Source organism: Tamandua tetradactyla, chromosome X (genome assembly GCF_023851605.1).
Source record: "Tamandua tetradactyla isolate mTamTet1 chromosome X, mTamTet1.pri, whole genome shotgun sequence".
Lineage (NCBI taxonomy): Eukaryota > Metazoa > Chordata > Mammalia > Pilosa > Myrmecophagidae > Tamandua > Tamandua tetradactyla.
In genome coordinates this window covers 56,980,632-57,124,810 of record NC_135353.1, presented here as the reverse complement: position 1 = coordinate 57,124,810, position 144,179 = coordinate 56,980,632, and the positions used below count along the sequence as shown (strand labels likewise).

The window sequence follows — 144,179 nt, the reverse complement described above, 5'->3', positions numbered from 1 at the left end:
GGTGGGTCTTAATTAGTTTACTGGAGTCCTTAAAAGAGTCAGTTGGAGAAAAAAAGCCAAGAGCTGATACAGAGAGCAGATGCCTAGACACAGGCATTTAGGGATGCAGAAAGAAGTGCCCCAGGAAATGCTGGAAGCTGAGAGAGCCATTTGAAACAGAAGCTGGGAGCAAAGGGCCAGCAGATATGGCCATGTGCTTTCCCATGTGACAGAGAAACCTTGGACATGATCAACCTTTCTTGAGTGAAGATATCCCCTTGTTGCCTTAATTTGGACATTTTCATGACCTTTGAATCATAACTTGTAACTTATTAAATCCCCTTTTTGAAAGCCAATCCATTTCTGGTATATCGCATTCCCACAGCTTTAGCAAACTGAACCAAGTGGTATATGGGAACTCTGTATTTTATGTATGATTGTTCTTAAACCCACAACTTCTCTAATAAAAATAAATAGTATTTTTTAAAAGTTCAATTCAAATGAATAATGGGAATAGAAGTAACCTAGATATGAAATTTGAGTTAATCCAGCTACAGACTTAATAAAGTCGCTTAAAATTTTAACCCTGCCCCCTTAGAAGATGAATGATATAAAACTTTTCTTTCAGCTCTATTTGTGTAAGTGTTTAACAAACTGAATTGTAGCAGCACTATCGCATTATGGAGTTAGAAGTTAAAGCTTAAATGCCTTTCATGAGTTAACTGTAGTTGAAAAATACTTTAAAAGGAATAAGGTTAAGATATTGTTTTAGTTTGCTAAAGCTGCCAGAATGCACACACCAGAGATGGATCAGATTTTAATAAGGGGATTTATTTAGTTACAAATTTATGGTTCTTCAGAGTAAAGGCAGCTAGCTTTCATCTGAGTTTCTCGTCACATGGGAAAGCACACAGCGATGACTGCTGGCCTTCTCTCCTGACTTCTGGGTTCCGATAACTTTTCCCAGGCAATTCCTTTCTGCATCTCCAAACATCTGGGCTGAGCTGTGAGTGCTGAGATGAGGAATGCTGAGTTGCTGAGCTTACTCCTGACCTCTCTCTTTTAAGCCTCCAGCTAATTAAATTAAATGTCACTCATTGCAGAAGGCACTTCTCTTAGCCGACTGCAGATGTAATCAGCCTTAGATGAATTTAACATACAGATGATTTAAGTCCACAGCAACAGAACCATGTGGCTTCATCACCTGGCCAAGTTGACACCTGAACCTAACTATCACAGATATATTAATACTTTAAGAAATAAACTCCTGAGAATATTTTTTCTTGCATTGAAATGGACAAAAAATGAGAGGTTGTTCTCTGAATAGCTAGAAAGCACTGACTTAAAATAAGAAAGAATTGCTCAGTTAGAGTGCTAAACCAGAATTGCATTTCAGATAAATCTCAGAGCCAATGATTCACCCTGATCTTAGCTGGCACTTCTGGAAATAGTAATATTTATTCTGAAAATACAATCAGAACTGCCATTGCCAAAAAGTGCCAATGCAAAACATGTTTCCTAGTGGGAAGAAAGTATCTTTGGATTGAGAATGCTTACTAACAGTTAATTGCATTCTTAGAGTTCCAAGCACACCCTCCTACCTTGAGAAACTCCTGAAGTTTTCATGACTGAGCCCACTTTATTTCTCTCATTTAGCACATTGCAACCGCCATCTCATGGGAATGTACTCCTCAGAACAATGAAACCCAATTCTAAGTAACCGTCAATTCCTCACAAAGATCACTGTAATAAATTAAATCTACCTTTTGATATATTGCCCATCTGGAAAAGGCTTAAGCTTTCTATTTAACTTCTGATCCTTCCGTTGCTGCTTTCACCTGTGTGTATGTGTGGAAAGATTCCTCAGCACACTGGCACTACTCAGCTCACTGCCACTTCTCTTGTAAGTCCAGCAGCCCAGTCTTCAAGATCTCTGTATCTATGTTGCTGACCTTGCAAACTGTGGTTGGCTGGGTCTGTTTGCATTTTTTATTCATTCAAAGATCTGATCAATTATTCCTAACTACCTGAAATTCCCTATCCTCTCCTAGCTGCTCATGTTCCTTTCTGCTGTGAAATTAGTGGCTGCTTGTCTACAATCCAGATTTCCTGTTTGTATAGTTGCTCCCTTTCTTTTCTACTAAGATAAATTTGCTTGCTATTGTAGTTGGAATTTCATATCCACTGACTGATTTTTCATTTCCTATCCACTCTAGTTGTAGTTTCCTTCTCATTTTAATTCCTGTTTTCTTTTACACCTATGACCCAGAATAACTGGTTGATCAGCCACTATTCTGGAGCTTTCAGCCCACTCTGAGATAAAACTTATACCACTTCTCTCCATTATGACTTGTCTCTACCTTGCCCCAGTATTTTCCTTACTATAAAACCCTTGCTCACATTCCTACTGATTTTTTTCATGATTTATAGAATTTATTTATGGAAGTAGTATCACTATAAGACATGGGCTTATTTACAAATTAATTTTCAAAGGTACAAATTTTACAAGCCTATGATAGGGACAGCAAAAAGAATACAGGTACTGACACTGTGAAATATTTTCTATTCAACCTCACCTTTCTTACAAAGTTTGTAGCTCATGTATTCTGAGTATTTAAGTGTTTGTAAATTGACAACTTCAGCTTCTATTTTGATTAGTGGAATGTCAAAGATTGATTGGGTACAGTTATGAACAATGGGTGCACTACAAGCAATCCGAAGTACATCTGGCACTATAGATTATGTTTGTTTAGAACAACCAAAAATGAATATCTTAGTTAGTTTAACCATAGGCATATTTAAATAAAGTATCCATGTAATCATTGTAAAGTGTGTATTTGTGCAATAAGTTTCACAAACCAGTTTAAAATTGAGGCAACAAGAAAAAAATCTACGGATCCAGATAGCAAAGTTCATAAATTCTAAATATTAAAAACTAACTCAGATACCATTGGATCAGCTCTCAAAATTGTGAATGTTATCAAGATATCAAGTACAAAAAGAAAATATCGAGTAAAAATTTCTTACAAATATCTCTATTGCTATAATAATGACCTATGTTTCTAAATACCTTCTGGATTTCAGAAAAATATGAAGTTACAAATATTTTTAAAATCAACATATGAAAATCTTAACCACCTGAAATGAATGTCTTAGTTAGCTTATCCATAGGCATATTTAAATATATATATATACATATATAAGTAATCATTGTAAAGCCTGTTTGTACAATATGTTTCATAAACTGATTTAAAATTAAAGCAAAGGAAAAAATCTATAGATACGGACTATCAGAGTTTCTTAAATTCTAAATATTAAACACTACCTTAAATACCACTTAATTAACTATCAAAACTGTGTGTGTTCTCAAAATATCACTTAAAATGTTATTACAAATATCAACTTTGCTATAGTACAGAACTATGTTGCCAAATATTTTCAAATTTTTTTATTTCAGGAATTTATTTTATCTAATATTACTATAGTTGCCTATAGGTTTTTTTTTACTGTTTTTTGTTGTTGTTGTTGCAAAATATGACATATACATATACAGAAAGAAAGAAAAAAGCAGTCATTTTCAAAGCACCGCCTATTACTAGACCTTGAAGATGTTTCCCTACATTTTTTTTCTAGAACTTTCCTGGTAATGGCTCTTACATTTAGGTCTTTGATGCATTTTGAATTAGTTTTTGTATAGGGTGTAAGGTAGGGTCTTCCTTCATTCTTTTGGCTATTGAAATTCAGTTCTCCTATGCCCATTTATTGAAAAGACTATTCTGCCTCAGTTCAGTGGATTTGGGGGCCTTATTGAAGATCAAATATCTGTAAATTTGGTGCTCAATCTCTGTACTCTCAATTCTATTCCAGTGGTCAGTTCTTCTATCTTTGTTCCAGTACCATGCTGTTTTGACCACTTTGGCTTTATAGTAAGCTTTAAAGTCAGGAATTGATAGACCTCCAAGTTCACTCTTCTTTTTTAGGATATCTTTAGCTATTTGGGGTCTCTTACCCTTCCACATGAATTTAATAACCAGCTTTTCCAAGTCTTCAAAGTAGGTTCTTGGGGATTTTATTGGTATCACGTTGAATCTGTAGATTAGTTTGGGTAGAATTGATGTCTTGACGATATTCAACTTTCCTGTCCATGATCATGGGATATCTTTCCATTTATTTAGGCCATCTTTTATTTCTTTTAGCAGTTTTTTGGTAATTTTCTGAGTATAAATCCTTGATATCCCTGGTTAGGCTTATTCCTAGAACCTAATTTTTCTGGTCACTATTCTGAATGGATTTTTTCCTTAGTTGTCACCTCAGATAATTAATTGCTTGTGAATAGAAACATTACTGATTTTTGTACATTAATCCTGACATTTTGCTGAATTTGTTTATTAACTCAAGTAGTTTTGTTGTAAATTTCTCAGGGTTTTCTAAGTATAAGATTGTGTCATCTGCAAGTAATGAGGTTTTACTTCTTCCTTCCCTTTCTGGATGACTTTTATTTCTTTCTTCTGTTTAATTGCTCCAGCTAGTACTTCTAATACAATGTTGAATAATAGTGGTGACAATGGGCATCCTTGTCTTGTTCCTGATCTTAAAGGGAATGCTTTCAATTTCTCACCACTAAGTATGATGCTGGCTATGGGTTTTTCATATATGCCCTTCATGATATTGAGAAAGTTTCCTTCCATACCTAACTTTTGAAGTGTTTTTATCAGGAAAGGATGCTGGATTTTGTCGAATGATTTTTCAGCATCAATTAATTTGATCATTTGATTTTTCCCTTTCGATTTGTTAATGTACTATATTATGCTGATTGATTTTCTTATGTTGAACCACCCTTGCATTCCTGGTATGAATCCCACTTGATCAGGATGCATAATTCTTTTAACGTGACATTGGATACGATTTGCTAGTATTTTGTTAAGAATTTTCACATCTATGTTCATTAAGGAGATTGGTCTGTAGTTTTCTTTCTTCTATCATCTTTATCCAATTTTTTATTAGAGTGATGTTAGCTTCATAAAATGAGTTAAGTAGCGTTCCTTTTTCCTCAATTTCTTGGAAGAGTATGAGCAGGATTGGTATTAGTTCTTTTTGAAATATTTGATAAAATTATCCTGTGAAGCAATCAGGTCCTGGGCGTCTTTTGTGGGAAGATTTTTGATGACTGATTCGATCGCTTTACTTGCAATTGGTTTGTTGAGATCTTCTATTTCTTCTTGAGTCAGTACAGGTAATTTGTATTTTTCTATGAATTTGTCCATTTTACCTAAGTTGTCTAGTTTGTTGGCATATAGTTGTTCATAATATTGTCTTATGATTTTTAAAATTTCTTCATGATCTGTGGTAACAACCCCTGTCTTACGTCTGATTTTGTTTGTGTCCTCTCTCTCTTTTCCTTTTTTTCTAGCTAGGGAACAATCAATTTTATTGATTTTCTCAAAGAAGTAACTTTCAGTTTTGTTGATTCTTTCTATTGTTTTATTGTTCTCCAGTTTGTTTATTTCTGCTTTAATCTTTATTATTTCTCTTCTTTTATTTGCTTTGGGGTTATTTGCTGTTCTTTCTCTAAATTCTCCAGGTGAGCAGTTAAATACTCAAGTTTTGCTCTTTCTTGTTTTTTTAATATAGGCATTTTTATGGCAATAAATTTCCCTCTCAGCACTGCCTTTGCTGCACCCCATAATTTTTTTTTTGATGCATGGTTCGGGAATCAAACCCAGGTCTCCTGCATGAAAAGCGGGCATTCTAACCACTGAATTACCTGGGCACCCCTCCATAAGTTTTGATATGTTATATCCTCATTATCATTCATCTCCAGATATTTGTCAATTTATCTAGCAATTTCTGATGAAATAGGCAAACAAAAACAAATGGTTTTGTCCTCTTCCAGAAAAATAACTCCATTCCCACTGCATGCAATGATGGTATTTTCGTGAATCAAAAAACTGGGGCGTGTGTTCTGGCATAAGGACTTAGAGCCAGAGAGAAATTTTTGAATTGGGGTTACCTTGGGGAATCCAGGATTGTCGTTTTCAGGATTAGGTATAGACTGGATTTTTGCAGGAATCAAAAGACCAATTCACCAAAATGAACTCAGTCAGTTGGACTTTTTGTGGTGCCCATGTATTCAACACCACACACTATCAGATTAGACTTTCCATCATCCCTTTCCTCAAGTGGATAACAGAGATTATTCCAGCTCCAACTTGCAATAAGGGGCACAGAGTTCTTCTTATCTTTGACTACCATGTGTAACAGCTGACATGCAGGAGCTCTGTGAATGCCCATGTAACAGGCACAGAGTGATTATTTACAAGATTTATAAGTTTGTTCGAACAAATCTAGTGACAATTGATAAATATTGCAAATATTTCCAAATAATGCCTTACAGAGGCACAGTGCTGTGGCCTTTAGCTAGTAAATGAGAAAACCAGGCACTGCTTCTCACTGGCTATGTGACCTTTGGTCAATATGAGATGCTTGAAGCAGATTATCTAAAAATCTTTGCCAATTCCACAGTGAGTCAGAGCCTGAAACTCTGGAGTTTTCAAGACCTTCCAGATAAAAGAATATTAGCAACATGGTGCAGTAAATTCTTTTTTTTTTTTAATTTGGCTCTATTGGCTCTCTTCGGGTCTCCACATCATATATCAAAGGCATTTCAAGGGGGTAGTAACTCTTCTCTTTCTCCAGAGTAGGAAAGATTATGTAGTCAACACTGCCATCTTTACTGAAGTAGAAATATCCACTTTACTTAGTGGAATACAGAACAAGGTCTAGGTATTTTTCTCTTTCATCCAGAACCAGTGATATGCTGAGGAATATTTAACATCAGCTCTCCAGTAGGGAGAAAATACTTTAGTCTGTATCATTTATATTTCCATCATGTAAAAATCTCCCACTTTAGTTGACTAATGCACAGTTGGGAAGAAACACATAGAGTTAATTCTCATGAGATGGTGTAAGTCAGATTCAGCTCTGTGATCAGAAATGCAATGCCTCTACAGAAGAGAGAAGAAGAGATGATGAATGGTAGCTTCCAATTTTGAAGGAATATCAGAAAAGATGATGTTTACTCATTCCCTACTTCAATGGTGTATAGAACTACTGAAACAGGTTATTCTAGGAAGACAAAATATTGGTATACAACAGAGAAATTAGCCAGTCAATCTAGATTCAGATTCTGATTCTGTCATTATGAACTTAGGCAAGTCATTTAACCTTTTGGAGCTTTAGAATCCTCATTTAGAATAACTTCTTTTGCTATCACCTGCAGACTTTTAAGAACAATGTCTGGCATACTCAATAAAATATTTGTTCGTTACTTTTTTTTTTCTTCTTCTTCTTCATAATCGTTTATGGAAATACTGCATGTGAAAGTAATTTTTAATCTATATAACACTATTCAAATATAAAATATTATTTCCATGATAAATTGCTGATCTCAGAGATGTAAGAAAACTGAAGGAGTTCCCGGGGCAACGTATGCTTACTTTCTCTAGCAAACTTTAAAAATGAGTCTCCTTGGATATAAAGGATCCTACATATTCACAGACATAGGGGAGTTTGTTATACTGTAGAGATCATCCGATACATCCTCCTCATTGTAGAGATTCACAAGTAGGTGCAAGAACTTTAATTTAGCTAAGAAATTAGCAGCAGAGTAGAACTATCATGCAGAACATTTGAAACAAAGTATTCTTGCCACTAAGCCCACATCAATATTGAAGCCTCCAGACAAGTAAAGGGCCTACTGTTTACTTATCCAAAGAGGGGTAGCAAGTGTCAAAAAGTTCTTAAAGAGCATCCCAAGATCAGAAACTAGTGGGAGTTTTGATGCAGGTTACCTGCTTCATTCAGTATCAGGGTTTTAGTTTCGCTTTCATATTTTCTCAAAGGGTAGAAAGATTGAGAAATCTGGGTTAATCTCAGTTTCACTTATTGTTGCACTGGTATTTAAGGGCCTCTTTTTCCCTTGTTCTTTTCCAGGTTATAGGGAAGGCTCTCCAGGCACTGAGATAATCTGGCTAATGTTTCATCACTACCCTGGCCTTCAGTTTATTCACCTATCATGATAGATGGTTGAATTAGATCAATCAATTTTCAGTTTGAAGATATTTACTGTATCTACTATATGCCAAATGTTGTGCTAGACTCTGGATATACAAGGGGTTAATTGATAGTAGAAGGGGTAAAAGGTGCATTAGTATAAATGTACTCTCTCATGTGAAGGTTGAGCTCAACTTGTCTCTGTCAGGGTCAGCAGTTCAGTAGAGTGTAATCAATTATACTATTGATTTATACAGTTATACTATTATAAGTGTAACTCTACTACAATTTTTGTAATTACAGCAATATGTACACAGTGCTACAGAGGATAGAATTAACTATGGTTCCTCATTAGGAAGGCTTCAAAAATCAGGTGATTTTTGAGCTATGTTTTGAAGGATGCATAGGAGCTGAAGGGGTAAAGAATTTGAGATAGAGTATCCTAGGCAGACGAAACAGTATTCACAAAGGTAGAGAAGCATCAAAGTGCCTGGTAGATTAGTGTAACATCAAGAAATTTGGAATGACTAGAACTGAGAGCATATAGTAATGCTGGTAGCCAACATTTCTTGAATACTTCATATAAGCCAGAAGGGGTTCTGTAAACAATATAAATGATATTGATGAGATACATTGCTTTATTTTAAATCTGCTATGTATTTTGCATCTAATTTTACATTTCAGGCCAAACCAGCCACATTATAAGTACTCCAATAGCCATATATGGCTAGTGACTGCCATACTGAACAACACAGTTCAAACTGATACTTTTGCTGCACTCTAGTATATGTTGTTTTTGGTATTTGTTTCTTTGTATTTTTCTTCTCTTTCAACAATATCACAGCTTATGCAGTTATCCAAGATAATTCCTTATTGTCCCTGAAAGTACAGATTCTCCCCAATCAACAACAACCGTTATATAGTCTTTACATTTACCACCCCTTGCAGCAGGCAAATTGACCTTCCTCTGGTCAGCCTTCATATTCTTGGCTTGTCTATCACACAAATGAATATGTATATTTGGACTTCAGGATTGACTCAATAGCAGGAGATATGTATGATGATATTTTCATCAGTACGTAGTGGTGATTGAAACCATAGGAATGGATGAGGTCAAGCAGAGAAAATGTTTTTAGACTACAGGATGAGAATACAAGAGGGATTAGGGGCTTAGAAAAGTACCCACGCTAAAGGAGAGAGCAAAAGAAGAGAAGTAGTCAATAAAGTATGAGCAGGACAAGAGAGAAGGTGGTGCTGCAAGAGCCAAGGAAGGAGAAACTTTAAAGAAAGAAAAGAGTAAGCAAACTTAGCACCTCTCTGAGGTCACAATGACAAAGGCACAATTCAGCTCTATCTTTTCCCAATTCCACAATTTGAAAAAATTAAAATGCTTTCAAAGAAAACAAAGTCAAATTTTTAAATGAAAAGAAAATAAAGATGGTAGAGCCTACATTAACCTTCCCTTATTTTCATTTTAGCTAAAAGCTCCCTCTTGTGTCCAGAATGAGGGTTTACTTGACAGTTGGCCAAAAAGATTCAATGGCTTGCTTAGATTATTCCCAATATTATTCTGCAACTCCCATTGTTGTCAATGAACATGTATTAATCTTATAATCCAACTGAAATGTCATATTAAAGAGAAAAATAATAAAATTATGTTTTTCTGTAGAGGTAGGGCTGCACTGGAAAGAAAGACATCAATCAAACACCAAAATATCCATTTGAATATTATTTCTTTCCCAAAGGGATAGAGAGAATTAATTGATATTTAGAAACTGCTGGGAAAGACTGACATGCTTGGGTGATTCTTGTTCATTCTACTGTTTGAAACCCATTTCTCTGTGCTCCTAAACTATCATGTCCACATCAAAGGCGAAAAGAAAATTTCTCCCTTTGAGGGATCCAGGAACTCTGTGAGGCTACAGTCAAAACAGACGAGGAATAGAGTGGCAGTGGGAAGCTGCCAGAAACAGAGGCCCTATTCTGGTTTACTACATTGGTGGAGGCTCTGGGGAATTAGAGAAAGAACACTGTCCTAGAAGGCTACAGGCCTGGGTGCTAGCATCCCAGTTTGCCTTTAAGCCGCTGTTTTAGTTTGCAAGCTGTCGGTGTGTCATATACCAGAAATGGAATGGCTTTTAAAAGGGGGACTTTAGTAAGCTACAACTTTGCAATTCTAAGGCTGTGAAAGTGTCCAAATTAAGGCAAGGCTATGAAAATGTCCAATCTATGGCATCCAGGGAGAGATGCCTTGGTTCAAGAAGGCCGATGACATTCAGGGTTTCTCTTTCAACTGGAAAGACACATGACAAACATGGCAACCTCTGCTGGCTTTCTTTCCAGGCTTCCTGTTTCATGAAGCTCCCCCAGGGGCATTTTCCTTCTTTATCTCCAAAGATTTCTGGCTGCGTGGGCCTTAAAGTTTTTTTTCCAAAATAGCTTCTTCTTAAAGGGCTCCAATAAACAATCCTACCTTGAATGGTTGTAGACACATCTCCATGGAAACCATCTAATACCACCCACAATTGGGTGGGTCACATCTCCATGAAAACAATCAAAAAGCCCCCACCCAGCAAAATTAAATGAGGATTAAAGGGCATGGCTTTTCTAGGGTCCACAACAGATTTATACTGGCATGACAGCCATGTGTGACCTAGGAGAGGGCCCTTCATTTTCTTGGCCTCAAAATTTCCTCTGATGGGACCCTTCCATTCTTTGATCTAAGAGTCACAATCTGAAGCAAAACAATACACGAGGTGTTATTTCCCATCCTCTCATCTTACCTATGTTTTCTGGACTATAATACCCGTGGGAGTGCAAGGCCTGAATGCCTCCCATCCTAAACTGTTGAGGACCCTCTACTGCAGCACCCTGTGCAAACCAGGGGCAGTAACTCAAAGCATCCTCCTCTGTATGCTAAAGTATGCCTGTCACAAAAGGAACAGTTAACAGAGTTTGGTGGTTACATTTGCAAGAGAAACTAAGGGCTGCTATATAATACAGAGCAGAAGCACTTTTTTTGTATATTTTATGTTAAGTTTGGATTTTTTTGCCATGGGAAGATTGAGTTTGCACAAGTGTGTGTGTGCAAATGTGTGTGCATATCAATAACGTACTTAACCTGTCAATTGCAATTCATTTCCTAATGGCCAAGTGAGTTTGATAAAGTGAATACCTGGTGAGATATTACCAGTTCCACATAATGATAGCATAACATATATGGTCTAGGAGCATTGGCATTGCCACAAAGAACTCAAACACAAATTCCTTAAGGGAATTTATTTGGCACTGTGTGTCAGACACTGTGCTAGGTCCTGGAATGAGGACCTGGGTTGGTCTGATTCCAAAGTCTGTCCTCTTTCCATCCATATCACATATTTTCCTTGACCCCACAGTGGGGAGTAGAAAGTCTCAAAGAATGATCACTTGCTTAATGAATTCCTGGACGGAGAAGCAGGACAAGCAATATAAGCTGGGTATAGATCCTGGGAACAGTTGTTAAAAGGGTTTTCTTTTATTTCCTTCCCTTCCTTTCCCTTCCCTTCCCTTCCCTCCCCTACCTTCCTTTTCCTTTCTTCTCTTTTCCTTTTCTTTCCTTTCTTTACCTTTCCTTTTCTCTTTGTTCCAAAGGCTGGAAAAGAACAATTTGCTTACCCTCATCTAGAGACAGAGATCAGTGGAGTGGCAACAGCAACAGAGACTTGGTACTGATGAAGGCTATTATATTGGGTGTGATAGCCTGTAGCTTAGCAAGGGGAGAGCAACTAATCAATTAATGTATTGGCTTGGATGAGAGCATAACTTATCTGTGGAGCAGCAGAGGGAGGCAGGGAAGTATAGGTTTTTGGAACATTGATTAGAGTTTTTTTTTTAAAACTCTACTTAATGGTGTAATAAAAAAATGAAAGAAGTTAGGTAGAAAACAAAGGATTCTGTCCTCTACTTATGAAAAAAGCCACAGGTCACGTTTGAATTAGATTGTTACAACTAGCCACAGGGAAGGAAATAGCTTCATGGAGTTAAGGACACATCTGGCTATTAACCATCACAATTACAAAGCACACAGAAAAATAGTACATCTCTCTCTCTCTGCCTTTCTCTCTTCCTCTTTCTTCCTTCCTCCCCTCCTCCCACTCCCCTTCCCCTCCTTCTCCTTCTTCATCTTTTCTCTCTCTCTCTGGTAAGCCAACCAAGAGTGTTTCTTCACAGATTTATTATAATTAAATGACTGAAAGCAGAGTGGTTTTGTTTTTCCTTTATAAACCTCTATGCACTGTTCACAACCCAATGCTCATGAGGGAGTTCTCTAACTTCTTTTCTCTCTTAGGAGGGGGAGGATATAAGCAACTAATCAGGCCCGCCTGCTGAATGGAAGCCAAGTGTGGGGGAAAAGACTGTGTTACTCCTGTACTGTGGAATGGAGTTTGCCTTGAGAGTCAAAACCACTGAAACACGGTCTGGAAACTATCAGAGATGAAATCTGATGCATGTGTTCTTACCCACAGTCGTCTATCACCAAAGATTTTTGCATTTGAGGCATGTTGGAGAGAGGCAAGCAAGCTGCTGTATATCAACTGTGATCAGTTTTTAACATTCTTCAATAATATAAAGGGAAACAGCCCCTAGAATCTACATACATTTTTTTTCTTTTTCTGATTTGCCCTTAGGTGCCAAGAAAATTAAAACAAAAAAACAAATTATTAAATTAAATGATCCTACTTTAGAAATATCTCACTTGGATTTGAGTCTGTGGCTGCAGTGAAAGGGTATGCATATTTAGGTAATATCAATACATTCATGTAATGCCATTTGAATTGTGTTGGCTACCTACTATATTCTAGACACTTTAATTGGTGCTTTACATATGTTAAAATTAAGAGGAAGAAAGAACTCTTCCTAAAACAAAAATATTATGATACTTCAAAAGCATTTTAGGTATCTGGGACAAAAACTATAAATACAAGTTTTGCTTAGAGAGGTTTTCAGTTAAAGAACTCAGAATATATTAATGCAAATTAATTTGCATAAATTCGCATTAGAACTTGGAAAATATGTACTCCTAAAATTTGTCAGTACCCTCAATCAGGTAGGCCACAGCAGAGTTTTTAGAAGTTCCAAGAAGAAAAGATCAGGGCTACTGGATTGGAGGTTCTCATTTAGCGCCATGGTTATGAAAATATATATTCCACAACAAGCACTGACCTCTTTTTGGATCCTTTCCTCTGTCTGCCTCTTAAATGCTGAAAGTCCTTCAAGTTATTTTTGACACTCTTCTGTTCCTACCAGACATCTTCTTTCAAGGTGATCTCATCCACTCTGATAATTTTTACTATCATCCATATGCTGATGCTTTCCAAATCTAAACCTCCAGCCTTGACTTCTCCCTGGAGCTATAGACTCATATATCAAAAATGTCCCATGGACATCTCCTCTTGAATGTCCCACATCTGGAACCCAAGATATCAAAAATTAAACTCATAATTGTTTTTTCAGAATACGTTCTCCATTTTATATTGGTGGGGAAACCAAAATTCCCTCATCATTAAAGCCAGAAACCTAGTTCTCCTTAACCCCTTTTCCTTCCATTGCCATATCAAATTAGTCATAAAGTTCTCTTGCTTTTAATTCCCTGATCACTCCCTGTGGTAGCTTGGAGTTATGTACCCCAGAAAAACATATTCTTAATCTTAATCCATTCTTGTGGGTGTGAACCCATTGTAAATAGGACCTTTTGATGAGGTTACTTCAGTTAAGGTGTGGTCCAATGGAATCAGGATAGGTCTTAATCCTTTTACTGGAGGCTTTACAGAGAAGGTCACAGAGAGAGAGTCCACTGAAAGTCAATGGAACCCAGAAGAGATAGGAGAAGACATTGTCATGTGCATTGCCATGTGATGAAAAACCCAAGGAATCCCAAGGGTCTCCAGCAAAGAGCCCCAGAATGCCATAGACTTCAGAGAGAAAACATGGCTTTGCTGACACCTGGATTTTGGACTTCTCCTAGCCTTAAACTGTGAGCCAATAAATTTCCATTGCTTAATCCATCCAATTGTGCTTGCTTTAGTAGCTAGGAAACTAAAACAAGCTCTCTCCTATCACCTTTGCCTTGCTTTAATTGAGGCACTAATCATTGCTAGTGTAAACTATCATAATAGTCTCCTACCAAGTTTTCCTGCTTTTGGTTTTGCCTCCTTCAATCTCACCCCGGCAACCCACCCTGCTACCAATGTAACTGGTACATCTGATTGGTGGGTTTCTAGTTAAAATATTTCAATGGCTCCTCTTCACCTACCAGATTAAGTCCAAATTCCTAGGCATGGCATATACAGTCCTCTAAACATGGCCTCTGCCTTGTTCTTTAGCCTCATCTCCTACCACTCTTCTGTCCCTTACCCTTCATGCACTATCTGCTCCTGAAATATTGAAATATTTGTAGTTTCTCCCACTTCTTGGCTTCTGCATACCTCTTTGCCTTTATTCCTATTATTCTCACTACCTGGAATGACAACTTTATCTCTATCCAAACTCCTTAGTGAGGCATGCACAAAGTGGAGATCATCTTAGCCAACTCTCAGCCTATTTTCTGCCAATAATTGCCCTGCCAATATCTGTACTCCAGCCATGCTGAATTACTTTATTGAACCCCTATTTATCCTTCAGCACCCACCTTATATATGCCCTTCTCTGTGATAACTTTCCAAAATTTCCTCAGGCAGAGTTAGAGAGGTTCATCTTTATACTCCCATTGTACCCACCTAGCCTCTATTTTAACACTCTCTACACTCAATTATGGTCATCTATTTACTTCTCTACACCTCAGTTTCCTCATCTGGAAAATGGGGGTAACAATTTCTACTTTAGAGGGTAGCTGTAAGAATTAAATGAGACAATCCACATAAACATGTAGCAAAGGGCTTGACATATAGTAAGCATTAAATAAATAATGACATCACTCGAGCTCTCAACATGTGCCAGGCATTTTACATGTATTAACTCATTTCTCTGTCCCCGTGAGGTAGATACAACTAATGCCTCCATATTCAAAATAATGACACCATGGCCTCCGTGGCCAAAATGACTTGCTGAAAGTCACATAGCCGGTTAGTGTGAGATCTTGTTGAGATCGCTGATGCCAGAGTCATGCTCTTAACCATTATGCCTGTTTACACCTTTCCCATTCTTACTAAATGTGAACTCCAAAGGGAGTTCTCCTGCTCTCATCTAAAAGTTAAATCCCCAGTCTCTAACTCTTTCAGGGTTGCTTCAAGAGGTGATAGAAATGCAGATTTCCAGCCTTCAATTGCACTTAGATAGCCAGAATTTTACCTTGCTTTCTCCCCTTCCCCCTGCTATTCAGCCATTTTGCCCCGGAAGAAGGCACTTTACATTTCTAAGACTGTCTCCAGCTGTTGCTTTGCCTCTTCCCACTGCCTCAATGACTTTAATGCAGTCCAGATCTACCCAAATAGGCCCTGAGTGCACTTCAGGTGAACAAAATAGGGTTCTGCTCCGTATAACGATTTCAATAGATGTTCCTTGAATGTTTTGAATATAGTTTTATAATAATTACAAACAGAACTGCAAATGTACCACACAGACTGCTGTTCTGATTGATATGCCCAAGCCAGAACTGAGGGCCCATATAAAACAGCTAAGTTCTATAAACATCTCAGTCCATTCCAAGGAGGTTAAATATTGGTATTATTTTGCAAGATTTCCCAGTCTTGAACAAGAGTAGCATATAAAGTGAATGGCAGTGGCAGCTCCAAAATTTCTATATGGAAAAGCTGACCATATATATATTTTTTACTGTTTGCATTTACATTGTCTACTTATGTGAAGAGGCTTGATGGGACTGGTGAAGACTAGGGGATATGTCTTAAATATGTGTTTGTAGAGAAAGCATACTTTTTGTAAACTTAACTGGAGTAACATTAGGGTGGCCGGTACCCCCTTTCCCAAGCCATTGGCACCACAACTGGGAATGGCTTACAGTAACATAGTGAGTCTTGGGTAAAAGACTGAATTTGAAGTTTCCACTTCATCGCTCCAATTGCTGGGTTACAAAAAAACTAACTAGACTGTTTTTTCCAGGCACCTACTAATTAGGAAGAAGATAGAAAACCTTTTCTGGTGAGAAATCCCAACTAGAAACATAAGAAAGTCAAGATAGGAAAAGAGGGAGTAGTCAAAGAATGGGACAAAAGCCAGGAAAAAGGAAATTGCTCACACACACCAGAGTCAAAGCAAGGTTTATAGTTTCCACTAAGAAACCAGAAAGCTCAAAAAGAAAGAAAGACGTGAGGTGCAATCCAAAATGCAATTGGCTCTCTGAAGCTTTATTTACTTTTTCTTGGTGGAAAGGGACGTGGGGAGGGGGCTTCAGCGCCCAGGCAGACGTAGCAGCTGCAGCTGCTCTAAAGGAAATAGGAGTTTGGAGGAGGGGAGAGGGGACCAGAGAAGGGGGCTTGCTTGTTCCTTATCCCCAACAGAGACCCAGAGAATCTAAAGGAAGGAACCTAAGACTCTGTGAACCCCAAGAGAAAAGAGATATTTCCCATACTAGCAGAAAAGGAAGCCACTCTCCAAGGACACTGAATCTATCTTGACCTGAAAACTGAGAGGATACTACCCTGACCCTTTTGCCTTAGAACTGCACTGTTTGCCTTGGCCCTTTGAAGTGCAGATGAAGGCAATGGAGGTGAAAATGGGCTTGGAGAAGAGGAGAGGAGGGAAATACTCAGAGGGGCAGGGGCAGGGGAAAGGGGAGGGAGGAGATGGTGATTACCGCACATATGTTTTAAATGGAGAGGGAGGAGATGGTGATTACCGCACATATGTTTTAAATGGAGTCCTTTAAAACATACTCTGGCTGCTTGGAGCGCTAGTGCTGAGGTGGAGCTCTTGTCCCTAACTGAGCTAACACCACACTATTGGGAGGGTATATTGGACTCTGAGCGGTCCTGAGCAAGTCATTTCGCTTCTGTTCCAGCTTTTGCCTCACACAATGGGTAGTGAGACTTTCAAAAGAACCAATAGGAAAATACACAGTGAAAAGTACAATAACAATAATGGCTAACATTTTCTGGAAGTTTTACTGACTTTACACACATTTTCTCATTTAATTACCATAAAAACTTGATGTGATAAATATTCTTGCCCCCATGTTATACATGAGAAAACTGAGATACAAAGAGGCTGATTTGTTATGGTCAAACAGCCAGTAATTGGAGACATTTGAACCTAGCTCGGATTGACTCTAGCACTTTTAATTCCTAAATTATGTAAGATAGATTGTTGGTATTGTTATTAAATTGTACACTTCCTGGTTTCAACATTTTGTCTGGAGGTAAAGTTGCATCTGAATAGGTTATTCTGGTCTGAGTTTGAGAGCTGGGGACTAGGGTGCTTCTTGCTAAAAAGTGGGAATTGACCGAGGGAGACTTTTATTTTTAACTTTTTAGTTGTATAATATAACATATATACAAAGCAAAGAAAGAAAAAAGCAGTAGTTTTCAAAGCACTCTTCAACAAGTAGTTATAGGACAGATCCTAGAGTTTGTTGTGGGATACAATAACATCATCTCAGATTTTTCCTTCTAGCTGCTCCAGAACATTGGAGGCTAGAAGGTATAAATGTTTTCTTTTATCATCACAATCAACTTTTCTTTTTTTTTGCTTGTGAAAAAATGACATATATACAAAAATGCAATAAATTTCAAAGCACAGCACAACAATTATTTGTAGAACAGATTTCAGAGTTTGGTATGGGTTTCAATTCCACAATTTTAGGTTTTTACTTCTAGCTGCTCTAAGATACAGGAGACTAAACGAAATATTAATATAATGATTCAGCAATCATATTCATTTGTTAAACCCCACTTTCTCTGTATAACCCCACCATCACCTTTGATCTTTCTCAGAGAGGGAGGTATTTGAAGCCACAGATGAAACTCCAAAGCTAAAATGGGAGCAGGTGACACCTCCCCATCATGTCTTTTGGACTCAGTACTTTCAAGTGTGAAGAAAGCCACCGTTCCCAAACTCTCTTGGAGGGCCTTGACATTTCAAGACAGCATTTCTGTTTCAAACAGAATCACATTAATTCAGGTTTGTTTCCTTAGTGTCCTAATCCTGCTCTCCCAACTCCAAGTCTCCCTTCCATGAATAGCTACGGCACAGACTTTAATTCTGCATTAAAAACGAATACCCAAAGAAAAAAAATCTTAAAGATGCATGAAGATCTTCCCAAGTATGAAAGATGTTGAAACATTGGAATGGGCAACTATAAAGGAAAGTGAAACTGACAGGCTTTAGAAACAGGAGGATCTTAGTAGCCTGAGGTGAGCAAAGGGTACTTCTAAGAAGTAGAGGAATGGACAAGATTGCCTTTTAAGATTCCTTCCAACAAATTTAATCAGACCAACCTGGCACAGGAGAGGCCTCAGAGGCTTAGATTTCCAAGACAGGCAGCAGTGGAAGAGTCTAGAGAGTGCATCTGTCCTGACTGTGTTTTTGGTATTGTCTTTAGGGCCAGTATAATTTTTCTTTATCCTTCTTTATCATGTCTTTTGTCACTCAATAGTACCATCCAGCAGCTGTGTTCAATTGTGGGCTCCTAAACTCCAGAACACAGGGAAGAGGAGCATTTCCATCGGGCATGGAACCGTGGCAAAATCCCTGGAGCTAGGGATAGGATACCTGGATTTTACCTTTGGCTTTGTATCTCTGTAGCAGTATGACCCTGGGCAAGTCACTTGCCTGTCTGTAAATGGGGTTAATAATATTTGCATAGTCTATCTCACAGAATTGTAACCTCAGAGAATGAGTGAGTAATATAAATATAAAGTTCTATGCCTTGTTCCAAAGACCACTCCTGGAACTTATAATATTAAAGATTGAAAAATATTCTGAGAAACTGAAAGTAGTATATTCACAAAGTAACACTATTATTTTTAATAGGCATTTTACACCATTTTTTTCCAAGGAGGGACTAGATTTTGGCTTTGTCCACGTTAAACACAGTAGCCTCCTTCTTTTCTAACAGCTTAAACATATATAGGGGTGGCTGCTTAGAGGATATAATGACCAGAGGCAGTGAGTAGAGGAGAATGTGACCAGCCAGGAAATCACCATGAACAGTTAAAACGTAACTATTTTCTGCTACGGCCTAACAAGTAAGTATGAAAAGGGAGTAAGAGAAGTGGGAAACAAAAACATAAAGAAACGGAAAAGGCAGGAGGCAGAGAAAAGGACAAAGTTGAAGAAATCCATATTGGAATGTTGGATTTTAGTACATCCAGCAGATGCTTGACCCAGGGGCAGATGTGGAAGGAGTGTAAGATTTTTAAATTCCCTCTATGGAAAAGACAAAATAATCATTTGGCTCACATGAAGATAGCCTATGACTTCATTAACAATCATTGCCTTATTATGGGCACTGCTGTGAATTGACTATACTCCTGCTTGAAATCTTTCTCATTCTCTAAGCTTTTGGCCTCTTAGAAAGAATCGGAAGTATGGGGATTGGAGCAGAGGAGAGAGGGTTTCAGAACAGAGATGCATTGGATAAGAAGGGATTTCCAGGCTTCCACAATGGTTCATTGATTGCCCAAGGATGTCCATATAGCATAATGATTAAGGGCATGGGCATTGAACTTAGCCAGATCTGGGTTTGAATCCAAGCCTGTCACTTACCGGATATGTGACCTTGAACTCATTGCTTCCTCTCTCTGCTTCAGTTTTCCCACCTGTATTATAAACATAATAATTTGTGCCTCCTAATGTTGGTGTGAGGATTAAATGAATTAGGGCAAGTGAAAGGTCTGGCTGAGGGCAACATGCATAGTAATAGGAGCTAAATAAATGTTCAACATTTAGATGACAGTGTGGTACAAGAGACAGCTATCACCTGAGCCATATTTTGCAGAAGTTCTCTGTAGCATTCAGTGCTTGAAGGAATGGCTCTACACCAGACTAACTTGGACCCTCCCCACTTTTTCAAGTGCTTTTTCAAAATGCTGAAAATGTTCTTCTTTTCTCAGTCTCTCCCCACTCTTAGTGCCCTCTCTAGCTCTCTCAGCCCCTCCTAAACTGTCTTTCTCCTGACCCCACCCCTCCCCTGCAATCTTGCCATACCAAAGAAGTCCCCCAAAGCTCCAAATACATAAAAAGATGTGGCACTACACAGGCACACTCCATCTGAAGCAGGATAGACTATCCAAGAGAGATAACAATATCAGTTTTGTTTCTCACATCCTGAAATCTCCCACAAATCCTCAAGTGGACATTCCAGCGACTCTTCAGTCCACTCCTAGCTACTTCAGCCAGGGCTCTCAAGAATTGAACAGTGCCACTGTAAGGCCTCACTCACAATTCTGACACCTGCATCCTATAGAAATCCTTTCCCTTCTTTCAACATATGTGATGTTGAGAAAACAGCAGGATGAATGGGGAAGATATCATCATAATGTAAATGGGACTTTAGACATGCAAATGTATGTTTTCAGGAGGGATGAGCTGAACAAAGTCAATGTGAGAGGGAGGACTGGATGAGTGCCATCAGAGACCCAGATGTGTGTTACTCTGGGAAGAGGGGACTGAGAAATGATAAAAAGAAGCATAAGGCATATTTAGAAAAATGCGACGTTTGAAGGACTAAGTGAGAGGTGTGTAAGTGAACGGACAGCATGAGAAAGTAGAAGACAGAAATTTGAGAGTCTGCAAAGATCAGAGAATTCTTGAAAGCAAGAGAGCAGGAGAGGAGGAGCCTGGGTGGGAAAATGCCCAGGGCTGGGGGCTTTGTTCTCAAACAGTGCTAGGAGAGGAAACTATGGGAACACTTCCGAACAGGCTGCCTGGTGGACTGGGAGCAATTTCAGTCTGGGACCATAAGGACCACCTAGTTATAAATCAGGATGAATGCATTTTGCTTCCTACCAATGAGTTAAGCTAGACTTTGAACCTGAGCTTTTCCTATATGTGTTCACTTTTGACTTTGAATTTCTTCCCTCTGTAATAATACATTTCAAATAGCTAGCTAAAACTTCTTGCAAACAGGATCAGAAAAGACTGATAGGACACAGGAAAGATCCTCATATTGTGTCTAAAGCATCTAGACCCTACTTGATTGCTCTCTTTTTAAGTGTTTTTCAAACTATTCTCTCAGAGAATGCTATGTTCTGTGAACAAAGTCAGAGTGTTCTGCCACTAAAAATGAAAAAAAATAAAATAAATTATCTTTTCCTAAAAAATTTCAAAGAAAAGCAATAAGTTAACCATTAGAATGTGTTCTCATAAATTTTTCTGAAACCTCCAGTGCCTGCTCCTATGTGCCTATTGTACAATGTAAAAGTTAGCATCTTTTATGGTAGAGGTACCATAAAATTTTATTTGCAGTTATTTTATAATTTGATAATAAAATTTAATAATTTTATAATATTTCATAAAGAGCTCAGTGGTTTCCGAAGTTGTGTCACTCAAACAAATTTAGAACTACTGGAATTAAAGATTAGACTCATTACCTCCATTCTGCAAGTAGATTTTCTTACTTGAATTTTCGAAAATATCAATACATCATGTCATTTTCCAGCTGTAACTTTTTGGATGGCTTCTCAGTATCCTTAGAATAAAACACAGACCCCTGGTGATAGCCCACAAGGCCCTGCATGAGCCGGCCCCTTGCCCACCTCTCCAACTTCATCTTGCTGCACTGTCCTACTTATTCACAACATTCCAGTTTTACTGGCTTTCTCTCAGTTCCTCAAATATGCTAAGCCAGAGTCCATCTCTCTGCACTTGTTCATCATCCTCTTCCCTCTGACCCCCATGACCTTTGCCTCCTAGTGTTATACCTGTGGTTATATTACGTTTATTATTACATGGCAAAAGGGATTGTACAGATGCAATTAAAGTTATTAATCGGATGACTATCAGATAGAGAAATTATCCTGGATTATCCAGGTAGGCTCAATATAATTACATGAACCCTTAAAAGCAGGGAGATGCAGCAGAAGAGGATGTCCAAGAGACTTGAAGCATGGGGAGAACTTGACCCATCCTTGCTGGCTTAAAGATAGAGGGGACCTAAAAGAGTATTTGCAAAGTCTCTTTGAGAGACTAGGGGAAAAGGTGAAAATAATTAAACTTCCCCACCTGGGGAAGACCTGATATTCTCGCAAGCCTTGGGAACCGACAATTTGAAGGGCCAGGCCCTCAGTCTTGGGGCTTGCACTTATGAAACTCATTCCTACAGAAGAGAAGCTAAGCCTACTTATCATTATGCCTAAGAGTCTCCTCAGAGAATCTCTTTTGTTGCTCAGATGTGGCCCCTCTCTCTAAGCCAACTCTGCAAGTGAACTCACTGCCCTCCCCTCTATGTGGGACAAGACTCCCAGGGGTGTCAATTTCCCTGGCAACATGGGACAGAACTCCCAGGATGAGCTGGGACCCAGCATTATGGGATTGAGAAAGCCTTCTTGACCAAAAAGGGGAAGACAGAAATGAGACAAAATAAACTTTCAGTGGCTGAGACATTTCAAACAGAGTGAAAAGGTCATTCTGGAGGTTATTCTTAGGTAGTATATGGATATACCTTTTCAGTGTTTAGTGTATTGGAGTATCTACAGAGGGAACTGTATTCCAATAGCGTTGAATCTTGAAGATGATTGTATAACTATAGAGCTTGTAAGATGTGATTGTGTGATTGTGAAAATCTTGTAACTGACACTCTGTTTATCCAGTGTATGGACAGATGAGTAAGAAAATAAAGACAAAAATAAATAAGTAATAGGGAGGATAGGAGGGTATGGGATTGTTTTGGGGGGGTGATCATTCTTACTTTTATTTTAAATTTTATTCTTTTAGAGAAATGGAAATGTTCAAAAATCGATTGTGGGGCGGGCCACGGTGTCTCAGCAGGTAGAGGTCTTGCCTGCCATGCCAGAGACCCGGGTTCATTTCCCGGTGCCTGCCCATATTAAAAAAAAATCCATTGTGATGGTGAATGCACAACTTTATGATGATACTGTGAATCATTAATTGTACATTTTGCGTTATTATATGATATGTGATGATATTGTCAATAAAATTGCATTAAAAAAAGATGGAGGGACCCTGTGGAAAGCATGGAAAGGAAATGAGCTTGGAAATGATTTCTTCCCCAGAGTCTCCAGTAAGGAATGCAGTCTGGCCTATACTTCGATTTTGGCCTTGGCCACTCTGTACCCAAACTACTGACCCATGAAAACTATGAGTTAATAAATAGGTGGTGTTTTAACCTACTAGGTTTGCAGTAATTTGTTATGGCAGCATAGAAAATGAATACACTATCCTTTTATGTGGTTTGATCTCCTTCCTGTCTTTCAAATCTCAGTTTAAATGTCACCATGGCCAAGGGACCTCCCACAATGCTCCTACCCAAAATAAGTTTCCTCTCTTCCACCCCATTACTCTTCTTCTCAAACCACATTGTTTGCTTTCTTCCTGGCTATTGTCACAATTTTAGCTATTTTATTTACTTGACTCTTTATCAATTTTTTTGTCTGTCTCTCTCATCAAATTGCCATGAGAAAAGACACCGTGCCTATCTTGTTTACCTTGGTAACTTCTTTACCCAATGCAGCAGATCACATATAGTAAATATTTGATAAAAATGTGTCAAATAAATGAATGATTGAATGAATAGTGCCTGACAGAGTAATAGTCACATTATATGATACTCTGAAATGTCAGTTCCATGAGAACAGGGAGTTTTGTTCACTGATGTATCTCTGGAGTATGAGTAAATGGCAAGGGAGGCAAGGCAAGAAGGCAACTTAGAGAGGTGTGAAATTTAGTTCGTCCTCCAGAACAGCTAGTGAATAGCCAGGAACAGTACAGAACAGCTGCCTGGGGAACATCAGTGACCAGACACACAGCATGTACCAGTCTGGACCAGGTAGAACTGCTGAGACCCCACACGCAGAACTGCATGAGAACAATCTACATATAACTTTATCTTGCTGTCTAACATCTGAAAGCTCTCTGGCTGGATACTGCAGGAAGAAATGTATACAATTCATACATCTCCCTTGAAGGATGGCTGTGCATACTGGCCTGGCCTGGCACTCACTAGGGGTGTAAGGTTGGCTCCATCAGGGACCCAGGTTCCCCTCAATGGCCACAGTGATGGCTAAAGGCAACTGCCCAGCTCAGCCTGAGAGCCCAGGTGCTGCTCAGGGCTTGCCTATGGAATGAGCACCAAACCATGCATGCTGGTGACTTTGGCCACAAGCAGTTGAGCCTTTTGTACGATCTGTGCCTCTTTCCGCTGACCCAGAGAATGTTTAAACCACAAGGTTTGAGGAGTCTCTGTCCATCCCTGACTCATCACTGGGAGAAAGTAGCTTCCTAACTATGAACACACACCCGTGATTCTCACATGAACACGAGGCAAACGTTTTTATCTCGAGAACTGGAATTTGGGGGTTTATTTAATATAACAGAAAGAGTTATAACATAATTTCAGGCAAAATTTACCCTAAGGAAGCAATAGAAGACAGAGTAGTTATTTCAAGTTAAGTTTCAGTTCTAATACTCAGTTGGTGCTTTGATTGTTATAAACTTAGGACTCCCAATGGACATTCTTTTTCACAATGCCAGTCAGTTGCTGCTTTGGGTCCTGATTTGAAAAGTACATAATGATTTCAATGTCTTTGTTTTACTGCACAGCTCAAATATGTACAAATGAAGGTTCTAGTACTTCTGATTAAACCCTACGATTTATACTGCTCTGCCCCTGTGTGCTGCTTTTGAAATGCTCTCAGTATTTATTCAAGAGAATAAAGGGTTTCAAAAGGGTATTTAGGAACACAGTAATCTTACTTTTTCCCCTCATTTAGTCTGAAGAACTTGAAACGTTTATCATTGAATAGACTTCAGAAATTTATTCCTTGATTTGCTTATTACTTTAAAAATATATGTAACTTTTAACTGGTTTTTCATATTGCAGAGAAAAAAAACTAATAAATTTATTAGATGTCATACAAATCTTTTAAGAATTTAAGCCAGCAAGTTATAATTAATATGATTTTTCTCTTAAATATTATATTATTTATCTTAATCTTTTATTACAAGACAGTATTCATTTTTCTAATGGGCTCATAATTTTTACTAAGCAATTAAATTGTTATATTTCCAAACTAACAGATATACTTGTGAACAAACTTTCAAAACTAAATTATAAAGAAAATAAAGAAAACATTAATCTAAAAAAAGAGTAAATGCCATAGTATAGGCACTCAAAAAATATTTGTTGACTGAAAGAATGGATAAATGTGGAAAAAGAATGGATGAACTTAGTACATATTTGTTGAATGGATGTAAGGAATCATAAATTGATATTTATTGGGCACCTACTGTGGGCCAGATACTATACTCTGCCCTTTGCTTACATTATTTCATTAAATCTTCACACTACCAAGTCAAGCAAGGTAGGTTCTATTATCCCCATGTTACAGATGATGCTCAGAATTTTCAAGACCACATAACTAATAAGAATTCAAAGCCAGGTCTTTCTGACTCTAAAGCGTATGCCTTCAACTATACCATAGGGACTCCTAAGTATTAACAAAATCAACTACACTCTAGCCTGATAAGAACTTTGCAATGGGTAAACAATTTTAAAAAGCAGATATGCACATTCACATGAGCCTTTATGTACAATTGCAAGAATTCATAGCCCCTACCCCTAAACCTCAGATTAACTGAAGAATGCTACCTAGATCAAAGGGTGTTCACATTTTAATGGGGATTTTCCATTCTGGAAGATAGAAAAGACTCAAATATATTAAATAGCAATAGTGAGATTTTAAGGACAAGGCTGTATACATTATCCCCTAAGATTCAATACCATGTCAGTTTTGTTAGCCCAGCCCTGGTTGTAGCAGTTCTTCTGGTAGTACCTAATATTACAAGTATTTGCAAAATCATCAGAGATTTGAGAATAGCCTGAAGCAAAACAAGTAATAAAAAGCTCACCCCAAAGTTGTGAAATGTGAGGTGTGGCAGACTTTCTAGCCTCCTAGCTTTTGTGGCTTAGTGTCTGGTAGCTGTGTGGCAGCGTCTCTGTCTCTGAAAGATCCACCCAGCTCTGGCTCCAGAGAGCTTTCCAATCCCTCCCTGGGCACTATTACATCAAAAGCAAGTACTTATCTTCCCTCTCAGCTTTGTGTAACACTTGAAATTCCTCTCAGATAAACAGGATTGTGGCCAAAAATGAGCCAAGAAAGAAGTTAGAGATAAGACCTTGAGGCTTGATTTATGAAGTTGGATTTCTGAAAGCTTCTCATATCCCTCAGTGGCCAGCAGCACCTAGCAGGCTTTTCTCTTGCAGCCTCACTGTCACCATCCTAAGACTTGCCAAGGCTCTTCTGGTGCCCACAACCTTGGATTGCCACTCTCCTCTTTATTTATCTCCTACTTCCTTCCTCACAGTGAATCATTATGATTGCCACAGACTCTCAAGCTGGGGTTCCCAGCGCAACTGAAACTACTCTTGGACAGAGAGCAAGGATAGCATAAGTACATCCAGTTTGCATGCAAAGGCATGCTCATTCTTTGCAAACATGGGCCACCCCTAAAGCCTGTATTCTCTTAAGTGTTTGGACAATTTTCGGATAAATCCCCTTTCACTTTTTCTATCTGGCCTGCTTGTTTCCCATAGCCTGGGCTTTGATATTCCAATTTGCAAGGGGAATAGCATAGTGGTTAAGAGAACAGGATTTGGAGCAGCACTGTCTTAGTTCAGATCCAGCTTTGCCACTACTTACTGGTTGATTGCGTGCCTGGAGTAAGTTACCTGGCCTTTCTGGGTCTTTTTCCTCTTCTGCAGAATGGGGATAGTAATGAATGTCCCTATCTTAGTGCTGTAAGGATTCAACAGCTTAGTAAAACTAAAGCTCTTAGAACATTGCCTGGCTAATAATTAGCACAGTGAGTTTTAGCTGTTATCCATAATCTATTTCCTTGGTTACTCAAGGAAGTAACATGCAATGGGTGTTTTAACAGTGGGAATTTATTAGCTCACAATTTTGAGGCTAAGAGAAAGTCCAAATTAAAGTGTTATCCAGACAATGCTTTCTTCCCTCATGAAAGGTTCATTTCTAGGGCTGGCTGCTGGTGATCCTTGGTTCCAGGCTCATCTGTTATGTGGCAATGAACATGGCAGCTTCTCCCAGCCTCTCTATTCTCTTCCAGGTTCTGTTGAATTCCATCTTCTTGCTTTTGTAGTTTTCTGTCTCTGTCTGTCTAAATTTCATTCCACTTATAAAGGACTCGAGTAATAGGATTAAGACCCATTGAGGTGGGCCACCCCCTAACTGAAGTAACCACATCAAAAGGTCCTACTTACAATGTGTTCATGCCCAAGGAATGGTTTAGGCTAAAGAACATGTTTTTTCTGGGGTACATACAATTCCAAACCACCTCAGCAAGGTATCTTTTTGTGTATTCCAAAGAACAAATAGACACATTGCATGCCGTTTTCAGTGTCAATACTACGTACTACACAGAGCAATATGTGTTTGTCAAAACTCAGGGCTCTGTAGGTCATGCCATGATAATAATGGATAAGACATATTGAGCTCTTCCAAGCACTGCCATAAGCACTTTGCATAAATTATTTTATTTAATTCTCACTAGTGTTAGATGCTATTGTTTTCCTCATTGCCTCATCAAGGTACAGAGAGATTAAATAACTGCATAATATATAACATAAAACATGAGTTTGTCCAAGGAGTAATTATTATAAGCTAGGGCAAAAATAGAATGTTATATGGAGGAGGTAGATCTCTAATTTAATTTTGAATCATATCCTAGAATTTAGAAAGCAGAGTTGATGAGGAGGAAAAATTCCAGGTAGGGGAGTCCATGTAAACACAAGGCAAAAATGAGTCATGTCGTATGGAGTAAAGGGAATAGACTGACTTGATTGCTCCAAATATTAGTGTTGGAGAAAGGTGGTAAATAAGGCTAATAGCATCCTCCTTCCCACTTTACAGACTTAACAATTGAGTCCTGGCACCAGAACAGCATCACTCAAGTGGCTCACACTTAGAAGCAATCTTTTGCTTTACTGCTTTAGAGTCCAACCACTTTAGATGATGATGCTTTCTAAGGTGATTTTCTAATTCATTACTCTAGCGTCCCACTAAAAGAAGCTCCGCAGCCATGTTTTACAGAATCAGTTTCCAAGGCCTCAATTTCTTCATCTCAACTATGTCATCACTTTATGTCTCCTATGTATACCCCACTGAGATTTGACAAGGTAGTTAGGTCGAGTCAAAATAGTGGCCTTGAGAGGTCATAGTTAAACGAGTTTCATTCTGTAAATTGGAATCCAGAAGCAATTGGGAGCCATACCAGAACCTTACCATCCTCATCTAAATATCTTGCTTCCTAGCTTATCCCAACCCTTGGGTTGCACCAGTGGTGGGGTAGCCCTTTCAGAATAATAACATTTATTGTTACTCCAAAAGCTTGTGACTCTCTCAGCCATTTCAGACCATTAGTGGATTTCTATTGCAACTTATGGAATCAGGAGAATGAAATAAAGACACTTGTTTCTAAGGAATGCAATGTGCCGGAACAATCTTTTCCAGGCCAAAAGGGTTATTAGCAACAAAGAGTTTTATATTGCAAAAAACAAATACCAATAAAAAATGTTTCTCCCCTATTCCCTCCATCTCTTCTTTCCTTTCTTTTTTTTTCTTTCCTTCCCTCCCTCCCTCCCTCCCTTCTTCCTTCCATTCCATTACAACTTTTTAAAATTTTTTGCATGAGCAGGCACCAGGAATTGAACCCGGGTCTCCAACATTGCAGGCAAGAACTCTGCCTGCTCAGCCACTGTGGCCTGCTCTCCATTACAACTCTTAAAATGAGTGTCTTGCAGTTAGAAAGAAAGGAGAGTGTCTACTCTCCATCATCTTCCTTGTTCCCCCCAGCTTCCCTACGCTTGACTGTTGGAGGTCCATTCTCCTGGATCAATGAATCACATCTTGACAGGAATGAGAGGCCAGAAAGGATATGAGAATTCTGTCTTCTCCTGTGAGCCTGAAATGCATGCCTGGATGTTGCCATGGTAACTTCCTACTACCCCAGGCTCCAACCTACAAAAGCTAATTTGATGCTTCTCTAGTGACCACCCAGTTCCATATGCTACAATATTTTGTTTCACCTTTTCTGAATGTCAACAGTGTACTGAAGTATTATCAGACCACAGGCCATCTGGTAAACAAAAATACGGTCAGTAAAACCTTGTGTCTGATGCTCCTTTTGTCCAAGGTATGGACAGATGGATAGAAAAATATGGACAAAAAATAAAAAAAAAATAATGGGGGATAAGGGGTAAAATAAATTGGGTAGATGAAAATACTAATAGTCGATGAGAGGGAGGGGTAAGGCGTATGGTATGTATGAGTTTTTCCTTTTTTCTTTTTCTTCCTTTTTCTGGAGGAATGAAAATGTTATAAAAATGATCATGGTGATGAATACACAACTATGTGATGATATTGTGAGCCACTGATTGTACACTGTATATGGAATATATGTGTGTGAAGATTTGTCAATAAAAGCAAAAAAAAAATACAGTCAGTAAACACAAGGGGAAAAGGAGTAGGCTAAAACTAGTCTGTAAAGTGGGAGACTGGGTTATATTTGGAGCTCTACACTAGCAGGCTAGCTAACTTGGCAATATGCTCCACTTCTTGGGACCTCATATTTACTTTCCAGTGTATACGGAGGTTGGACTAGTAGATTTCCAAAGGCTTTCCAAATAATTTCTCCGAAATGATTCTGTGCATAACTTTAAAAAATGTACAGAAATGACAGAGGTGACCATGTTTCTGGAGCACAAATTGAGACCTTGAGAATTTAAAAAGTGGCTCTTATTTTGAAAAGCCTGTGACTGAAACAGCAGAAAGGCAATAAATGGGGGGTTGGGAGTGGGTGAAAGTAGGAGACAAACCACAACATCATACCCTCAGTTTTGTAGCAGCTGTACTCCAACTGAGAACAGTTAAGGTCAAATGTAAGTGGGAAATTGATCCACGTTTTACTCTTCTGCCCTTTATACCTCTTAGGTAAGTAGTAGCTCTCACTTTACGCAGTCTCCCAAATTTCCAGTTTGCAGTAGCTCATGCTAAATAACATGCCTTAATGTGAACCATTTTCCCCATCTGGACTTCTTATCATTTCAACCAATAGAATACTACACATCTGTAAAGTCCAGCTCAAGTCCCATCACATCCATGAAGCCTTTCCTTATCTTTCAAGCTCCAGGGATTGCTTGTACCTCTGAACATCTGTGACTCTTGGGATGGACTCCTCCCAATTCTTATCATAAACTGCTCTGCTGTCTTAGTTAACTTTATTTTTATAGTTTTAAATGTACTTTATTAGTTTTTATTAGAGTAGTTTTAGGTTTACAGAAAAATCATACAGACAGTAAAGTCCCCATATGCCTCCCTCATTCACATATGCAGCTTTCCCTATTATTAACATTTCACATTAGCATGGTATCTGTGCTACAACTGGGGAACCAATACTTTTATAATTATATTGTTTACTATACTTTACATTAGGGTTTGCTCTGTATTCTATGGGTTTTAATTTTTTTTTATTCTGGTAAAATATATGCAACTTAAAATTTTTCCTTTTAACCACATTCAAATATACAATTCAATGCTGCTGATTACATTCATAATTTGTCCTACCATCAGAAGCATTCATAACCAAAACTTTTTCATCACCTTAGACAGAAACTCTGTACCCATCAAACAATAACTCCCCAGTCCCCAGAACCACCCAGCCCCTGGTAACCTGTATTCTAATTTCTGACTCTATGTAAAATTTAATTGCTTTCATGCTGATTTTAAATATGGAGATAATCCAAAAGAAAAACAAAAATGGATCATAATCCCTTTATTTCTAACTCTGCTGAATTTTTTTTTATATAAAAGGATTGCAAATATAAAAGATTAGAAATTCAAGCTATGGAAAAGTACAAAATGAAAAGCCAAACCCTCCCCCATCCATTGTTCCTTTTCCAAAGATCATTTAAAAATATTTCATGTGGTATCTTCCGGAAGAAAGCCAAAAAAATAAATAACCATATAGCCACCCACCTATATGTATCTATACTACATGACTATAATTTCTTATCCAAAACCCTTGGGACTAGAAGTGAGTTGGAACTCAATAAGTTTTAGGATTTTAACATGGTAATATAGGGCCTATAATGTGTAGTACCTCCACAATAGGGTTTGGGACAGTAAGACATAGATATATTAAATTTAAACATAATACAATAGACACCTTAAAATTTATGGAGTAAAGTATTTGAATTTTGAATGTACTTGTACTATGTGGGATAAATAAAGACTACAAGTACACAAATGTCAGTTAATTATCAGGTTTTTCTTCAAATGAGTTTGTGCCAGATTTTGAAGGAAAAGAAACTCCATTTTCAGAGCTTTCAGGATTAAGGAATTTACACTTTTCTATACTACACATATTGGGTTTCTAATGAGCATGTGTTGTTTTGTGTTTTGGGAGCAAGGTATTTCCAATTTTTTTTGGTAAGATGAGATTCACATAACATAAAATCAGCCATTTCAATGTGAACAATTCAGTGGCATTTAGTAAATTCCCAGTGTTGCGCACACACCATCTCTATCTAGTTCCAAAGTATTTTCATTACCTCCAAAGAAAACTCTGAATCCATTTAGCAGTCACTCCCCATTCCATTCTCCCCCCAGCCTTTGGCAACCATTAATCTGTTCTCTCTGCCTTTTATGGACTTACTTATTCTGCATATTTCATACAAATGGAATCAGACAATATTTTTTGTGTCTGGCTTTTTCACTTAGCATAATTTTTTCAAGGTTTAACTATGCTTTAGCATGAATCTGTATTTCATTCATTTTTATGTCTGGGTAATATTCAATTTTGGAGATACAACACATTTTGTTTATCCATTCATCAGTTGAGGGAATTTAGGTTGTTTTGACTTTTTGGCTATGACCATTCTTATATCCAAGGTATTTTTTTGTTAGCTAAAAGGAAAAGATTCCATTTCCAATTTTACACAAGGTAAGGGGAAATCTTTTAGTACCTTCTTACACCTTCTCCCATCTGGTATCCTCATGGATTCTGACAAGGTCCCAGGGATGCATTGCTAACCATAAGGTTTGTTCTGCCATGCGCTCATTTAATAAACTCCAGTTCAGGTTGAATCATGCTTTTCCACTCCTCCTCAGAAAACCTCCTTCCTCTGTTCCACACCCACTTACCCTTCTGGCTCATTCTAATTTACATCAGTAACATTGGTTACTTGATCATTTTCACAGTTTTTTCATTCTTCGTATTATTTCCATAAATGTTGGCTAGACTCCCTCTCAGCTGTTTGTCCACTTGAAGTTCCCTAAGACTTGGGGGATAGATATGCCATTTATCATAAGGAAGAGAACCAAAGATGTGAACAAGACAGCCTGTCTGTTTGGGTTTGTGGTTGGCATAAGTTTCCTTCTGCCTGATTGGTTTCTGATTGGTGTCTTTTTCTTGGTTCTTTATTTTTCTCTTGCCTTTGGGACCTTCATTGAGAGTGGAGCCAGTCTCTTTAAGTATCTTGCCTATATTCATTCAAACTTATGATCTCAAGTCAGTCTTCCCTTTCACATAGCTAAAACCACATTTTCCTCAGCTTATTTGCATTTTCACATATCTTACCTGGAGATACAAGGTCTCTGATCTATGTGCTACCTACTGTGTTGAGCATATTGATTCTCTAGGCCAGGGATTAGCAAATTATGGCCTGCGGCCAAATCTGATCTGCTGCCTGTTTTTGTACAGTCTATGAGGTAAGATGGTTTTTGCATGTTTTTAATGTTTGAAAAAAAAATCAAAAGAATAATATTTCATGAAATTCAAAAACTAGTGCTATAAATAGAGTTTATTGGACACAGTCACACCCATTGTTTACATATTGTCTGATTCTGGTGCATGTCCATCTACTAATTGCTACTGCTCTTCCAAAGTTCTGTACTTGTCAAATGCCAGACCATTGACATAAATGAATGAAGCAACCTGCACAAAAACACTAGGGATTGGTGGGGACTGTGGCAAACAAAAGTGCACATGGCTATCAAAAGGTGGCAGCCACAACTTGATATCATACAAAATATAGATACAGCATTGCAAACATTTCTAATGTTAAAGTGAAGACAGATTTTTACATGAACTCTTCTAATTTTTATATGTTGGCAAACACTGCTCATGTCAAATAAAACTTGGTAGAACACAACTACCAGCTTATATTTTGCATTCTCAGGCTTCTAACATGCAAGATGCCTAAAGTTCAAATTGTGTCATAGCCACATATTCCACCATCATTGTAAACTAAGTGAGAAAGCAAAAACAATTGAGCTCATTATGATAGCCTGCTCTACTGAAGATGCTAAAGTGTTTGGGTAGAGAATTGGAAATGAAGATGGGGAGAGAAGTCCAGCATGTTCTTTTACTGCCTTATCTTGTATTTTGTGTGGTCACTCACTTCTTCAAACTCTCCACACCCTCTTATTTAAAAAACAACAACAACAACAAGATATTTATTCCCTTAGAGTTCTGGAGCCAGAAATCTAAAATCAGTATCACTAGATCAAAATCAAGATGTTGGCAGGGCTATGCTCCCTACAGAGACATTAATGGAGTATTCATTTATTGCCTCTTCCAGGTTCTGGAAGCTGCCCACTTTCCTGGGCTTATGGTCACATCACTCCAATCTTGAAGCATCTTCAAATCTCTCTGTGCTCTTTCTTCATATTGCTTTCTCCTCTGTGTGTAGTCAAGACTCCCTCTGTCTTCCTCTTGTAGGGATACATGTGATTGCATTTAGTGCTTACCTTGATAATCCATATTAATTTTCCCATTTAAATGTCTTAACTTCATCATTTTCACAGATGCTGTTTCCATACAAGATAGCATTCACAGATTCCAGGGATTAGGGCATGGATATCTTTTGGGGGACCTTTTTTCAGCTTACCACTTTAATGTTTCCAACAAGTGAAGTTTGAAATCCAATTTTTATTTCTCTTGACTGTTTGTAGTCATTTGAAACTGTCTTCATTCAGAGACAGGACCACATGGAAGGGGGATGAATAACAGTTCCATTGATTTTACTCTTAATATAGGTCTGAAACTTTTCCATCCATTATCTCATTTTATCCTTAAAACCATCCAGTGAGGTAGTAAACGTCATGTCTATTTTTTAAAACTTTTTATTGTATAATATAATATATATAAAAAGCAAAGAAAGAAAAAGGCAATAGCTTTCAAATCTGTATTCAGCAAGTAATTATAGGACAGATCCCAGAGTTTTTCATGGGTTACCATGCCATCATTTTAGATTTTTCCTCCTAGCTGTTCCAAAACATAGGAGGCTAGAAGGAATAAATTTTTTTTTGTCAACACAATCAACTTTTTTTGAAAAAAATAACATATATACAATAACATATATGCATCACCCACACTGCCAGGGAGACTTTCACCCCTGGATGTTATGTCCCACAATGTGGGGAGGGCTGTGATTTCACTTGCAGACTTATATACCCTCTTATTTTTCTCCTTCCTCTCTGGCTATCCTATAAGCCTGTTTTACGGCTTCTTTCTCTGGCTCTTCTTCTGCTTTCTATTTCCTCTTTTCTATGAAACTGGGTTGGTAAATTGGTGTGGGTCTTCTTTCCCCTCTCTCCTATTGCCACTCATTCAGGCAACTGGGTGAATAAAGGATCCCAGGATTTGTGCTTAGTTCTGTTACTCTCTTCAGATTCCTCCAGATTCTACCTAGAGGGTGATAGGTTTTGAAAGAAGGTAGAAGCCCTATTTAGATCTCTGGCCTAAACCATGTACCCTAGCCCCCCTTTCCAGAGAGCCAGGCATTGAGTTTTCAGGCACTGATTCAGCTTTTCTATTAAAGTGAGACTTTGTCTCCCATTCAGCTGTAGTATCCTGCAAATCTTTCCATAGAGAATTACATGAGGAGAAGGGGTGATTGGCAGGGAAGGATTCCAGCATTCTCAGCTCCTATAGACCTATGCCCTGTAAATAGTGTCAAAATTTTACCCTCATGCTGTTTTTTTCCCAGACTCCATTACTAAATACTCTTCTTGTGCCCACTCTTTAATGCTAGTGTGATCCAACTTATAGTCCTTTAGCTTTCTCTTTGTACTCTCTATGCTCTTTCTACGCAGTATAAATCACTCTGTAGTCTTAAACATAATGTATAGGTTGATTAATCTAAAACCTTTACCTGCAGTTTAGCTCTCTTGGGCTTCAGACACACATATCCATCTGCCTAATTGTAATTTCAACCTATATGTCCAAAAGGCACCTCAGATACAACATGTCCCAAACTAAATTGATTATCTGTTCTCACTCCCTTCAAACCTCCTCATCCTCCAGTGTACTTTTCATGCTTTGCACCACTATTCCTTAAGCCCCTCTCTACCTTCTCTTCAACACTTAAATCACTCCCCACGTCCTGTGAATGCTACCTCCTAATTATCTCTGAAATCCATCCCCTCCTCTCCATTCCCATTGCCACTTATTTGCCCTGGTTTGGGCACTCATCATTTCTCATTGAAAAAGTAAAAACCAATATTGAGCAACCCAATTCAGGTCCAGCCCCCTTAATCCATCTCCAGTCTCCTATCAGTGATTTTTCTAAAATGCAAAGCTAGTCCTGCCCTCCTCCTGCTTAAAACCTTCTATAACTCTCCAGAGGATCAAGTCAAGATCCCTGTATGTGGCAAGACTCTTTACGACATGGATTCTGCCTATTTTTCCTGATTTCGTCTTTTCACAGTCTACTTCAAATAAGTTCAGTTCCAGTCATCCTAAGCATCTTGCATTTCTCAACCCGAAAAGCACCATGTTGTGTCTTACCTTTTTTTTTTTACCTTTGCCTGGAATGCCCTTCTCCATATCTGCTAACTCCAACCAAGCTATCTAAACTCTAAAGGGACTCTTCATTCAATCCACAGCAATAGAACTAAAGTACCTTTACTGAATATAAATAAATAAGCAGGATAGTCTTTAAGAAAATCTATGCCTTCTGATCCCTTCTTCTTCTACCCTTAAATATGTCTCTCTATTCCTTTATTGCTCCCTTCCTTTCATGTTGGTGCTTCCTTCTTCTCTAGATCTCTGACCCTGACCTGCTGAAGTTCCATCCTATAACATTATTCCTTTTCAGGACAATATTTCCTGGAGTAGGGCATGTTCCAGCTCTTGCCCTCTCCCATTACTAACTTCCAGCATATGTTACAAAACCTAAAGCCTATCTTGTCAGAGCTTTGCTAGGTGACCAGCTGGCTAATGTCTGATAGACATGAAAACTAAGACAGCTGATAACATTTTCTTGCCATGTGAAAAAATACTACTAGCAATAGCTTAGACTTATATAGTGCTTACCAAATAACAGAAATTCCTGTAAGCACTTATGATAACTCATTTAACCCTCATGACAGCTCTATGAGATAGATACCTTTACCATCCCTCTTTTATAGATGAGGACATTGAATTGCAATCACAGCTCATAGTGGTAGAGCAGATTCAGACCCAAGCATTGAGTCCAGAGTGTATGCTCTAAATTATTGCTGTCTTGGTGTCACTTTGCCTCAATTGCATCAGCACTTTGTGGAAGGGAGTAGAGTAGTTGAGAGAATTTGATTCAAATCATGGCCCTGCCATTTACTAGATGTGTGACCTTAAGCAAGTTAATTAACCTCTCTCATGCTTAGTTTCTCTTTTGTAAAATGGGGATAGTTGTGAGGATTAAATGAGATAAGCAGTATATGTTAAGTGCTTACTGCTGTACTTGGTACATGTTTAGTAAATACTATCATTGTTGATTGTTAGGGTGAATAAAAACAATGACCTCTCTGATGGTGGGGATTGGACACACATTGCACACCAGTCCACCAGTCTGGAATGAGTGGAATGGCCTAGACCCCATGCAGAATCGTAAGTCTCCTGAGCTGTGGAAGTTGGTGCCCCTTCCCCAAAGGCATGGCAGGCTGTCCTGAAGTTGGCTTAGCAAGGGGAAAAGAAGCCTTTGCTACCAGGAGCAAGGAAGGTTGTTCAGCCAAGCTCCAGTTGTGGAATTAATTAACAAATTCAGACTGCTGGATAGAAGCACATCATATAAAGCTGCAGGCATTCTCAGACTTCAGCACTGCCCCAGGCAAGGGCAGAATTAAGGTATTTCTGAGAGACAAAGCAACTAGTCAGGTGAAGGATATAATTCCTTAAAGGGTGTGTCTTTAAGTAGTTTCAATTAAGACCAAGACAAAGCAGTTCAGCCTAGCTCCAATTGTGGTTTTAGTCTCTGCACAGGGGAGGCAGAGCTGATGGAAAACCAAAATGAAATAAAATTAAAAAGAGTAAAAATGCAAGCTTTGAAGTTAGCCAAGCTTAGAGGACTGGAAAGGGCCTGTGCCCCAACATGGGAGCCACATAGAGCTGCGTACCAACTCTGGTTCTTCACTGGTGAACCTTGGGGGCTGGGGACTGGCTTTGAAAATGGAGTTCTTTTTTGTTCCTTTTCTTTCTTCTTTTTAAAAACGATTCTAAGTAGCTCATTAGAGAAAGCCTCAGCATTTTCAATTGTCAGTGGGACCCAGCAGGGGTTGATTTAAGATAGGTCTAAGAGACATAATAATGAGTCATGTGGGGGAGATAATTCCCTAAAGGAGGTATCTTTCCCAAAATATGGGCAAAGGGGCACCCAGCTCAATTGGCAGCCCTCCTTCAGAGAATCCTGGCCCCAGGGGCTGGAAAATAGAAACAGTTTAAACTTGCTTACTACCACAGACTCTGTCTGAACCACACCCCTGGCAGAGAGGGTTGATTGAGAATTAAAGGCTCACATCACTTTATGCCTGTGGGAAGCCACAGGCTGACAAGTGCTACCTGCTATACAGCATAGGAAAAGACAAGAGTCTAGCGGACTCACAGGAAAGTTTGACAACCTGCAGGTTCTCACTCTCAGAGAAACTTGATATTGATTATGCCCACCTCCTGAGACCTGGGCCTGCCTGGTCTGGGAAAATCTGATTGGGGTTGATCATATCTGGGGAGACCCTCCGCAAAAAAGGTCCCATATAGGTGGGGCAAGAAACAGAAAAACAAGAATGCAAAACTTCTGATCAATTAAATAGAAGCTATGGTAAAGGTCTAGAAAAAGTGGAACTTGATGCCAAAGAACAGATAAGAGAACAAAGCCAATCAACAAGAGCACCCTAGGTAAAAGATTGAAGGCAGGGACCTGACTTCTTAACTATATCCCATAGCCAGCACAATCTCTGTATCAATAAATCACTGGATCTGAATCTGAATCTGAATCTAAATAAATAAGCAAAAGCCTGTAAATTTCAGTTGAAGTTCTGGGTGTAGTATAACAACTTCAAGTAAGACCAACTTTTATGACCAAACAGTAGAATGGAATATTACCTCCTTCTTACTGTGGGAACTTATTACATATTTAATTAATGCCACCTAAATAACAGCATGCAAATGGCATATTCCATTTCATTTAGCAGAGTAGATGTCATAGTTCTTCATCTGAAAGTGAGCACAACAGATCACTAATTTTGCCATACATATCATCAGTATGAATTGGCTGCCTTTTTTTCAAAGCATGGAAGTATGAGGTTCTGGAACTGATATAGCTAAGAAAGCTGAGGTGGGCTTTTGTGCAGTTTTGCCCACCTATTAATTATGGAAGTTTCCTAAAGCAAGGGCTTCCAATCCTGACCATCAATCAGAATCACTTGGGGAGTTTATTAAAGATGTATATACCTAGGACCCATGATTGCCTTATTTAATCATATCCTTTGGGAAATGACACTGTGTGCAGAAATCTGTATTTTTACATGTCTTCCCAGAGGACTCTAAAGCAGTGTTTTAAGGATGTCAATATTGACCAGTAGATGTCACTGAATCCTTTCTGGTGTATATCACCCACCTGTCCAGTTGTCCTGACCTTGACAAAATTGGAAAACACTATCCATAGCAAACAGCTCCGACATATCCCAGAGGCGTCCATGGCTCATGTCCCATGGACCATGAAAGAGAAGGGACACGTCCTACATAGTGTTTTAGTGTCTCAACTGCTAAAACAAATACTATACAATAGTTTGGCTTAACAACAGGAATTCATTGGCTCATGGTTCCAGAGGCTAGAAAGCTTGCTTCCTCCCGGTGTTGGTATCTCCTAGCTAGCTGACAATCTTTGGGGTTCCTGACCTTTCTGTCATCACATGGCAATGCACATCACAGTGTCCTCTCTTCCAGATTCTGGCTGTTCTCCACTGCTTTTCTCCCTGTGACCTTTTCTGTAAGGTTTCCAGTAATTGTATTAAGACCCATCTTGATTCATTTGGGCCACATCTTAACTAAGTAGCCTCCTCAAAAGGCTCTATTTACAATGGGTTCACACCCACAGGAGCAGATTATGATTAAGAACATGTTTTTTTCTGGGGCCATAACTTCAAGCCACCACACACGGCATCTGGAAACCAAATGTTTTTCTAGGCAGCTAAGTGACAGACAAGGGTGACAGGCAGTTTGGCCTGTGCAGGAAGCAACTCCCAAGTCTGTGATTTTTCATTCTGTCCTCATGCATTGGCTACTAAAGTGATATTGTATGAAGGAGTCCCTATTCATTTGGGTGCCTAGAAATAAAGAAATGTTAAATGGAACACAAATCAGAAGTAGCAATAGCAGTATTTAAAACACAAAAGAAAAAATTTTAATTACTTTAGTTTTTACATTGACTTCAATTTATACTTTTACTTCTAGCACTAAAGAAACAACAAAAAAATACCAGTAGAAGGTGCAGAAAAAAAATCGCATCTGATACAGAAGACCTCCACAGAACTTGATCACTAAATAAAGAAATAGACTGTTCCTTGATTCAGCAATTCAACTTCTCATGGGTGAATCTAGCCAGGCTTGCCACAGAAGGATTTAGCAATTTGCTTAGAAATGTGGCTTCAGTTTAAAACACAAACACCACCACCCCCTCTGCTAGAAAAAGGTGGTCGATTTGACAGAGCTAACACTGAATTTTAGTGATCCTTGTCTGGGGATACAGGCATCGCTCATTAACATACCACACACCACTCCTCCCTGTGTTTACAGGCCTCCAACCAGAAAAGGGCTTCTGTTCTTCTTGATTTGTAGTGATTCCCTCCACAGCTCTTGCGTGCAAGTCTGCCTATGCCTGAAATGTGATGGAAAAGCAGTAAAGGCAGACTGAAAACAGACACCTAAGCCAGCCAAAAAGCAACTTCTGGAAAATTCCAGTCAGGAAGGTGATGCACAATCCCCATGCCCAATCCTCCACTCCACCTTGCTTCCATCTCAATGGCTAGATACATACACTCTGCCAAGGGGTATCTGCTTTAGCCCACATTTCAAAAGGTACACCAGCTATCTAGGCGTCAGTTATCTTCCTTCTAAGCAGAAGGAGAAGGGGAAATTGGATCAATTTGTTACCAATTGTTAGCACTGTAAATAAGAAACATGAATGCTAGACATATATGACAAAAGCATAGATATGAAATGCTAGCATAATGAAGATCACAATTGTCTTTGTACAGCACGACTTACTTTGACTAAGTATAATCTACTTCATTACCTCATCTGACCCTCAAAGTGAATAAAGACTTATTCCATTTGATGGAAGAAGAAATAGAAGCAAATAAGCTTTGACAGTACCCAAGGTCAAGCAACAGTTTAGTGTTAGGTTCAATACTGTAGTCATAACGAATGTCAGCAGTCATTCTAGTGGCACTAATAAAGCCACATTGGCCCCCTGGGCAGTAGAAGTTCTGGTATGCAGAGAGCACCACACAATTTAGCATTGAAATTCCCTCCAAATACTTCATATACATTCATTTGGTCTCCTGGAATATCAGGTTTCTTGACATCAAGGATCTAGACTTGTAAATTACCCATAAATCTTAGCGTAAGGCTGGAGCAACAGGATGAACTCATAGAAAATTCTTATTGCTAGTATAGTACTTTACATTTTTCTAAATGCTTTCACATATTTTATTTCAACTTTATAGCAACCACTAGAATATCTTATTAGGAAATGCCACATTGTCTTTTCAGTCTCATGATGCTTATTTTATTTCTCTTTTAATGCATTCATTTTATGAAGCATTTATTGAATGCTTGTCATTATTTTTATCATTAAAATTAACATCAAGAGGGCCAAGATGGCAGCTTAGTGAGAAGTGGGATTTAGTTCATCCTCCACAGCAGCTAGTAAATAGTCAAGAACAGTACAGAAAAATTTTGGGGGCCACATCAGCGATCAGACACACAGCTTACCCCAGTGTGGACCAGCTGCAGGCCCACCCAGAACAGTGAGGTCTCCAAGCCATGGTGGCTGGCACCCCTCAACCACAGGCTGCTTCCCAGAGGGGAAAGGAAAGGGACTTTGCCAACAGTAGGAGCTGAGCATAACCAAGCTCCAATTGTGGAATTAATTAACAAATTCTGACTACTAAAAATAGGTCTCCAGCTCAGCTGAGCCTCTAGTAAAACAGAGGTCACTAGCTTTTGCCTGGATGCAGAGGGGGCAGGGTTGACAGTAAAAGAAAAAAAAATAACAGAGGTTCTTTTGGATTTGTAAAGGTCTGGGCCCTGAAGGAAAGGAGGGGGCACATAGGACTTGGAGATATGCAGAGAGGCATACCAGCTTAAGCTCTTGATTGGCAAACCCGAGGAATGGGGGTCCTGCTTTGAAAATGATTTTTCTCTTTTTCTCTCTTGTTTTTGTGGCTATGTTTCTATGGCGTGACTACTCTTTGGATACAGTTGCAAGGCTTCTCAGACTCCAACTACCCCAGGCATAGGCAGATGTGCTGAAGCCTGTTCCTTCCCCAGGAGAGGGGTGGGGCCAGCTCACGTGGAATCTCTCCCTCAAGGAATTCAGACCCCATGGTCTGGAAAAGGGAAAAGTCAGCCGACAACCTCTCCTGTGTCTCAACCATGCCCCCAACAGGGAGAGTCTGCTGAAGTTAAAGGTATGGCATCACTTTATGCTGGTGGGACTCGCAGGCAGCAAAGTGCCACATATTGGGCAGAATAGGAAAAATGTAGAGTCCAGAGGCTTCAAAGGAAAGACTTTCAACCTGCTGGGTCCCACCCTTAGGGAAAACTGACAGAGGTGACTTTTTCTTCCTAAGAGGAGGCCAGTTTGGTCTGGGAAGATCTGCCTGGGGTCTATAATACCTAAGTAGACCCTCCTAAGTGTGGGGGGAGAAAGGCACCATACAAGCAGGGCAAGAAATAAGAAAACAAAAACTGAAAAATTGTGATCTGTCAAACAAAACCTAAGCTAGAGGGCCAGAATAAGCTGAACAGAATGTCAAAGAACAGATAGACAACAAAGTTATTCAGCAAGAAAATCCCAGGTAAAAAAATGAAAACAATCTCCAGAATAAACTAATTAAGGGAACTAAATGTCTAGATGCTAGAAAAAATAATGAATCATACTACAAAAATTGAAGATATGGCCCAGTCAAAGGAACAAACCAACAATTCAAATATGAACTAAAATTAATGAATGAACTTGGAGAATTTCAGTTAAAAGCAGAAATCATCAGGAGATAGAAATAGGGTAGATATTTGGTAATTGGACCTCAGGGGATGCAGATTGTGCAATGGGTCTGATTTTAAAAATTCTCAAATGGATAGTACAATACTACCTGAGTGTAATACAATAATGTTAAAGCACTGAATGAAGCTGAATATGAGAATGATAGAGGGAGGAGGCCTGGGGGCAGAAATGAAATGAGAAGGAAAGATATATGATAAAGACTGAGATGTTATAATCTAGGAATGCCTAGTATGTATAATGATAGTGACTAAATGTACAAATTTTAAAATATTTTTGCATGAGGAAGAGCAAAGGGATGTTAATAGTGCATGGTGATGAAAATAGATGGTAATTCATATTTTAAAACTTTAACTTATGTGTGAGATTAAAGCAAAAGAGACTAAAAACCAAATATCTACCCTATTTCTATCTCCTGATGATCTCTGTTTTTAACTGAAATTCTCCAAGTTCATTCATTAATTTTAGTTCATATCAGCGAGACAATACAGTATTTGTCTTTTTGTTTCTGCCTAATCTCACTCAGCATAATGTCCTTAAGTTCCATCCATGTGGTTACATGCTTCATAACTTTATTTGGTACAAAATTTATATTTCGACTAGTGCATTTCTTTATATAACTTATGTGGACAGCTTAATTGAACACCATAAGTACATGGAACCTTGAGTAGGGCATGAGATCTTGTAGGTATGTCCAGAGTGATGCCCTGATAAATCCCAGAGTGATTTGAATAGTGAATAAAAAGGTATTTGCCAAGTCCCCTTGGGGGAATGGTGAGAAAGGGGGAAAATTCAACTTCTCCCAGTTGAAAATTCTTGATATTCTCACAAGCAGTGTGGACAACCAAAACAATAGGCTGAGCCCTCAGTCTTGGGGTTTGTTCATAATAAACTTAACTCCGCAAAGGATAGGCTAAGCTTACTTGAAATTAGGCCTAAGTGTCACCCCCAAGAGAACCTTTTTTTGTTGCTCATGTGGCCTCTTTCTCTCTCAGCCAACACAACAAGCAATCTCACCGCCTTCCTCCTCTCTACATGGAACATGACTCCCAGGTGTGTGGACCTTCCTGACAACGTGGGACAGAAATCCTAGAATGAGCTGGGGACTCAGCACCAAGGGATTCAGAAAAACCTTCTCAACTGAAAGGGGGAAGAGAGAAATGAGACAAAATAAAGTGTCAATGGCTGAGAGATTCCAAACAGAGTTGAGAGGTTATCCTGGAGGTTATTCTTACACATTAAATAGATAGCACCTTGTTAATCAAGATGTAGTGAAGAGGCTAGAGGGAACTGCCTGAAAATGTAGAGCTGTGTTCCAGTAGCCATGTTTCTTGATGATGATTGAACAATGATATAGCTTTCACAATGTGACTTTGCGATTGTGAAAACCTTGTGTCTGATGCTCCTTTTGTCTACCTTATGTTCAGATGAGTAAAACATATGGATTAAAAATAAATAAATAATAGGGGGAACAAATGTTAAAAAAAAGTTAACATCAGTTGAGCACCTACTATGTAGCAGATACTGAATCAGGCACCATTAAAAAAATTTTTTTAAACAGAACAACAAACAAACACGTATATTCTTACCATATGATCATTCCATTCTTGGTATATAATCAGTAACTAACAATATCATCACATAGTTGTATATTCATCACCATGATCATTTCCTAGAACACTTGCATATATTCAGAAAAAGAAATAAAAAGGAAAAACTCATATATACCATGCCTCTTATCCCTCCCTCTCAATGACTGCTCATAATTCCCTCTAACCCAATATATTTTAGCCTTTGTTTCCCCTAATTTTTTGTATAACCCTTACCACTCCCTTTCATTGATCACTCTACTAAATTTCAATCTACTAAATTTATTTTAACTTTTGTTAAAAAATTTTTTAAATATGAATTACCATCTATTTTCAACACCATGCAGTAGTGACGTTCCTTTGTTCTTCCTCATGCAAAAATATTTCAAAATTTGTACATTTAGTCACTATCATTTTACACTCTAGGTATTCCTAGATTATGCCATCTCAGTCTTTATTGTATATCTTTCCTTCTCATTTCACTTGTGCCCCCAGCCCTCCTCCTTCTGTCCTTCTCACATTCAGCTTCATTCAGTGTACTAACATTATTGTATTACAGCTAGGTACTATTGTGCTATCCATTTCTGAATTTTTACAATCAGTCCTGTTGCGCAATCTGTATCCCTTCAGCTCCAATTACTGAATACCTATCTTTTTTCTATCTTCTGATGGTCTCTGTTCTTAACTGAAATTCTCCAAGTTCCTTCCTAATGTTAGTTCATATCAGTGAGACCATACAGTATTTGTCCTTTTGTTTTGGCTAATCTCACTCAACATAACGTCCTCAAGGTCCACCCATGTTGTTACATATTTCATGACTTTGTTCTGTCTTATGGCTACATAATATTCCATTGCATGTATATACCACAGTTTGTTTAGCCACCGATCTGTTGACAGACATTTGGGCTGTTTCCATCTCTTCACAATTGTAAATAATACTGCTATAAACATTGGTGTGAAAATGTCCATTTGTGTCTTTGCCCTCATATCCTTTGTGTAGATACCTAGTAATGATATTGCTGGGTCATATGGCAATTCTATACTTAGCTTTCTGAGGGATTGCCAAACTGTCTTCCACAGTGGTTGTACCATTTTACATTCCCATCAACAGTGGATAAGTGTGCCTCTTTCTCCACATCCTCTCCAGCACTTGTTGTTTTCTGTTTTATTGATAATGGCCATTCTGGTGGGTGTGAGATGATATCTCATTGTGGTTTTGATTTGCATTTCCCTAATAGCCAGGGAAGTTGAGCATCTTTTCATGTGCCTTTTAGCCTTTTGTATTTCCTCTTCTGAGAAGTGTCTGTTCATGCCTTTTGTCCATTTTGTAATTGTAGTTGGGTTTTTGTCTGTCTTTTTGTTGTTGAGTTGAACAATCTTTTTATTTATTCTGGATACTGGACCTTTATCTGCTATATCATTTCCAAATATTGTCTCCCATTGTGTAAGTTTTTTACTTTCTTGACAAAGTTCTTTGATGCACCAAATTTTTTAATTTTGAGGAGTTCCCATTTATCTATTCCTTTCTTCAATGCTTGTGCTTTGGGTGTAAGGTGTAGGAAACTGCCTACTGTTATACGATTTATAAGATATTTCTCCACATTTTCTTCTAAAAGTTTTATGGTTTACATCTGATGTTTAGGTCTCTGATCCATTTTGAGTTAATTTTTTGTATAGGGTGTGAGATGTGGATCCTCTTTCATTCTTTCCATGTGAATAGCCAGTTCTCTAGGCACCATTTATTGAAGAGACTGTTCTGTCCCAGGTGAGTTGGCTTGACTGCCTTATCAAAGATCAATTGTCCATTGATGAGAGGATCTATATCTGAACACTCTATTTGATTCTATTAGTCAGTACTTCTATCTTTATGCCAGTACTATGCTGTTTTGACTTCTGTAGCTTTGTAATGCATGGATCAGGCACCATTTTAAATGTTGAGGGTAGAAAAGTAAATTTCATGTCCTTGCTCCAAAGGAGTCTTGTGAATAAATAATTATAATGCAATGTGATGAATGCTTATTTGTGATCACTTGGCCTCTGGCTGTACTTTTGTAATGACGGGGACCTTATCATTCTCTAAACAAGTCATTCCATTTTAGGATAGTTCTTCTTGAAAGTTCCTCTTCATGTTTTCCAGAAATCTCCTTCCACCCCTTGGCTTCCACCCCTTGATTCTAGGCCTAACCCTGGGGCCACATAGTACTTGACAACACTTCAAATATTTGGAGGCAACTGTTATCATTGTCACCCCCTTCATCAGCATTACTGCCTCTGCTTCTCCTGTGCCAGGTCCTCTGCAGCTGGGCCCACTGTTCTATCCTGAGGTCTCAGTCTTGTCCCATTTTCCAGAGCAACAGAAACTTGAGGTAGAAAGCACTGACTCTGCCTCAGCCTTCTTCATTCCAAGTTCTAGTTGCTTGGGCTTTGTACTAGGGTACTTTAATTGTTCTTCTTAGTTTCAGAATCCCAGATTCTTCCCCACCTCCTGCCCTAGTTTATAAAACATCACTTCTCCCTGAATCCACAGTCTGAATTTCTGTTCCTGTGTCTGGCCTAATAGGCCATGTCTCTTTTAAGAAACATAGCTGTAAAGAGAAGGAGAGGTATCTGTAACTGGAGTGGGGTATGGAGTCAAGCAAAGTTTGAACACACACATTAGATCAGAGGATGGCACCAGGGAAGAGTGGAGAGGTTGCAGATAAAGGAGAAGGTGAGCTTCATGGATAGACCAAGAGGCCTGAGAAATAGAGAAAGGATGAGGAACACAGCACAGGTACTAGGGGGTGATCTTAGTCTGTGTGAAAGATACCTTAACCTCAGAAACTGGAGGAAAAAGGTGAGTTGAGTGAAGCTGTAGGTAAGTTTGCTGTTGGAGAAGGCTAGGAGTTGAAGCTTCCTAAAAGCTTATTTTGAGCTGGTTTACACCATCATGGCAATATCATTTGTTTACAACAGATATTTTTTCTGATTAGTCCATGCTAATTCTCTATCTATTGGTAAATATTTTCTTTAATGTCAACCTTGGGTTACAACTAAAACTCTGTTTTTACATTGAAGTGAGAGTTGAGGCTGTCTGTGAGTGAAGGAGGTGAGTATTTGTAGGCTGTGTGAAGAGAGTGTTCTGTGTAGAACACTTGCTGAGGGGTACAGGAAACTGGTGAAAGGCTCTACAATTTCCCAGATGAAGTGGGAAGCAATGAGTGTACAGTGGCACCAATATACACATATTTCTGCATCAACTACGATAACCCAGATATAGGCATGGAAAATATATTTTACTATGTTTATCATTCATGAATTTACTCAAAAATATTCATTAAGCATTTATTTTATATCAGGCACTATTCTAGGTTCTGGGATATAAAAATAGACAGGGTTATTTCCAATATGAAAATGTCTGTCCAAGTCAGCATTTCCCCTTTACTTCCTGGAAATCGTGTAAAAGCAGCAAGGAAATGGGAAAAAAACCTACAAGCTCCATTTTCAGTGAAACTAAGACATATATAATATACAGACTCAACAATATATATAGTGACTGCTAAAAGCATCTGAGTTAAAGGAGAAGCCATATAGGTGAAGTGAAATGGAAACAGCACTGGTAGAATAGAGAAGGCAAAGAAGATCTCAAAAAGCTCCAGTGAATTTTTACTTCCTAAATATGATAGGTGATTCTGAGGTGTAAAAGTTATTTCTCTGGAGGATAGTAGGAAGATGGTGGAGTAGGGAACTCCAAGACTCATTTGCAACAACAAAACAACTATTAAAAAGGAAGAAAACTCCTGGTAACAGAAAGGAACTCAAAAATCCTCTTCCCCAAGGCCAGGGGTGGGTACAGAACATAACTGATCATGGTATCTGATTAGCAAATTAAGAACACTGGGGGCCTGACTCTAAGGGCAGTCATTGTTTCAACTCAACCTGGACAGGGGTTGTGGCAGTTAAGACTTAAAGGCACTTTGCTTTCTTAGGCTGTGGGGAATGGTTAGTTGAAGGGCTACATTTTTGGGACAGGCCAGGAAAGCTCAGCTTTGGGAAGTCATCAGTGAATCTCTTGCCATCCTTTCTAATCCCCTCTGCAGGGCTCTTTGGAACTGATTAGCACCCCTGTTATGGATCTATGGCCCAGTTTTGAATGGGAAAGTGCTCTTTGGCGTGCCCCACTCCCCAGAATTTGCCTTTCAGTCAAGAACAGCTTGAGACAATGAAAGGAATGCAAAACATATTAGGTGAAGTCAGGGGAAAAGGACTGCAGCCTTCAAAATCCAAGAGAAGGAGATCTGTATCCTGGGAAAAAGAGGGGACAACTAAACTCTTGTAAAAGGGGGAATTCTAAAATATCTATAAACAAAAGCCAAGGAGAAGCCACATAAAATCAGGGAAAACCTTGCACACTGCATTTGCCTTAGGCAGACCTTCCTGATAGGAAGATTGAAGCTTGAGAAAATCTTACCATCCACTATTTACAAAATCAAGAAACAGACATCTCAAGGAATAAATCCCAGTTTTAGCATTTTAAGATATTTAAATGTATAGTCTATGCCAAAAGTGTACAAGACAAACAAAAAAACTGGAAATGATGGCTCATCCAGAGGAAGAAGCTAGAAATCCAGGAAACAAAAATGAATAACAGAATGTGGATATAACAAACAAAGCCTTTAAAAAAAGAGATCTTTAGAATGTTCTAGGATGTGAAGGAAAATACAGACAAAGTGCTAAAGGATATCAGGAAAATGGTTAATGAGCAATATGAGAATCTCACTAAAGAGGTTCAAATTAAAAAAAAGAACCAAACAGAACTGCTGGAGTTAAAGATCACAATCACTGAAATGAAAAATTCCCAGGAGTGATTCGAGAGCAGATTGGAGTTAACAGAACTCTAAAACAAGAAACATGATTGAGTCAGACTGAGGAGAAAAAATTTAGAAGAATGATAAAAAGTGAAGATACCAAAATCCCCTAAGATACCTCGGGGGCACTATCAAGTGCACCAGTATACACATTATGGGAATCTCAGAAGGACAAAGAAAGAGAGAAAGGGGAAAAAGGAACATTAAAATAAGTAATGACAGAAATGTCCCAAACATAGCAAAACAGGCACATCTAAGAAGCCCAGAGAACACCAAAAAGGATAGACATGAAGAATATACCTTATCATATATTGAGCATACTGTATAATGCAAAGGTCAAAGACAGAGTTCCGAAAGCTGCAAGAGAAAAGCAATGTGTTAGGTACGAGGGAATCCCAATTAAACTGAGTTCTAATTTTTCATCAGAATCCATGAGGACAAGAAGGATGTGGGTTGAAATACTTAACACACTGAAAGAAAACAACTGCCAGTCAAGAATTTTATATCCAGCAAGACTTTCCTTATAAATAAGTGAGACATTAAGTTAAGACAGTCTCAGATAAACAAAAGCTGAGGGAGTTCAGCACCATTAGACCTGCCCAAAACCAAGATTAGAGGAGTTCTTCAGACTGAAAGGAAAGGACACAAGACAGTCGTTCAAAGCAGCATAAAGGATTAAAGACCTGCAGTAAAGGTAACTATTTGCATAATTATAATTGCCAGTATTATTGTATTGTATTGTTTGTTATGTAACTGAACTTCTTACTTCCTACAGGTGTTAAAATGCAAATGCATAAATAGTAATAATAAACCTATGGTTTTGGACATACAATGTAAGGGGATACAAGTGATAACTAGTACAAAAGAAACAAGTGAAAGGACAGAAGCGTATCAGAAAGTGTATATGTATACTATTGCAGTTAAATTGTTATCAAACAAAATATGATTGCTATATATTTAGTTTGTTTAATATTAATCACAAGGAACATAGATGAAAAATATTTCCAGGTAAAAAAGAAAATCTCCTCAATTTCTGGGAAGATGGTGGAACAGGATAGGCTGAGTTCACCCCTGTTCCATAGAACAACTAGAGAAGTGAGAGAAAAATGACTGAGACAGCAGTTCCAGGCTATGAATGATGACAGAAGGATGTCTACATTACATAGGGAGGACCTGGATGAAACAGTGGAGAAATTATGATTGAGAAGATGGGTTAGTTTATCTGAACCTGGGATGGGCTGCAATGCAGAGGTTGGAGCAGGAGTTGAAGGAGTGCCATGCTCTTGCACTCCCACTGCCATATCAGCTTGAGAGATGTTCTGTTGCACCTCCAAAGCTGGGACCTCTTATGGGGAACTCAGAAGCCAGCAGACTTGGCATACCTATTCACAAAGACTTTGCTGGTGGGGCACAATGCCTAACCCCTGTCCTTGATGCAGGCTGCTGTGGGCACCTGGTTTTGACTGAGATTGGGGGCCCTCCCATCAGGAGAAGGGCAGAGGGTGATACAGAGCTGACCTGATCTAACAATTGGCCAGTAAATTGTCACTGAGCCCCGCTGCTTTTATCCTTTCCCTTAGAGGTCTGGAGCCCTGATGGCAAGCATGGATGAAGAGGTGGCTAGCCATGCTGTGCTGCCCAGCACTCATGGGCTGACTGTGGCAGGGGTAGTTGAAATACTTAATCCTACAGCTCAAGATCATTCCATGTGTGCACTGGGGATAACCAGACCCATTGTGCCCACAAATGGATTCTCCATCAAGGTGTACACTGCCCACCCACCACCTCCAGGGTTGGCAGCTTTCAGCACACATGGAGACCTGTGGCCTTGATTGGCTTTGCACCTGATTGGGTTCTGGCCCAGCTGACTGACTTAGTTAGGAAGAGGTGGGCCTGAGGGGAAGAGGTGGCTCAAGAGCAACATCTTCTGTGAAGACATGGAAAGTGCAACACCTGCATGAGGTCCTGACCTGGGTTCGTTGAGGAATCACTAAGAAACCAAGTGCGAAAAGAAACCTTCAGTACAAACCCAAACAACTACAGACCCTTAGATGAGCAAGGGAAATCAACATTGAAAATAATCTTATCAAGATAATCAAATGCCTTGAACAGGAGAAAATTACAAAGCACATGAAGATGCAAGAAAATGTGGTCCAGTCATTGATGGACCACATCAATGATGTGGTCAATGATGTGATTTGATCAAGTGATCAAAGTAAAATACTGGAGGAAAAACAGAATTGGGAAAAACTAATCAAAGATGCCAATACAAATCTCCCAAATATGTTCAATGTGTTGTTAAAAGCATGAAGAATATCAAGAAGACACAGAATAGCATAAGGGAGAATTTGAAAAATAAAGAGAAAAATAGCAGACCTTACAGAAATGAAGGATACTGTAGGTGAAATTAAAAATATACTAAAGACACACAATAGCAGATTTGAAAGGTAGAAGAAAGAAAAAGCAAACTACAGAACAGGACAACTGAATTCAAACACGCAAAAGAACAAATGGCAGAAAAGATGGAAAATTTGATTTGGGGCTCTGGAAAATGATGAACAAAATGAATTACACAAATGTAAGAATCATTGGTGTCCCACAAGGAGAAAGAAGAGTAAAAGATTAGGAGGATTATTTGAGGATATAACTGGGGAAAACTTCCCAACCTTTATGAAAGATGTATGTATATGCGAATCAAAAAAGCCCAACAAACTCCAAATAGAATAAATCCAGATAGATCCACTCTAAGATGCATAGTTATCAAACTGTAAAATGCTGAAGAGAAGTAGAATATCCTGAAAGCAACAAGAGAAAAGCTATTCACCATATACAAGGAAAACAACATAAGATTAAGTTCAGACTATTCAAGAGGCACCATGGTGGTGAGAAGACAATGGTATGATATATTTTAAGATTCTGAAAGAGAAAAATTGTCAGCCAAGAATTCTTTATCAAGCAAGGTTGTCCTTCAAAAGTGAGTGAGAGATTAAAAATTTCACAAACAAATGCTGAGAAAATTTGTTTATAAGAGACTGGCCCTATAAATAATACTAAAGGGAGTTCTGTCAACTGAAAAAAAAAAGACAGGAAGGGAGATGTCTGGAGGAGGGCATAAAATTGAACAGTATTAGTAAGGTTAACTTAAAGGTTTAAAAGAAGAAAAAGGAAAAATATATAGGTCTGACAAATAAGAATAAGATGGTAGATTCAAGAACTGCCTTTACAGTAATAACTTTGAATGTTAGCAGAATAAATTCGCCAATTAAAAGGTAAATATTGGCAGAATAGATTAGAAATATGATCCACATATATGCCATTTACAAAAGAATCATCTTAAACCCAAGGATACAAATAGTTTGAAAATGAAAGGGTGGAAAAGTTATTCTATATGCAAACAGTAACCAAAAGAAAGCAGGACTAGCTACACTAATATCAGAAAAAAATAGACCTTAAATGCAAAGATATCATAATAATAATATGCATTATTATATTAACATATTAACAAGAAGAACAATTCACCAGGAAGAAATAGCAACCATAAATGTTTAAGCACCCAAACAAGGAGCTCCATAGTTCATGAGGCAAACATTGGCAAAACTGAAGGGAGCAATAGTTGCCTCAACAATATTAGTGGGAGATTTCAATACACTACTCTCTTCTATAGATAGAAAACAAACAGAGGATTAATAAGGCAATAGAGAATCTAAACAATGTTATAAATGAACTAGATATAGTATATTATATTTAATATATTATATAATAGATATAATATATATACTGCTGCACCCCAAAAACAACAGGATATACATTCTTCTTAAGTGCTTATGAAACATTCTCCAGGATAGATCATATGCTGGGGAACAAAACAGGTCTTAACAAATTTTAAAAGATTGAAAGTATTAAAAAAAAAAGTATTCTCTAACCATAAGAGAATGAAGCTGGAAATCAATAACCACCAAAGAACCAGAATTTTTACAAATATATGGAGATTAGATTACTCACTCTTAAACAATCAGTGGATCAAAGAAGAAATTGCAAGAGAAATAAGTAAGCAACTGGAGATGAATGAAAATGATAATACAACATATCAGAATTTATGATATGCGGCAAAGGCAGTGCTGAGAGGGAAATTTATTGCCTTAAATGCCTATATTAAAAAAAGAAGAGCAAAAATTGAAAATTTAATGGCTCACCTGGAGAAACTAGAGAAAGAACAGCAAAGTAATCACAAAGCAAAGAGAAGAAGATGAATAACAAAGGTCAAAGCAGGGATAAATGAACTGGAGAGAACAAAAACTAATCGAAAGAATCAATGAAACCAAAAATTGGTTCTTTGAGAAAATCAATAAAATCAATGGACACTTAGTAGGTTGACAAAGAAAAAAAGAAAACGGATAAAAATAATAACATCAGATGAGAGGGTTTATTACCATGGACCCTGAAGAAATAAAAAAAAATATATAAGAGGATACTATGAACAACTATATGCCAACAAACTAGAGAACTTAGATGAAATGGACAATTTCCTAGAAAATCAAGAACAACCTACTCTGATTCAAGAAGAAATAGAAGACCTCAACATACCAATCACAAGTAAAGAGATTCAATCAGTCATCAAAAAAGTCTTTCTATAAAGAAAAGCCCAGGGCCAGAGGGCTTTGCAGAATTCCAAACACCATGCCAAAAAATGAGGATACAGAATATTACCTAACTCATTTTATGAAGTTAACATCACTCTAATACCAAAACTGGATATAAATACTACAAGAAAGGAAAACTAAAGGCCCATCTCCCTAATGAATATAGATGCAAAAATTCTCAACAAAATATTTGTTAATGAAATCCAGCAACATATTAAAATAATTATATGCCATGACTGAGTGGGGTTTGTACCAGGCACGCAAGGGTTGTTCAACACAAGAAAATCAATCAATGTAATATAAAATATTAACAAGTCTAAAGGGGGAAACCACATGATTATCTCAATGGATACTGAAAAAACATCTGATAAAATTCAGCATCTTTTTCTGATAAAAACACTTCAAAAGGTAGAAATCAAAGGAATCTTCCTCAATATGATAAATGACATATAAGAAAAGCACACAGCCTACATCATACTCAAAGGGGAAGGACTCATTGCCTTTCCCCTGACATCAGGAATGAACCAAGGATGCCCATTGTCACAACTATTACTCAACAGTGTGCTAGTAGTCATAACCAGAGCAATAAGGAAAGAAAAAAATAAAAGGCATCCAAACCAGAAAGGGAGTTGTAAAACTTCCATTATTTGCAGGTGACATGACCCCATATTTGGAAAATCCTGTGAAATCTATGACAAAACTACTTGATCTAATAAACACATTCAGCAAAGCAGTGGGATACAAGATTAATGTGCAAAAATTAGTAATGTTTCTATTAACAAATAATGAATTAACTTAGGAGACAATTAACAAAAAATTCCATTTACAATAACAACTAAAAAATCATGTATCTAGAGATAAACTTAACCAGGGATGTAAAGGACTTGTACACAGAAAACTACAAAACATTGCTAAAAGAAATCAAAGAAGATCTAATTAGGTGGAAAGATATTCCAGGTTCATGGCTAGGAGGGCAAAATATCGTTAAGATGTCAATTCTACCCAAATTGATCTACAGAGTCAACACAATACCAATAAAAATTCCAACAGACTACCTTAAAGTCCTGGAAAAACTAGTTATCGAATTTATTTGGAAGGGAAAGGGACCCAGAATAGCCAAAAACCTAGAAAAAGAAAAGAATATAAAGTGGGAGGACTCACATTTCATGATTTCAAAGTTTATTATAAAGCCACAGTGGTCAAAACAGCATGGTATTGGCACAAAGATAGGTATATTGATCAGTGGAATTGATTGAGAGTTTGTAAACAGACACCTAAGTCTATGATCAATTGATCTTAAACAAGGGCCTCAAATCCACTGAACTTGGACAGAATAGTCTTTTCAATAAATGGGCATGGGAGAACTGGATATCCATGTCCAAAGGAATGAAAGAGAACTCCTATCTCACTCCCTATACAAAAATGAACTCAAAGTGGATCAAAGACCTAAATAGAAGAGCTGATACCATATAACTCCTAGAATAAAATATAGGGAAACATCTTCAAGACCTAGTAATAGGAGGTAGCTTCTTAGACCTTACACCAAAAGCACAAACAACAAAAAAAGAAACAGATAAATGGGAACTCTCAATTTCAAACGCTTTGATCCCTCAAATGATTTTGCCAAAAAAGTGAAGAAGCAGCCAACACAATGGTAGAAAATATTTGGAAACCACATATCTGATAAAGGTTTGATATCCAGTATATATAAAGAATGCATGCAACTCAACAACAAAAGAACAAACAACCCAATTTTAAAATGGGCTAAAGATATGAATAGACATTTTTCCAAAGAGGAAATACAAATGGCTGGGAAGCACAGGAAAATATGTTCATCTTCATTAGCTATAAGGGAAATGCAAATCAAAGTCACAGTGAGATATCATCTCTCACCTATAAGCATGGCTGCTATTAAATAAACAGGAAAGTAGAAATGTAGAGGATGTGGAGAACTTGGAACACTTATGCACTGGTGGTGGGAAAGTATAATGGTACAGCCACTGTGGAAGACAGTTTGGCAGTTCCTCAGAAAACTAAATATTGAATTACCCGACAACCCAATAATACCACTACTTGATATATACCCTGAAGAGCTAAAAGCAGTGTTAGGAACAGACATTTTCAAACTGATGTTCATAGCGGCATTATCACTATTGCCAAAAGATGGTATCTACTCAAGTGTTCTATAACATATAAATGAATAAACAAAATGGGGTATATACATACACATGGAATATTAGGCAGCAGTAAGAAGAAATAAGGTCCTGAAGTATATGACAATATGAACATGGATGACTCTTGAAGACATAACGCTGAACAAAAAGAAAAAAAAAAGTCAAACACCAAAGATAGATATTGTATGATTTCACTAATATGAACCCCTTGAAAATGTAAACTCAGAGTCTTAAAATGTAGAGTATAGGGGACCTAGAGATGGACAGGAGCTGGAGAAGGGGGAGTGGTTACCTAATATGTACAGACTAGTTAATGAGATTGAACTTAAAATGAAGGGATTGGATAGAGGTGATGGTAGTCCATCAACAGACAAGTGGCTAAACAAACTGTGGTATATACATACGATGGAGTATTATGCAGCTTTAAGACAGAATAAAGTTATGAAGTATGTAACAACATGGATGGACCGTGAGAACATTATGCTCAGTGAGACTAGCCAAAAACTAAAGGACAAATACTGTATGGTCTCATTGATATGAACTGACATTAGTGAATAAACTTGAAATATTTTGTTGGTAACAGAGACCATCAGGAGATAGAAATAGGGTAAGATGTTGGGTAATTGGAGTTGAAGGGATACAGACTGTGCAACAGGACTGAATACAAAAACTCAGAAATGAACACAATACTACCTAACTAATATAATTATGTTAAAACACTGAATGAAGCTGCATGTGAGAATGATAGAGGGAGGAAGGCTGGGCACATAAATGAAATCAGAGAGAAAGATAGATGTTAAAGATTGAGATGGTATAATCCAGGAATACCTAGAGGTATAATAATAGTGAAATGTACAATGTACAAATTTTAAAAGTGTTTTTGCATGAGGAAGAACAAAGGAATGTCATTATTGCAGGGTGCTGAAAATAGATGGTAATTAATATTTTAAAATGTCACCTTATGTGTGAGACTAAAGCAAAAAATGTTTATTTGTTACAAAATTTAGATTTTGACTAGAGCATTTCCTAATATAACTCATGTAGATAGTTTGATTCAAAGCCATAAGTACTTGGAATCTCAGGTAGGACATGAGTTTTTGTTGGTTTGTCCAGAGTGATGCCCCGATGAATCCCAGAGTGATTCGATCAGTGAGTGGAAAAGTATTTGCAAAGCCCCCTTTGGGGAATGGTGAGAATGGGGAGAAATTCAACTTCCCCAAATTGAATTCTTGATATTCTCACAAGCAGTGTGGACAACCAAAACTATAGGCTGAACCCCCAGTCTTGGGGGTTGTTCATATGAAACTTAACCCCAAAAAGGATAGGTCAAGTCTACTTAAAATCTAAGCCTAAGAATCACCCCCAAGAGAGCCTCTTTTGTTGCTCAGATGTGGCCTCTCTCTCCAGCCAACACGACAAGCAGTCTCACCACCCTCCCCCTGTCTGCGTGGGACATGACTCCCAGGGGTGTGGACCTTCCTGGCAATGTGGGACAGAGATCCTGGAATGAGCTGAGACTCAGCATCAAGGGATTGAGGAAAACCCTAGAATGAGCTGAGACAGCATCAAGGGATTGAGAAAACCTTCTCGACCAAAAGGGGGAAGAGTGAAATGAGACAAAGCGTCAACGACTGAGAGATTCCAAACAGAGTTGAGAGGTTATCCTGGAGGTTGTTCTTACGCATTAAGTAGATATCACCTTGCTGTTCAAGGTGTAGTGGAGAGACTGGAGGGAACTGGCTGAAAATGTAGAGCTGTGTTCCAGTAGCCATGTTTCTTGATGATGATTGAACAATGATACAGCTTTCACAATGTGACTCTGTGATTGTGAAAACCGTGTGTCTGATGCTCCCTTTACCTACCATATCAACAGACGAGTAGAACATATGGAATAAAAATGAATAATAAGGGGAACAAATGTTAAAATAAATTTAATTTGAAATGCTAGTGATAAATGAAAGCGAGGGGTACGGGGTATTGTATGCATAATCTTTTTTTTCTGTTACAGTTTTATTTCTTTTTCTGTTGTCTCTTTATTTCTTTTTCTAAATCAATGCAAATATTCTAAGAAATGATGAATATACAACTATGTGATGATATTGAGAATTGCTGATTGTATAGGTAGAATGGAATGATATGTTAATATTTTTGTTTGTTTGTTGTTAATTTTTTAAATTAATAAATAAAAAAAAACAAGTCTATATGGAAATGTCCAATCAAAGGCATCCAGGGAAATATACCTTGGTTCAAGAAGGATGATGAAGTTCAGTGTTTCTCTCTCAAGTGAGAAGGCTCATGGTGAACACAGTCACAGTTTCTCTCTTGGATGGAAGGACACATGGTGAGCACGGCATCATCTGCTAGCATTCTCTCCTGTCTTCCTGTTTTATGAAGCTCCCCGGGAGGCATTTTCCTTCTTCATCTCCAAAGCGCTGGCTGGTGGACTCTGCTTCCGGGTACTACAGCATTCTCTGCTCTCTCTGAATCTCCTTCATTCTCCTCTTTTATAGGACTCCAGAAACTAATCAAGACCCACTCAAATGGGTGGAGACATGCCTCCACCTAATCCAGTTTAACAAACACTATTGATCAAATCAAATCTCCAGGGAGATGATCTAATTATAGTTTCAAACATACAATACTAAATAGGGATTAGAAGTTGCGGCTGCCTTTACTAAATGGGATTAGGAATAAAACATGGATTTTCGAGGGTACATACATCATTTCAAACCAGCACACCTTCCTATCTATGAGCAGGGAATGTCTTTTCACCTATTTAGATCTCCTTTGATTTCTTTTAGCAATGTTATGTAGTTTTCTATGTACAATTCCTTTACATCCCTAGTGAAGTTCATTCCTAAGTACTTGATTCTTTGAGTTGTTATTGTGAATAGATTTTTTTCCTTAACTGACTCCTCAGCTAGGTCATTGCTTGTGTATAGAAATGTTACTGATTTTTGCACATTAATTTTATATCCCAACACCTTGCTCAATTTGCTTATTAACTCAAGTAACTTTGCTGTAGATTTCTCTGGATCTTCCAAATACAGTATCATGTCATCTGCAAATAATGAGAGTTTTACTTATTCCTTTCCAATTTGGATGCCTTTTTTTTTCTTTGTCCTGCCTGATTGCTCTAGCTAGACCTTCTAGCACAATGTTGAATAATAGTGGTGACAATGGGCATCCTTGTCTTGTTCCTGATCTAAGGGGGAAAGCTTACAGTCTCTCTCCATTGAGTATGATGCTGGCTATCAGTTTTTCATATATTCCCTTTAATATATTGAGTTAGTTATCTTTGATTCCTCTCTTTTTGCAGTGTTTTTATCAGAAAAGGATGCTAAATTTTGTCGAATGCTTTTTCAGCATCAATCAAATGATCATGTGATTTTTCCTTTTCGATGTGTTAATGTGCTGTATTACATTAACTGATTGTCTTGCATTGAACCATCCTTGTTTTCCTGATATAAACCCCACTTGGTCATGATGAATAATTCTTTCAATGTGTTGTTGGATTCAATTTGCTAATATTTTACTGAAATTTTTCCATCTATGTTCATTATGAAGATTGGCCTGTAGTTTTCCCTTCTTATAGCATCTTTACCTAGTTTTGGTATTAAAATGATATTAGCTTCATAAAATGAGTTAGGTAGAATTCCTTTTTCCTCAATTTTTTTTGGAAACGTTTGAGCAGGATTGGTGTTAGCTCTTTTTGGAATGTTTGGTAAAGTTCCCCTGTGAAGCCATCTGGCCCTGCGCTTTTCTTTGTAGGAAGATTTTTGATGACTGATTGAATCTCTTTACTTGTGATTGGTTTGTTGAGATCTTCTACTTCTTCCTGCATCAGTGTAGTTTGTTTGTGTGTCTCCAGGAATTTTTCCATTTCACCTACGTTTCTAGTTTGTTGGTATATAGTTGTTCATAGTATCCTCTTATGATTTTTTTAATTTCTTCAGGGTCTTTGGTAATGCAGTCTTTCTCATTTCTGATTGTATTTATTTATATCTTCTGTCCTTTTATTCTTTGTCAGTTTTGCTAGCTGCCCATCAATTTCATTGATTTTCTCAAAAAAAACCAACTTTTGGTTTTATTGATTCTTTCTATTGTTCTTTTGTTCTTCCATTCATTTAAATTTTTGTTATTTCTCTTCTTCTATTTGCTTTACAGTTAGTTTACTGTTCTTTCTTAAGTTCCTCAACTTGTGCTGTTAAGTCTTTGATTTTTGCTCTTTCTTGTTTTATAATATAGGCATCGAGGGCAATAAATTTCCCTCTCAGCACAGCCTTTGCCACATTCCATAAGTTCTGATAAGTTATATTCTCATTTTCTTTCATCCCTAGATAGCTATTGACTTCTCTAGCAATTTCTTCTTTGACCTACTGGCTCTTTAAGAGTGTGTTATTTAATCTCCATATATTTGTGAATGTTCTCCTTCTTTGGTGGTTATTGAGATCGAGCTTCATCCCACTGTGTTCAGAGAAAGTCTAAATAATTTCAATTTTTTTAATGATAAAGACCTGTTTTATGCCGAAGCATATGATCTGTCCTGGAGAATGTTCCATGAGCACTAGAGAAGAATGTATATCCCTTGTGCTTTAGGATGCAATGATCTATATATGTCTGTAAGGTCTATTTCATTTATCAAGTTATTCAACTTCTCTATTTCCTTATTGATCTTCTATCTGATTGTTCTATCTATAGAGGAAAGTGGTAAATTAAAGTTTTCTACTATTATTGTTGAAATATCTATCACTCCCTTCAATTTTGCCAATGTTTGTTTCTTGTACTTTGGAGCTCCTTGATTGGGAGCATAAACATTTAGGATTGTTATATCTTCTTGTTAAATTGACCCATTAATTAGTATATAGTGTCCTTCTTTGTCTCTTATGATGTCTTTACATTTAAAGTCTATTTGGTCTGATATTAGTATAGCTATTCCTGCTTTCTCTTGGTTACAACTTGCATGGAAAATCTTTTTCCAGCCTTTCACTTTCAATCTATTTGTATCCTTGTGTCTAAGATGAGTCTCTTGTAAACAGCATATAGCTGGATTATATTTCTTAATCCATTCTGCCAATCTGTGTCTTTTAATTGGTAAATTTAGTCTGTCAATATCCAAAGTTATTATTGAAAAGGTGTTTCTTGATTCCGCCATCTTATCTTTTAAATTTTATTTGTCAGATCTATATATTCTTTTCCCTCTTTCTCCTTGCATTCTTTGAATTATCCTTAGTGGTACTCTTCAATTATGTGCCTCCTTCAGACCTCCCTCTTCTGACTTTTTTTTCAGCTGGCAGAACTTCCTTTTGTATTTTTTGTAGGGCTGGTCTCTTGTTGACAAATTCTTTCAGGATTTCTTTGTCTGTTAAAACTTTAATCTCTTCCTCAATTTTGAAGGACATTTTGGCTGGGCACAGAATTCTTGGCTGGAAGTTTTTCTCTTTCAGGATCTTGACTATGTCATACCACACTGCCTTCTCACCTCCAGGATGCTAGTTGAGTAGTCTGAACTCAGTCTTATTTGGTTTCCCTTGTTTGTAGCAGATTGTTTTTCTCTTGCCACTTTCAGGATTTTCTGCTTCTCTTCCACATTTGACAGATTGATTTGTACGTGCCTTGGGGAAGGCCTATTTGGATTTATTCTGTTTGGAGTTGGTTGGCTTCTTTGACTTGTATATTTAAGTCCTTTATGAAGTTTGTAAGTTTTCCCCTGTTATATCCTGAACTACTCTTCCTACCCCTTTACTCTTCTCTTTTCCTTCTGGGACACCAATGATTCTTATATTTGTGTACTTTGTTTTGTCTATCATTTCCCTGAGATCCAATTCAATTTTTCCATCTTTTTTGCCATTTGCTCTTTTGTGTCCTTGAAGTCAGTTAACCTGTCCTCTATATCACTTATTCTTTCTTCTGTCTCTTGAAACCTGGTGTTGTGTGCCTCTAGTATGTTTTTATTTGGTCCACAGAATCTTTAATCTCTGTGATAGCTGCTATTTTTTTAATTTATTCTTTCAAATTCCTCTCTATGTTCTTCTACTGTCTTCTTGATCTCCTTTATGTCATTTGCTATCCCACTTATTTTATTAAGTAGAGTTGTATGAACATCTTTGATTTGTTGTTCCAACATCCGTGTCTCCTTTGGTGTTTTAATTTGGTCATTAGGCAGGGCTATATCTATCTGCATTGTGATATGCTTAGTGATCTGTTGTCTTTGTGGCATGTAAACATCTTGATTGATTTATTTTGGGAGTTGATTTCTTTCAGTAGTCTAAGGTCCTGTGTTTGTGGGATGGTTGTATAGCAGGGAGCAGGACATGGGGTGGGGCACTCAGTGCAGTGATTTGTTTCTTGGCAGGTATAAGCACAGGTTGGGGATGTTATGCTGATGCTTGTGAATGTGGGTGCCCAGCGGCCAAGGAGGATGTATCTGTGCAGGTGTGCTGGTCTGGGGGCTGTAACCCTGGTGTGCGCAACCCTGTTGTGCACTGGTCTAAGGCACAGGGCCCTTTGTGCGCATGTGTAGAGCTGTAGCAGCAGGTTGGTATTATGCCTTCATGGATTGAGGGCAGATGTGACCCAGCTGTGCAAGTCAGCAATTACTCATAGCTGGGAAATGTGGCTGAAGGCTGTGCACATGCACGGTTCTAGGACTGCTGTAAAGTGTGGATCCCAGAGCTGAATGATGTGATTGGGGGCCTGTGCACATGCCTGGGTCTAGGAGTGCCATAAACTGATGGCCAGAGCTCCTGGGGGTGGCCGGGGGTTGCTGTGCAACACTATGGGCAGGTGGATGGTGGTAGCCTACATATGGAGTTTAATGCCCACAGCCTATATGTGCTGGAAACAGCCTGTGGGGAACAGGGAGGGGAAGGTAGTGCTCAGGAGGGGTGCAGGAGAGGTGAGTTGGGCTCCACTTGTGGTGGCGGTGTGGGTTAGGTATGTGCTTTGGGGGCTGGTGGGGTTAGGATGTCTATAGCACAGGGAAAGGGAGCGGGTGATGGGGCTCTGGTACCTGGGGTGTGGGGTGAGTCACCGGTCACGGGGCTGCCCTGGTAAGGGTAGTGCACCTCTGGAGTGTGGGCTGGGTTACTTCTTAGTCCCTGGCTCCCGTCTGTGCACTCCCACGGGCTCCGCGCCTCTGCACAAGGTTCCAGCTCTCTACCTCTCAGTTTCTCCGCCTCTGCCGCCAGGGCTGCCCCCTGTGGTGCAGAAGGCTCTCCCAGGTCAGCCACACTCCTGAATCACCACCTCAGTTGCCCTTGAATTTTTTTTTTTTTTTTTTGCATGGGCAGGCACCAGGAATTGAACCTGGGTCTCCAGCATGGGAGGTGATAACTTTGTCTGCTGAGCCACCGTGGGCCACCCCCTGCATGTACTTTTTAACCATTTGTATTTCCTCTTTGAAAAAAAAAGACTTCTGTTCTAGTTTTTGGCCCATTTGTAAATTGGGTTGTTTTTCTTTTTATTGTTGAGTTGTAGGATTTCTTTATATATTTTTGGTATTAATCCATTATCATATATATGGTTTTCCAATATTTTCTCCCATTAAGTATGTTGCTTTTTCACTTTCTTGACAAAGTCCATTGATTTCTTAATTTTGAGGAAATCCCATTTATTTCTTCTTTCATTGCTTATGCTTTGGTTATAAAGTCTAAGAAAACAATGCCCACGACAAGATCTTAAAGATGCATTCCTATGTATTCTTCTAGGAGTTTTATGGTTTTGGTTCTTAAATTTAGGTCTTTGATCCATTTTTTTTTTTAATTTACATGGGCAGGCCCCAGAAATTGAACCCAGGTCTCTGGCATGGCAGGTGAAAATTCTGCCATTGAACCACCATCACACTGTCTTTTGATCCATTTTTGTATTGCTTTTTGTATAAGGTGTAAGACAGGAGTTCTCTTTCACTCTTTTGCACATGGATATCCAGTTCTCCCAGCATCACTTAATGAAAAGACTATTCTGTCCCAAGGAGACATGGTAGCTTTGTCAAATATCAATAGGCCATAAATATGAGAGTCTATTTTTGAACTTTCAATTCAATTCCATTGTTCAATATATCTATCTTAATGTCGGTGCCATGCTGTTTTGAGCACTGTAGCTTTTTAAATTTCTAAAGTATGAGTCTGCTGTTACAGCTTCAAAGTTCTGGTTTTTTGTTTTGTTTTTTTGGTGCAAGGTCCCAGAATTGAACCTGGGTCTCTGACATGGAAGATGAACATTCTACCATCGAACAACCCACGACCTTCTTTTTCAAGATGTTTTTAGCTTTTCAGGGTCCCTTATTCTTCCAAATAAATTTGATAATTGACTTTCCCATTTATGCAAAGTAGATTGTTAGGATTTTTATTGGAATTGCATTGAATCTGAAAATCAATTTGGGTATAATTGACATTTTGATGATATTTAGTCTTCCAATACATGAACAAGGAATATCCTTCCATTTATTTAGGTCTTCTTTGATTACTTTTAGTGAAGTGTCATAGTTTCCTGTGTAGACGTTCTCTACATCCTTTGTTAAATTTATTCCTAGATATTTGTATCTTTTAGTGGCTATTGTAAATGGATTTTTTTCTTGAGTTCTTCAGATTGCTCATTACTAGTGTTTGGAAACACTACTGATTTTTGCATGTTCATCTTATATACCGCTACTTGTTGAACTCGTTTTAGCTCTAGCATCTTTGTTGTAGAATTTTTATGACTGTCTACATATAGGTTCATGTCATTTGCAAATATTGAAAGTTTTACTTCTTCCTTTCCAATTTGGATGCCTTTTATTTCTTTTTCTTGCTTAGTAGCTCTAGCTAGAACTTCTTGCCCAAGTTGAATAACAGATGCAGACAGTGGACGTTATTGTGCTGTTCCTGGGCTTAGAGAGAAAAGTTTCAGTCTTTCATCATTGAGTTTGATGTAAGCTGTGGATTTTACATATATGCCCTTTATCACATTGAGGAAGTTTTCTTCTATTTCTATCATACAAAGTGTTTTTTTTTTTTCAGGAAAGGAAGCATGATTTTGTCAAATTTCTTTTCTGCATCTATTGAAAAGGGCATTCCCTTTCAACTTGTTATTGTGGTGTATTATATTCATTGGTATTCCTTTGTTGAACCATCCTTATATGTCTGGGATAAAACCCACCTGATTGGGTAGAGGGCAATGAACTGACATGCCAAGATTTTTTTTGCAGTCCATGTAGATACTGAAGTCATCCAGGATGACAATGTGTCATTGGACTGAAGAGGACAACTGTGATCCAGAAGCCAAAATCACCAGATCATTTGAAATAGTAACAAAATAAGCAAATGAATGCAACAAGAAGCAACTGGATAACAGGAACGTTAAAAAAATGGGGATTTTTGTATGAATGGAAGATGATTTTGAATTGATAATGGGGAGCAAAGGAAATATCCAACCATTTAATATGTGGGTTGTGGGAGAATGAGCACTTCTGTTTTTCAGATACCTTAGGTCTCAGTTTAAGTCAGGTATTGTAGTATCAAATCAAGAAGTTTTGTTAAGTGGCAAAGCACAAACATGCTGTTGTTTTTGTTTGATTAGCAAGTTATAGTTTTGGTTCCAGGGGTGGTGCTTTACATTATTCATTATTAAAAATTTCATCTTTATGATACGGAAATATTTACTGATGAAATGGTATGGTGTCTTGGATATGCTTCAAAACAATATGGGTTGAGTGGGTGGGGGCAATAAGTGTAGGAAAATTGGCCATTATTTCATAATTGTTGTAGGCCGGTAATGGGGACATGGATGTTCCCTACACTCCTGTATGTATTTGATTGTTTTGCTTAATAAAAAGTTGAATAAACTACCTCATCTTTATATATTCAACTCATTGTTTTTAGTAGCATCTTTTCTATGTTCTGACTTTGATCCATGAATTCCATAAGGACAGGTATTATCCCCATTTTATCGATAAACCTCCTTGATCCTCTGTTAAGGAAATTGGTATATGCAAACTGCCATTTAGTGGCAAAGCTAGTACTAGAATTCCATGCTCTTTTGACTTCTAGACTAGCACTTTGTACTGCCTGATTGAGTGAATTTGTATGCTTCCATTAGCAGGTTATTATAGCATGTTAAAATTCAGAATAGTTTTCTAGGGCCTTTGATCTTGGAATCATAGTCTTCACTTGATTGCAGTTCTGACAGTAGATTGATTTGGGCATGTTATTCTTTCACGGAATATTAATCCACATCTCTAGTTCACCAAGTTAACATCTATACATCCTTCAAAGCTCAACTTAGTTCCCCATACGCCCATGCCATTCCCCAAATCATTTTCTCTTTTGCACTAGCTCTATATCTTGTTCAAACTTTTATCATTTCATATATCACAATGAATTATAAATGCACGTGTCTGTGTGGTGTGTAGTTTTCCCTAATTCACTAGAATCAGAGACTATATATATTTTATAATTTTGTACTCTAGAGCCTTTTACATAATGGCAACATCTAATAGGAAGTTATTCAACAACTCACACATGTCTGAAACCATTGGTAGAGGCATTAGACAAATGAACAGAACATCAGAACCAAAATAAACAACCTGGACTTGGTCAGTTTGTGTATCTAGGGAGTGAATAATTTACAGCATATTTTCAATGTGATATGAAATTTGGTGTCACGGAAAATACTTTTTCTTTGAAAACTAAGTCCTGTCACTGGGGTTCTTTGCTCAAATAACAGATTGATTGCCAGTCAATGTAGAAAATGCTACAAGTCCAATTCATTTCCATTTTCTTTACTCCAATAGAATTTTTCCTGGAGAATAAGATGCGTGTGGAGTGTGTGGGAAGCAGGAGATGTTTTTCTGCAACTAAGTCATATTGGTTATGCAGTAACTTACCACATTAGAAAATACCACAGGGAAGCAGATAAAGTACCATGCAGGTACCACATTTCTTATAATACTGGATAATATCTAGAAATTTTCTTGCAATGTAATTTTAGACATTTTGGAAGGAGGCCTTGCTCTTTCTTCCTATGAATGAGTGAACATTAAGAACTGGAAACAACATATCTTCTTGCAAAGCTTTGTAGGAAGGTATAGTTAATTTAATAATTTTTTTTTGTCCTGAGAAAGAGGGCTGGCTTTCACAAACAGTTTTCAAAGCATTCATCATAAATATGGAGCAAATATGGCCCAAATTAAAAAAGTGCATTTAGAGTTGTATAAATTCTATACCCCATCCCCATCCCTTTTACAACACCCATATGGCTCATTTCGCCGCAAAGAATTGTCATTTCAAATTCCTTGTGGATCTTTCTTTTCCATACCACTAAGGTTTGGTACTCACTGGTTAACAGAAAGCACAAGAAAGGCAGCCTTAATATTTCCAGTGAGAAAGCAAGCTTGTTTATGGTTTTGATTTGCTTTTAATAACAAGCTCCCTCAATTGAAATGAATGAATTAGCATAAGAACAAGGGCACAAAAGGGAAATCAAGGATCTTTCAAAAATGCTAACCAAAGGATGAATTCTCTGCTTTGGGTGGCCATCATTTTCTCCCTTAGAATGAGGAGATAAAAAGACGCAAGGCTTCTAATATTTACTGTCTAACTATATAGAGAGACTGATTAGAGCGTGTGGTGCATGGTGCATTATAATACCTTATAATCACATTCTGTACTTCAAGCAAATGCAAATTCTGCCGCATGCTGCCCAGGAAAGCTCATTTTACTGCATAATGAATTAAAAGCACAAATAAAGTCTCTGCCACATAAACACCAAACCACCCCCTACAACGGTGCTACATTTTAAAACAGCAAACTTTATTGTCAATGAAAAGATAGGCACAAAGAGAATTCAAACTGTTTTAACTTTATTGGAATTAGCTCAGTTGATTACAGTCTAGGGTCCCAATTGCTATGGGGCCACATAAATTTTAAGCTAAAGATGATTCCTCTCTAGTCATATTCTAACTCCAGCTATCTATTTTAAAAACACATGCCATTAATCACAAGGGAGGCCAGAAGGAGGTTTGATGACTCTATGTAACCCATCATTGCTACCAGAAAAAAATAAACTCCCAACACTTGTACTATTGCTGATGGATGGCACTTGTAAAACATATTTCCAGGGATCGTGATGAGCTGAAATTGGTGGCAATTAACCCATATCTTGTGCCTTCACCGGCAACCATTTTCATTAAGAATGCAAACATTTTAAGTAACACATTCCATATGTGAATAAGCAATTGAGAAAACAGAGATTGTATGATTAACAAACATGAGAATATAATTTATAAAAGTTAGTGCACATGTACACACTTTAAACTGCCACATTATGAGTGTTTAGGTTCTTCATAAAAAGTAGTTTGCACAGTTTGTTCATTTTCCAGTTGTTACACCTAACAGTGTAACAATAAAAACAGAACACAACAAGTCTCATAGTATGTTTCTTATGGCAGATGATGGCAGGTATTTGTTTCCTTCTGTCCTGTCACCCTGAAGCTCAAAAGCAGCACTGAAAAGAAATCCTTCATTAAGACAATAATAAAGATACATGCTTTTAAAAGAATTCTGAAACTATTTTAATTTAATAGAAATGATTATTAGGAGTTTTATAACAAGTAGCTTTGTTCTAATAAAATTTTTCTGTGTAATAGTAGAGTATAACTAACTTAAAATACCCCCAGAGATCACCAGGCAGTACAAGTTAAGAAACAAGGTCACCCTCTTGTCCTGAGGTGCCAATAAAATGGTGTTAATAAAATGGTAGTGGTCCACAAAGACCCCCCCAAATGTTACATCCACAACATAGTGAGAAAGTGGCTAACTTGAGATTTCTTCCATAAACCTGAATTTTTAAAATGACACTTATTCAAGATTTTTTAAGAAAGCTGAATCTATCCTCTTTGTAAACATAATGCACTAACATGGACTTCTTTCCATCTCTTAGCTATGCTGTATTTCCTTCGCAAATTATCTGGGATGAAAACTGAGGGGAAAGTGACTGCTTCCAGAGTGAGGAGATGGAGATGTTCTGGAACGTTCTAAGCATTACTTAGCCAAGAACATCCTCTTTCCCCCCCAAATAAATGAGTCTAAAGAGATGGTTGTCACACAGCATGGGATTTATGACATCTAATCAGCTCACACTAAAAGCATGGCTCTCAAGCCAGCAAAAATTCTGGTAATGTGTTAGGAGCATAAAAGAAGAACATGAAAGGTTTGCTTGTTTTTATTTTACTGATTTGAGTGGAGAATAGCTCACCTGAAGTTTGCTACTTGTTGCTTCTACTATTTGAGGTTTTTTTCCTTATGGCTAAAGGGTGGTATGAATGTACTTTTAACTTCTGTATGGAATTCACTTTAAAATTGAGGACTAACGTGTAAGATGATTACTTCATTATTGAAAATGTGAAAAGACTGGCTGAAAATCACATCACTCTTCCTCTTGTCTTTCCCTCCATGCCCCAAATTAATTCCTTTGAAAGATAATTAGGAATTATGCAAAATATTGCTAAATATTTCATTCCTAAACTCTCAGAGGAACACCATAAGATGATCCATCCAATCTCATAGCTAGAAAAGAAGTGGGGTTGATTTCTTAGGGAGCCATTTCATGTGACTCAGTATTGAAATGGGGATCAAGAAAGGGAATACATTGCAAAAGGCATGACAGGAGAGGCAAGATAGGAACTCAGAACCTTGGGCAAATTACTCAAGTTGGGAATATTTTACAAAATATTTATGTTCTGAACCATGAAGATGCCTTTATTTCTTGTTTGTAGGGGTTTCCCAAAATAAGTGTGGTAACTGGCAGAGTAGAAAGCTGTGTTGTGTTATCTTGAAAAAGCCACAACTTGTCCAGATCTCAGATTTCTTGTTGCTAAAATGAAGGGGTAGGGCTATACTGCTTAAGTTCTTTCTAGCTACTATAGCTCATGATAAAAATATCAGGCCTAGCTTTCTAATCTGATACCTAACTAACACATCCCAAAACCTCTACTCCCCAACCCTACCTAACATCTACCACTCCCCTTACCCTCTCTAAACCCCTGAAAACTGATCTTAATGGTACTGTATATGAATTTGTAACCTTAATGAAGGGGAGAGGTGACATGGGCAGGGACTTGTATTTGGCAACCCTCTGAATCCTTGGAGCCTGTTCCTAATGCAAGACTTAGAGTCATCTCCTCCTTTGGTCCCTGCCCATGTGCATGCTTCCTGCTGCTTTTCAGCAGTATTCCAAGATGAACTCAGTTGCCAGGGAGAAGAGGTAGTTGATATTGCTGTATTCAACCTTTCCCCCAATCACAGCATAGTACTTTGGGTTTCTGATGCCATTTTCTTGGAATAAGTAGTCGAATATATCTTTAAAGACTTATACTGAGAATTTTGGAAAACAAAATGAGTTACTTCAAACTAGTCGCCAGAAATCCAAAGCATTCAACCTGTCAACAAAAAATGTAAATTTGAGACTAGTGACCCAGTAATTGACTCTTTTGTAAGAGAAACAAACACTAAGCAGATTGGTTTTAAGAAAGGCAAGCAAGCTGTGTTCATGACTATACATAGACCACAAAAGTCTGCAATTCTCCATCAAGGCCTCTGATATTCTAACTCCCTAAGAAAATTTGTACATCACTCAGTTAATTTATTCTCCTAACAATTGAAAAGCAATATATTAATTATCCAAATGCATAAATTATTCCAGAGTATATATATGAATGTATGGACCTCCAGGAGGGAACCAAAGAATCCACTTCCAAAGCACCTCTGAAATGAAGATAAACACAATCCCTTGGGGCAGGGTAGCTGAGAAATTAGGAGGGCGAATTAGCTCAAGTACCCTTCCACACCCTGATACTCCCCGTCTTTTCTCCAGCTCACAGTGTTCCTAAAACTATTCCTTTTCATGAGCCTGATGCAAACGCTTTATCTCGAATCTATCTGGATGGTAACTGAATAAAACTGCACATGCTCAAATTCTCTCCAGCTTCCCACTTCTGAACTACATGTTACAAACTGTCTTCCACACATACTGTGCTCTTCAATAAAAAATGATTTAGAATATGGACATTTTAAACAAATTTAAGCACAACGAAAGCATCAATGTATATCTAGATATTAATAGTCTCAGTACTTGTATAAATTCAAATAATAAACTTTAGAGCACATTCTGATTAACCTCTCTTTAGAGGTACTCTCTAAGTATACCAGGAATAGACTGGAGTTTGTACAGTATTACTTGAATTCTACATTGTTTCAATAAAAAGACCCTTTAGAAAACATCCCCCAACCCCACCCCCACCCCTTGTCCTCACCCTCAAGAAAAGAACTAACAAAAGGGAAAAACTGATTAAAAGCATTCTTGCTAGTAAACTGCAGCTCCTGATTTGGCTTTTCAGATGAGATATTCCACCATTTCTGCATCAGGCTCTTGTCCCAGGATCTGAATGGGAGCTTTTCTTTCCAGAGTACTGGAATGGAAAATAGGGCCATCTAAATAGAAATAAGAGGTGAGAGAACACTTAGAGACAAGGTAAAATCTCAAATTTTGAGAAATCAACAGCATTAGAGACAATGGCAAAGAGAGACTTGCCTGTCACCCCCCTCATTCACGTAAGCATTTATTTGTACTAGAAGAATCGCCTCTATTCATGGCTATTTCCATTTTGGTGGCCTAGAAGTCATTTACAAACTCTCTTCTCTTATCATTCTTGGTTATTACCCTTCAGAACACGAAAAACTCACTCTAAATGACCACTTCTATCTAAATAGTACATGCCAATAAACAAATCTGCATTTGAGGGCAGAACAAAAAGCTACCTGGTACAGAAAATCATTACCTGTTTTGTCTGGATTGCAGGTCAAACTTGGTATAGATAAACGACATGGTCCAGAACTGGCAGCTGGACTTGCCAAAGCCTCAGCCTGAGCCAAAGCTGGATTTTGAGCAGGAGCGGGAGTAGGAACCACAGCCAGAGCTGCAGCTGGTGCCTGAGTCTGAACCAGAGCAGAAGCCTGAGCTGCTGCTGGAACTGGAACTGGAGTTGGAACTGGAGCTGGAACTGGAGCCGGGGCAGCTGGAGCAACCTGAATAGTAGCAGCAGGAGCAACAACAGCAGCAGCAACAACAGAGGCAGCAGCTGGAATTGTTGGAGATGGGGCGGCAGCAGCAGCAGCAGCAGCAGTTGAAGCAGAAGTAGCAACAGCAACTGGAGCAGCAGCTACCATGGTGGTGGTGGTGGCGGCGGCAGTGGCAGAGTTGGTGGCAGCGGTGGCAGTGATGGCAGTAGCAGTGGCAGCAACAGCAACTGGAGCAGGAACAGATATTGGAGCAACAGCTGCAGTTTTGTTTGGTTCAATTCCACGGTCAGTTTGGGTGCTGCAGTCTCGGCTGCCTGTCTTGGAGTGAGCTGAGAGCATGGGGGTTGAGGGAGGCACAGGCGAGGGGGTGGAAGGGACAGGCTCAGCACGGTAGTCTCCACCCAGAAGAATACCTATAAATGAAAGTGAGAAAGAGGTTAGGAAACAATGCATTATTAAACTATAGACATCTGATTATCTGTTCTTCCTTATGGACATCTGAAGTGGAGGAAGTGGGAGGTAGTTCAGAAGAACTTTAAACGAGTCTAAATTCTTCCTTTATTTTTGCCTTCAGTGAATCCAACAATCACTTTGTCAGGCACTTCCTACCGTGGCTAAAGGTTTCTTTCAGACATAGAAACTCCTTGCTGGCCCTCACTCCCCAACTTCCGGTTTAATTTCTTAAACTAAGTGTCGTGGGTATTTCTTTTGATTTATTTTCCCAATGGTGATTGATTCCCACCGAGTTGTCAGACTTCTTCTATTCAGTTCTACTTACAGCCAACACCATACAATACCGGAAAGTTGGAAAGGATCAGAGAGAACAAGTCTGTGGTCACAAAAGAGTCACAAAAGAGTATGAAAATAACTGTGTTATTTGAGGTTGTAGCCCATGACCATAGGCCCCCAAATGCTTACTCTAACCAAAGTGTCAGAAGATCAAGGAAGATTTTAGAAGCAAAAAAAGATGTGTGTGTGTGTGTGTGTATGCAAATGTAGCTTGCTTGCTTAGGCTCAAAAAATGCGCTTCATGCCATCAACAATACTTCTGGGATTTTGATTTGAGGAGAAGGAATGGACAGGAATGAAATTAAAAAGTACATTCTGTTCTCATCTCAGAACATTCTGGTAATTGAAATCCTGCCACCCAGCTCCATTTATCTTAGCTAGAACTCTGGGTCCTCCTATCGTATGAAAGTAAGGGACATAAAAAAAGCTGGAATTTTGAATAATGACTTGAAGGCCTCATGGGTTTTGGACAAAGACAAAATGTCCCCACATGGGGAAGGCTAACTCTGAAAAATTCTAAGAGGAAATTGAAATCATCTTCTTTCCCAGCCAAATAGAACTCAGGATTCTTCTATCTTCTAAGACCTTGGCCTCAATGAATGTTCTATCAGCGAGACTTCATATTGTAAAGGTGCTCTTGAATATGCAGCTAGCCACTCAAGAGAGAAATAAAACAAACCTGGTATATCAACTTCTCTAGAACCTGGACAACCACCCCATTCCACACTGTGCAGGCTTTATATAAGTTTTTTTTTTTAAAACTTGTCACTATAATCTTCCTTATTTACTGTCATTACCTAGGCTCCCCTTCCAGCTCTTGTCATCCCGTTTCTCTTCCATGATGGGGGTGCCAGTCAAAGTGGAAGAGTGGGAGAGCAAGCCTGATCCAGCATTGGAAATGGACATCAGAGACTTTGCTGGTCGCATGGATGATAGCTGCTCTGTCTTACTCGGCTCCTTCCGGGAACGCTGCTGAAGGACTTTGATCATGGCATCTTTCTCAATAATCTGTGCATGGAGGATCTTAATCCTTGGAGAAAAAGACGAAGAACATATAAAGACAATGGTTTCACCTCCATGCTCTGGTTTCACTACCTATATGCCTTGAGCTCCCATAATCATTTTGACTAAGGGGTGGTATAGTTATTTCTGAGCTGCTGTCAAGAGATAGCATTGAAAAAAATGCTTTTCTGCACACCCAAATGGAGATAACAAAACATTCAGGACTTGTTGCTTAAACCTTAGGAGATCAAAGTAGAGTATGGATGAAAAGAAAGACTATACATAAGAGAGTAAACCAATGTAGTGGATGCTGTACTGAAGAATCTGAGCCAACAGAAATAATCTGTCCCCTTAGAAGGTGAGAACTTCTTACATATGAACTACAACCTTCACGTGATCAGTAAATGCTCATGGGTTTATAAGAGACATCAGGTTCCCTACCTCCTAGTTTGAGTGGGCTTTGACTGAGCTGTCTGCTGTATAACAAGGTTCAGGTACAGTCCTAGAAAGATTATCCCAGAGTGCAAATATCAACAATTCAGTTCTAGCAGAGTACAGATGGAAAATAATTAGCAAGTCTGAGAGGAAAGCAGCTCTACTTGAAATTCCATGGTTTGTGGGAATAATCAAAGTAAAAGTCATCCCATCTCAACCTTAAGTAACATGCTGGAGGAGATGGGGGAGGCTGCATTTTCAGGTTGCACAGTTGTGAATAAAGATGCTTGCCCTTCCCCACTGTGCTTTACCAACTTCTCAGATCCATCAGGGTCCAGATTGGCATTATACCTGCCCTCCATGTCAAGACAACGCTTGTTGGCCATCAAGATTTCTTCCTCCTCCTTCTGGATGCGAGCTTCTAGTGCTGTGTCATAACTGATGTTAGGAGAGTGGCTGATAACTGTTGTGTCCCTGAGAAGGAAAATGGCAGTGATGATGGTGGGAGGCCAGCAAAATTAATGAATACTATTCCCCTCCTAAGTCAAAAGCATTGCTGGAAAGCCCCAATCTGAAATCAAATGTGTGAGTCACAGTTGGGTGTCTGGATGATTTACTGATAAAATCTTCCAAGACAGGAAGGTTCAGCTTTCAGAACTATGAGGAGAAGTTATGAATGTGGACATGTCTGCAAAAGTCAGTAGGGGTTCTATGAGATGGGCACAAGGTTTCCTTCAGAATTGTAAAGACATCCTCCTAAAGCATTTTGGCATATAGTCCCTTCAAATTTCCACACCATAGCCAAGCAATAAGAAAATGTACATATTTTCATGACAGTCATCAAGAGGAAAAGGTTAGACGTTGAAGGAAGTCAGAGAATCACTAGTTTATTGCTGCAGATGAATAGTGGTAACTACACCTGTTATCTAGAAACACAATTATAGACAAATCAACAGCTAAGATCAGGTAGGGCAAGCGAGTTGAGTAACTATCTTAAGGGCTTTTTGTGTCAGTGCCATTTGGTTCCTATCTACTCTACACCTGAAATTTTAGTGCCAAATTGGTGAGTCTAACCCAACTAAGTGACTATTCGTTTGCCAAAGTCCCACTGCATAAGGAACCATCGTGCTTCATCTGAAAGTGTCTCTGGTCATTAACTCAAAAGCCAATGAATAAGGTGTAAAGTGTGTGTGTGTTTGTGTCTGTGGGCAGGTGAGAGAAACAGTGATAGAGATGGAGATAGAGATAGAGGATAGATAGATAGATAGATAGATAGATAGATAGATAGACAGACAGACAGACAGACAGACAGATAGATAGAATGGAGGAGAAAGATGAAGGTTTAGCCACCAGGCAAGGCTGATGTCTAAGCAGAGCAAGTCAAAGAAGTGTGAGAATGAACTAAGTGAAGTCATGCATCTTTCTATATTCTTGATTTAAAATCAGCAGTAGAGAAAAGAGGGAAGGAAATGAAGAAAATGGGATCTTATTTGAGTACCTTAGAAGGAAAGAAAAAATCATTCAAAAGAATATTGATGCAATTATATTGGTCTTAAAAGGAAATCAGACAAAAAGCCTAGAAGACAATAAATTGGCACTACTTCATTATACTTCCTATGGGAACGAGGATCTGTGGGAGAACTCGGCATATTTTCTGCTGGCAGCTAGCTATGTTCTTTCAGCTTAAGAATTTGGACCGGTGTAGATGGGGGTGAAGAGGCAGAGGAGTGAAGAGACAGAAAGTTGATGTTAAAGTTGGAAAATTCTGACAGGGCTCTGCAAAACTACGGTTCCCCAAAACGCCTGCACATTTATACACAATACTGTAACAATTTATTTGAATGGTTACTTTAATTGGAGAGTAAGAAGGGGAAGGAATACAATTGCTCTTACCATTTACCAAGCTAAAAACATTTTAACATTTTGGAATTCTATACTTCCTCTATCGCAATTTGTTTGCTTGTAGTCTTACTGGGAGTGTCTCCTGTAAATCAAGATATCCAAGAGGAAACAGCATTGCGCAGTGCTTGAGAGCAGGGTCTCTGACTATAGAGAGTACTGGGATCAAACCCCAGCTTCCCAAGCACTCTGCCATTAACGAGCTCTATGACATCAAGAAGTCAGTGCAGTGCTCTAAGCCTCAGTCTCCTCATATGTAAAATGGAGATAATAATTGTACCTACACTTCATAAGGTTTCATGGGGGTAAAATAAAATTATGCATATAAAACCCATAGTGGCAGGCACAGCATAAACGGTCAACAAAGTTAACTTTTATTAAGAAAGGAAAAGTATAGGTAGAAGGGGAATAATTGAAAAGAATATGCCTGAAAGAATTTCAGTTCTCTGTATAATCCTGGAGGCTCTTTCTGCACTGCAGAGTTCCAATTTGATGACTAAGGATTAAGTGCCAGGACTGTTTAAGAAGTACATAGTGTCAATGCACAGCTATAGGGTGATACTGTGAACCACTGATTTTACACTTGGGATGATTTCACGGTATGGGAATATATAAAATACATCAATAAAAAACAAATGAATGAAAACAAAGTTTTTTTAAAAGGGCATGATGCAGGGCAGGAGAAATTTTTAAATGCTTGGTAAAGTTCAAACTGCTAAGTGATGGGGCTTTTTTTTATCTTTCAGAGATTATAGAAGAACGTGGTATTGACTAATAAATAAAACTACCATGTTAATTTTTTAAAAAAGAAGTACATGATGTTTATGGACACTGGGAAGTTGAGCAATGGCTTTTCACTGTGGGAGCTGGGGCTGGCTTACTGCCTCTTTCATCATATAAAAGACCATTTTTGGGACTCAGAGCCCTGCTAGCTAATTGATATGGACAATGTGCACTCCTCAGGAACGGAGCTTGAAAATGTGGGGCACTTAGTGAATTCCTATGGAGCTGCCAGGAGGGCCCTCAGCATCAATCTAAGGCCAATGGCTTAGGCAAAAGATAGTAAGCACAGTTTTTGAAGGAGCGTTTACCCTGCTGCCTTCCAATACTCTGAGACTATCCTAAAAACATAAGTAGGGAGATGCTGAGCTACAGCTTGAAAATACAACCTACAAACCCTAATTGGCATTTCCTTGAATCTGACATCCCCCAATTCACATTCTTCAGTAAACAACTTCTCACAGAGTTAAACCCTCTCTCTTTCCTTTCTCCAAATAAATTATTCCCATCATATTACTTAGACCGCTCTTTAGAATGCCACCACCAAATTCCTATATTTTAATTAGGCTTTTAAAACTTAAAGTCCTTCTTTTCCTATCAGAAGCATCCTTTTGTTTGTTAATAGTTGAACTCTTGTCATGAGTGGAACACTGTGTTTGAAGTTACTGTGAAACTGGAGAGTGGACATACATGGGTAAGACTAGTCCCTGATTGCAGGAAACTTTTAAGGGAAGACAAAATGTAAATAATTAACTATTACAAGAATGAGTTTGGGCTTTTTCCAATGGGCCATGAAAATTATTTGAGTTTTTTGAGGGGAATGAAATTATCTGAGCTGTGTTTTAGGAGGATAACGTTATCTCCTGCTGAAATGTGGTGGAGGGATAAGAGGAGAGATACACTGGAGTTAGGCAGACAACTCTGCATGGTTGTTGTGATAATCCCAGCAAGAGATAATGAAATCATGAATTGGTGAAGTAGCAAGGGAAATGGAAACAAGCTGTAGGAGGCAGAATTGCTAGAACTTGGAGATTGTTTAGGTGTGGGTGGTAGGGAGAGAGAAGAATGGATGAGCACTTTGGTGTTTCTAATTCCAGGGATTAGGAAAGATGTTACACTATTTTCTGTGATGGGAAATACAGGAGGGGATTTTCAGAAAATTTTGGAATGAGTTTTGATTTCAAGTATATTGGCATTAAAGTTGTGTGAGGATAGTCATATGAGGATATCCAACAAGTTTTTAGTAATTCTAGCTTTAATCTTAGAGATGTCAGAGTTACTATTTGAAGCTATGGCAGAGGATGAGATAATTAAGTGAGAAGGTAAAATGAGAAGAAAGCAGAGGATGAATCTGAGAAATGCCTGCAATGAAGGAAAACGTAAACACGTGTGGTGTGTGTGACCAGCTTCTACCTTTTTCTTTGCCTTTATTTTCTTCTTTCCCTGATTTACTTGCCCGAAAAAAATGAATCAATGCACATTCATAGAAAGGTAAAAACTTGATTCATTAAATGCAAAACAGTAAATTACATGGTTGATCAAATGTGTTATCTTTTTATCCTTTTGTCACCTGTAAAATGTATAATAGTACCCTCCTCAGAGTATTGTTGTGAGGCTCAGTAATAAGTATAAGATGCTAAGAAGAGCACCTTATATAATGAGTACTATATGTGTTTGATAAATAAAATAAAATTGCTATTACCCTTTTGGACAAAATTAATATTTTGAATTTCATATTGGACAAAATTAATATTTTGAATTTCATATATTTATTTTAAATAAGCCAAAAATAATCATTTTACTCTCTATCAGGGCCCTCTTAACTTTTAATCAATGAACCAAATTCTCCTAACCATCCAACTGACCAATATCATAAAGCTGCTCCATCTTATGCCTAACTGCATCTGCTGGTTTGAAACTGTTGTGTACTTCAGAAAAACCATGCTCTTATAATCCAATCTTGTGGGTGCAGACCTATTGTGGGTAAGACTTTTTAATTAGGTTGTTTCTATGGAGATGTGACCAGTTGGACTTCTTGATTATGTTATTTCCATGGAGATGTGACTCCGCCCATTCAAGGTGGGTCTTATTTAGCTTACTGGAGTCCTTGAAGAGGGGAGCATTTTGGAGAAAGCTCAGACACAGATGCTTGGAGATGCTGAGAGAGCCGTTTGAAACCAGAAGTCCACAGAGAAGGAGAGCAGACATCGCCATGTGTCTTCCCATGTAACAGAGAAACCCTGGACTCAGTCTTTATTGAGTGAAAGCATCATCTTTTTGGTGCCTTAATTTGGACATCTTCATGGCCTTAGAATTGTAACTTGTAGCTTAATAAGTCCCCTTTATAAAAGTCAATCCATTTCTGGTATATTGCATTCTGGCAGCTTTAGCAAACTGAAACAAAGGGTAATGACAGAACTTTCCATACTGTTCAAAATGCCTACTCTTGGACGCTTTAAGGCCAAATCTAACTTTTTCTACCCTAATCCTGTCTTCATTTCATCAACAATAATTTCTTGCATTGAGACTTTTCCCTTTGACAAGAGATGCTTCATAGAATCTAAGTGCTGAAAGGGGTAAAGAAACAAACAGTGGTTCATTCTTATATTAAAATCTGCATTCTATTATTCACAATGCCTAAAAACTATAAACAATCCAAATGTCAATCAGCAGATGAAAGAATGTACACATGGCATATTCATACAATGATTACTACTACTCAGCAATAAAAAAGGAATGAACAACAATGTGGATGAATCGCAAAATAAATATACTGAACAAAAGGATTTAATAAACAGTACATACCATATGATTCCATTTTATAAAATTCTAGAAAATGCAAAAATATAATTATAAACAGCAGATAAGGGTTGCCTGGAGTCAGTTGTGGGGAAAAGGGTTAAGTTAAAGCACCACAAGGAAACTTTGGTGTGTGAAGGGACAGTACTCCATCTTGACTGTGGTAGTGACTACATGATTTTATACAATTACCAGCATTCAAAAAACCATACACTGAAAATATGTGATTTTCATTTAAATAATACCTTAATTTAAAAATGTGTATTCTAAAAATGCCATCGATACCACCACAACAATATGTCTTAATTGTGAAACCTGATAACTAACTATGAGGTGTTAGGTTTTAGATATACTGACTTTGAGATACGAACAGATACTGTTGGTAGAAACCCAGCAGGCAGTAACAGTTTGGCACCAGATGTAGGGATTTTAGTTACAGATTTAGAAATCATCACTTCTCCATTTCTTCTTCTTTCCTTTTTTTCTTTCCTTCTTTCCTTATTCAAATACATTTTTTTTGCAGTACAATTATTAAAACCAAGAAATTAAGTCTAATCTAAAGGTCCCATTCAAATTTCCTCCATTGTCCCAGTATATCCTTTACAGGAATAAGATCCACTTCATTATCAAATATTGCATTTAGCTGTCAAGCTTCTTTAGTGACTGTCAATCTGGAACAGTCCCTCAGTCTTTTCTTCTCATTTATTACTTTGTTGTTTTGAAGATTACAGGCCAGTTACTTTGTAAAATAACTTTTAATTTGCATTTGTATGATCCTTCCTCATGATTAATTTCAGGTTATCTATATTGCTATAGTGACAAGAATATCACAGAAGTAATGCTGTATTCTTAATGCACTGTATCATAACGACATGTTTTCAATTTGTTTCCATAATGGTGTTGTTAATTTTTAAATCACTGGATTAATTAATAAGATAATTGTCAGTTGGTTGATAAGTAAATCAATTAATAATTAGTTAATAAGCATTTTATGGGGGAGATACTTTGAGATTATGTAAATACCCTGGTTCTCATAAAAATTTTTCCACTGTTTTTAATGTTTGATGTTTCTTGCATGAATAAAATTGTACAATGATGTTTGCCAAATGGCCACTTTTTAACTCTATGATTTTTCCACATGTATTAGTTGGTATTCTACTGAAAATTAAAGCTTTACTTTCTCATTCACTAAATGTATCCATGTACTCATTTATGCATTCATATGGCCACGGATGTATGAATTCTTATCATACTCAATGTATTATAAAATACTACTATCATTATTTCAGTGCTCAAATTGTCCAAGATTTGGCCAAAGGAAAATCCTTCAAGCTGGTTCCCGTGTCTTTTGAAATGTCTCCATATCATTTGCTTTTTAAATTAAAAAAAATTTTAAAGCAGTTCTATTGAAATATGTTCACATACCATACTACCCATCCAATGTGTGCAATCTGCAGCTTTTAGTATAATCACAGAGCTGTGGATTCATCACTAAAACAATTTTTGAACATTTTCATTACTCAAAAAATAAAAGCCCCATACCCCTTAGCAGTCACCCCTCAATCCCTCTATCCCTCCCCAGATCTTCATAACTGCGAATCTAATTCTGTCTGTACAGATTCATTTATATTTACAGTTTATATAAATGGAATCCTACAATATGTGTTATCTGAATTCATTCGCTTAGAAGAACGTTTTTATTTTAACTATTGTTGTTATTATTATTAGTATTAGTAGTCTCATTAGAGATGTAGATTTACAGAAAACTCATGTAAAAAATACAGCATTCCCATATACCCCCATTACTGACTCTTTGCATTAGTGTGATACCTTTGTTACAATTGCTCAAAGAATATTAAAATATTACTGTTAACTATATTCACAGTTTACATTAGGTGTGTTTTTCCTACATAAAACCTTATTATTAATACTATTTAACAGTGTCATACCTTTGTTATTATTCATAAAGGAAGATTCTTATATTTATACTATTAAACAGTTAATCATCCACAAGGTTCACTTGTTATACAGTTCCATGTTTTATCTTCTAAATTTCTTTCTAGTAACATACACTATGCAAAACTTCCCCTTTAAACCACATTCACCAACATAATTCAGTGCTGCTAATTATACTGAGAGTAATGTGCCAATATCACAACTGTCCATTTCCAAACATTTGCAATCAGCCTAAATAGAAATTCTGCACAAATTAAGCATCAACTCCCCATTCTCTACCCCCATTCTATCCCCTGATAACTTATATTATCAAGGGATAATATAATAATTATATGATTATAATAATTAATTCACATCAGTAATATAATACCATATTAATAATACCATATTAATAATTAATTCATATGAGTAAGATCATACAATATTTGTTCTTTTGTGTTTTTGGCTTATTTCACTCAACATTAAATTCTCAAGGTTCATCCATGTTGTTGCATGCACCAGGACTTCATTCCTTCTTACAGCAGATTAATATTCTATCATCTGTATATACCACATTTTGTTTATCCATTCACTGGTTGACGGACACTTGGGTTGCCTTCATCTTTTGGCAGTTATGAATAATAGTACTATGAACAAAGGTATACAAACATTTGTTTGAGCCCTTGCTTCCAGTTCTTCTGTGTATATATGTAGCCACAAGATTGCCAGATCATATGGAAATTCTATACTTAACTTCTTGTGGAAAAGCTGAACTGTCTTCCACAGCAGATGCACTATTCTATGTACTCACGAAATAGAAATAGTAAATAAGTGTTCCTATTTCTCCACATCCACTTCAACACTTGCAATTTTCTTTATATTTAGTAGTAGACATGAAATGATATCACATTGTGGTTTGAATTGGCATATGCCTAATAGCTGGTGATGTTCAGCATTTTTTTATGCGCTTTTCAGCTTTTGTATGTTCTTTTTAGAAAAGTGTCTATTCAAGCTTGTTGTCCATTTTTTCATTTGGTTCTTGTCTTTTTACTGTTGAGTTATAGGATTTCTTCATATATTCTGTATATTAAACCCTTACTGGATATTTGGTTTTCAAATATTTTCTCCCATTGGTTAGGCTGTCTTTTCTTTCTTATGACACATTCTTTTGAGGGTCAATTTTTTTTAATTTTGAGGAAGTCCCATTTATCAATTCCTTCCTTCACTGCTTGTGTTTTGGGTGTAAAGTTTAAGAAACCATTGCTTACCACTAGATCTTGAAGATGCTTCCCTACATTTTCTTCTAGGAGTTTTATGGTCTTGGTTCTTATATATAGATGTTTGATCCATTTTGAGTTAATTGTATAAAGTGTGAGAAAGGAGTTTTCTTTTATGGTCTTGAACATGGATATCCTTTTCTTCCAGCAGCATTTAATGAAAAAACTATTTTGTCCCAGATGAATGGACTTGGCAGCTTTGTCAAATATCAACTGGCCATGGATGTGAAGGTCTATTTCTGAACTCTCAATTTGATTCTATTGGTCAATATACCTATTTTTGTTCCAGTACCAAGCTGTTTTATACACTGTAACTTTGTAGGATGCTTTAAAGTCCGGAAGTGTGAGTCTTCCAACTTCGACCTTCTTTTTCAAAATGTTTTTAGGTATTCAGGGCCCTTTACCTTTCACCCAAAATTTGATATTCGGCTTTTCCATTTCTGCAAAGTAGGCTATTGGAAGTTTGATTAGGATTGCACTGAATCACTAAATAAAGCTGGGTAGAATCGACATCATAACAATATTTACTTTTTCAATATATGAACATGGAAAGTCTATCCATTTATTTAGGTCTTCTTTGATTTCTCTTAGTAATGTTTTGTAATTTCTAGATACAAATGCTTTCCATCCTTGGTTAAATTTATTCCCAGATATTTGCGTCTTTTAGTTTCTATTGTAAATTGAATTTTTTCTTGGTTTTCTCTTGAGATTGTTCATTACTACTGCAAAGAAACACTACTTATTTTTGCAGGTTGATCAAGTATCCTGCCCCTGTGCTGAACTCATTTATTAGCTCAAGAAGCTTTGTTGTAGGTTTTTTGAGATTTTCTATATATAGGATACATCTTCCTTTGAAAGTGGGATGCCTTTTATTTCTTTTTCTTGCCTAATTGCTCTAGCTAGAATTTCTATCACAACGTTGAGTGACAGTGGTAACAGTGGGCATCTTTGTCTTGTTTCTGATCTTAGAGGGAAAGTCTTCAGTCTTTCACCATTGAGTATGATGTTAGCAGTGGGTTTTTCATATATGCCTTTTATCATGTTGAGAAAGTATCCATCTATTTCTCTCTTTCAAAGTGTTTTTATAAAGAAGGATGCTGGATTTTGTTCAAATGCCTTTTCTGCATCTATTGAGATAATCATGTGTTTTTTTCCTCTTCGGTTTGATAATATATTGTATTAAATTTATTGTTTTGAATGTGTTGAACCACCTTTGCATACCTGGGATAAAATCCACTTGACCGTCTGTATAATTCTTTAAATGTGCTGTTGGGTTAGATTTGCAAGTATCTGATTGGTACTTATCTTGTACTATCTTTATCTGGTTTTGGTATGAGGGTGATATTGGCTTCATCGAAAGAGCAAGGAATTGTTCCCTCCTCTTCATTTTTTTGGAGGAGTTTGAGCGGGATTGATATTAATTCTTCTTGGAATGATTAGTATAATTCACCTATGAAGCCATGTGGTGCTGAACTTTTCTTTGTTGGGATATTTCTGATGACTGCTTCAATCTCTTTTCTTGTAATTCATCTGTTGAGATCTATTTCTTCTAGAGTCAGTGTAGGTTGTTGGTGTTTCTAGGAATTTGTCCGTTTCATCTAAGTTGTCTAATATGTTGGCATGCAGTTGTTCATAGTATCCTCCTATGATCTTTTTTATTTCTGTGGGAGAAGTAGTAATGGCTCTCCTCACAATTCTGATTTTATTTATTGCATCTTCTCTCTTTTTTCTTTGCAGTCTAGCTATGGATTTGTCAATTCTATTGAGCCTTTCAAAAATCAACTTTTGGTTTTGTTAATTCTCTCTATTGATTCTTTGTTCTCAATTTCATTTAATTCTGCTCTAACCTTTATTTCTTTCTTTTTGCTTGCTTTGGGATTAGTTTGCTGTTCTTTTCCCAGTTCTTTCAGGTGTGCCTTTAGATCTTTGATTTTCTCTCTTTCTAATTTATTAAGGTAAACATTTAAGCATATAAAATTTATTCCCTGCACTGCTTTCAGGGCATTCCATAAGTTTTGATGTGTTGTGCTCTCGTTTCCATTTGTCTCAAGATACTTAATGATTTATTTTGCAATTTCTTCTTTGAACCACTCATTGTTAAGGAATGTGCTGTTTAACCTCCATGTATTTGTGAATTTTTCAGCTCTTGACTGGTTATTGATTTTTAGCTTGGTTCCATTACAGTCGGAGAAAGTGCTTTGTATAATTTCAATCTTTTAAAATTTACTGAGCCTTGCTCTGTGACCCAACATGGTCTATCCTGGAGAATGATCTATGAGCATTTTAAGAGAATATCCTGCTGTTTTGGGTTACAAAGTTTGCATATATCATTAGGCTTAGTTCATTATATCAATTGTTAAAGTTTTCTGTTTCCTTACTGACGCTCTGTCTAGTTGTTGTATCTATTGATGAGAGTTGGTATTAAAACCCCAACTCTTATTGTAGAGATGTCTGTTTTTCCCTTTAGTTTTGCCAGTGCTTGCCTCATGTATTTTGGGGCTCTCTGGTTAGGTGCATAAATGTTTATGGTTGTTATTTCTTCTTGATGTATTGTTCCTTTTATTAATATGTAGTATCCTTGGTAACAGGTTTGCACTGAAAGTCTATTTTCTCCAATATTAGTATAGCTACCCCAGCTCTTTATTGGTTACTCTTTGCATGGAATGTCTTTTTCTAACCTTTCAACTTCAACCTATCTGTGTCCTTCAGTCTAAGCTCAGTCTGTTTTAGATAGCATATAGATGGATCACACTTTTGTATCTATTTTTCCAATCTGGGTCTTTTGATTTGAAAGTTTAATCCATTAATATTCAGTGTTAACACTGTAAAGGCAGTACTTACTTCAACCATTTATTCTTTTGTTTTATATGCCATATAATATTTTTGCAATTTTTTACCCTTTAGTTACCCTTACTGATAGTCTTCATTTCTACACTCTCTGCCAAGCCTCTCTCACCTGTCTTTTTCTTTCAGTCTGGAGAACTCAGTTTAGTATTTCTTGTAGAACTGCTCTCTTGTTGATGAATTCTCCCAGCTTTTGTTTATCTGTGAAGATGTCAAACTCCCTTCTCATTCTTGAAGGACACGTTTGCTGGATAAAGTATCCTTGCCTCTCAGTTTTCCTCTTTCAGTACCTTAAATATATCATACCACTGCCTTTTCATCTCCATGTTTTTTTCATGGATTATTTCTTTAAATATTCTTTCTTCCCCCTTTCCTTTCTGAGACACCCATGATACATATGTATTATGCTTTGTGCTATCATTCAATTCCCTGAGACCCTGGTCAGTTTTTCCATACTTTTCTTCATAGGTTTTTTTGCCTGTGAGATTTCAATCATCCTCACTTCTAGTACTGATTCTTCCTTCCACCTGTTCAAATCTGCTGCTGTATTTCTCTAGTGTATTTTTAATCACTTCTATTTGCCCTCTTATTCCCATAAGTTCATTAATTTTCTTTTCATGTTTTCAAATTCTTTATGCTTAGCCAGTGTCTTAATATCTTTTATCTCTTTAGCCAAGTGTTCCTGCATCTCCTTGAACTGATTTAGGAGATATGTTTGAACATTTTTTATTAATTGCTCCAAATTCTGTGTCTCTCCTGAAGTTTTAATCTGTTTCCTTGATTTGGCTATGTCTTCCTGATCCTTAGGGTGGCTTGTAATTTTTGCTGATTTCTAGGCATCTGGTTATCATTATGAGCTTCTCTCTCTTGCCTAGAGTTTTATCATTGATTGGCTTTGTGTTGAGGCTCTTCTTTGACAGTTGGTTCAATGTACTCTAGACCTTTAGAATTGTCCATGTTTGACTGATCAAATTTATTCAGCTTTTCTATATCTGTTTCCTACCCAGGGTATGCAGTACAATTAAAAATTGTGCAATTTGTGAAACCATTTCATTTCCAAAGGACATCTTCATTTCTTCTGTTAATTTTCAGGGAAGCTTGACCTGTTCTGTTCGCTTTTGTTTTGCTTCTATAATTTTTTTGTGCTCTCCTTTCATAGCCTGTAGCTGCTTTTTCCTGGAGGGCAATGTCTGAGAGGAGGGTCACCCAGAGAGGCCTTTCCAAGTCAATATTTCTCAGCCAAAACAGGCCAGGGATCCATGAAGGGAGCTCACAGGAGTTCCAAAGAGCCCTGAGGAAAGGGTCAGGAAAGAAACCAAAAGGCTACCCAAAGCTGTGTTTTCCTGGTCTAGCCAGATGACGGTGATCCTCAGCAAACTTTTTCACATGGCCATCTGTTAATCCTTCTTCTTTGGATCTCCACTGCCTTCAGCCCTATCAGAGGCAGGGTTTTTATGTTGGAAAGGGACAAAGGGAAAAACCTTGGCCAATACCGACATTTAAACATGGGAGGAGCAAAAATGAAACAACTGGACAAAGAAGGATTCATAAGAGATGTTGGAGGGTTAGGCAGAAGACCCCAAAGAATCTATAATAAAGTTTTCTGATAGTTGCTACTTCCAAAATTTGAAATCTCATGGTGAAGAAAGAAGAAGTAAACTAACCTCACGGCAGAACATGAGAGCACTATATTTGGACATATAGTATAATACTAGAAATGAAATCCTCTAGAGGAGTCACTCCAATTCTCATTCTGCAGATACCTGAATACAGTTTCTCTCCTGTGGGTTAGATTATTAGACACACAAGTGGCAAGTAACCAAAAATGGAATGTTTTCCTGAGGAACTATCTTGGGCGCTCCTGTTTGGTGGGAGATAGCTGCTTTTATCATATTAAATTATAAACATGCATGCATATTTTGTTGAAAACAGTAATGAAATGGAAACTTTTTACCTGATGATGTAAAGGAATTTGGTTAAAATTAAATTTAACTTATGGAAGCCAACATATTTGGAACTCCATCTGAAAAGGGATTCTACCAGTACTGAAACCTTTCCAGGGAGGAAAGAAAGAGAGTAATTTCTTTATAGATGGTTCCCAGTGACATTTTAGCTTTCCTGTATTTTGACATGGAGTCTATGTATAACCAGAGACTCATCTGAAGGCAGTTACAGCTGCAGACATTCCAGTACCAAGAATACTGAACATCTACTATGATCCCAAACTGCATACCCTCACCTTGGCCCATTTCAGGAGCTGTTTCTTTCCCAAAATGACAAAATTACCTCACATCTTTCCCTCCCAATAACAACAATGTTTTCAGTTGGGGTTTCATAAATCACCTCTGAACAAGTGCTAGACTGGGGTGTTTCCTTGGGATGTAGTAGCTAAAATTACACTTAATTTTGCTTACAACCTCTCTATCATCTTCCAGCACAGCTGGGTTTTCGTGCACTCTATTACTACATTGGCATATTCTGAGCACACCTTTCCCAGGGAACAGAGATAATTAAGTTGTAAGTCCATAAGAACCTAGAAATCAAGACACAGGAAGCTTCAATCTATTTAAGTTATAGGGAATGTCTGGAGACAAGTAGAACATGCTAAAAAATTTAAGATGTCTTCCTGGAGAATTGAGGGTAGATTTATAAATCACCAGTTCAGCTTTTGAGCACTGACTCCCGTCAGATTTGGCATGAGAAAGACTTAAACATAAATGTATATACCACCCCCTTCACACACAAATCCCAACCCAAATCTGGTAAGTGATTTGAGACTCTTCTGGTGTAACACACTTCAGAGAGTGTTGAAACCAACACTGGCTTTGAAATAAGTTTCTGGGTAAAAATCACCTACGTAGGTAAAATATGTTATAGTCCACCTTAGATACCAAATTCTAGACCAAGGTTCTGTCTTTATCTCCAAAACCCACCTCATTTCCTGATTTGAATTTAGTTTTGTTGTTGGTTTCATGCTAAAAACATTGTTTCCTCCAAAGTCCAATAATTAGTGTTTATAATGTGAAAAGAAAAACAAATAAGAAGGGAAAAATTAAGAATCCTCCCACCACTTTCTCTGCCTACCAGATGGAATATGACTGCTTACATGTGATGAGCTCATGTACACAAAGAATGTGGCCTTCAAATATAGACCTCCTCAAAGGGCAGGGATGGATTCATGTTTGGCATAGTCTTTGACATACCTTGGAAAAGCCAGAGCTATCAAATGGCAGCAGCTACTCCTCAGTGACATTTAGTTCTGTGTGGCATTTCTCTGGAGAGGCTTTCTCTCCAGTCTGGGGCCAATCAAAAAACCTACACATGTGGCTGAAAGAATCTATCACTCTGGTGAAGGAGGTGTATAAGCATTCAGTTGATCCCACCTGCAACTGTTCTGGCTTCAAAGCAAAGTTTAACTACGATTCCCATAAGTTCATAAAGTAACTTTAATTTTCAAATCCCTGATTCTCTGCCTCCACAGTCATTCATCTGGCTTTTTCATAACCAGATGAAAGAAAGCACACTTAAGCAGAAATGGAAGGAAAAAACCAGAATATTAAAGAAAAACGAGCCCACTAATAAATCTATTCATCAGTGTACTGGATTGAATAGTGCCTCACCAAAATTAGTGCTCACTGGGAACCTCCAAATGTGACTTTATTTGGAAATGGTCTTAGCTGATGTAATTAAGTAAAGATCTAGAGAGGAAATCATCCTAAATTTAGGGTGATCTCTAAATCCGAACACTGATGTCCTTATGAGAAGGGGAGCAGACACAGTTACACACAGAGAAGAAGGCCATGTGAAGACGAAGGCAGAGATTGGAGTTATGCTGCCACAAGCCAAAGGATGCCTCAGGCCACCAGAAGCTGGAAGAGCCAAAGAAGGATTTTTCTTTAAGAGTCACTGTAGGAAGGAATGATCCTGTCAACATCCTTATTTCAGACTTCTGATCTCTAGTATTGTGACAGTATAAATTTCTCTTATTTTAAGCCACTTATCCAGTTTGTGGTACTTTGTTATGGCAGCCCTACTATACTAATGCAATCAGTTACTGTTTTGTTCTCCTTACCAACCCTTTTCAAGCAGTGACCTTACTACCCAACTACTGACCTCTGAGCAGCCACAGTTGCAGCAGCATCCAGGGCAAAATGTCTCATCACATTCTCCTCCAAGTACTTCTGCTCCCACTTAGTCATATCAGCTTCCAGGGCCAGGATCCTCTCCTCCTTCTCACGAAGCAACTCCATAAGTGCAGCAGCATTGCATTCCGAAACGTTGGTGGGCTGAGAGTTGCCCTGGCGCTGTTGGTGGAGATTCCCAAGACATCTCATGTTAGTGAGAGGAGAACCATCGTGCTAAGCTCCATTTTAAAAGCCCCTGTTCCTGGGAGTGCAAGGGTAGTTCAGTGGTAGAATTCTCGCCTACCATGTGGGAGACTCGGGTTCGATTCCCAGCCCATGCACTTCCTCCAAAAAATCAAACAAGCAAACAAAAAACTTCAATAAATAGTGCTGCAATAACAGGATACTCATATGAAAAGTAATGAAATGTGACCCTGCCATACAGCATACAAAATTTTTTTTTAAAGCCCCTATTTTAGAAAGGATTACTGCCCAAGTACCTTCCAGTTTGGATTCTAATTCTGAAGCAAGAGGAATTCAGATCTTCCCCAAAGACCACAGGACTTTCTATCTTGGGCTTGAATAAGGTACTGCCTTGGTCAAGAAAGGAGCTTGCCACATTAAATTGTCATGCTCAGAAAGTGGTTCAGTAAGGGTTAAAAAGTGCTATCCTTGCCTGCCAGCATTGTACACAATAGATATGGGAATAAAAATTCTAGAATTTATTTCTTCCTTTGCCCCTAACTTGCTAAGTGACTGTAAATGAGTTATGCAACCCTTTCTGGGTATTGATTCTCTCATCTAACAATGAGAATCAGAATACACAGATGATTTCTAAAGACTATTTTCAATTCTAAATGTTTATGAGTCCATTTGTACAGCATTTCACTACCTAGAGGAACTACTGTTTCTAGGATGCATGTGAAAATAAAAGATGCAAGATACTAGGCCTTAAGGATTTTGATGAGATAGGAAGTTAAGGAAGCAGACTTCATATTTACAACTGAAAGGTACTCTGGAGTAAAATCAGATGGGCAAAAAACCTGAAAGATGAGCAAGTGTGTGGTTTTTATTTTCAGGTCAAAAGGCAACTGAAAAATAAGCAACTAGGAATAATATCATTTTCTTTTTGCTTTTCTTTTATGTTCTCCATACCTGTTGAATTCTGAGGGATTCCAGTTCCCTCTCCAGTCGCGTTCGGAGTCGGTGCTCTAGCTGCTCACGTTTTTCACATGCTGCCTGCAGCTGTACAAGTGCCTGCTGCATCTTCTCCACCTTATCTACATAAACCTGCTTCTTTTTCAGCTGGCAATCCGGGTTGGGAGATTTGCAAGATGGAAAGAAAGACAGTAACAGTATCAGTTATACCGCCCCCAAATCCAGCTTTTGGTTTAGATCTCTCCTTGTCCCAGACTCCAGTTCCAAAAAAGAAAGGATGAAGAGAAAGTCTTTCAGGATGAGTAGCAGAATGCTTTGCATTTATTATACAGTGAATGAGAAGAGAGATAGGAATGACGAGCCCACTTTAGTCTCCTCCTCTTTCCCCATCTCTATGTTTTCTCCAAGTCTATTTCCTTCAGTAGGGTCTTTGATGGTATGCTTCTAGACGACAGGTTTCTATCTCCCATTTATCCCTCAAAGTCCAGATCCAATGACTTCTCTAGAAAGTCTTCCTCGACTGCCACACATTCATCATCATTCCTTTCTCTATTTCCCATTAAGTGCTTACACATACCTATACTAAGATTGTCTTCACTTTCCATGGAATGCTCCACATTTGCTCTCCCACCTAAACAATGCACATGGGCAGGGACTTTATGTTGTGTATCCCTTGTGCCTAACTAATGTGTCACTCAATACTTTTTTAAATAAATAAATAATAGTAGCCAACAATAGGTCACAAACCAACTGGGTACACTTCATAAAGATTTTGAAAGATACTCATGAACCAAAATAAGCACCTAGGCCTCTTAACTTCCAGTCCAATTAATAAAAAATAACTTGAAAAGAAATAGAGATAGTAACATACACTCAAAGTCAAAGTCTGTACAAAATTCTATTTCTACTGAGTTCCCTATAACATTTTCAGTTTCCCACTTGTGGATATCCTCACTTCTGCTCTTTTTCATTTTACACTTGAATATTCTGGGTGAATTATTCGGAGTTTTACAGTAGAGAAATTCTAAGAAAAAATGGGGGAGCTGTTTAAGGAGAAAAGTTTAATTTAGTAAGGAAAGGACTTCCACTCCCTTTTATATAGTTGTTTCCTCTCCAAGTGGGAGAGAAAAGGTGGTCAACTGTTGAAGATACAAAGAGCAGAATTGGCTTTTGAAGCTTGAGGTCCTGGCAACGACCTAATATAATTTGTCACTGCTTCTCTGCTATAAAGTTTCTGCCTCTCAAAAGTGAAGCTGCCATGTCATGGGTCAAGTTTGTAGTCTTGTCACTGACCAGCACTCTCTTGATAACCTTCATTAAAAGACCATAACTTACTGTGATTTCTGTCCCACTCATTATCCTATGTTGATAACACTGAACTGTAAGCTCTCAACTTTTATTTTGGAACTTTTATAGATCCCTAAAGATTCAAACTAATGAATCAAATCCTTGACTAAACCAGTCAAACACGATTTTTCCTCCTTGAAATTGTATAATGCATATCCAAAAGAAAAGGTTTCTACCTTTTTCAGATCGGGACTAAGAATTTGAGTTCTTTGTACCCTTGTAACTTTCAAGCCAAATTCTAGCTCTATGGGAGTAAAGGAATGAGGAGGATCTAAGAGCTCCTTAAAGAAGGCACACAGCCCCTCAATGCCCAAGAAAATGGAAGAAAGTGCAGTCTTTCAACCTTGTTGGTAAACAATCATTGTGCCTTCCATAATACTTGTGGGACACTTCTCAAAGCTAAAAAATCGACCCATGGACATTTTCTAAAGCAGACATTCTTCCAAGTTGTGCAAATATGTTATTGTCATTCTTGTGGAAGCTGAGGTTAGGGATACCTTCATTGTTAACATTAAAATTTGAATATATTACTATTAACCTGGTCAAAAAGAAAGACCACCCAGGAATTCAGCTAAACGCCAACTTTTCAATAAATTACCAAATCCTTAAGCTATCTAGATAGAGTTGTAAAGTAAGAGGCTACCTAACCTCCGAACATTTCCCACATCCATTTAGCTGAGGCAAAGGTAGGAGAACCAACCTGACTCCCCTAATTCAGAAACAGTAGTGCCTCTCTCTTTCGTATTCTTCCAAACACCAGGTAACTGACTAACTGTAATGAGTACAAACCTTTGTTATCTAGAATTTCCAGGTATTTAGCATGGTGCGTGCTAGCATGGAAATACTCTTTGTGTTATTACTGCCTCTTCCCCAAATTAGAATTGTTGAACTTGCTCCAGGTGGGAGAAAATGTGTCTTATATTTTCTTACCAGTCTTGTGGTATGCTTTGTCTAAGAGACTGGGAAAATAAAGCTTTTCATTTATCTCTGTATTTTCTTCATATTTCCTTTCATTCCAAACCTAGTTCAATTAAGTCTTGTGAACAGGTTGAGGTGAGTTACAAGCCTAGATTGCTTTATCCATTAGACATTTTCCTTGGAAAAAAAAAAAACATCATTTCCTTTCTCTTAATAAACTTAAACCTTTCTTTTCTGGGGTATATATTTGTAAAAAAAAAACTGACTAGGACAATCAAAACCTTCATTTCATAGATGTCTCTGCCTTCTTATTTTCTAAGCTATGAATAACTGGATAGCATGAAACATCCTCCATGTTTCACCTTTTGGGTTCTATAATCCTCATGAGCTATTTGAAGTTTCATGTAAATATTTGCAAATCACTCTGAAAGCCCTAGGGGAACAGTGCAATGATAATGAAGAGAATGTTCACTATAATTACTAAACCTTAAGGCAGTTATTCTTAAAGGCAATTAAACTTAGCAAGCAGTTTTTGTCTTGATGGCAAAGTGCTGCAATGTAAGCTTGGAGAATTGAATAAAAAGCAGTCCAGGGCCATGTGGATTTCTCCTGCTTTTTATTTAAAAGCAGAAACCTACTTTTCTACAACAAGAAAATCTAAATATCTGAGCAAAATCATCTCCACAATAGAAGTCCCTGACCCAGCCATTTAGAAGTGAAGACCAGTAAAGGCCAAGAGAGTTTTCTGAATTGGCTCAAAATAGGCACATGGGTAGACAACTTCCACAAAGCAAGCCAAGAAAAATCACTGCATTGATGTCCCACAAGACACTAGGGCCACTGTTGCTGGTATAATTCTCTTCCTTCCTGTAAAAGAAGTTCACCCATAAACACCATGATCATCCAGCAAATGCTTAATCCCTAGATAAATTAGGTAAAAAGGACAATTTTTGGATGCTGCCAATGCAAAACTCTACAGATGCATCTAATTAAATTGGCTTTCTTATAAGTTATATACTCTACAATTTCTAGTTCTCATCTATGGGAAGAAAAGAAGAAAGATCAACATGGTTTATTAACTCCTTCGCTTTCCTGGACTTTATCTACTTCATTTCTATCTTCACCATGATAAATCCCCTTTTCTGTTTTTCTGTCTAGCCTCCACAAACTCATTTCCAATGATAATCTCATCAAAAGTTTACTCTGAATCTATAGTATTATGACAATAATTAAGATATTCTGAATCCCCAACTTCACCTTCCAAAACCCTAAGAAATGTCAGTGGCTCCTTCTGAGGTAAAGAAAGAGGCAGAAGAGTAAATGGCTAAGGTCATGGGTTCTGGCCTCAAACTGAGTCTGAGTTAAGTGACTTACTCTCCCTGACCTTTCTTCTTTCCCCTTGAGCTTCCATTTACTCAATCACCAACAACATGGACGTAATTATAATGCTATAAGGATCAAATGAGATTATACACATGAAGGGCTTAGAACAATGTCTGGTACAAAAAGTACTTGGAGTTTTTTTTTTCTTCTTTTTTTTCTTTTTAAGAAAAAGTGAATGCCAAGTCACACATGCTCCAGTTCTCTCAAGTTTGAATGAACACTCACTCCAGATAGCCTTAGCATGGTTTCCACTCTCTCAATAACCCTAACTATAAATCAAGGTACAATTAATCATTAAAGTTATACCCATCCCTCTGACATTCAATACTAGACCTTGAGTGCCTCATACAGGAGAGCTGCAGATATCTTTATAGGGAATGGTCATTCATTGGAGATCCAGTTGAAAGTAAACACTGTGTAACTGAAAGGATACCACAGCCTCTCAAAATAACATTTTTTTGTATGCTCTATGGTGGGGGTTACATTTCATTCTTTTTCCATATGAGTATCCTGTTATTGCAGCACCATTTGTTAAATTTTTGTTGTTTGTTTGTTTTGCTTGTTTGCTTGTAGATGTGCCAGGAATAGAACCCAGGTCTCTGGCATGGCAGGTGAGAATTTTACCACTGAACTACCCTTGCACCACCTACCTCCATTTTATGATGAAGAAATACTTATCTTATTGTCGAAAGTACTATGTACCAAGAGAACTTTAGACAGAGCTCATTTTCTGACACATACACAAACATGCGCAGTTAAACATATCAGAAATTTCTATTTGACAGCCCAGTGAAAGGTAAAGAACAAGGTGGCAGTCAGAATACTTGGATTCTAGACCCAGTTCTGTTATTAATGAACCTGTTTTCCTGTTCTCAACCTCTGAGTCTCCATTTATAAAAATGAAGGTGGAATCAGGAGTCAGTGAACCAAAAAGCTCAACAGTTGGTCAAATGGCTGCCTTCCAACTACAAAGGCAGAGTTGAGAAGATGCAGTTGCCACAGAAACTGTATGGTTCACAAAATAAAAAATATTTACTACCTGGTCATTTACAGAAAATATTTGCAACTTTAGCTGGACCAGTTCCACACTCTGTTCCAGAGTTCTAGTGTTTTGTGGAGGTGTTTCAGGGGCCAATATGGTTCATGGGTTGTGCAGAATGGATCCTCTTTTATGTGTTTTATATATTAGTGCGATTCTACATAAAACTTCATTTGAATAAAAAGATTGCCATCATTTATATATATAGTATGCTATCTTCCCCATAGACTGGGCCTCTCCTGTCACCATACCTGGCTCCTTCTTCTTTTCACACTTGACACTTCAGTATTTTAAATTACTTAAGGTCCTGAGGAACTCATAATGCTCCACCCCTCACTGGCTTTGGGTATAGCATTCTCTCTAGGGAATGTCATGCCCCATCAGGCTTCCATTGTGTTTTTAAAAGTTGAAAATCAAAGCAAAACGCGGAGTTATATAGATTATCTCTAAGGGTCTTTCAACTTCTAAACATTTTATAAATTGAAGATTCTCTCCTTCATCTTCAATGTTGACCAATATCTAAGAGACCTAGGCCAAATGGTATCCTAAAATCATGTATTTAGGCACATTTTTTGAGGTAAAAGCAAAATAAAGTCCTGCCTTGGTTTATGTGCACGTACATGCAAAAGACAGGAAACATAATGTATGTACTTTCCATAGTATCCTAGATTATGTGTTTCCCTATATCATCAGTGATCAAAAAGTGAAAGTTTACTTGAAAATTTCCAAAGCCGAAGTAGTGGCTCTTCTTGTGCATAAAATGAGTTTCTCAGAACCACAGATTAGTCACTCTGTGTTTCTAATCCAGAAAGCAGCATCCATGAACCCCCAGAAGAAGCCAAGAAAATCTATCATTTAAACCACTTTCTACCGAGTATTCAGTGAATGGAAGAAATTATTCCATTCAAGTTGTCTTACCAAATGCCAATTTTCAAATTGCCCCCCTTACCCTACTTTCCCGAATTCTATGTCCTTCTAAAGCTGCTCTTAAAACCACTCTTATTCTGTCTTGATATTTTAGTCCCACCTTCCCCTGCCCTGCCTCCTGTTGCATCCCAAAAGTTCAACCTAAGGTAGTTCAATCCTTTATCCTATTTATCAGTGGTTCTCAACCAGGGGTAATTTTGCCCCACCCCCCAGGAACATTATTGATATCTGAAGTCATTTTTGGTTGTTACCTGGGTGGGGCTGGTGCTATTGGCATCTAGTAGGTTGAGACCAGAAATGCTGGTAACATCCTTCAATGCCAAGGGCAGCTCCAAGAACAAAGAATTATCTGGCCTGAAATGTCAAGAGTGCCAAGATTGAGCAGACCCTGCTCTGTACTTCCCGCACTACTGGACCATGCTCATACTTCATCACTACTGTAGAGATCTTCCACATGTCCATTCTTTCAGGAACTGTTTATATTCATATTTTAATGTTATATCACTAGTCTTGAATTCTAATGCTCTGTTTAGTTACAAATGTCTAGGTGACTGAACGATTTTTCACTCTGAAATTGAATGTGTCCCAAACTGCTTTCATATTTCTTCCTAATGCCATCTTTCCACTAGTACAGTCACTGATGATGGTATCACTTACTCTATTTTTCCAGTCTCTGAACCTTGGAGTTATTTTTCTCCCCTCTTTCCTTTGTTCATCACATTTAATCCATCAACTCTGTCTTAAGTCTAATATCTCTCACATTCTTTCATTCCCTCACATTTTTATAGCCAACATAGCTTAAACCCAATTTCACAATTAAATTATTACAAAGTACAATGGAGCCTCACAGATCTCCTTATTTTCAGATGTTCTCCCCCATCTACACGCACACACACAAACTCAAACATAAAGACACGTACAGATGCACACAATCAGCCCATCCTACATGCAGTTGCTTTAACAAACTTAAAGTAATGTTTTATAACACTGCCTTCCTTTAGAATAAAAGCAACCTATTCCTCGCAGATCTGTTCAACTAGCTAGTATTTATTCCAGGTCCAAAGCACTTTCACATTTCCATTTTTATACCTGTAGAACAGCTGATCTTGACCATATCTCAAACCACTTGGCGACTTTCAATTCACTACCTAGACTCCTGTCATGCTGGCGTCTCTGTCCAGCCTAGATATGGCTCTGAAAAATGCCTTCATCAATGTTCTAAGGTTCTACAGTCTGAAAATTCTACTAGGACTACTATACAGATGATCAACATTTTACTAATCTGATAAATTCTCCATTTCTCTTCAGCAAATCACTAAATTCTTCAGGTGTTCTTCCTTGAATAGTTTTACCTAGTTCTTATTGCTTCTTTCCTCTGTAGCCTTTCATAATATGCATTCTATTAGCGACCATTTTGTAAGATTTTATTCATGTGCAGAGTCTTTCATTCATCCAACAGGTGTCTACTGAATGATTGCTATGTGACAGGCCTATCCTATACCTGAAAACTTGTAGTGATGCAGTGGGAAACAATACAAAGTCCATACCCTATTCAAGGGCAGTATCCCAAAAGTCACGTAAGGGCAGAGCCCCTTTATTTTCTTTGGTATCTTTCTTATAGTCTAGTTCTAGCACACTGTTCAGTAAATTCTTGGTGACCAGTTAATAGTAACTATAGCTGTCAAATTTAGGAAAAAATTGAGCATAGCGTTGCTTAGCTACAACTCTGAAACTATCCAAATAATAAACACACACATTCATAAATGTATTTCTTTTGCTTGATCAAGTCAAGATATGGGTTTCATGTTATTCCTATTCAGAAGTTAGTTTTAAAAGGGGACTCATGAAATTGGGATAAATAATAGCAGGAAGGCAACCTATTGAAGGATAAGACAAATACCCAAGTTCAATCAAATATATTTTCCCATTACACGTCTACAATAATTTGAACCCATTCCCAGGCATTTGGCAGATCCCTTATCCACCTTCTGACTCAGGAAAATCTGATCCCTGCAAATGAATACCACGTGACGGCATCTCTTTCCTCTTTCCAACAACTGTGGGTGTCTTTCAAACTTATTTTCTAGAGGAAGGCTATATACAAAATTGCATCTGGGCCTGCTAAAGCTACCATTTGTCTCAGATATTTTCAAGGAAGTGACTTATCATGAATGTTCTCCATTGATTGACTGGTGGACAAAGCAAAAGGATGGATATTTTAGATTTAAGAAAACTAAGGTTTTCTTCTAGGTTTATCACAAACTATATATCACCTAATCTTTCTTTAATTTCCTACTCTGTTGAAAGAGGATAACACTTGCAACCTTCTTAGGGGGATATAACAATCTAAGTCTAAATATGTCTAAAAGGTTAAAAAAAATACAGATTGCTAGGCAGAGGGGGTAAATTATTAATACTATCTGGATGAACACCAACATATACACACATTCCATTGGCTAAAGGATGTTCAGACTACTTATGCAGAACTAATTCCAGTGCCTTAGAGGGCATCCTTCATTATGCCTGATTTTCATCATCCCTTCTATCGTCCACAATTTCAAACACTCAGTATTTCATGAATATAAAAAATGAAGTGTATTTTCTTTGCTTGTCTCCTCCATACAACTAGTCATATGTTGCTCTATGACCCTTCAGTAATTTCACTTTGATTTACTTTAACCTTACCCAGGAGACCCTGGCTCTAAGTTAGAGTTCACGCTGAAGCAATTTAGTAATACTACCCTGGTATTAGCAAGCTGCCTATAACCATTGCCAAGAGGCTGTGGTCTGCTGGTGGATATTAAAAGAACTGAAGCGTATAAAACTACCTCTAAAAACTTGCTACTTCTAAAAATGGAGCTCATGGTATAAAAGAGACTAAAAAGAAATCCACAAGGCTCCCAATTGGGGGATTTCAAAAGCCAAAATCATAGGAAAAGCTGAGAAAATTGAGCTCAGAGAGGTCGTTCCATCTCTATTTGGGCTGGGGACATAATTTATTAACATATTCAGTGGGTGGAGCAATACATACTTCAAAGAAAACACATTGTCACAGATATGGGAAATGTCATCCTTAGATGAAATGTACTTCAAAGAAATCAATGATTCACCAGCAGATCACCATAGAAGATTCCCGGATGGATAAGTACTTTATCCAAATTCTTATCAACTTCAAAATGCACGCCTAATTCACATCCTTCAATCTTCTACCCAAATTTATAACCCACACTTACAAAATCCTATTGTTCCTTGAAAATTACTTGGGAATGTTAGATATATAAACGTCTACGCCTAGGGCATCTTCCTATAATACTGGGAAAGAAGGAAACTGGTTATGATGAATTGTGGATAGGTATGGTAGGAGGAAAATTATGCATCTTTAAAAACATAAAGACAAATCAAACCAGTGGCAAAGGACCAAGAAAAAAAGAGAAAATATCAGCCATGGAGAACAATGGTGGAAATGGAGGGAAACAATATGAATTCATTTTTGAATAACTGAGTGGAGTGACAATATGACCCTGGAAAACTCACTGGATTCTGCCAACAAGAGTTATCAATGTGATATCTAAATCATCAGCCAGCGACTGCAGTTTGGGCATGGTTAAGCACTTGGGCTTCTTATTCCTATGTCTCTGTGGTTATCATTCTAGCCCTAGGTCAAAGAATAAGGCTCACTGGTGCTTTCTGCCAGCCCTCCCACATTCTACTCTATCTCTTCCTGTGCACTTCAGTCAGTAAGCAGCCCACCCGCAGCATCTTCTCTCTTTGATCTCGCCAAGGCCTTTTTCCCACCATCCTGAAACAACTGCTCAAGCAATAGCTCAGCTCTGGATCATCATAAGACAGCAGCCAGCCAGAAGCTTGGGCTGCCTTGAGCCTTGTGAGTGGATATGCCAAGAATCTGTAGAAACTTCCAGTGAGATCAAATTGGTAGGGGTTAAGGGGAGGTTCTCTTTGAATGAGAATACCACGGTTGTTGTAGGACACAGGGTTCTTTTGACTTGGAGTTTAATGAGCCGCCACTTCAATCAGTCCTATGTGTCCCAAAAGATAAGGGCAAGGACGGAAAGGCAGCATTTACCTCGGCTGGCTGCCTGTGCAGATTGTATCAAATTCTGGATCATGGTGACTCACCAAGAAAACCAGTCTGCTTTTTAGTTAGTGCGGTATCCTCTTCCTAGCAAGATACCTCCCTGTATTCAGCAGAGCAGAGTCCATGAAAGAATCTGGGATGAATTTGGAAAAGGACAGAAATTGCAAGTGCAGGAGAAAGTTCTCTGTAAGCCTAAAGCATCATCACTGTATACTGCTTAGAGCACAGTGATTGTAGCATATCATGGGCAAGAGACTTAATGAAATTAGAAAGAATGGATTTTAGTAAAAAGCATCTAAATGAAGACTTTGTGGACAGACAGACATAAATGCATGCGAAGGTCCTCAGAGCATTTAAGTAGCCATAATCTTTCCCTGACCAACTTGATATGATGAAAAATAATGACCCTGAGCTTAGAGGACTAAGAAAATACTCCTTAAATAAAAGTCCCAATTTAGGAAGTTTTCTCTAACTCTGATTTGCTAAGTAAACTAGAAGATTTTCCCTTGAAGAACTTTTGTGTCCTGAGAAAAAAAGGGAAATCTGTGGTGTCATTTGTAAGCCATAACTAAATGATCTGTTTATATGGGACAGAGGCAAGTCATCTAACATATCCCTGTGCCATCAAATATGGCCTTATTTTCAGTCACACGTTTCCTTCTTGGTTTAAAGATGTCCACTGGCTTTGGGGAGAAAAAAATAAAGAATCTTTACTAGACCAATTCCTAAGCTACCCTTCTGCCTTAAATACCTCCCTAATGTTCCAGATTGAGAAATGGTACCCTAGAAAGAGTTAGGCCTCACAGGGTTTATGTGAGCCACAGAAGAAGAAAAAAAACTTCACTTAGCAATTCCTATCTTTGAAATAAGGTCAAGGAATAGTTTCCTTTGAACATTATAGGGAAGACAGAGAAAACACCATCAAAGAGCAAATCCAGCTCTGATAGGCTACTAACAAAAAGAAAATAAAAATCCATCGATTTTCACTGAGATGTGGTTTCAAGCCTCTACATGTGCTAGATGTGATTCAGCTTAAGAGTCGGCATGACATTATATGACCTTTGAGATTCTGCTGGGTAGAGAGCAAAGGAAGTACAGCATACAAACTACACACAAATGCACATACATGTCCCTCAGGCTGTCAGCTTATTCTCGCATTCACATGCTCCATCTTTTTTATCAAAAGAAATTGAGAATTTCCAAACAATTAGAATCCATGCAAAAGCATAAGTTGGATGAGGAATTAAAACTTAATAATTGATGAGCTCATTTGATATATCTGGCCACTGGTAGTCATCATTCAATCCTAAGCCAATATTCACAGATTCCTCTTTAAATTGTAAATCTATATATTTTGGAGTATGCCCCTAGGAAACTGCTAACAATCTCTGGAGGTAGGGCCCAGAAAAGCCTCAGAAATCTGAAGCCAGAAATATATTTAAGACAATCCTCAGTGAGGGCTGCCTTGTGAGAACTACAGATTAACATCTTCTACATATGTATACATTGTTTTCAGTTACCACTGTGACTCAAAGTCAAAATGGTTGTAGTCTTTTCTCCTATTTATCTCTGGCTGGACAGGGTACCTTTCCTGGAGAGGAAATTGGCCTGTATGTATACCCCCTAATTTCAAACCCATCTGGAAAAGCTTCTCAGTCTGCTGAAAAGAGGGACCCAGAGCATAAAGTATATATTTTTGAAAAAATTAAAGGATGCAGAGTTTACTAAATCTGAACATTCTCCCACACTTTCTTTTTGGGAGTTGAACCAAAGGATGATTCAACTCCAAAGGATGATCCTCTCCAAAGGATGGAGAGGCAGGCAGCAGGGTCTAGGGAGTGAAGAGCAACGAGATTCCAGTTTCATTCTGGCCTTATCCAAGACTTGTCAGGTGACTACGAGCACACCACTGCTCAGTGAGTCTCTCAGTTTTGCCTTCTTTAAAATAACACAGTCATATCCCTACCCTGTCATTTACTTCTTAATACTCTAGCAAAATGGGGAGAGAAATGAAAATATAAAATATAGTAAAAGGCTGAGGGGTGTGCTAAACTTCTCAGACCTGAAAAGGCAGTATTCTGCCTTTTCAATAATGCAACTTAACAGTATTTCTGACGTAAACAACTGTTTCAGCAACCATTAACCTGCTTTTATATAACCTAATGCTTAACATTTAAGTAATTTAAGCTAAAGGACATCATGGGCTAGAAGGCATTGCCTACTGTTAAAGTATGAACCCACAACACAACGCCCCAACAAGCATTTTAATACCCACAAAAGAACAGAGAATATGTATAGATCAGGAGATCTCCAGGAACTACAGCCATTCTTACTGAGTAAGAGTAAACAAGCAATCACTAAACATACCTCATGTAAAATAGAGTGCTGATGGTGGGGTCACTAAAAAAAAAATTTCTTTTTTTGCATCAAGTTTAAAAGCTTTCAACTCAATGTAATGGAGACTATTTTTGTCTATTCAAACATCTCAACTTTAAAAATAAACATCAGTGTGATGTGAAATTTTCTTTATTGAGTTACAGTTTCAATTTTTGCTCAAACACACCCATTCCCTGAAGTGCAAAGCCTCTAAGAGTTAGTAGAACTACAGTAAAATGACAATTGATATCCAAGATTAATGATAAGCCAGCAGCAATGTTCCCTCTATTTTAAAAGACCACATTTTAGTGGGGCAATAGAGTAAAATCTACATTGAGGCTAATTAAATATATATTAATCATATCCTTAATAGTTTTGGGACCCTTGCATTTGTCAATGGAAAGTACCATCATTGCGCACAAATAACTGATTACTTCACCCCACCACATAACTATATGCTAAAACCCAGCCTCTAAGAGCCACAGCACAGCGCCTGAACAGCACACTCTCACACAACACATTTTAAATTGGCTGTTCCATCCTGTCCCAGGACATGCAGACTGTTTTTATTCTAAAATCAACCTGTAAAGTAAGTCCAACAAGAGGTATAGCCATCAAGATTCATCTTTTACCTGGGAGGGAACTTACTTCCCATTGAGCATGGGAAGATAAGGACCATTCTAATTTCAAGATCTTTGGAGTACTTTAAAAATCTGCAATCACGTCTATTTTTTCCAAAATACAGCTTAAAAGCCCTGTAAGGGCAGGAAATATACATAAACTTATATATATATATATATATATATATATATATATATATATACACACACACATATACTGTCACAGGCTTAAGACAGTGCTAGATACGTAGGAAGAACTGGGTAGTGTGACGCTTATTATAGATATGAGCAAACAGAAATCACTCCTTGATTCTGGTGCTTTCCTATTCTAGAGGAACAGAAAGCAATTTGCAGAAAAGGCAAAAGAAATCAAAGTCCATTCACATAAGCACAGCTGTAACTATAAGCATCAAATGGCACCCTCCTGTCAAGGAGTTCTGCTGCTGCCAGTTCACCAAAACAGGGATCCAAGTGCCTTTGAGTTCCGAACTTCCCCATTCGCAGGCTGTTTATGCTACCTGATGAAATCATACCTCTTCCTCCAGCTTCACCACTTTAGCCTGGGCGTTGCTCAGGGCCTGGTCTCGGATTTCTATGTGTCGCCTTTGGTCTTCATTGGTAGAACGGGCAGTGGCCAGCTCTGCTTCCAGTTTCTCTTTCTCCCGCTGGCTTTCTTTATCTATCAGGACATGAAATATCAATACTGCCGTACGCCAAAGCCTTACTTGAGCAAACCTGACAATCATGCCCATTATTAGAAGTTCTACTCTTTTAACAGACAGCTAAAGAAATATAAATAAAACAAAACAGCATAATCCAAGATCTTGGCTCTATCACTATCTTGCCAATAACTTGTATGAATTCAGAAAAGTCACTTGATGATGGCTTTTGTGCTAAGCAACGTGAAAGCAGATGCAAAAGAGTACTGTGCACAGTTTTAAGTATTATACAAAGGAACTAATTTGCATGTATGTGTATTTGTATGTGTGCGTGTGTGTATGTATCTCAGAAGAGAAGGTAGGCTTGTCACTTTAGTCTTATTTCTTCGAAATGGTCTAAAATCGACAAAAAGCATTTGCGCTTAAAAAACTCACTGTTGTTTCCTCCTGACAGTATATAAATAGGACTAAAAATGATATTTTAAAAAATGTATAGGGCGGGCCGCGGTGGCTCAGCGGGCAAAGTGCTTGCCTGCTATGCCGGAGGACCTCGGTTCGATTCCCGGCCCCAGCCCATGTAACAAAAACAAAGAAACAAAATACAATAAAACAAGAAAATGTTTAAAGATGTTTCCCTTTCTTCCTTCCTTCTATCCTTCCTTCCTTCTCTCTGTCTTTCCTTTAAAAAAAAAAAAAAAAAAAATGTATAAAACTTAAAATTTCACCTTTTATATGCTTACATTATGCTATAACTGAGATCAAGTCCATTAGACAACATCTCTCCCAGTAAACCCTAAGACCAACATTACCCCTAACACAACCCCATTTATCTCAGAATCTGTTCCTCTTGGGAACTCAATAACTTTTTAAAAAAATAAGTATCAGGCAAAACTGGGAGCCATGCCTGTGCTTTTCTCCTTCTCCTGCAAGATGAAATGGGTGCAGGAGGAAAACTGGAAGAGCAGGGTCAGAGGATCAGAGGAATACAGGCAGCTGTTTCACCTGAAAAAACATCTCTACTTGATAATCTCCATTTCTGCTGAGTTAGCAGAGTTAAACCTAATAGAGCTTGAATGTTTAGATTAATTTTTTAATGAAAGTAATCTGATATGCTTTTATGTTTATATTTTATACACACACACACATATATGATCTATGACTCTGACTTTAGAATGGAAATGCTAATTGGAAAGAAAATGGTAAGTGGTCTTTCTTGCTTGGATTTTATAGAGAGCCAAGTTAAGCAGCATCCATATAATGAGGACTGAATAAATTATCTGTGGATGGATATGACAACTGTAAGGGAAGAAAGCGTGAGCATGGTACAGTAGATAATCTATAACATTCAGAAGAATGGAGAAACACTATTTCAAGTTAGCATTTGAAATAAGTTAATACAGACTTATTATCTAAACAGACTTTACACTTTGGTCCATATACTATTCTTATCTCAATCTGCCCTTTTATAGTGACTGTACCTTGTTAGATTAGCCATAGGTGATCCAAACATTTGAATATTACACCTGAAATTATTATCACTAAATCCCAGTGAGGTTATCCTCATTCTTACAAAACTATCACTTAAAGATTCCATTGCTCAGTCCTAGTTTTAGGTGACTATGTTAGTTAGATGGACTCCTGATGGTTTGTCATATGAGCTCACTTGTTGGTCACTTTCACCAGCAGGGTTAATCCTATTTTGGGAACAAAATTCCCTAAAATTAGAGCCGTTGGGTCTAGAAAACCTTTCCTGAACAGGATAAGCAGTCCTAATAAAATCCTGGTGTGAACATGTGTGAAATGAGCAGCTGTCTAAATGGGAACTGAGCTCAACTCGTTGGATTCATGCCTCCTATCAAATTAAGATTTGGAGTGCCCCTGAACTAGGGAATTAAGAGTACTGTTGATGTTCAATGAATAAACTATCATTTTTCCCCAAGCAAAAATGCTACCAGGGACACGAAGTATAATTTTCAGGTATTCACAACCACCTTCACCCCCATTCCTCACACACTCTGAAGACTCTTGTGTGTCTCTCACAGACTTTTCTAGGGAAAGGTAGCAGAAGGTCAACAGTAGATATAGAACTCCTTTCCTACATTCTCATTTGTTCTTTATAACTGAGTTTTTCTTTTTATAAAGCAGAAGGGAAAGACCCATACTTTGTCTTCCAGCAAAAGGCAAGATGGTGAATATGCCCAACAAACTCTGAGAGTACCAACCATTATGGAATAGCTTAGCCAAAACTAGTTCAGAGTCTTTGCTGACTCAATGTTTAATATAAGATGCTGTTGAAAAGAGAGAAAAACAAACCATGAGAATGCTAACCACTTCCTGGTTCTGTCTTTTTTTAATTCGAAAATTACTTCAAAGGAAAACCCGTTCTTAATTCCCACTCAAAGGAATCCTGTTTAGAGCCCTGAATTTATTCAAGAGTTGGTTCTTTGGGGCATAGGCTAGAAAAAAGTACAAACATGCATACAAAAAAAGTGGAACCAGACAAACCACTGAGGAGTCTAATCAAGAAAAGAAGCAAAAGCACAAATAAAGGAAATTAGAATTGAATAGGGGAAAAGATTCACAGAAGTAGAGGAAATTAAAACAATCCTAACAGTTCTTTGCCAAACTCTATTTAGATAAAATTGAACATCTGACTGAAGTGGTATTCTTTATCTGAGAATATATAAACTGCTAAAATTTGTGGAAGAGATTATATCCCATGATGAAGTACTGCTCATGTCGGGCATGCAAAGATGGTTCAATATCATAGTCTTGAATCTGTTTTCAGGTTTTTAAATAGGACTATGGCTCTAGACTTGGCTCTGTCCTGACTTGTCCTTGATATGAATCAGTTAACCCAACCCCCAAACATGACTTGATTTTCCTTCTTTTACAACAGAAGTAACAATACCATCTACTTTAATTTCATAATATTTTTAAAGGATCAAACAAGGTAGTGGATTTATTTAAATGCAAGAATCACTGGAAAGCATAAACACTAAAGAAAATCTCTACATAAAAAATGTGATTAATAATGATAACCTGCAGCTTCAAAATATGCCTTGCTTTGCTCTCGGACAAATTGTGCATACAGTTTTTAGAATGAGAAGGTTGAGACTCACAACCTTTCACAATTAGCAACTCTGTGTTGCTGATTCCAGAGCTGTATTTTACTTATAAGTGACTCTGACATATGTAGTTCTGCTTCATGCCTTTCTGGCTCCCTCTCCCAAACCAATAGTTTAGATTTGGATTTGGCAGTAGCGTCACCTTCCTCTCAAGAACTTGATACTTAAGTTTATAAGAGAAACTATAATAGTGCAGCTTTGCCTTTCTTCTCATTCTGACTTCAGAAATTAAAATTTGGAAATTAATATAATAGGTATTAGTAATATAATAATATATAATATTAATATAATATCAATATTATACATTATATAATATAATACTATATTGTATTATTATAACAATATAATTAATATACTATAATATTAATATAATAGGTATTGGATATATATTGTACACACGGTATTGTACTAAGTGCTTTACAATATAATCTCATTTAATCCTCAGAATAAATATACAAGGAAAGTATTATTCTGATCTCCATTTTTCAAATGATGAAAACAGAGACTTGGAGAGGTTAAGCAACTTGCCCAAGTTCCCACAAACGGTAAATCAGTAGTGAAGCCCATTTTATTTATTTTTTATTTATTTTTAAATTTTACTTATTTTATTTTTTTTACATGGGCAGGCACTGGGAATCAAACCCAGGTCCTCAGGCTTGGCAGGCAAGCATTCTTTACCTGCTGAGCCACTGTGGCCCACCTGTGAAGCCCATTTTAAACTGGGGTTGTTCTAAACTCTTTCTACTATACCAGACTGACTTCTCCTAAGGTTGGGTTTGCTTCACCTCTCTAAGGTTGTTGGTACACATTCCCCAGGGAGGCCTTTCAATGTGGGTATTTTTTCACCTGCAAAATTTCAACTACATAGGGCTGTCAATGCCCAAAGGCAAAATAAATTAAGAGGGTAAAGAATCATGCTCTTTGCCCCGCTTAGTTGGTGGAATTCACTTTTCCCCTTTCAAGCCATGTGACAAGTCTTTACCCTTGCTATTAATGAAGTTTGATCTGTTAAATTGCTATATTTTATCAATCTCCATTTCCACAGAAAAGATCGTGAACATGCAGATTCAGGGTGAACAAGCAGATTCAGGGCAATAATCCATTGGCTGTTTTGTTTTGTTTTATTTTTTTCCTGGGAGGCTACTACCCTCTTTCTGCCTGTGGACTAGCTTCGTGTAAGGGCCACACCACAAAAGCAATTTCACTCATAGCAATTTACACTATGCACTGATGATACCAGAAAAACTACATTCCTTTCTCCAAAATACTCTAAAAAAGGAACTGGAAGTTCAGGGTAAAAAGGAAGAAACAAAAAACCTAGTTCTGAAACCAGAGCACAACAGAGCAACCCAGGAAGGGAGGGGAATATTGTTAAGTGAAGATCAAACGAACTTGTAAAAGCTGACTAGAAGCTGGATGAAATGACTTGAAAGGGTCATTTGGAGGCACAGCAAAGATGGGGGCCGGCAAGTCATCATCCAGCACTTCTATAGCTGGGAGCAGCATTGAGGGAGGCTAGGGATAGAGGAAACCAACTACTGGCATCTGCGAAAATAGGGTAGTTCATTTGGTTTTGCCCCCAACTAACTCTCCCTATGAACTCAATCCACTATGCAGATTTTATTACTGGTTTTATTATGGCAATCGGAAAGAATTGGGCATTGTCTAGCTGGGTGGAGTCCATTACGGAACGATAAAAAAGAGGATTAATTCATTTTCAGGGTCTTACTTGTACTTCCAGACAAAGACCTAGTTTTGCCCTCCCCCACATCCTCCAAATCTGCAACCAGAGTCACCAGTTCAGGCCACAACAGTGGTTCCTCTCTAGTTACCCTTGCAATCTGTGGATATGTAATGATATGATGTAATACTAGGTGTTTAACTAAATAACCCTGCTAGGTTCAGATTTAAATATTTCAAACACTGGTCATTAATTTTGCATAGTACTCCTATCTCTAGCAGAACAAGCACGTAGAGCCTTCTAAGAAAATCCCTTCAATATTAAGCGATCCCATGTTTCCTCAGCTAGCCTTAACAATGGCAGGGATTTAATGGGGCTTCTTTGCTTTTATATAAAGAATAAGCCATGCTAATGGGGATAGATATTGCAGCAAACAGCTTATTTGACCCATAAGGAAAAGAACAGAATCTTTCAAACTTCATTCCTGAACAAGAAAAAGAACCCATAGATGACATTTGTTCTGTCCTGGCTGTTCTAGAAGGCTGAACAGAACTGTGTAAACTTTTTGTACACCTCTCTTCCATAGTACATTAATATCTGACACCAAAGCTTAGACTTACTTTTAGCAAAGAGTTGAGAGATAGTTTTTCTTGTGTCCTCTGTCCCCTCATATTCTTTCTCAGCAAGCTGCTTGTTCGCAGTCTCTAGGCGCTCTGTGGAATTTGGAGACAATCAAAAAGGCCCCAAATACAAATTTCCAAGCACGTGTTGTTTGCCCTCTAAGTACTGGTCATAGGCAAAACAAGCCTGCTTCTTCTTGTTAAACAGGAGTGAGTAACACAAACACAACTTTGCAAACTTGAATTTCAAAAAATTTAGATCATGGTGGGGAAGGAAGAGGTGAGTGCAAAATACTTTTATTCTTCACTGATAAAATGTAAGTGTAGAATTCTAAATTTTAATGAAGGAATATTTTATATATATCCAGGGATTATTGTAAAGATTTTAAAATCACGCAATGTCCAGGCTGGAAGGAACCATGGGCAGCATCTATCTCAGCTCCTTCATTTTATAGTTAAGACACACAAAACCCCAAGATATAAAATACTTTCCCAAGATCATCAGTTTTGAAGGTGTCAAAGGTGGATTAAAGAAGAAACAATTCTCACCATCTTTAATATCATTGTGTTAAGGTAAAACTAAAAGGAGAGAGTCCTAGAAATAACAGTTGGAGGACATCACTATTTCAAGCGTGTACCAGTGGGTTGGACGATCCTTAAGAGCTTAGTATGATGCTCCTCATTCCTTTCTTTCACTACTCTGACCAACTTTTCAAAAGTGGAAAGATAAACCCATTGATTCCCTCACCTCTCAAATCTCTGTTGAAGTCATGCATCCTCCGAATCTCCCCTTCGAGTTTGTTTCTCATGGCTTTCTCTAGGGCCTCTCTCTTGGAGGATGACTTCACAAGGTTCTCATATGCCTCTGAGACACGCTGGATTTCTGTCTCCACCTTAACAAGAGGAAAGATGGTGATGAAGGTAAGAGGCTGATGGGGAAGACATCTGAAAACACACTTACAAATTTTCAGTGATGGCTTCTTCCAGGGCTTTACACATTGCCAAGAGGCAAGTGCAACACACTGCGCCATTAGATATTCTCAGATTAAAAGAATACATTTTCTGTCTTCAAAGAATGTGGTAAAATAAGAGTACATTTCACAAATAGAGTTAAACAATTTTCATTTTAAATAGAAATCACTTAATTTCAAAAATATTAATAAGAATATGTATAGTATGAAGATAACTTTTACTTTTGAAACATTCAAAGGGCTTTCACTTGTTTATTTCAATTTGTCCTAAGATGTTTGGGCAAGGATTCTATTCCCCTTCTTAGCAGAGGGAAAAGTTCAAGTGCCTTTCTCAAGAACAAGTCAATAGCAGAAATGAACCCTAAGACTCTTAAGTCAGTGGTGCAGTTCAATTTAATAAAGACTTAGGAGGGTCTTAATATTTGTGAGAACTTTTTAAAGCACTGTGCAGTGCATAAATATAAAAGAGGACACTATTGCTGTCCTCAAGGAGCTTTCAATCTAATGAAGTAAAAGAATATAGGAAAAGATGCATCATTATGAAGAGTAAGAGTAGTGCTATAAAGAACACAGGAGGAAGAGATTATTTATGTTTGGAGGTCAGGGGAGTGGAGAACATTTTTAGGGAGGAAGTGGCATGTGAGACAGATCCTGGAAGATGGGTCACATTTCAATGAGAAGAGGTGAGGAGCAGGGTATGCTATTCTGAGTGATCAAATGCATTCCCAGAATGACCAGTAGTCTAGATTGGCTGAACACTGTGGGGTACACAGAAGTTAGCTGGTGAAATATGGCTGTAAATATAGATTGGAGTTAGATCATAAAGAGGCTTTAATACCAGGCATTTAGACTTGACCTTGTAGTCAGTGGTGGGAAACTAATACTTTTTTAACAGAAATTCATAATCGGTGTGCTTCATGACACCTCTGGAAATCTTAAAAACTGGGGAAAGAATCCAAAGAGAAAGAGTTTTGCCCTGAAGCAGCCAGAATCAGTAAGAAAACAAGAGATTAGACTCCAGAGTCTTCCTGTATCCATTATAGCTCCACTGCATATAAATAATCATGGAGATATTTGCACATAGTTGGTATAAGACAAATTACATGGCTTGTTCTCAAACAATTTTCAAATTAAATTTGACTCCTGCAAACATACTGCATTTCTCCTCAATTTCCTATTATCCTTCTTAACAAAGCTCAGGGAACTTTATGGGGACAAATATCAGACCCCAAGCACAAGACTGAAAGAAAGATAGAACTACCAAACAACTCAGAATCAACCTGCCCCATCTCCAGAATTATGCCTGAGACAGGCCTGCCTGCAAACAAAGTAGGCTTACACCACAGAAAAGAGCAGACTTGAAAGTGTTTTTTTCTCCTTGCAGATGGCACCGAGATAGCAGCACAGAAGGTGAAAACTGTTGAATGGCATTTAGAAACAAGATCTGCAAAGCCTGAGCCTAAGGAAGTTTTTGCATGTAATTCAAGTGCTGGATTGAGGAAAATCAATATTTCCATTTGAAAGAGCAGGCTGTGTTGGTCTGCTGATCTGCTCTAGGTAGCCTTTTCAGCCCAAGGCTATACATAGCTTCAAAAAATGTAACACCTGGAAGGCAGTTCCTTTACTCAAGTAGTTCAGAGTGTTATTTCAAGATCTTGTATCAATACTTTCCTTACCCCTGTGTACATACTGTACCCTTCAAAAAGGCAAGTTGCATATCTGTCACAGGGGCTTCCAGGAAAGTAAGTTAACAGAATAGCATGGCCACTATTTGGGCTTGGTGATTGTGGAGGCAGAGGAAAGGGAGGATAGTGGTGGGTTTCTAAAATTACTTTATATTTACATATTCTTCTCATGAACCTAAGGCCTTCTCTTTCTTTCAGCATCAGCTGACATCTTCAGTATTCTCCACACTTTCCTTTTTCTTTTCTACAGCCTGTCTTTCCAACCCACTGAAGCCTTGGGTTTAACTTCACTTCTTCAAGCTGTGCCAATTATGCTTGTTTTGAGGCATCTTTTCCCATACTAATTGCCAGGCCTGTATCAGAAGTCTTTTGATCATATGCTTACCAAACAACAACAAAAATTCCTACTTCCCTTTCACACACCTGCTGCAAATGAAAAAAATCACCAGGATCCTTTGGCAAAGAAGGTGTAGAACTGGCCTAACCTTCAGTTATCACACCAAGGATGAGGCAGAGGCCACCATGAATAAACAATTTGGAAAAAAGGGCATCAACAGTTAACCTGATCAGCCAAACTAGGCAAGTCTGCTCCTAGCGTGTGAATATAATTAATTAATTGCACTAATGTGAATATCATTAATTAATTCACTAAAAGGTTAAAATGAGAAGAAGGAATAAAGGAGAAATATTCTCCTCTCTACACAACAACCCCTCGTTCAGATTTGGGAAAATTGGGGGGAGCTTTTTTGCACCATGAAAGTACTTAGCTGATAATATGCTCTTTTTTAGAACTTACAAATTCTCTGTTTCATTCAGACCCCTGAAATTTCCACTCCCAGGGTGTCTCCTAAGACAGAGTTGCTGAACAATCCAAAGCAACCCTCCTTCCTTCCCCACCTGCACCTTCACCTCTCAGAACAGCTTATTCTGTAGGGAGAGCAAACCACAGAGCTCCACAATGACAAAAGCTGCAAAGAGTCTGCCAAAGATATAAACCTAATTCCTAGTTTAGGGAATTCAAGAGCTAACTTCCCAGCTTGTGGATACAGGAGGGGCCCAGGGAAGAATGTGAATGCAGGATACACACTCTTTTTCTGCTTCTTCAGCCTAGGGCTGTCACCTGCCACCCAGCTGTGGTGCTAAGCCCCTACTAACTCCTCCCACCAATGCACACACCAGAGAAAGAGAACAGATGTTTAATTTGAGCTGCAGGGAAGGACCAACTCAAAAAGGGAACGAAGAAAGGGGTGCTAAAAAAGAATTTCTCTGAGAACTCCCACTACAAAATTTACTCTAAGCCATATCCAAAACAAGGCAGGGCAGGATTTAACTTTAGCTGGCAAGATTTTTCCAAAAACTATATGCTTTTATATTTTAAATGCAAATTCAGTATTCGGGAAAAATATAATAAAGAGAAATGCTTTAAAATGCCAGCAGAATCTTCATGTATATAGGCATCCCCAGTGTTCTTGACCTTAGGAAGAAATCTTCCTGCCTTTTGCAATTTTGAATCAATCAATTAAGCTTCCTTTAGGCTTATGGTTTCTGGGGAAACTGTATAAACATGTTTTTCCTCCACACATAAGAAAAATGTTACTACTAGATAGAGAGGCAGAGGCCCTTTCCAAAGCTTGATTCATATCTAACCTTCACATATAATAATGAGCTCTGTTGACAAATGGAGACTTTTATATCTACATTAAATAAGTCTCAGAAATAAGATTTATAGGAGACTTTACTATCCCCAAAAGGGGGTCTCACCTTCTGCAACCTTGCCACCTTCTCATAGCATCCTTCCAACTCCTGCCTCAAGTTACGGTTCTCATCTGAGAGGATCTCAACCATCTGCTGGGCTCTGGAAACAATGGCAAAAGGGTCTGCTGGCATTGGTTGATAAGCAGCAGATGACTGCTGAGCCCTAGGCATAGCTGAATAGGCTTCTCCTGGCTGTTGCTGCTGCTGCTGTTGGTGGTGGTGGTGGTGATGGTGCTGTTGCTGATTCAGGCCAGGTTGGGAGAGACGATAAGGATCTCCCTGGTGATTGGAAAGGAAATGCTGCTGTTGCCTAGGCAGGTGAGCTGAGTGGTCTCCTTGGTTTTGGACCAAGGGGTGTTGAGCAGGAGACAATCGAGTGGATGGTGGAGACTGCAGCAAGGGCAAGGAACTCCCAGATGTCAGGGAAGAAGTAGGACTGTGAGGCTGAGAACTTCTGGCTGACAATGGCAGTGAGATGTCCTGTGTTGGCCTGTAAAACATGAAGGGCATGCTTAGATTGAGTTCTATATTAAAGTACGGCAGGAGAAGAGCACAAGAAAGTGAGCTGAGAAGGTTTCCAGTGCACCCAGAATACCTGCAAAATGAGGAACGGGTAGGGTTAAACTATGTGATGTCTGCAAAGGCCACTATGCTCCTTTCCAGGTCTCACTTTCTGTGACTCTACCTGAGAAAGAGAGGCATTATCCCATGGGGGACAGAACCTGATGACTTTAGAGGTTTCTTCAAATCTAAGTGGTGTATGTCTGTATGCTAATTGCTAAAAGTTTAAGCATTTAAAAACGATTTGTCCACAAGACAATTTTCATCTCACTATTTTAAACTAAACCTTTTACTGACATTCCGTATGTGGTTTTAGCACACACAAAAAATTAAATTTAGAAAATTTGCTCTACTTGTCCAGTAGGAAACAATAAACAACCATCAAAACCACCCCTCAGCCTGCTATCTGCAACTTCCTCTGAAAACTCCAAAGAGTCCCCTTGGTCATATAGTTGCAAAAAAGTACTTGAGGATATGTAAAGTAGATATTTACAACATTAGAGACACCAAATAATTATTGGTGACTACAGTTATAAAAGATTTAATGCTACCCATCAGTAGAAGGATACCAAGATTGGAATGGATTACAGGCAACATTGTGATGCTATTTTTGATGTACCAAATCACAAAATGTAAGGGCTAGAAAGGCCTTAAAGAAATAATCTAGTACAATTCCATCACTGGTCAGAGGAAGAAACCAGGGGCCAGAGAGGGGATGCAATCTGCCATATACTACAGAGTGAGTTAGTGGTAGTTCCAGAGTAAGACCTTTGTTTCGTGATTCCCATCTTCATGCTTTTTTCACTACCACAATGCATTGATTTCTGTACATTGGTTGGTTTTCAGAGTCCCAGCACACAGTTAACAGAAAATTCTAGAAAGAGAACTTTGGTTCATTATTTAATGTGATCATCTCATTTTTGTACCTAATATTGAACTATTAGCCATTAAGGCAAACAATTAGAGTATATGGATGGATCACTTCCACATCATCAGTACCAGGAATAATATCTGTTAGTATACACTGAAGATAATAAGCTTGTTCTCCTCCCAGCCCATGCCCAACTAGCCTCATATACTCTCAAAATCCAGTGAATAATTGTCTAGCATTATAATTTCTCAATCAAGGAAAGAAAGATGGCTAAGAGCATGGGATTTGGAACCTAACAGACTTTAGAGACCCAGTTCTACTGTTTACTACCCACATAACCCTGCTCAAGTTACTTAATCTGCATAAGCCTGTGTTTCATTCCTGAGGTCACAAATGAATTGCAAAAATATTGGACTCTTCTCATTTCTGGGCTCAAAAGGAATTAGAGTCTCATATCTGCCTCCCATTGAGATAGACTGACCTTGTTAGAGATCTTACTTATGGGATATACATTTAGTTTTTCCACTAAAGTCCATAAAATTCATGGTGGAAAGGGGACAGATCATCAGAAGCAATGACATTTAACTGGCATTCCATCTACTAAAGCTTATCCCTCATACACACACCCCATTTACCATTATTGTACATTCATCTATCCTTTGAAGAGATCCTCACTATAAGGTGCATTTTACAGCTACAGAAAGCATTCTAAGCACAAGCTCATAGATACTCAGTTACTCAGATATTCACAAAAGCCCTCAAAACAACTCAAAACTTTAACTTAGGTTCTCTATTTTATCACAATTTATGTCTCTGGTGGACCCCTGTTCTTTCCGTTTCAGACATATGCCAATATAAATATTTGCTGAATATTGAAGAGGGCATGCAAATGTTTGTGCACACCAGAATTTATATGATACTCACGATTTCAATTGTAAAGTTGCCACATAATCTTTCTAAGTGCTCAAAGCACTCATCTAATCAAAAGCCTGAGGACAGTATATAAACTTATTTGGGGAAGAGTCTTAGCCTGTTTTTCACAATATGCATCTTTAGTTTCCTCATAGGTAAAATTGACTATGTGCTCTCTCCAATCATTGAATAAATGCTATTATAATTTATACATATCCCTAGAGTTAAAACATAATGTCCCAGGAGTTGTTGGGACTTTTGGATCTCTAGTGGAGAAAAGAGGTGCATACATTTCATATTTTCTAATGTCCTTTTCAGCTCTCAAAATGTAAGGGAAGAATCACCACATTAATTTTCATCCACATTCCCAGGATTTGGAAGCCCAAGGCCTACAAGGTGTTCTCTTCTAAATACTGAATATGCAGTTCTGAACTGGGCTTCCTCCTCCTAATTTTCCAGGTCTCTATCAAGGAACCCAAGCTGCTGTCAAACAGCCTCAGCCACTGGCCTCCCTCCTGCCTGGAGGATGAAAGGCCCCTCCAGCCCCTGGACAGGCCTCCCATGAGCCTCCGGAAGGAGGGGACCACAAAGTCTCCAGGTGGGAAAAACCCAGTACAATGGCCCAGGCCATGACTCTGGGCTCTGCCTAGAGATAAATGGAAACAAAGGAAACCATCCCCTGAGTTCCCCAGGCTAGAAAAGGAGACAGACCTCAGTGCACCATGGTGTTCAGAAAACCAAGGCACTCTGTCACTGGGCAGAGGTCTGCAAACATCAAACAAGGTATAGGCAGTTACAAAAGGAGAGGAAACTCTTCAACGAAGGAGCTTCATGTGGGTTCTAGCAGTCGCCCACCACAAAAAAAAAAAAAAAAAAAAAAAGAAAGGAAAGAGCAGCAGTATTAACACTCATGTGAAGTTCTCCCTGAGAAGAGGGGAAGGAGGAATGCGGGGTGGAGGGCAGTTACTGAGGATGTTAGGGAACCACAGCACATTCAAGACTAAGCAACGGTAATAACAGTCACAGCAATGACAGTAATGATAGAGGTGGCAGCCTTAGCAGCACAAACTGCAAACTATCCAGGCCCTTCCACCACACCACACAGCAGTCTGAATGGCTCCCCACTGAAATATTAACCATGAACAACCAGCCTCCTGCAGACAATAAAATCCCATGATACAATGGAAGGACCCTGACCTGACTCCCTGCCCCTTCCCTCCCTTTACCCTTCTCCTTCCTAAGACTACCTGTGCCCCTGGTGCTCTGTAGAAAAGGGGAGACAGCATACACACATGTAGGATAAAGGCCCATGGCTAAAATCAGTGTCCTGCCTCCCTAAAGGCCTGGGCACTCCCTCCCAGAGGCAATCTATGAGGACACAAAAGGAAAGTAAAAGCCGGCCCCTCCAGCTGACATAGCATCTTCCACCCTGCCACTGGGCTGACTGGGAGCCCTCACCCAAACCAAACCAACACACGTGAGTGCACATGAGCACACACATGCATATATACACACTCTCTTGACCCACACGTGTTCAAGTCTGCACATGCCACTCACACTAGAGCAGTTCCACAATAGCCTGGAACCCAATTTATTCTCACCACAGTAATGGTTCCTTTCTTAGGCACGGAGATGGTAAATCCTGTGAATCCTGGAGAAGGCTGCAAATTCCTGATTGCTTCTCTTACACAACCAGCTCTGCTATGAACTAGAGTTAGGTCACCTTTAGATTCCGCTAAACAAGGATTTCAAGAAACCTCAGATCTGGGCATGATTTCAAAAACTGAAAGGACATGGCTACTTAATAAACAGAAATGATTTAATTTTTAAAAGCAGCTAATAATTATATAACCCCAGGGTGCAGAGAAGGCTCAGCACTGAGGAGTACCAAGACTGAGAAAAATTTAAATTCTTCAGATGGCTTGGCCTTGTTTCCCATCTGGAGTTACGGGCATTCAGGACCTTTAAGTGGGGAGGAGGGCATAGGGAAGATGAAGTAATAAAAGGATTGTTTATAACATTTTGTTCATTTTAACAGCAAATCTCCTGCATTTCGCTGTACAAAGGTTTTTAAAAAGCAATTTGTCCAAAGGACTTTCTTTGCACCCTGATCTTTAATTTGTGGATTATGAATTAAGAATTTAGTCTTCTATGTGTTTGATGCTCACCACAGTTACTTGGAAAGGTACCCACAAACTGAACAGTTAATTGGTTAAAGGAAACAAAGGAAAAGTGTCACCGCCTAAAAGAAGTACACTTCTGGAAAGCAATTCAACTGCCTTCCTTTGCCAGGAGTTTGTTAATATGTGCCAGCCACATCTTTAACCAGGGTCCTGCAAATAGTTTACAGCCAAAATTTGCCTAATGCAGACCCAAACTTCACATAGAGCATCCTCTAACTGAGACCTTTTGAAATTTGCTTATTCTTCAAGCATATCAAGCACCCTCCCCTCTTCCATAGAAAAACAAACTGTTAAAGCAAACCTGTGTGTTAAAATACTGCTCAACAGAAGGTGGTCAGCATGAACTCTGCTACTTTTGAGAGATAGAAAGACAGGTCCACAGTTAATTTAGTAGGAAGGAGAAATTTAAAATATCTTTCTGCAAAATATACGCAGCTAAATTCCTTTGGTGGTTTAATCAGTATGGGAAGAAAAATAATTCCTTGCTAGATTCCTTATTATTTATTTAGGCCTAGATAAAAGAGCTTTTCCATCTAGCTATAAACACTGTAGGAGTCATTTCAGATCACAATACTGGTGAATGAGCTCTAAATAGTTTTCCTGGTAAGGCAAGCTATGTATTGAACAGGGCTTGGGATTCTGCTCCACACCACAGCCAACACACTCCCCTCCCACAATGCAAGAGGCCATCTACATATGGGAGGGAGGCCCACAGACTCTTCCATACTGTTAGGAAAAGCAAAACAAAAACCCAGCTTCACTGACATTTTGCTGGCTTGAATGGGTTTCCACCAAGCTAATCAGGCGAACAGACCAACCCCTCCCTGGGTCTTCCGTTTCATCGGGCAGATGGGAATCAGGTTCTTGTTTAAACCTGGATGGCCCTGTTATCCATTTCCTGTCCCAAGCTACGAATCAGAACATAGGCTCCTGCCCTTTGAAAGCTGCAGAGAAGAGTTTGAAAAGGTTTAGGAAATCAACCTGGGTTGTGGAAAAAAAATCCTAAACTAACAAAGTTAGCAGTGGAGCCCAGAGTGATTTGCCTCTGGCTGAAAACACAGGACCTGGAGAAGGAAAAAATTAAACAAGGGAAAATGCCAGGTGTATTCTCTTACCTTCACCCTACTCCCGACCCCTGGTTGCTTTCTCTCCTGAGTCACCCAATGAACTTCAAGTCAAGAGGGTCTTTCCCAAATGATTTAGGAGGGAACAGGAGGCAAACATACATCAAAGAGATCACAAGTCTAGTCTGTGGGCTGCCCATGGATAAAGGCCAGCCGAGGTCCAAGGACTTCAAACCTTATGACCACTCACAATTAACCATGCCATCATTGTTGCCCACAGTTCCAAACTCCTCCCCCGATTTACATCCTGAAATACTACTGATCAGAGACATGGCCCCAATATTAGCAATAACAACAATGAGCAAATTCCTAAGGTATAGTTAATACAGCAATAGGACAATGGTCCCCTTAATAATTAAGAGGTATATTTAGGAAAAACTGAATATACAAAGCAGTCCTCCTGATTAATGGCAAGTTGTACAGGAGTTATGTGAATATTTTTCCTTACGCATTTTGGCATCTGACCAAAACTTTTATATGACATGATGTGAACTTAACTTAGATGTTTAAAAGTGTGACTGCAAATAACAAACTCTCTACACAAGAAAAATGAAGTAGTTCAGAGTTCATGTACTGCAAGGAGGCACAAGGCAAGTAATGTTCTGAACCTGCACACATATATAGTGCCTTCCACAGAGGTATCTGGGTGTTTGTTTAGTGACAGAAAAAAAAATCACTGTAATTCTATTGCAAAAAATACAACTAATGGAAACAGATTTGTTCACACAAAAAATAAGTGATGAGGTTTTTATGTAGGGGAATAAATAGAAGTGATAGGCTGGTCCAGACTAATTAAGGTTCAAGATAATTTGCCATCGCTCCTTAAGGAAGGACTTAAAAACTCAAAAGAACTGGAACACTGACCCTTTTTAAATATCCTTGGAAACAGGGCAGGGAATACCTGCTGAAATCAAGAACTGTCCTCCTGTTCATCCACAAGACAGTCGATGCCATGCCCAAAGTACAATATCAACAGAATATTAAGATAGTGCTAATTATGGATGAAGCAGCTAGAAATTCAAGTTGGCTGCTAATTTACTAAACCAAGAGCCAGCCATACATTGTAGAGTTTGTTATACCAAACACCTTCATATTCCTTCCTTTAAGATTCCTGACACACAGCAGAAGAAGCTGGTTGGGGATGAAGTCCGGAAATTACAGAAAGGGAACTCTCTTACCTGGCTGCTCCATACTCAGGGGGATGCTGATACCTCATCAGTTGCCCCTCTGTTCTCCCTGGCTGGTTCAGACGATGCTCACTATAGAAGTGCCCTGGCTCTTGGGGCTTGCACACTACAGACTGGGGTGTCATGGCCTTGAAGGGATACTCTGGTGGAGGCCCTCGGTGTTCCAGGCCTTTCAGGCTATGCTGGTTGGGAGGTGGCCCTTGGGCCTTGTAGAATTCACTGGAATTTGTGGGATTCTTGTAGAGGTCATTGGGTTGTGGTGGGGAGAGGGGAGTGCTGGTAACAGGTGGATGGGCCTTAACTCCACTGGTGGCCAGTGACATCTGCATTAGTCGTTCACTCAAGGAGCGGACATGCCCTTGCTTAAGGTCTCTGAGTCCCTCATCCTGGTGCATCTTTCCAGGATTGAGCCTCTGGACTGATGGACGTCCCTCGGTCCTCATCTTCTGGTTGGTGACTCCGGTGACATAGAAGGCAGCTCCAACACTAGCATGCTGTTGGCCCCGAAAGTACTGGGACTGAACCTTGGCTTCTTCATATGTTGGGAGCTCTTCATTGTTCTGCATTCGAGGGGAAAGCTGCTTCTCCATGATGATATTTTCTGACTGTATTTCCTGCCCCTGGGGTTCTTGTCGAGCAGCATGAGCCACAAGCTGTTGGTGGTGGTCTTGGGGACTCAACACATCATTCTGAGGGCCTGGGTTCCCACTGCCACTGGGAAAAGGTGGGCCATTCCCTGTGGCTTGCTGGTGTATGGCAAGCAAGTTGCGATTCTCATTAGGATTGCCGTAGCGTAGCTGCTCTTGTAGCAGACGCTGCAATACGGTAGTTCCTCCACTTTGCTGTTCTTCAGAATTTCTCATCTCTATTGCAGGTGGTGCCTTGTGAAGAGAGAGAGAAATTGGGCACCTGGGCTGCCCTTGACCTGGGAAGGGGAAACAGGAAGCTTAACACCTAGTTGATGGATAAATCAGTCCTCTAAAGGGGAAGAAAATGGATATTTGGGGGTTGGGGATTCCACTGCAGAAACAAAGTAGAGAATTGAATCTAGAATAAATTGTTGGTGTCTCCTGCCTCTATTATTGATATAATGAGGAACTTGGAAGTGTGAGGGCTCTGTGTTAGTGCTTTCACTTTTACATGCATTTAACATTCAATCTGGACTTAACTCTTGAGAAGACTAGGGAAACCTTGGGCAGTCAAGTAAGGTGATCAGAGAGGGCAATTTGCCTAGGTCCTCACAGGCATTACCTGTCTGTATTCTATTTATTTAATTAAAAATCCAACTTACACGGCTGTAGAGGTGAAGGCCAACAGTAAGGAGAAGTTAAATTTGTAAAGCAGTTCAGAATGTAAAGGAAGCTATAAATGACTATAAATACCAAATAAGAGCTAAAATAAATAAAAGGTTGAGAGGTATTGGCTTACACTAGGTACAAATGATCCTTGTCTTGATATATCTTCCTCTCTGATCATCAAACTCTGAAATATATATTTTTTATTTCAAAATCCTTTCTGTATTGTCCATTTGGAATTCTCCTTGCCATGGGCTTGATAAGAGAAGGACTGAGGATAATTATTATTGACAAAATTTCTCTTCCAGCCATCCAAGAATAGTCACTGAGAAATTTTTATGTTGGGTAGGAGGAATATAAACAGGGACTTCTCTTTCATTTAAAATCTGTCTCTGACAATATAGAGAAATTGAAAAATAAAAAGATCATCCCTCTGAAAGGGCATGATAACCATATTATCTCCCCACACACCGTTTCTTCTTAAGGAAGTATTTTGGGTTGAGTGACACAGGTACCTTTAGTAAGTAAGAAAACTCAAGATTCAAATTCTTATCACACTTTGTTTTACAATATAACCTAAATAATTGATTCCCCTGTTCTTAACTTCTCTTTAACACTGTAGAGTGCACACAAACTCATTAGAGACTAATAAAATTATTGGACAGAATCTTTTAGTCTAAACATTATAATTAAAAGCTAATGTTCAATAATGAAGCTTTCACTTTAAGGATCTTAAGTCTTCTTGGAGAGTGGTTATGATGTCACATGAAAGTCATATTAAACGTCAAGCTAACCGGCCTCTGTTACCTAGATGAGAACTCAGGAATTATGCCTTCTATTACATTACTTCTATTATGTTGAGCAGCCTCCAATCTCTCTGGAAACCTGATCCCTTTTCCTTTATTCTTGCATGAAGTGACCCAGAATATGTGTATGGGAGCTCTTTCATCCTTTATTACTTCTAGTATGATTACGGTTACCTGGTTTTTAATTGCTCTATTGAACAATTTGACCCATACAGTTAACCTTCCAAAATGGTCCTTTTTAAATCTCATTCATGATATTCTTTTGGGAAATGCACACCAAGGGGCTAAACATCATGCCCTTTAGTCCCCTTTCCCTCCCTCCCAGTGACCTTCTGGAACTCCTGTATTTTAATTGTTAAATGGGGATTTTCTGATAGGCTGACAAATATAACAAACAAATCTTTTTTGCTTCCTGTAACTGGAGAGATGACTACCAAACTAGTTTTCCTCTTTCAAAAACAGAAACAAAAAATGTATGATTAAAACAAAATCGTTTAGAAACCCCTTTTGTAAGGCAAGGAAGTTCAGATATTGAGCTGCCCCAGATCCCGAAGAATATACCACCCCCCTCCCATTTCATGCCCACCCCACCCTGCACACACACATGCACGTGCCCACACGCATACGCACACACACACAATTGGTTCATACCTATTTCTGCTTTCTTTTAGGCTTAAAGCCTTGATCAGGATAGGGAATTCTTATGAGTAGCTCCAGAAACCGCAACGGCAGATTCCCTCTCCCCTAACACTCAGGTTCGGGGTAAGCGCCGTCCAGAGTCCAACCACTGGTCACTCTGAAATGTTCAGGAAGGATAGGGAGGAAGAAATAAAAACGTCGTTTCTATTTTGCCACCAATGGCCAGCAGTTAACCAAACCAGTTCTTCCAAGGGATGACTTGTCCTCCCATGGGCTTGCCTTTTAATGAACGGCAGAATCAACCTCCTCTAGAGCAAGAAAGAAATCTCACTGTCCAGTAGCTTTATTCAGGAGGTTATGCCAGTCTCCAGGTGATAGAAATGTTCAGGTTTGAGACTGGAACATATTGCTCTGTTTTAGCTTCACAGCCCTAGAAGGCCACTGCTTCCATTCTGAGTTCACATGGTAGATAACGACAAGAGCCATAACCCACTGGCACCTTTAGGGTGCAATTTTTAAATTGCTATCATTACTAAAGCACAGCAGTGAGGTTTACTGCTTCACATCTCAGAAAGGAAGTCATCATACTGTTGGTTTTTGGTCAAAAAAGGAACACTCAGTGAAGCTCCTGATAAAATTGCTTTAGTAATGGGGATAAGGAAAAAAAAAAACAAAACCTGAATCAAGTCATTAAGTACTTATTGCTTACTGGCTGTTCCAGACATTTGCCCAGTCTCAGGCTAGATGCAATGAAGCATACATAAAACACCCAAAACATATTTCCTGCCCTCACAGAGCTTACAATCAGATTGGTAGACCGGCCATTCTTACTGGAGTAGGAAAGTTGATTGCCCTTCTCAGTACACGGCAACAATCCTTCTGGAAGTGGAAGATACATTAATCTGCTTTCTCAGCACTTCCACTACCCCAGTATCTCAGCAAAAGGAAGCTACTAGACTCACATTATAGAAACTAGATGTCAATGTCCAAAAGACAACCACCAAGAATCCTCATTTCCTTGGCTCTCTTAAAACCCTGACCAGGTCCAGCCAAAATCGTCATAAAACAGGAGTTTGTGTTTAGCTAAGATGCACATGAACCATATTTCTATTTTCTGTCCTGGCCCTAGCCATGACTCACCCATATTACTTAAAGGAAAGGCTTTACTCCACACCAGAGCAAGGCAATGAATGTAAAGGAAGCATACAAACATCTCTATATTTTTAGAGCATGTCCAAAACATCCAAGTTTTTAAAAAATCCACAAAACCACACAGTGATCAGTTTAACAATATTTCCTTACAATGCTGCCAAAAATAAAGTGAACAGATATTAAGTCAGCAAACAAGGAAATTTGTCTTTCCATCTTGTTTTGGCCCAATGCATCATCATGGCCAGAAGCAAAATTATCTCCAATCTGCAAGGTAATTATTTTAGGGTATCTCCTCTAATTTCAATGCAGAGAAACAACTAAATGGAATCAAAGCCGGGTTGTTAACAGAGCTATGGTAACTAACCACGGTACTTCTATTATCCTATTCTGAACAAAACGTTTGTCTTCTTTTTTTTTTCCCCACTGGAAAATGCAAAGGACAGCCTAAGGCTTTTAAACTTGAATCCCTGGAGAGAAAGCACCACACAATTCTCGCCCAGTACCATTTAGATTCTTCACACAGATCTTGACTGACTTTCTCTTGACACCTAGTTCCATGCTAAGGAAACTTCACTGGTCCACAGTCTTACTCTCTTCCCTTAATTTTGCCCTCTCCTCTCCACATCCTTTTCAAAACCCAAATCACTTTATGTCAGCCGGGTATAGATCATCGTTTCCCCTCCATTGCCCCTTTTGTTCCTGTTTGAAAAAGGAAAATAAATCAGCCTAAGGAAAAAGCCTTGCAGGTTCATCTTCAGTTTACTGATTTTTCTTAAAGAACTGACGTTCATCTGCATGTCAAGACTCACTTATGGAGGAAAACACTATTTCATTTATTTATTAGAGAAAGGAAAGGTTCTCTGTCTCATGAACAAGAATGAACTCTACAACGTTTAATCTGCCCACAGCTTTAAACATGCTACCGCCAGGGGTTTGACATAATCTTCAATCAATAAAATAACCTTGTTTCTCCTGGACACACAGATTTTCCCTAAGGATATTTCATAGGGGAAGAAAGGATATCTGTGCTTCTCTCTTAAGAAATACAATTTGAATTTGTATATTCAACTCTTCCATAACAACAACAGGGCAGCAAGAGTGAGCTAAATTCTTGCTCCACTGGCAGTCATTGGCTAATCCTGGGAGGTTCAGCCAAAACTCATTGTATATGCTTAGATGCTGCCCAGGCCAAGTCCCAGAAAATAAACATTACAAGGTGGTCAGGGGAGACCAAATTCCTACCCTTCAAATAAATTTTAAAATACACTTATGAGATTTTTCTGCCCCTACCCCTCACTCCACCCACCCGGATGAAGAATCTAAAGTCTAAGAAACTTGTTTCTCTGCTAAATCTTGGTCAACCTGTTTCACAGAATTCTGCTCCCAACTAAATGGAAAGGGGCTAATTCAAAGTTTTCCCTTCAACTATGTGCAAGAATTTGTGCACAAAACACATGGAAACAACCTTCCATGCATGGCAAGAAGCATATTGGCCACACTGAATTCTCTCGTGTTCTCTCAGGCTGGTGCATACTGTGGCCAGGACTGTCCTAGAGAAAAAATTCCAAACCCAATAGTCTCTCAACCCAGGATACTAATTAGCTTCCTTTGGTAAGTAATAAGCAATAGTCCTTTTGCAGGCTATCCCTAAACTTTCAATAGGCAATGGAAAAGCAGTATAAGTATCAAGGTTAAGAGCCCAGGCCTAGAGTCAGATTGCACAAGTTCAATTCTGAATCTTAGCTTGAACTTACTATGTCTTTTGATCTCCCCAACTCTCACTTTCATTATCTGCAAAATGAGGATAATGGTGCTCATACTCATGGGCTGTTATAAAGATTAAGGGAGATAATCCATATAAAGTGCTAAGCAGAGGGCCTGACAGATAGTAAGGGTTCAATAAATGTTAGCTATTATTATTGATATTATTACCTCAAAGTAACCTCTCTTTAGAAAGCTGTGGCAATTTTATGACATAAGTTGTCTTTTTTTAACCTTCATTTTCAACTTAGTATTCTGCTCTAGGAGACCTTAGATCCCTGAAGGCGAGGACTAGAAAGATCTCTGAGAGAATATCTAGTAGTCTAAGCCCATCCTTCTATAGATGAGGACACTAGGGCCTAAAAAGGGTCAGAGTCAGGATCTAAAATGTAAGTTTATAAGTCCCAGGGCAACAGCCCTTCCATTACAACATATCTAGCACTATTGGCTTATATATAGAAGATGCTTACTAAATATTTATTATTTTGAATTGACCATGGCTTCATGATGCTATATACCTGGCTTAATGACACCACAAATTTTCCAGTTGCACTGGAAATAAAATGTTAACAGCAGGAGGACAAATTCAAAGAGGTAAAATGAAAGTGTTCTAGAAGTATGGCAGAAGGTCTTTGGAAAACATCTGCACTTTAAGCCCAGATATGTAGGTGGCTTAGAGAGTAACATGCATCTCCATTGATCAATGTTTCCATGCCCCTATCTTGTCAACGTCATGCCAGCTTGGCATTTGTTCCTACTTAACTGCAGCACTGGCTTAAGGAAAGGCTTTCATGTGGTCCCCTACTCTTTGCTTCCTATCTTTACTGCTGTCTAGATCAGATTGGGAAATTATTTTAAGAACCATCTCAAGGACTTGGCCTTTCCAGGTCTTACAGAGAATCAGTGTCAGTTATCTGTTTCTGAGATATTAACTCTTAAAGGCTTGGTCAGTTTGACCCCAGTTTTATATTGGTGTGCTCTAAAGCAATAACTGTGAAAATATTAATAGGCAATAAAGGTGATCAATTCTAAATTAGTGTACATAAGTAGTGAAATATTGGACAGCAAGGAGAGTTCTGTTCCCACTCCCCCTCTAGCCCCTGCCCACTTGCATGCACATGTACACATACACACACACATACATACACTCATTCCAAGAGAACACTAGATCATGTCACTACATCCCATGCTTTATTTCTTCAGGAACAGTATAAGGGACACATAAAATTATTTTAAGAATAAAATGAGAAAAGTTTTAAAATATACCTAACTTAAAGTAGGGACATGAAAAGACATTTGCACACGTGTTTATGGCAGGGATATTCACAATTTGCAATGGAGGAAAGTGGCCTAAGGGTACATAGAATGATGAACAGTAAGAGGGAATTGTGGTGTATTTATTGAGTGGAGAAGGAATGAAGTTGTGAGGCATGCAACTAGGTGAGTGAACCGTAAGGACAGTATGTTGAAGGAAATAAGTCAGAAATGAAAAGGCAAACATTATAATGCTTCACTAATAAGGACTAATTATAATGTGCAAACTCTGAGACTTGCATCTGAGAGCACAGGATATTAAGGGACGGCTTATTTTAAAGGTTCCTAGATTATAAACTCTTATAGCAGGCACATCTGTTCCTGAGTTGTAATGGTTATTTCTAAGTTCTGAGATGCTGATCTCTTTGTGTATAACCTGGTCAGTCCCTGGAACTTTAGGTATCTGAGACTCAGAGCTAAAGTTCTGCAGTTCTGAAAGTCAGCATTACCCCACAAAGTACCTGTTTAAAAAGCTGCAAAGGAGATCAGACATCAAATCGAGATATGAGTGAAGCAGATCCTGTAGGACAAAAGTAAATCAGACTAAAGGGTACAGGATGCTATTTATTGTTGCTGTTACTTACTGTGTCTTAAAACTTCAACTTCTATGTGAGACCAAAGGAAGAGATTTTTGTTTGGTACAGAATTTATATTTTCAATAGAACACTATCTAATTTATCTTGTATAGTCAGTTAATTCAAGCACCATAATTACATAGAACTTTGAATAGAGAGCGAGTTCTTGTTGGTTTGTACAAGTTAGTGTGATACCCTAATACATTCCAGAGTAATTTGGGGAAAGAATAAAAATTTATTTGCAAAGCCACCTTGAGGGATTGGGGAAAAATGTGGAAATATTAAATTTCCCCACCTGAAAAATCCCTGATATTCTGGCAACCAATTCAATAGGCTGAGCCCTCAATCTTAGTGCTCACCCCTATGAAACTTATTCCTGCAAAGGAGAAGCTAAGCCTACCTATAAGGACGCCTAAGAGTCACCCCCAGAAAAACCTCTTCTGTGCTCAGATGTGGCCTCTCTCTCAAAGCCAATTCAGCAGATGAACTTACAGCCCTTTCTTCTACATAGAACATGACTCCCAGGTGTGTAAATCTCCCTGCCAATGAGGGACATGATTCCTGGGGATGAGCCTGGACCCAGCATCAAGGGATGGAGAAAGCATCCTTGACCAAAAGGGGAAGAGAAATGAAATAAAGTTTCAGTGGCTGAGAAATTTCAAATAGAGTCACAGGTCATTCTGGAGGTTATTCTTATGCCTTATATAGATATTCCTTTTTAGTTTCTAGTGGATTAGAATAGGTAAAAGGAAATACCTGAAACTGTTGAACTGCATTGCAGCAGCCTTGATTCTTGAAGACAGTTGTATAACTATATGTTTTGACAGTGTGACCATGTGATTGTGAAAACCTTGTGGCTGACACTCCCTTTATCCAGTGTACGAAACAAGGAGTAAAACAATAAGGACAAAAAATAAATAAATAATAGGAGGGATTAGGGGCATGGGATGTTTGGGGTGTTCTTTTTCATTTTCACTTTTATTTTCACTCATATGTATTTTTATAGTAATTAAAATGTTCAAAATTGATTGTGGTGATGAATGCACAACTATATGATACTGTAAACCATTGATCGTATTCTTTGGATGTGCGATATATGAATATCAATAAAATTGCATTTAATAAAGAAACATACCTAGAAGGTGCCTGCCTTTCCAATCTCCTGCCTCTGATAGCATACCCATCACTTTTATCTTTATTTATGCTTTATTTTACAAGTAACATAAGCATTTTAGAATAGTCCCATTATATTTTTTATGTGTATTTGTGTTTTTACAAAGCATAAATTTTGGATCCTACATTTCACTTTTCCATGTTGTCATACAGACTTCATAACAAACACTGTAATGGCTGTACAATAATTCATTACATGAGTGTATTAAGTTTCACTTACCCATTCTCCAATTATTATGACATTTGAATTATTTCCAGTTTTGTGCTAGTCTAAATAATGTTATAAAAACCTCTTTGTGATTTAGCCTTCTTTAATATCCTGGATTGTTTCCTAATGATAGAATCCCAGAAGTGAAATTAATGGGTCAAGGAGTATGAATGTTTTTAGATAACCCACTAAAAAAATGAAACTAGAAAAATATCAAAGACCCATGAAATCCTTTCCTCATTTAATGAAAAGTTCTCCTGCTCTCATTTCTCCACCAGGACAGTACAGAGCTCCTGGGAGGAAAAGAAGCCAAGAGAAGCAGTGTAGTATCCCAGTGGCTTGCGAAATGGCAGAGTGGAATGTGGGCTCCCCTGTGAATCCAGCTTGCATGCACTTGCCCCAAATTGCCACTCCGCCAAGAACTTAATTAGTAAAAGCATCAGGTGGGTGAGAAAAGGTTCATGACTGTAATGGCTTATATCATGTTTCATATTTGCCCTTGGAAAGATGTGACAGTCATCTTGAAGATATTCAGTTCCAGTAACTCAACCTGCTATGTTATGAGAATTAATTAAATTTGCTAGATTCAAATACCTGTTTTCAATATATTTTAGAGGGCATTGTGCTGTATGAAATTAAGCATAGACAACCACTGAGGCTTTGTATGTATCTCTATTCTCAGCCATGGTTAAGGTGATACATTATAGGTCAGCACTGTTTAATATGACTGTGTGGCTCCTGTCTTAAATGGTCAACATGTTATAGACAGAAGTTATTTGCAGACCTGATCATAAAGGTCATCTTTTCCTAACTTAGGGGAAGCAATAGGACAGAGATGTCCCCAGCTTAGGAAGAGCATACCCAACAGGCATTTTGTCCCTTAGTTGGTTAGCCAGGACTTTCAGAAGGCAGATCTTTTTCCACCTTCTCCTTTAAGGTTTTTTTTCCCTAATCTTTTTCCATCTCCACCGGCCTCATTTCTGCTTAATATGGACACTTAATATTCCCCCTCTGTGTTCCTACTGCGCATCTATTACACATCTACACATCTCTATTTCAGCACTTAAACACTGTATTTTCCACCAACATTTATTGAGCACTTACTCTAGCCAGACACTGCATTAGGCACTGGGGATGGAAAAATGAAGCAATAAAACAGAGTCCAGTCCTCAATGCGTTCCCAGTCAAACAGAAGAGGCAAATGTACCTAAAATCCAATGGGAAAACAGAGGTATCAGCATAGCTCTCGCAAACCAGAGAAATCTGCAAAAAAATTCTGGGCCAGCCAAGAAAACTTTCTCAGAGGAAAAGGTCTATAAGCTGAGTAGAACATGTGGAATTTGGTGACCAACTTGACATTGGGGAAAGTGGAAAGAAGGAGTCAAAGACAGGTTGAGATGTACATTTGGAAGTTAGCATAAGGATGACAACTCAGGAGTGGGCAGGATCACGCAGAGTAGGAAGAGTACAGAACCAAGGAAAAAACAAGTGTGGATCCCTGAAAAAAGTGGTCATTCAAGGGACAAGCTCTTGGCAGATGTGTGAGTAAGAGATAAATTCCTTTATTTACCCCATAGCTTTTCTCTCCGTGTGTATTCCAAGGTCTAGATTGACCTCTAGACCTTGGAATACACTGCTCTAGGGATGGAAGTTCCCTTCTCAAATGCAGAGAGAAAAAAGAAGTTGATTTTTGCCTTTTAAGCTTCAAAGTGCCTAGGCAGAAATCACCGCAATGGATTGAGCCCGGAATGGAGGTTGTTAAACTGTGAGCTCTTTGAGGGCATGGACTGGGTATCCAATTTTTAACTGTATCCATGCCAATACCTAAAGCACTAACTGGTACATAAAGTGTGCTTAATAAATTCATATTAAGTGAATAACCACTTCCTAAAATTTTGGGAAAGCAACAACAGCAGGAGAAGATGAATGAAAGACATGGACTAACAATAGCAATAATAATGTTACCTTCAGTTTCTCAGCCTTTCTTCTAAGGAGACAAAAGTGTTTTCACTTCTATTATCTTATTTGTCCTTTTCAGTAGCTCTGTGAGGAAATAAAGGCAGATGAAATTAATCTTATGTTAAAACTGAGGACGCTGAAGCCCAGAGCAGATAGCTATTAAAAACTATTTTGTCCAAGGTTTCACTGTTGCTCAGTAGTAGTATCAGGATCAGAACCCAGGTCTTGTGAATTCCTGCCCTGTCCTCGGTTTCTATACACTATCTTTGACAGATCCGACTAGCCAATTTTTAAGATGACAGTTTTCAAGAGAAATTCACTGGGAAAGCAACCTCCCACAGCACTCCAACTGTATCTTGAGCAAGTGAGTGTGCTACACCTAGAAGAAAATATCCAAGAACTTTCCATATGCTAACACTGGAATGGCTAAAGCAAATTACCAGTGGTGCTCCATAAACACAACTTGGAGCTCCCTGCTTTGCTGTGTACCCCTTTTGAAGAGTCTAAGTTTCATGTCTGAGTGGGACTCAGGTGGTGACTGCAGGTGTGGCATCTAGCAGGTGCATGGACAGGAGCCAGCGTTTCATATCTTCATACCAAAGGGTCTGAGTCACTCCCGAAAGGCAGAAGGCAGCCCCTCCTCCTGCTGTCTTGTAAGCACCAGGAACCTATCTTGACTGAGTTGCCACTGCAAAACTAAACCTAGACCCTGCCTTCCCAGGAAGAGCTAAAGTTAAACCACAAATTACATAACCCAGCCAACTTTCTCACTCTCAGAAATTAGTGTCAGCATATGCTACAGGCATGGCATTAAGGAATACATGTACAGAGTGACTGTCACAAGATATGGGGAAAAGGGGGGCAACAGTACATCCATATTCCATCTTTAGCTACAGAGCATTTATGTTACTGCAAATGGTCTAAAACTTCAGGACTAAGTACTCATCTCCCTAAAAAAAGACTGAGTACAGTAGAAAGAACATGCTAGGAATCCTGCACTCCTGATCACACCATAACCACATACTCATACCATAACCACTCAGCCTAGTCACAAAAAGCACCAAGTCAAAAATTCATCATATTCCCTTAATGGGAGGCTCACTGGTAGCGTGACGCAAACAGATTTTCTTGGAGGATAAAAAGGATCACCAAGGTATCCTTAACTCCAAAAATTGTTTGTTTTTTTTTTTTTAAAATCCCCTCCCCCAAACACACACACACACAGAGAGAGAAAGAAAAAAGAAACTAATTGTAAAAGAAAAAATATGTTACCTTAATTAAAGGGTTTCTTGTAATTTGTTGTATTTCTCCAATTTATATGGGAGACTCAAATTAATCAGCTTTGGTTTATAACCCATGATCCAGAAAGTAAAACTGGATACCAAACTAAAATGTAATCACTGTATATAAGCAGAGTGAAACAAAAATTTGAACTGAAAACTTAATAAGGAGGAAATTAGATTTCTTCAAAATAGGCAATCTAAATAATTTTCTCCATCTGTGACTTTTATCTTAGTTTGCTATCACATGGAAAAAACGTCATTAATGCAGTGCAAATCCATGCCCCTTGAAAACAACCAAAGTGAGTAAGTGATGTACTAATTAGCTGCCTAATGGGGAAGGTTTAAATTGAACTATTCTATAACAACCTTCATCAAAGTTTCCAGGGCAACTTCATAAAAGGATGTCAAACCTGACCCATATTTTTATCCCCTTAAAAATAATTCTCAATACATAGAAACACAAAACGCTCATTTCTCTTCAATGCTGTTAACACTCAGGCCACTACATTTTCTGATGTCAGCAATCCCCTTCCCACAAATATTCCAAGTATGCACCACCGTCATTCTCCTTTCAATTATGTGGTTTCTCTGCTCCTTTAGTGATTGAGTCCAGGCCTCTCAGATAATGAGAAGCATGTGCAGGGAAAATATGCTCTTAAAAAACACATGCATCAGTTTCATCTGCATTATGAAGGGGGGATGTTTATGGCAGATCATTTGTCCATATCAAAAGGATCAAAATGTGAAGTTTGTTATGGGATATATAAGAGGGAAAAAAAGAATGTAAAATGCCTAAGATTGGGGTGTGGTTATTGTGATCTTAAATATCACCAATAAGAATAAAAGAGACCCCCCCAAATCCACCCTCTCTAGCTTGGCCACATTTATATTTAATGTTATCTTAATGTTGCTTTGGGGGTATTTACATTCTGACATACACATGGAAATGAGCCATGAATTGTACAGCAAGCATAAATATTCTATCATTAATAAAAACCAGCTGTGTATAAAACACTACAATGGCTGCGTTTCAGTTACTGGCTATCATCAGTATGTGTCACAAGCAAATATTATTCAAAACTTTCTCCCTTTAAAACACACACACACACACACACACACAGATATTTGCTTTACTCTTTTTTAATCTTCTGGAGGAGTTTTGAAGAAATTGCTAATCTCTATGGAATATTCGAACTAATGTCTCTTTTTGAAGCTAGTTTTCATCTTCCTGGAAGATGCTAAAGTCATCCTATTTGAACCCCAATTTCCTATATAATATAAAATATAAAAATGTTAATTAAAAAAAATCTGAGAGGATCAATAATATGAACGTTGGGACAAGCTTGTTATAGTCAATAAAGAAACGGGGCAACAGAGAGAATTGTATGCTATAAGACAGCAAAACTCATTAAAAGTGAGCACCTTAAAAAAAAAGTGAACACCTACTCAGGACCCTATAATAAGCCTGCTTTGCCATCATGCAAATACCTTTCATCCAGTGGCCTCAAAGCATGTGCCAATAAGAAGCATACCTAAATACCTCCATGAAATACTGATATCATTTTTCCCAGACAGGTAACTGAAGCTCAAAGCAGCTAATTCATTTACTCTCAGTCATATCGCAAGTCAGAGAAGAATTGGGCACAGAAACCTAGATTCTGGCTTTACGTCCCACAAGCTAATGATATGTCATGGATTTAGGGTAATGGTGAATTTAAAATAAAAAATGTCATGACAGGTCTACAGAGTTTTAAAAAAAGTGGATTTTCAAGAATTGGCTTAGGAAATATTAGCAATCTATCTGTCTGCATCTTGTTTATGAACCCATCTTACAAATTATTGTTCCTATATTTAACTTGGTACTTTCTCTAAGTACTAAAAACCCATTCTTCACTTTTCTATTCTGGTTGGAGCAACTTAATTTAATTTACATTGAGCACTGGTTTCCATGTAAGTGGACTTTCATTACAAGGGGAAGACCTCAAATAAAGAATCCATTAAGTTAGGGTTATTCTGCTGTACCTACATATCATTGATTTAATTGTTCAAAATCCTTAGTTTCTTTGATATTTTTAAGTCTATCTTTGAAAAGAATATTCATTCTTTTCAAAGCATAAACAAACATGTATTTGCTCTCCTGCTTCCTCTTTCTCATTCTACAAATTTCATAGATTACTTAAGTTTGTACTCTCTTGATGGGATATCACGATACAGTGATTTAAGAATCACTGTCAATGATTTAGACAAAGTTATATAGTGAATCCTTATGTGCTTTGCTTTAAAATGGCGGGCGGGAAGCAGTAACAGGTCAAAGGAGTAGAAATAGCTTTGCTAGAAACATAAATAATCCTTAAATCACAGAAAGTGTTCAGGTATTACTTATCAAATATGTTAGTCTCTCCTAGTGTTCAAGGAACAAATGTATGTGCTTCTTCATGCATACCCAATCAGGTTCTGATTTCATTTCTCTGCACAAATCTACAAAGGTAAGTATTAGGTGGGCTCCTATTTAAAAGCAACATTGTATCTTCCTGTGACCATAACTATGTTAAATTCATGTAATTATAGGAACAAAGACTTGAAAGGAACCAGGAACAATGAAAATAGGTGATTTATCAGGATGATGGTATTCTTTATGATGTTCTGAGCAGCATCTTAGCTTTTAAGTTTGATATGTTGTTAAATTATAAAACACAACACAGTCATACTTCTAGATGACTACCTAATCATATTTTATCAAATGTTGCACCTCATTCTAGGAGGAATCATTCCTACTCACACGCAACATTGAGGCCTAGGATGAGAACTGCACATTTGTGAGAACTGGCTCTCAAAATCACCCTTTCCAATCCCCACAATTTGCGGAAGAAGAAACTTGCCAAGGTTGTTAAACTGAGTTACAGTTGAGCCTAGAACCCAGGACCTTCTCACTGGTAAACTTACTAGGTGAGCTTATTGTAGATTCTTATATTAAAAATGGCATCAGCTGCCATTGTTTACTGCAAACAATGTTCTGGATCTTTGGGTTAGTCAAATGTATCAACTGTTGGAAATCAAATCTTTTGCCTCAACGCAAAAGTAGTCCCATCCTTAGACTTCCACAAAATATGTGGTCTGATGTATTTCCAGAAAGTTATACAAACCACCTTCTAACTCTATTCGATATATCAAAAAAATGTCAAAGGAAAAATAATGGCTTCACTAAATTCAAGCAATAATCATTTCATCAAAATTTTAATGTCTTCCTTTGTGCAATAAATATGTTTCTTAGAAACCTGAATTTTTATACATCAAGTCATAGGTTAAAGGCACTAATTAAAGCCTGTTCTTTCAAAGAAATCTGCTATGGATTTTTTTATAAAGTAAATGACCGTCTATTTTTTTCTTTCTTTTTCCTCTTTTTTAATTCAGACTGTGTGTGTAGTGTGTGGAGAGGGTGATTTTCCTAGGTTAAAAGAGGTCAGAAGCCCACCATGGAAGAAAGTAATGCAGTACAGCCAGTCTGTTTAATGTTCCCTTAGTTCCTGGGATCAAATTTTAACCTTTGACTTGGGGGTGGGACCTTAGATTTTGGACCAAAGTCCACAAAAGACAGCAAGGAATGAAGAAGTAAGACTGAAGACAACACATCATAATAAACTACCAACAAAAATGCTTAGAGACAGAACATCAATGGAGCACAATTCTAAACAAATTGATTTAGTCCCAAGCTAATTAACTTGTCAAACGGATCTCCAAATTCACTGGGTCCATGGGGAAAAGAGGTGATATAATAATAGATTTGAGAACTTTCTTCCATTTACCATCCAAAAAGGCTCAGACACAATCACATACACCTTTTTCTACCCCTTTCAGTGGGTTTAAGCTAGGCTTAATGGTGCAAAGGACAATTTCTTCCAGACAGTCCCTAAGAATAGGCTGTTCTCATACATTCCAAAACTTCAGTCTCCATGGAGGAAGCTACCTGGCCACAAGCTTCTCCCAAGAAGGAATATATCCTTTACTCTTCCTCATTGGCACCCATTTCCAAAACAAAACAAAATAACTTCCAATCATCCTGAGAACTTCAGGGGACATTTTGTGTGTGCGGGGGGGGGGGGGGATAGGAAAAAAACTCAAGAGGGGAAGCAGGAGAGTGTGAGAAACTCCTCTTGTCTCCAAATAGGAAAAAAAGGCTTATAAAGCTGGATCAAAGGAAGAAAGGGGGGGAGGTGGGGTAGAAGGGTTGCTTAATTACAAAGACACCCTTTTAAAGAAGGCACAGGCCCTGGGAGAGGGTTCTTGTGAGAGCCCCAGAAGCAGATGTACCCACTTAGAATTCTGGCACTCAGTGGGACCTCAAGGTCATAGCTTCCATCCCTCTGCCTTCTGATTAGACTTTTCTCAAAGCATTCTAGAAGGAGTCTGATTTATTCTTTACTCAACTCCAGAAAAGCAATTCCACAAAACTCTTTGATTATGTATTAGTCTAATATACCCTACTTTATAAACCAGAAATGAGATTTTAGTTTCCAAATCCAAATCAGCATTAATATGAAGAAAAAATTCGCTTTTCTCAAGTCTTTTAAATAGGTAAACAGACCCACAATTTTTGCATGAAAGCTATTACATACACACTGTGGTCAGAAGTTTACTTCATATCTAAACTATGAAGTTAGGAAAAGTATTTTCAATTTTACAGAGCCACAAACTTTTCCAAAGAGAGCCACGAACTTCTCCAAAGAAAGAGGCATCTTAAAATGAAGCCTGATGCATTGCCAGAAAATGTCTGTAAATGACACCGGATAAACCCATACAGAATAGCTGGAATCTGAGTTATCATCTGTAAATAGATGCAACTACTCTACAGCCACCTGGCTATTAAAATGTCCCAGGCCAGTTATAAAATGTAGTTTGGTCAAGCCAGCTCTTCCCTCCCAGCTGATCTGAAACATGATATCCTTTAAAATTGTTGCCTTGTAATGTTTCTTCTTTCCTTCCCTGCTTTCCTTCCCACCATTAAAATCAAGCAAAGAAATTATTTAAAAGCGTAAGTAATTTGTATCCAAATAAGTAATGGATCAGGGATCGCTCATAATAGGTCTTTGAACACAACCATTCTTATAAGTTTGCTACCCTTGCCAAACTGGTAATAGATGGGAGATTGGGGGAGCTGTACCTCATGTCTAAAATGGTATTTCAAACTATGCTTAGTTACTAAATGAGGGTGCTGAGAGGTCTAACTGAGAAGGTTTCACAAAGACTGGCATGAGAAAGAACTTTTCACAAAGCCTAGCTCAAGGAGACTTAAATACCCTTAGCTCTCCACCATTGAAGATTATGGTCACTAATCATCTTCCTCTCTGATGTTAGAAAAGGGTTAAATTCATAAAAGTTGCTCCCCAACTTCCATCCTTCTTGGAGAAAGTGGGGTGGGAGGGGAAAGAAATCCCCTGGGTTGTTGGAAAATTATTTTTTTAGATTCATAATATAATAGAGATTGGAAATGCTTTTTCTCACTAACTTTCCCTTTCCTCACACATTTAATTGCATCTACTCCCTTGCTGCAAATTATCATTATATCATTAGTGATAATTTACGAAGAACTGCTCACAATCTACAAAGACTGCCGCTTTCCCTCCCACTTTTCCTACTCTTTATTTTCACCTATTGACGAAATCCGTATTACTATTGAAGCACCAACGCAGAGTGGCTCGGGTTTGGGACCCTACAGATATCTGCACGGTCCCGCAAAACTAGTTACTAACATCTTTGGACCTTACAAACTAGATAAGTAGCAACCTCTGACACCCCACCCCCTACGCAAATGCACATGTACACCAAAGTGTATCGTGGTAGATTACTCCCAGACTTTAAAACTTCAAAATTTATGGCACCCTGGAAGAGGGGAGTGTAAGAGCCCCAAACCCTACCCTAAGCACTTAGGAAACCTGCATCAATTGATTTAAGTGCGGACAATAGTGCTGGGCTAAATGGAGATCTCCTGTCTTTAGTTTCTCGCATGATTAATTACCTAGAGACCTACAAGGACCCCAGGAGGCAACGGGGTTAAAACTACCATTAAGTAGTGGTACCCACTAGCATCTCCTCACCAAAGGAGGGCCCGAAAAGGAACGCACACTCTTGAAGTGATTTAACTTGTAGCACATTCCGGAAAACTCACCGACAACTGCAAAGAAAAGTAGAACGAACGGGCATCTCCACACGCATCTAGACAGACTTACTCACGCCGAGGGCAGGACCAAGTTCATGCCACCATGAATTCCTGCCCCAGCTCCCCGTGAAAAGTAACCACACGTCTCCTACCCCCGAAGGCAACGAAGACAAGGTGTCGGCTCTCAGCTCACTCAGATAGATGGCTTTGGCCCTGGCCGACGGCCAAGGATGGGCAGGGGGAGGAATCCCCAACTCCTGGCTGCTCCCCTTCTCGTCACTCCGTCCGTGCGTTCCTTGGTGGCAATGGACAGACAGGATACCGGGCCGGAGGGTGGAGCAGCGGATGGTCGGAGGCGACAGAGACTCGAAGTGGGGGTGGGGGTAGAACTAGAAGAGGAGACGAAAGAGAGCGGGGATGGAGGAATAATTCAGGGGGTCTACCAGCTTGGGCAGCCAGAAAGCTCTTCGGAAGGAAGGGGCGTGACTGCTATGAAGGCAGCTCCCGGGCAAAGGATGGGAGGTAGAGGAGTGGGACGAATGGGTGGCTTTTCTTCTTGCAGTAAGCGGCTAGGACCGCCCAGGAGCGGAGGGTGGGGGTAGACTTAGGAGGGAGGCGGAGTAGAGGGCGGGGAAAGAAGGGCGGGAGTCTGCCTGGACCTCGGGGCGGGGGAGGGGGCGCAGAAGGGAGGCGGGGCAGGGGGCGGGGAAGTTTGAAACAATTGAACGGCGGTGTCCAGAACCTCCGGCAAAAGCCGGTGCCCTCGTTCTCGCCCTCTTACTAACATAGCACGACTCGGTTCCGGTAGCCCAAAAGTCTACACAAGGAGTGGCTGGGAGGAAGGAAGGGGTTCTGTAAAGACTACAGTAATCTACGGTAACAGCGGAGCAGAGTCGCGTGGGAGAGCCAGTGCAGCTCCCCGCCCCACAGCGGGAGGAAGAAAAACAAATAGAAATGCTGAAAAGCGACTTCTATCAGAGCCTGCTTAAAATAATAAAGGAAGGCGCAGCGCTCCTCCGATTTCCTTCCCCTCTTGCTTCCTATTACCACAGTCCCCCACCCAGGTCACAGCTCTATGAGACACCCTCCTTTCTTCCTCTGTTTCTCTTAGCCTTCCCCTTCCTCCTCCCATTCGCGTCTCTGCCTGGCTCTCCATGGCAAGCTGCGCAGGCAGCCGGGGTGGGGTAGGTGGGGCGCCGTGGAGCCTCCGCCTCTTGGGCGGGCTGTGAAGGCTGGCCTGGGCGGAGCGTCCCGGAAGAGTAAATCCCACCCGACGATTCTTTTGCAGTTTGCAGTTGGGGAGTCCTGGCCTAAGGTACGCCTCCTATTGGTTACTGGAGCCGTCAATCGAATTCTTTTGCCCCACCCATCCTCAAAATTAATAAAACTAGACAAGAACCTATTGTCTTGCTCGCTAATCTCCCCCAGCTACTGCTGGGAAGAGAAAGATGAGACGCTTGATTTCTCAGTCTGGTAAGAGTGCGACAGTGTGTCGACTGATTCGGGTACACCTCTGTGGCACTCACTGTTCATTCCTCGGAATAGATAACTTTCCTCCCTCAATTCATTAGGCGAGAAGGAGGAAAAAGTACGCGAAGTATCAATATGTTCACATTTTCTGGCTGCAAAAACGATGGTATTGCTTAAAAACACGGGCAATTGAGAATAGCAGGCTGGGACACTTGAAAGTCTCCCATTTTACAGCTGGGAAAATAAAGCATAAAAGAACAGCATAAGGGTGACAGAGGAATATGGGTTTTGGAACCAACGTAATAATCATTTCGGTCTCCGGCGATTATTAGCTAGTTGTACGACTTTTCTTAAGGCGCTTAGCTTCTCTGAGTCTTAATTTTCCCATCTTGTAAATAAAGTCTATAAAATATGCTCTATTAACTTAATGGTATTGGTATGAAAATAAAATGAAATGAGTGTGAAAAATCTGTAGACTACCAAGCACTCCACAAAGGTATGTGGCAGAGTCTCACGTGTTTGGAAAACAAATATTCTGCTCATGTTTTTAAAGCATTTATGTCCAAGGTATGTAGGATTTGTGGCTTTGTTTTAAAAAACGACTCTTCCTAAAGTTCTGGAGGTGGGTATGGGTTGGCTCCCTGCAATTAGAATAATAAGTTTCCCTTTTTCTAACAAGTGTGGGTGAGATTTCTTTTTTAAACAGTTCTGCAGTGGCGCCACGACCTAAATCTAATGTGGTGCTCGTACTGAAAGAGGAAATCATGCTGTGTATCTCTGAAGCGAACTTGAGAAAACAAATATGAGAGAACATTTACCATGGAAACCACATTCTGTACAGATCTATATTTGCTAGAAAATGTAACAAGTAGGAAGCAAGTCTAAAAGTAAAGGCTTTGACAATGGAGAGCTAGTATAATGAACTCATGCAAATGAAAGAGTTACATCCAATTCAAGTTTGGCTAATAGGAGTCTTCTTAGGAGACATAGATCAAGGCCATGCAATAGGAAGTGTGTTTAAAGGAAGCATTATCTCACTGTGAACAGAATCTCAATATAATTCTGGTTGCGGGAAAAGTTATGGGCAGGTAGCACATCATCAAAAGCATTGAGTGGCCTCGGTATACAGAGTACTCTGCTAGGGGCTGCCAAAAGATTCAGAAATAAGAGTATGGGTATGATTGCTTCAATTTACATATGAGGCGAGGTTATTTAGGTGATTTTTCATGGGGAAGATGAATTTTTGTGCATTAAAGACATGGAGAAACCTGGTTTTATGAATCAAGGGAATATTATTCCAGCCTTGTTATTTGGAGGCATGGGCAGGAGAGCTATGAAGAGTGCGTATATGCTGGAGAACTACCACTGATCAGAATTGTAATATGCTACTTGTTAAAATTAACATTGCTGTTAAAATGCAGAAGGTAAAATATGTACATGGTAAAATTAAAATCAAACAAACTGAAAGAAGTACGGTGAAAAGTTGCCTCTTTATTACTCCAGTTCCAGAGTCCCCTTACACTCTATAACGGTATGTAATCTTCAAAATATATTATTTGCATATCCATGCAACATGGGTACATATGTGAACACACCTTGCCCTTCTTTACTCAAGTATGTATCTTAAATATCTTTTCATATTAGGACAATTACTTCTATCTAATTATTTTTCATGATTAGTTCAGTAATCCATTGCATAGATATACCAAAATTACTTTAATCAGCCCCCTGTTGAGTTGTAATTTAGGTCTTTCCCATCTTTTGTCATTGCAGATGATGCCAGAAAAAAAATTCTTGGTAGCATGGATCTGGCAGCTGTGTTTTAATATGCCTGGCAAGAGTCTTGACATTGTCCTCAAAAGATTGTCCAATCTGTCTTCTCCACAGCTACCAGGGCCTTCATAAGGTTGGAACCCCTCAAACACCTAACTACTTCCACACCCCCTCCTCCAATCCTGCCATGGGCATTACTGTTCTTCTACAACTTTTAATTTTTTGATGGAATATAATTAGCAGAGCTCTGAGCTTAATGGGGAATCAGGCCATGTATGAGTCACCTCTTAGCCTGTGGCAAAAAGCAGGTTTATTGGTACCTCTGATTTACCCAGGTCTTTCAAGCATCTTAGGTGTTCCTTCTGTCTTGCCACACAGGACTTTCTCTTTGTTTTTACCCTGAAAACCCTTCAGTTTGTTTAAACTGTTTGAATTTAAAGCCATGCATTGCTTGCACTGCTTAAAGTGGGGGTTGGGGGGCGGAGGTGGGAGGCCAACATCAACAAACATTGATTGAGCTGCTATTATGGACAAGACTGGAAAAACAAAGAAGTATGAGACTTGGCTCCTGCCTTCAAGGATATATACATGAAAAGATAACTAACAGGCGTATGCTAAGTGCTAAATGAATGGTATTGACAGTAAAAGCTGTGGAAGTTGAGAGAAGGGAGAGAAAACTAGTTTCAGGGAGTGAGTTTATATAGCAAACCATGCCACACACATTTGACTAATCCCCAAGGCATCCCCTGACTTCAAATCCTGACTATAAAATATGGAAAAACCCGCTGGGGAATACCAGGAGAATTAGCCACTGACTTTGAAGCACCTGTGTAAAGATACTGGGTTTCCTAAGTGTTGCACATTAAAATCTCCATATATTGATATGGAAAAAAGGAAGATCTTTTAAGCTATAAATCAAGAGTCTCCACCTGAAACTACGTGCCCTATTTGGCTTTTTCCCCCTTAAAAAGCAACTTGTCTTTAAAGTGCAATAAAAATCAACATATGCACTTTGTTGGCAATATTTTTGCCCAATGTACAGGAAAAGTAGGAAGGAGAACACAGCTTATAGTCCCAACCTCTGGCTACGTTCTTCTTTAAGGCAAAATCATAAGATTTAGCTGATTGACACTCTCCCCCACCTACCAAGCCTACTGGGAGTGTAGTGTAGAATGAGCAATTTTTCTCTAATTGCCTGGTGAACAACTAAATCATTTAGATGCATCTGAAAAAAAAAGAAAAAAAAAAAACAAAGGCAAGTACATTCATTAGCGAAAATTCTCAGGATGTATGTCTTAACATAACACCCCCCCCCGCCCCCACGAAAATGCTGTTCATATATGTTAGACACACATTGAAAAAGTCGCCTGTTTATTTATGACACCTGCTCTGCAAATGCAAAATCCAGCAGATCCGAAAATTGCAGTTTCATTTGAACAGGAAAAGAACAGAGACACATATATAATG

At 38.5% G+C, this 144,179-nt stretch overlaps 1 protein-coding gene across 5 annotated transcripts; it reads right to left on the bottom strand.

The window, feature by feature from the left end:
* Positions 1 to 67,778: 67,778 nt before the first annotated feature.
* AMOT (angiomotin) lies at positions 67,779 to 140,028 on the bottom strand. Of its 5 annotated transcripts, none has more exons than XM_077145684.1 (15): positions 139,479 to 140,028; positions 132,039 to 132,116; positions 131,178 to 131,280; positions 123,903 to 124,047; positions 121,142 to 122,075; positions 114,319 to 114,802; positions 110,650 to 110,794; positions 109,902 to 109,994; positions 104,347 to 104,492; positions 91,105 to 91,254; positions 89,939 to 90,129; positions 74,643 to 74,765; positions 73,652 to 73,884; positions 71,825 to 72,478; positions 67,779 to 71,477 (listed from the first exon to the last, which is right to left on the bottom strand). In XM_077145684.1, the coding sequence occupies exons 5-15, from the start codon at positions 122,011 to 122,013 to the stop codon at positions 71,380 to 71,382; spliced, it is 3,189 nt and encodes a 1,062-aa protein (XP_077001799.1). In that variant the 5' UTR covers positions 122,014 to 122,075; positions 123,903 to 124,047; positions 131,178 to 131,280; positions 132,039 to 132,116; positions 139,479 to 140,028; the 3' UTR covers positions 67,779 to 71,379. The 5 variants fall into 5 exon arrangements, with proteins under 5 accessions (XP_077001799.1, XP_077001800.1, XP_077001802.1 ...); XM_077145685.1 differs by having other exon boundaries at positions 139,622 to 140,028; XM_077145687.1 differs by lacking the exon at positions 74,643 to 74,765.
* Positions 140,029 to 144,179: the final 4,151 nt, after the last annotated feature.

What these genes read in the sequence shown, in the direction of transcription:
- AMOT (XM_077145684.1), bottom strand. Translation starts at nt 122,013, where the DNA reads ATGAGAAATTCTGAAGAACAGCAAAGTGGAGGAACTACCGTATTGCAG. An exon ending in CTCTCAACTCTTTGCTAAAA is followed by an intron (nt 104,493 to 109,901) that starts GTAAGTCTAAGC and finishes ATGTCCTGATAG; the next exon opens with ATAAAGAAAGCCAGCGGGAG. An exon ending in GCAACTGTGGCTGCTCAGAG is followed by an intron (nt 74,766 to 89,938) that starts GTCAGTAGTTGG and finishes TTTCCTTCTCAG; the next exon opens with GGACACAACAGTTATCAGCC.